Source organism: Anomaloglossus baeobatrachus, unplaced genomic scaffold, assembly GCF_048569485.1.
Source record: "Anomaloglossus baeobatrachus isolate aAnoBae1 unplaced genomic scaffold, aAnoBae1.hap1 Scaffold_2931, whole genome shotgun sequence".
Lineage (NCBI taxonomy): Eukaryota > Metazoa > Chordata > Amphibia > Anura > Aromobatidae > Anomaloglossus > Anomaloglossus baeobatrachus.
This window is the reverse complement of record NW_027442378.1, coordinates 1-127,608: the sequence shown is the minus strand read 5'-3', so window position 1 is coordinate 127,608 and position 127,608 is coordinate 1. Positions and strand designations below refer to the sequence as shown.

General features: G+C 48.0%; 1 protein-coding gene across 1 annotated transcript; it reads left to right on the top strand.

The window, feature by feature from the left end:
* Nucleotides 1-63,744: 63,744 nt before the first annotated feature.
* Nucleotides 63,745-127,572, top strand: LOC142266971 (uncharacterized; the record flags this gene model as incomplete). The annotated part of the gene is made up of 14 exons (XM_075332326.1): nt 63,745-63,924; nt 64,007-64,130; nt 64,214-64,311; nt 65,595-65,741; nt 65,871-66,050; nt 66,132-66,255; nt 66,339-66,452; nt 69,133-69,612; nt 103,289-103,411; nt 123,863-123,957; nt 124,087-124,266; nt 124,349-124,472; nt 124,556-124,669; nt 127,369-127,572. Coding segments are annotated over 14 exons (2,287 nt in total), but the record flags the coding sequence as incomplete, so codon positions are not given.
* Between the last annotated feature and the right edge of the window lie 36 nt (nt 127,573-127,608).

Below are 127,608 nucleotides of genomic sequence, written 5' to 3'. Positions count from 1 at the left end.
TCTCTTCTCTTTTTCTCTTCTCTTTTTCTCTTCTCTTTTTCTCTTCTCTTTTTCTCTTCTCTTTTTCTTTTCCTCAGACCTGGCGATGATCAGCTGATGCGGTCACCTGACGGAATCAGCTTACACTATAAGTCGAGCGCTATGGCCGGCTTTTTACCGCCTGGCCGGCTAAACTATCAGCTGATGCTGTCGGACAGGAGTCTGCACTGAAGTGTGTACTTTGTTTTGGGGGTTTTTTGCACTGATACATCAGCTGATTGTAAAAGGCTTTTATACAATCAGCTGCTTTGTCATGTGATTCAGGCCCTTGAACCTGACACATCATCTGATCGCTTTGCCTTCCAGCAGACCGATCAGATATTGGATCCGGTTTGGACGGCGCAGGACCCTTAACCCAGGGTTACTGCAGAGGGGGGTTCTTTATTTTTAGTAAACATGGAGTCACTAATTGTGTTGTGTTTTATTTATAATAAAAATATTTTTCTGTGTGTTGTGGTTCTTTTTATCGGTACTAGAAATTAATGGTGGCCATGTCTAATATTGGCGTGACACCATGAATTTCGGGCTTAGGGGCCAGTTGGTAATATACAGCTAACCCCAACCCCATTATTACCCAGCGAGCCCCCGGCTTCAGGGCAGCTGGAAGAGTTGGATACAGCGCCAGAAGATGGCGCTTCTATGAAAGCGCCATTTTCTGGGGCGGCTGCGGACTGCAAATTGCAGCATGGGTGCCCAGAATGCTTGGGCACTCTGAGCTGCGGATTCCAATCCCCAGCTGCCTAGTTGTACCTGGCTGGACACAAAAATTGGGCGAAGCCCACGTCATTTTGCTTTTTAATTATTTCATGAAATTCATGAAATAATAAAAAAAGGGCTTCCCTATATTTTTAGTTCCCAGCTGGGTACAAATAGGCAGCTGGGGGATGGGGGCAGCCCTAGTTGCCCTGCTGTACCTGGCTAGCATACAAAAACATGACGAAGCTCACATAATTTTTTTGGGGGGGGCAAAAAACTCCTGCATACAGTCCTGGATGGAGTATGCTGAGCCTTGTAGTTCCGCAGCTGCTGTCTGTCTGTATGGCGGAGAGCAGACAGCAGCTGCATAACGACAAGGCCCAGCATGCTCCGTTCGTTAGTGTATGCAGGAGAGCAGACAGCAGCTGCAGAACTACAAGGCTCAGCATACTCCATCTAGGACTGAATGCAGGAGTTTTTTGCCCACCAAAAAAAATTACGTGGGCTTCGCCATATTTTTGTATGCTAGCCAGGTACAGCAGGCACCTACAGGCTGCCCCCAACCCCCAGCTGCCTATTTGTACCCGGCTGGGAACTAAAAATATAGGGAAGCCCGTTTTTTAATTATTTCATGAATTTCATGAAATAATTAAAAAACAAATGACGTGGGGCTTCGCTACATTTTTGTATGCTAGCCAGGTACAGTAGGCACCTACGGGCTGCCCCCAACCCCCAGCTGCCTATTTGTAAACGTCTGGGAACCAAAAATATAGGGAAGCCATTTTTTTATTAATTATTTCATGAATTTCATGAAATAATTTTAAAAAAAAATGACGTGGGATTCGCCCAATTTTTGTGTCCAACCAGGTACAACTAGGCAGCTGGGGATTGGAATCCGAACCACAGGTTAGCCCGAGTGTTTTGGGCCCTTCTGCTGCGAATTGCAATCCGCAGCCGCCCCAGAAAATGGCGGTTTCATAGAAGCGCCATCATCTGGCACTGTATCCAACTCTTCCAGCTGCCCTGATGCCGGTGGCTCGCTGTGTAATAATGAGTTAATACTAGCTTTGTTTTACTAGCTAGTATTAAGCCAGAGATTCTTAATGTCAGGCAAGTTTGACCCGGCCATTAAGAATCTCCAATAAAGGGTTACAAAAAAAGACACCACACAGAGAAAAAATACTTTAATAGAAATAAAAACACAGACACACTTAGAGACTCCATGTTTATTACTCCCTCTTATCCCTTCACGATCCATGGTCTTCTGTCTTCTTTCTCCTTCAACCCATGCAGCTATGCTACATCAGCAGCGCTGCATGGGAGGAAGACGCTGCTTTTCCTCGTGCAGTCTTTTCACTCCGTCAGTGACCAGAAGCTGCTGGCTGTAAGCGGTGACGTCACCGCTGACAGGCACATTGCTATAGCAACGGTGATCTCTGTTATTGACCGGCTGTGGCAGCCGGTGAATAACGGAATGGGGAGTCGACCGCGTGCCAGAGCATGTCGCCGGTACACGGAGATAAACGTGCACCGTGTACTGGAGAGATGCAATGACAGGACCTAGCATGACGTCTAGCCATGTGACCAGTCTGTAACCAATGAGATAATAGACACGTGACTGGTCATGGTCACATGCTATTTTGAAGTCACGATAGGTCCTATCATCAGTGCTGGTTACCGGGAGGTCGCAGCGATTATCGGAAGGAAAAGCGGCGGGAGTACAGGACGCATCGCGGGGACTGGTAAGTGTTATGGCAATGTTTATTAACTGTATGTGTACATTTATAATGTGTTTTTATGTGTTTGTGTTTGCCTGCCATTGGTTTCAATGGGGCTCGAGAGGTTCAGTTCAGTTAAACACTAAGAAAGATGCCTGTATCATGTAAGGACACTCCAGGGTTCATTGTTAGCCGTCTTCTGGTACCATACCTAGTGTAATTCGTGCATCTTCATGAAAGAGGTCATGCATCTAAGGAAGATATGGATGTTGCAATTAATTTTTAATCCTGTTACTCAATAGGTCCTTTTGAGCTTCTGGATTATGTTGGTCTTGACACTAGTAAATACACCATTGATGGTTGGTTCCAGATGGAACCTGAAAACCCCCTTTTTGCCCCCAGTGAATTGCTCAATAAGCTTGGAAAGAAGACCGGAGAAGGATTTTATAAAGACAGATGGTTGCCTGGCTGCACTGCAGAGCTATATTGTTATAGTCTCTTGTTTGCTTTGATTATGATGACCATTGTTGCTTTTACATTGCATGGTTTTCTTATTAACTTATTAACACTCTAGTGCCTTACAGTCATGATTCTCTATTTCATCAACATCCTTTTGTACCGCTGATTCCAAACATTGATACGTCATAGCCATTCTACTGTCAATAATAAATAAATGTACAAAAAAGAAATTGTGCAACTTTTGGAGGTTTCACGCATATTTTAACCAGCTTTGCCAAAATGGGCAGACCTTGGCCAGAAGAAGGGTGTGATGCCACTGCTTCTCTAAGGCTGGAAACACATCTATGCGAGTAAAATCAGTCCGACTGGGCTGAAAAAAACTCGGCTGATTTTAGTTCACGTTAGGTCCGAGTGCAACGCAAGTGCGATGCTTTTTCTGAATAAATTAATGATTTTACTAGCGTGTGTAATGCGTGTGTAATGCGTATTTTTTACTATGTCATCTGCCATTCAGCTCTGCTACATGGCCGCTGACAGCAGACACAGACAGCCATGCAGCAGAGCTGAATGGCAGATGACAGCAGACAGAGCCGCACGATCAGAATAAACTCGAGTGAACTTCACCCGACTTCATTGTAATGCTGCTGTTCTGTCTGTGCCGCGTCCTGATTAGCGGTCACCTGTGAATGGCTCACCGGTGACCGCTAATCCCCTGAGTGACTGAAGTTAGCAGCCTTCTCTCATACTCACCAATCCCCGATCCCCGGCGCAGCGCTGCACGGCATTCATACTGCTCCAGCGGCTTTTACTATTTTGAAAAAGCCGGCCGCTCATTAAACAATCTCGTATTCCCTGCTTTCCCCGCCCACAGGCGTCTATGATTGGTTGCAGTGAGACACGCCCCCACGCTGAGTGACAGATGTGTCACTGCACCCAATCACAGCAGCCGGTGGGCGTGTTTATACTGTGCAGTGAAATAAATAATTAAAAAAAAACGGCGTGCAGTCCCACCAATTTTAATACCAGCCAGATAAAGCCATACGGCTGAAGGCTGGTATTCTCAGGATGGGGAGCTCCACGTTATGGGGAGCCCCCCAGCCTAACAATATCAGTCAGCAGCCGCCCAGAATTGCCGCATACATTAGATGCAACAGTTCTGGGACTGTACCCGGCTCTTCCCGATTTGCCCTGGTGCGTTGGCAAATCGGGGTAATAAGGAGTTAATGGCAGCCCATAGCTGCCACTAAATCCTAGATTAATCATGTCAGGCGTCTCCACGAGATACCTTCCATGATTAATCTGTAGGTTACAGTAAATAAACACACACACACACCTGAAAAAATCATTTATTAGAAATAAAAAATACTAACAAATTTCCTGCTTCACCAATTTAATAAGCCCCAAAAAGCACTCCATGTCCGGCGTAATCCAGGATGGTCCAGCGTCGCATCCAGCTCTGCTGCATGAAGGTGACCGGAGCTGCAGAAGACACCGCCGCTCCTGTCAGCTCCACGCAACAACTGAGGTGAGTAGCGCGATCAGCTGAGCTGTCACTCAGGATACTCGAGGCCACAGCTGGATCCAGGTAACCTCAGTGACAGCTCAGCTGATCGCGCTTCTCACCTCAGTTGCTGCGTGGAGCTGACAGGAGTGGCGGTGTATTCTGCAGCTCTGGTCAGTTTCATGCAGAAGAGCTGGAAGCGACGATGGACCATCCTGGATTACGCCACACATGGAGTGCTTTTTGGGGCTTATTAAATTGGTGAACCAGGGAATTTGTTAGTGTTTTTTATTTCTAATAAATGATTTTTTCAGGTGTGTGTTTGTGTGTTTATTTACTGTAACTTACAGATTAATCATGGAAGGTATCTCGTGGAGACGCCTGACATGATTAATCTAGCTTTTAGTGGCAGCTATGGGCTGCCATTAACTCCTTATTACCCCGATTTGCCAACGCACCAGGGCAAATCGGGAAGAGCTGGGTACAGTCCCAGAACTGTCGCATCTAATGTATGCGGCAATTCTGGGCGTCCGCTGGCTGATATTGTTAGGCTGGGGGGCTCCCCATAATGTGGGGCTCCCCATCCTGAGAATACCAGCCTTCAGCTGTATGGCTTTATCTGGCTGGTATTAAAATTGGGGGGACCGCACCCGTTTTTTTAAATTATTTAATTATTTATTTCACTGCACAGTATAGACACGCCCACCGGCTGCTGTGATTGGGTGCAGTGAGACACCGGTCACTCAGCGTGGGGGCGTGTCTCACTGCAACCAATCATAGGCGCCTGTGGGCGGGGAAAGCAGGGAATACGAGATTATTTAATGAGCGGCCGGCTTTTTCAAAATAGTAAAAGCCGCCGGAGCAGTGTGAATGCCGTGCAGCGCCGCGCCGGGGATCGGGGAACGGTGAGTATGAGAGAGGAGGGGAAAATGACCGACAGACTGTGAGAGAGGGACAGAGAATAGTGACGGACCGACAGAGAGAGAATAGAGACCGAGAGGGAGAGACCGACTGACAGAGAATAGTGATTGACAGACATTGTGAGACATCACTCGTTTCCAGTGTTTTAGGAAACATGCGAGAAATGTATTTAGAAAATCGCATGTCACTAGGATGGTGTGAGTGCCGTCCCGTGATATCCGATTTATACGCTCCCATAGACTTGCATTGGAGAGACTCGCAGTAGAAACTCGCAAAAAAGCAGCATGCTGCGATTTTTTTCTCAGTCCGATTTGGACTGAGAAAAAAATAATCGCAAATGCAAGCTGAATCATTGACTAACATGTGTCTGATTCCAATGCGAGTTTTTCTCGCATTGCTCTATTGCGAGAAACTCGCAAGTGAGAAGCAGCCCTAATTCATAACAAACTGCGACGTTCCCTATGCTAAAAATCTCACACCAGTCCCTGACATCAATATTCATTGTACATCGCCGGTCTTGATGAATTGGAGACCTAATGTTTATCTGCACAGACAGCAAAGACCCTGCTACCTACTTTGGTTACAAAGCCTAAGGATAGGCCATCAATCTTACAGTCCTGGAGAAGGCCATAAATATTTGGCTTCTGACTCTATTTTATTTTCGTCTTCGAAAAAAAAACCCTTTTTGAAATTGTCTATGTTGTGGATCAATGTCAACTGTCATGGCAGCATCAGGATCTGTGGAAATTACAGATTCTGGTACTCTGCTTGCTAACTTCTCTGATGTCTGTGAGCAGCGCAGGGAGATGCAGGCGTCGAACCACATAATTAGTCAGACTAGCAAGAGTTATTCTCTGCTGGGCTCCTTGTTAATCTCTTTGATCACATGTTGTAATGGAGCCAGTATCATTCTCTCCCCTTCTGTATATGCTGGCTGGACTATTCCATGAATGCCAGCTATAGTTTACCTATACAGGTCTGGTGAGGTGTTGTGATACAAACTAATGATTATTGTGCATTATTGCTGTGAGCAGTTGTGTTAACCCTTGTCTTTTTGTTTCTGCCTTCCTGCTCTTGCTTTTCTCCTTTAGTCTTTCACTGTTTATTTCTGTGAGTTTGAAGTGTGTCTGAATTTTGGTTTTCCCGTCTGTCTTAATCTGTATTTCCATCATACTCCTGCCCCTTCCTTTCACGTTCAGGGGGAATCCAGAGGTTAGGGATAGCCTAAGGTTTCCTAGCATGAGGGAAAGTATAGCAGCCCCCTGTCCCTCATTATTCTACAGTCACATTGCGACAATCAATCAAAATATTTAATGTAGCACATTCCAGAGAACTGGTGCTAGAAATGGGAGGTTCGAATTAACAAAGATGTAACTCCTAAATCTCAAAATTGGAAAACAGATTCAGAATAATTTGTTTCCTAATTTAATTTCTTATGTTATGGTTTAAAAAAATAAATCTACTTTCAAAATTCTATCATAATAAATAATAACATTGTGTTTTATTTTTAGCCGATGACTATATCAGGAGTTCAGATGGAAATCTAATATCTTCAGAATTTAAAACAGATGATCAAAGTATCACACATGATACATATGAAGAGCATGCTGTTGTCCCAGATATACCTCCAGTCCTTCCTCAGAAAGCTCTATCATCTGATCTTTTCAAACAAGTCCAAAATTCCAATTTATTACAGAATTGTAAGCAAAATAAAAGTTACAGAAGGTATGTGGAACATGAAAAGGCTCCTACAAGGGAGAAACCATTTTCATGTTCAGAGTGTGGGAAATGTTTTATTCGTAAATCAAACCTTGTTAGACATCAGAAAATGCACACACGGGAGAAGCCATTTTTATGTTCAGAGTGTGGGAAATGTTTTATTCGGAAATCACTTCTTGTTTGGCATCAAAGAGCTCACACAGGGGAGAAACCATTTTCATGTTCAGAGTGTGGGAAATGTTTCATTTGGAAATCAAACCTTGTTAGACATCAGAAAATTCACACAGGGGAGAAGCCATTTTCATGTTCAGAGTGTGGAAAATGTTTTATGCGGAAATCAGTTCTTGTTTGGCATCAAAGAGCTCACACAGGGGAGAAACCATTTTCATGTTCAGAGTGTGGGAAATGTTTTAATCAGAAATCATACCTTGTTAGACATCAAAAAAATCACACAGGGGAGAAGCCATTTTCATGTTCAGAGTGTGGAAAATGTTTTATGCGGAAATCACACCTTGTTATACATCAGAAACATCACACAGGGGAGAAGCCATTTTTATGTTCAGAATGTGGAAAATGTTTTATTCAGAAATCACACCTTGTTATACATCAGAAAATTCACACAGGGGAGAAGCCATTTTCATGTTCAGCATGTGGGAAATCTTTTATTTGGAAATCAGTTCTTGTTTGGCATCAAAGATCTCACACAGGGGAGAAGCCATTTTCATGTTCAGAGTGTGGGAAATGTTTTATGCGGAAATCAGTTCTTGTTTGGCATCAAAGATCTCACACAGGGGAGAAGCCATTTTCATGTTCAGAGTGTGGGAAATGTTTTAGGCGGAAATCAGTTCTTGTTTCGCATCAAAGATCTCACACAGGGGAGAAGCCATTTTCATGTTCAGAGTGTGGGAAATGTTTTATCCAGAAATCAAGTCTTGTTAGACATCAGAGAACTCACACAGGGGAGAAGCCATTTTCATGTTCAGAGTGTGGGAAATGTTTTATTCAGAAATCACACCTTGTTGTTCATCAAAGATCTCACACAAGGGAGACGCCAATTTCATGCCCAGAATGTGGTAAATGTTTTACTAGGAAATCAGATCTTGTTTACCATCAAAAATATCACACAAAATAAACCATTTTTATGTTCTGAAGGTGGAAAATGTTATTCTCAGAAATCAGATCTTGTTAAACATGTGAAGAAGCCGTACAGGGAAGGAACCTTTTTCATGTTGTGAATAATTGAAATGTATAACTGGTAAATCAAGTCTTTGCGACCATCAGAAAACCAACAGAGCGGAGCAGCCATTCTTGCTTTCAGAATTTGTCAAATGTTTTTTTCATTAATGAGGTCCTTTTGTCAGATGAGTGACACAAGAGAAGCCATCATGAGGTACCATAATTCAAAGGGTGTTTCCAAAAGTCGGCTAGAATTGCTCAAGTAAGAATTGGTGAGGGAAAGAAAAATGTTCTCTCTTTTTAAACTTATCGTATTTTTCGGACCATAAGACACACCTAGGTTTTGACAGAGAAAAATAGGGAAAAAGATTGAAGGAAAAATGTGGTCATGACACACTGTTATGGGGGAATCTGCTGGGGACACTGTTACAGGGGTAATATCCCGTAGTTTCTAGTGCAATGTGTTTGATGACTTTCCCTTTAAATAGTGCTTATCACAAATCTTTGGGTGCCTTTATTATTTACTTAAACCGTGCAGAGCCGCAGATTAGTAGAAGTATCCCTAATGTCCCCAAAAAGGAACTTCCAGGTTGTGAGATCCCACAACCCTCAGTGATCACTGATAGCGTGAGCTCTACGACCCCAGCTCTGCGGCATCCTTCTTAAGCAGTTCAGTAAAACCTTAAAAAAGTATGTGACAGCGTTGGAGTAGTTGAGAGAACAATTTCTCATGCTTAGAGCAGCTGCAAAGATTTGTGGGATCCCGCTCTGCACTCTGAGATCCCACAAAATGAAAAATCGAGCTCCACTTTGCTAGTAAGTTGGGTATTTCGAGAGCCTTTATGAACATTTAAGAAAGGTTTTGATACTAGATTATATTTAGATAATTCACTTATCTCAATTTACCCACTGCTTTATTTACTAAAAGAGCAGCCCCAGATAGGAGATAGGAACTCTTAAGTATATCACATTGTATATAATTGCATTTCAAAACTTGTTTTGTTAATAAATGCTTGTAAATGTATATTCTTCATGCCTGTCTTTCTCTATTGTTTAGATGTGATGATTTTTCCTCAGAACCTCTGGAGTTGAGGCAGAGCTGTAGGCATTTTGCACAAAAATAGTGAGGGGATGTCACGGAGATGTCACGGCCGGCTGACAATCCAGTGGCAGAAGTGTTGGAAAATCCCAGAAATTTGCAGCACGTGTTATTATCTGACAGTTCTCTGTTTCTGCAGCAGTGGACTCCATGACTCTGGGAAACTGTCAGTTTTTCCTCTGTTGTCAGCCTTTGACTTCCTTTATAAACCTCACCCTGGGGTGCTTTGGGTGAAATTTATAGTTGTTCCTGGCTGTGGTTTGCAGAGGTCGTCTCCTCCTGTTGTTCCAGAGACTTCTGTGGTAGCTGCTCCTCAGTCCTAAGATGGGTGTTTGACTCTTGCTATGTACCTGGGCTCAGGTGGTAGCAATTGTATTTCCTCTGTATTGTTTCCGTTTGTCTTTAACGTTAGTGCTGTTGACGAAGAGCTCATACGTACCATCCTTACTTAGGCCCAGATCATGGTTTGCCTAGTGTGAGGTATTCCTGCTCGGTGACAGGTGCAGAACCTTTATAAAGTTGCTGAGGGTAGTGAGGATGAGCTGTATTGTCAGTGGTCACCACTTCCCCATTTCCCTAGTGATAGGGCATTCTTTTCCCCTTCCCTTTATATTGTACTATACGGCTGGTATAGCTTCCATCCCCAGCAGTGACAGGGAATAATTGATTCACACTATGCATCCTAGATATGTGGAAGTTTTTAAGAATGCTCTGGTCCCAATTTCTCAAAGCTTTTATGACAAAAAAAATGGCACAAAAGCTTTGAAAAGTCACAAAAATTTGGATCAGTTCATAGTTGTGCCAAAGTCTGGTGGCTTTTGCCACTTTCACTCCAAAACTGTCAGGGTTTGGGTGGGACGGGGGCGTGATACCACAGCTCCTTAAATTCATGACGATCTGTGGTGTTCCCTATGCCAGAAATTTCACTCCAGTCCCTGACTGGAGTAATAGTTCTTGCATGGCACAAGGAGGCACGTGCCACTCATCAAACACTCCAGATTCATGAAGAGGCATGCACCACTTCGTGAATCAGGCGTGGGCCCTGCATAAATTGGGCTCTTTATGTTATAAAAATGATCCCTTTACAAAGGATAATTATTGTAATTAAAAAACTAAAGTATTTTATCTGATATCCAATGGATTATTTTTTTGTAGGGCTACCCACAAATAGAGAAAAGCGGACCCGTTGAAGTTCGGGTTCAGCTTTTTCTGTTATATTTTAGATAAAGTTCAGTTCGGGAACCGGACTGGTCGTGAACCTGTTGGAAGTCACTGATTGGGCAGTTCGGGTCTCTGCCCACATGCAACCAGCCATTAACAGAGTATTTATTACCGGCGGAGGGATGACGGAGTTTTTTCATTGTGCACAATACATCCTATAACAATAACCGCGGCAAAAACCGTGGCGAAAAAATTCCGCCAAAACACCACTTTTTTTTGCTAGGAGGTGTAGATTGGATGCAGGAATATGGTATAAAAATTTCAGCACAAAATCTGCATCTCTTGGCCAAAAAAACTGCGATTTTTCTGCTAAGAGATGCAGGTCTGTGAACTCAGTGACCTCCACCTGAGGTCAGGTTACCTGCGATCACAGATGAAGGACCGTGGGAACTTCCAGCAGTGACCGCAAATGACCTGAGTGACGTCACCGCTCAATGCGCAGCTCATTCATTCTCTGGAGCTCACAGAGCGGTCGGTCGTGCCGCTCTCTGTGATATTCAGATGTAGCAGAGCTGAAGCGGCGTGGGACTTCTCCTGTGGATTACGTCGGAGCTGCAGGGTGTGTTGGGGGTTAATAAAGAGGTGAAGGAGGGGTGTTTGTATTTTATTCCAAATAAAGGATTTTTCTCTGTGTTTATTTACGGTCACTTACAGGTTAGTGTGATGCAGGTATCTAATAGACGTCTGTGCCATCACACTAACCTAGAGTTTAATAGCAGCTGTGTGCCGTTATTAACCTATGCTATTACCCCGACTGGCACCGCATCACGCCTGCGGGAAGAGCCAGTAGTGCACACCGGTATGGTGACATCTAATAGATGCGGCACTACCGGGCGTCTGCGAGCTGGAATACCAGCCCCCAGCCGGCGTTATCTTGGCTGGGGATGAAAATAGGGGGACAGCACATTGTTTTTTTTTTACTTTCACCGGAATCACACATGCGAGGGGTTCACGCGAGTCTGCCATGGCAGCACCCAGCAAAGCCTCGCACGTGTGACTCTGGGCACTGTATACACAGCACAGATACAGCGCGACAGCTGGGGCTGCAGCCACGCGCTATACCTGTGCTGTCGAGTGTTTATTTTTACCACTGTGAACTGACCGACAGTCTGTACTGCTTTCCCCGACCACTGGCCGTCCTGGCGCCTGTGATTGGTTGCAGTTAGCTGGCACACTGCCACTCAGGGTGGGGCGTGTCTAGCTACAACCAACACATGCCGGTGGGCGGTGAAAACAATGAATATTGAATTGTCGGCTCCGGAAGGTAACAGCGTGACCCAGAAGGAGTGTGCCGCCATGGCAGCGCCTCGGTGAGTATGCCGCACTCGCTCCTAGCCCCCTAGCCCCTCCACAAACGTTTTTACCTCCGGATTCCGGTCCCCATTGACTTATATGGGCACCGGATTCCGGAGCGGATCAGACTCTTTTTTTAAATCTGGCAGTGATCCGCTGGCCCCGGATTATTGGCTGTCCGATCAACTCTATTTACCACTTAATTAAAAATCAGAATAATGTAGAGACAGTGTCACACTAGGTATGGTGAAGTACCAAGCGAATGGCAAAAGGGAAGGGAAACCCAGTGCCTAGGGTAAGGGGATATGAGAGCCCTGACCAAGTTTACCGCTGGGCCCCTGAGTTCCGTCACCACCATATAAAGATTCCACACCTATGCGCCGAGCCAGATACCTGACTCTAGGCTGACCCTGGACTGAGCCCTAAATAGGGAACGGATGGGATGAGCTCTTCATCAGCCTCACTAGGTACTAAAGGACACACATGGATAACAAACAAGAGAAACAGCAAACAACGTACCACTAGACTACTCAGTAAGAAGTTCAGTAAAGAGCAACAACAATCCTACTGGTCTGTGCAAGCCACCTGCTTGCATTCAGAGCTTGTGAAGGAACTGAATATCTCCACCACAAGCCCAGGAAAAATGAGAATATTTTAACCCAAGAGGAAATACAGATGATTAGCAGCTGAAGGGAACTGGAGCTCCCCAGTGTCCTAAAGTAAAAGGATGAAAACCCAGCAGAGAGGAGATACCTAGTACACAGAATAGTAACAGCTGGAAAAATAGAAAGTCAGGGAACATTTTGCACAGTCAAACGCTGTGACCTTCTATTGTCGGACATCACATGACTGTCTGTCCCCCGTGACACACCTGTGACAGAGAGGGACTCTGAGTGCAATGATGTGTCATTTACTGAGCTGCTTACTGTAGTTTTTTTTTTTTTAACTGATTATTTTATTAAATTTTTCCAAAGCAAACATAGAATAATATGTAGACATGTCCCACAAGCATGTGAGCAGTAACTTTAAACCATTAATCAGGGCACATATCTTATTTTCCACTGATAGATTAGAAACAGGGGATGTGACAAGACAAACAATACAATACTAGACGGGGAAACATAGTGAGGGAACAGTGTAGGGAGGGTGAGTATATCAGACTTCCATCCAAACCATGCTGAGCTATTGTTCATTATTGGCCCAATGAGTGTCCCAGAGTGACCAAACACCCTCAAAGTGATCCACCGTGTTATTTGACATGGCTGACAAATACTCCATCCTCCTCACATCTTGGATTCGCGAATTGAGATCATTAAGTGAGGGCGGATGGGCTAACCTCCAGTTACGGGCAATTAGACACCTGGCTGCTGTGGTTATATGTAGCAGTAACCGCTTCACTCTCCTCCCCAACTGGACAGGTGGAACATTTAATAAATAGAACTTAGGATCCAGGGGTACCTGGAGATCAGTTACTCTGTAAATAAGAGATTGCACCAACTTGCAGAAGCTCTGGATATTGGGGCACACCCAGAATATGTGCGGTATGTCCCCTCCCGCAGCCCCACATCTCCAACAATTATCGGGTAAGGCTGGATTTAGTTTATGTAGTAGTGATGGGGTGTGATACCAATACATGAGTAATTTGTACTGATTTTCCTTATAAACATAACATGAGGAAGTTTTTGAGGCCGTATCCCAGATCCATCTCCACACACATAGGGGAATGGCCTCACCAAGGAAGTCTTCCCATTTGCTCATATATGTATGAATCGGCTTGTCTTCTGGGTAGGGGGTAGTTAAGATGCGATATATGTCCGAGATAGGCCCTTGGTAGAGACCCCAGCTCTGCATAATCTTTCAAAAAGTGTAGGAGAAGAGACTTCCAGGGAGGAAAAGAGGGAGTGCATCAGGTGTCTAACTTGTAGGTACCGATACTGGGATCTGCCAGGGAGATTAAATCTAGCAGATATGGTGGCGTAGGGAAAAAGGGTCCTGGAGTGCGCGTCCACTATGTCCGCGAAACAAAAGAGCTTCCTGTCAAACCATGTCTTAGTCACAGTACCCTGCATACCGTCTGGCATCCTGGGGTTAAAAAGAAAGGAAGTTAACGGAGAGTGTTCAGATTTAAGTGGAAACTTTTTTATACAGCAATCCCAGATCCTCTTGGTGAAAGCTATGGGGCCTAAAGTATGTGGGTCAGGCTTGTTAGATGAGGTACCCCATAGGTAAGAGTTGGGGTGTATTGGGGCTAGCAATAACTTCTCTATTTCCATCCATCTAGAGAAGGCACTGCGGTTAGACCATGCAGGGATGTGACGTAGATGTACTGCCCAGTAGTACTTAGTAATATCAGGGACCCCCAAACCTCCTCTCAGTTTACTGTCCAGCAAAGTCATTTTTTTAATTCTATGTCTCTTATGGGCCCAAACGAATTGAAGTATAATGGACTGTATATTGCGTAACTCTCTGTATGGTACACACACCGGAAGGGTCTCAAATAAATAAAGCAGCTTTGGCAAAACAGACATTTTGACCGCAGCGATTCTTCGGAATAAAGACAGTGGGAGCTTGTGCCAATTGAGTAGGAGTCTTTTTAGTTCAGTGAATAAGCTAGGATAGTTATGTTGATATAAGAGCTTATACTGAGATGTTAATTTTATCCCCAGATAAATCAAGGATATATTTTTCCATTTATAGTTGTAGTTTTCTTGTAAGGAGGAAAGCCGCACCTGTGGAATATTAAAAGGCAAAGCCTCCGTTTTGCTCTGGTTGACCTTATACCCTGATAACCTTCCAAATTGCAGTAATAGGGTATGCAAGTTCGGGAGAGTGATATGTGGCTGGGACAATATCAATAAGACATCGTCCGAATATAAAGATAGCTTAAACTCTTTGTCTCGCACCATTACTCCATGTATATTAGGGTCAATACGAATAGCAGCAGCCAACGGCTCAATGCACATAACAAAGAGAAGGGGGGACAAAGGGCATCCCTGACGAGTGTCATTATGTATCTGAAAAGGTTGAGATGTGGCATAAGGAAGTTTGACCGAAGCTGAGGGGCATGAATATAGACTTTTCAGGGCAGTAATAAATGCACCCAAAATTCCAAAATGACGTAACGTCTCAAACATGAATGGCCACCCCAGGCAGTCAAACGCCTTCTCCGCATCCAAACTAAGAAGGAGTGCCTCCTTCTTCGTCTTATTGACAACCTCCACTAAGTCAATAATCTTCCTGGTATTGTCCCCCCCCTGTCTACATGGAACAAAACCCACCTGATCTTTATGTATAAGGTGAGGGAGTAGGACCGAGAGGCGTAGAGCCAATAACTTAGTAAAAATTTTTAAGTCGGCATTAAGGAGTGCTATAGGCCTGTAATTGGCACAATCCATTGCATCCTTCCCTGGTTTGGGTATAAGCGTAATATATGAATGTAACATACTCGTAGGTATAGGGGAGTCCGTGAGGAAGCCATTAAATAATTTGACCAGATAGGGGGTGAGTTGATCTGCGAATGTCTTGTAATAGAAATATGTCAGACCGTCTGGACCCGGTGACTTCCCATTAGTAAGTAATTTAAGCACCTCTCCAATCTCTTCGCCTGTGATTTCTTTGTTTAGAGTATTTACAGCACTCTTAGTAAGAGCGGGCAGCTTACATTGCTCAAGAAAAGAGTGAATCAGTTCCCTCTGTTTTCCTGGGTCTGTGGGAAGAGAGCTAGGTAAGGAATACAATCTTGACAGATAATCCTGAAAGATCTTCGCAACTTTAGTAGGGTCATAGAAGATACTCCCCCCTGCATCTTTCAAGGCATAAACAAATGAGTTCCCCCTATCCTCTCTAAGTTGGCGAGCTAATAGAGAATGGGATTTATTTCCTTTTTCATAGTAATTATGCTTGCTATAAAGCAGTAATTTTTCTGTTGTATTAACCGCTAGGTCCTTCAGTTGGGCACGGGTCTTTACTATTTCTCTGAGGGTACGTATTAATGGGTTAAGGGTCATCTTTTTTTCTAAGTCTCTAAGACTTCGGAGGAGCTGATCCCTCTGATATTGTCTGTCTTTTTTAATGCGGGAACTTAATGCTATACATTGCCCTCTAAAGACGGCCTTATGGGCTTCCCAAATAGTAGAAAAATTAGACACTGACCCCTCGTTATTCTCGAAGTATTCTATCAGCCCCGCTTCCAATTTATCTCTGTAGGGTGCTCTCTTGAGGAGGGACTCATTGAGCCTCCAGTGGCAGACTCTTGTACGCAAAGTTGTCTGATCCAGGGTGAGAGTCATTGGCGCGTGGTCTGACCATGTTATTGCACCAATATCCATATTGCTCGTCAATCTAAGGGCTTGAATGTTGCCAAAGAAGAAATCAATCCTGGTGTGTGTACCATGAGGGGGAGAGTAGAAAGTAAAGTTTTTTTCCAAGGGATGCTTAATACGCCACAAGTCAAATAAAGCAAACCTGCAAATCAGTTTTCGAAAGGAAGCTGTCAATTTACGTTGAGACAGGCCTGAAAGTTGATTGTTGATGGTTAGTCTGTCGAGAGAGTCAGAAAAAATGGTGTTAAAATCTCCTCCCACAATCCACGCTGAGGGGGGAAGTGTTAGTTTGAGGAATACCCGGTTTAAGAAGATGATTTGGGAGGTATTAGGGGCGTAAACATTACACAGAGTGACCGGGATGTCCTTATATGTCCCTTGCAGGATGAAGTATCTACCCTGTGGGTCGGCCAGGGAGGTAGTAATTTGAATGGGGCAAGTCCTTGATATCAAAATCGCCACACCTGCTTTTTTCCTTACTTGGGAGGCTAAAAAAATTATAGGGTATAGGTGTTTAGCAAAGTTGAAGTTCCCATTGAGATTCAGGTGTGTTTCTTGCAAAAAAACCACATCAGCGCGCTGGGTCCGCATCTCAGCATGCGCCATACGCCTCTTAATGTTTGAGTTTAAACCCTTGACATTTAACGTTAAAATTTTAACCATATTTTAAGTTGAAACAGTATAAAGCGGAAATAGCATTACATACAAAGGTTAACCCAATACCATCCATCTCGATATTTCTCAAAGGCCCATAACCGTCTCAGAGTTGCGCAAAGGCCCGTGATGGGTCCACATGGATCTCAGTAGGGTACAAAAGCTTTTCTCACCTCGGCCGGGGTAGACACATAAGGAATGAGGGAAAACAATGACGAAACATATAACATATAAAGCATAACATTTACATGTCTCAAATGGTACCGGAGAGGAGGGAGGACACCGGCGAAGACCTTCACCCCCGCCGCCCTCCTCTCCGACCAGGGTCAAAGAAGAAAAACGTTGCATAATATCAAACTTTATCAATATCTTCACCCTAACCTCCTATACCAACTCTTCCGTAGGAGGAACCAGGGTAACTCTAACCCTAACAGGGGGTTGGCAGCTATAGACACTGTGTGGCCACAGCAAGGGTCAAAAACTAACTTCAAAGTAACAAAGAGAGGGGAGTAGGCAATCCCCACTGCCCTAGTAGCAAACCAATATAATTATTAAGCGGTGACATAAACCAGATATATTAGTAACGAAAATGTGGACAGCTACGTATAGTAAAGAGGGCAAACCAGAGTCCCTGCAATAAACTGGGGAGGACACAGAATTTGCACCCCATTACCCCAAAGGGGGTTTCAGCTCAAAACCAGAGTTTCAGACAGAGGGCCCTGGTGCCCAGAGGATAGATGTCTCAGGTTGAAGTCGGTCGTGCCTTAGACTGGGATGAAGGAGATCCTCCCCTGGAGTCCACTTGATGCCAGACCGGACGGGGTGGATTGGATGGTAGCTCTAAGTCCCACTCTACCAGGGAAGGAGGAGAAATTCCCATATCGGAGCAGAAGATCGGGAGATCCCGGGCAGAATGCAGCACAGCAGTACGTCCATCTTTTGAAGCTATAAGGGCAAAAGGAAACCCCAAGCGGTACTGAATGCCCCGGTCTGTTAGGGAGGCAAGGAGGGGCTGCAGGTGTCTCCTTTTCTGTAGGGTAATCCATGACAGGTCAGGGAATAATTGAATCCGAGTCCCTTGATATTCGACTCTCTCCAATGTGCGGGCTTTAGCCATAATGGATTCTTTCAATTGGAAGTCGTGGACACAGCATATAATATCACGAGGTTTATTTTGAGGCCCCCTAGGGCGTAATGCTCTATGTGCTCTGTCCAATTTTATCTTTTGAGTTGCAGGGCGTTCCAATACAGTATTGAATATGGTTTCAAGCATGGCGTGAACATCTTCATTGCCTGTGGTCTCCGGGACACCCCTCACTCGGATATTATTACGGCGTCCTCTGTTGTCTAGGTCTTCCAGATGTTTATTAGTGTCGCTTAAAGCTTGGGAATAAGAAGACACACTTTTCTGTAGTTTGATAATATATTGTCTGGTGACATCATGATCTCTTTCCACAGAGTCCACTCTATCTGCCAGCAGCTTGACATCCTGGCGAATTGAGTTAACTTCTGCCCTACAGGTTTCTTTCACCTCTGATATCAGTGATTTGAAGTCTTCTTTAGTTGGAAGAAGATCCAGATAATTTTTCAATTTTTGTTTGGTTGGAGTAGTGTTCCATATCTCCTGACTCAGCCTCTGATGGGGGGGATCACGTGACTTCCCCCCCCGTCCTCCTGTTGAGACACTAGAGTGGATATAGAGGGTGTAGAGTCTAAGTCCATGTCCGCTGGGTCTGCCCACGCAGATTTATTTTTCGCCTGATTGCCTTTTTGGGATGACTGTCTTTGTGACTTTGATGGCATAGGGTCTCCCACAGCACAGTCCCTTTTAGTAAGAAACTTGTCCAGAGGAGTCACAAGTGGCTGTCCCCTTCTCAATCTGTATGACCAGCCTGGTCCTCTTCTCCTCCATAGCCTAGCCAGAGCTTCACCCAGTCAGTGCAGCGTATTATGTCTCTCTCCAATATTGCTAATTTATGTGAGACTATTAAAGTCGTAGCTGTCTACTTTATGTCACCTATATGGGCAGTAAGGTGAGCCTCTCCTCTACGCAGTCATTATACAGGGACGCATATCCAGGGCTGTATTTTGCCTTCGTGCTGCCCTAGGCACTTTAAGTGGTCGCACCCCTTAGTGACAACGTAACACTGAGTTTTCGCACACGACATCTGTTTAAGGCAGATCTACTCTGTAAAACACTTGAAAAAGTATCAATGAGAAACGAAGGGCACTAACCACCCCCCCCAATGGGGATCACCACAGGCACATCAAAACATAGCATGAATATAAAATATTCCCACCACACCATCCCCACTTATATACTGTGACACTGCCCCTAATAAACTACACACTGCCCTCCCTTATAAATTATACCCACCACACCTTCCTCAATTATGAAATATGATCTGCACATTGACCTCACATCATGCTGCCCCCTCCTCACAATGTCCCATGCATGCTGCCCCTTCCTCACAATGTCCCATGCATGCTGCCCCTTCCTCACAATGTCCCATGCATGCTGCCCCTTCCTCACAATGTCCCATGCATGCTGCCCCCTCCTCACAATGTCCCATGCAAGCTGCCCCTTCCTCACAATGTCCCATGCATGCTGCCCCCTCCTCACAATGTCCCATGCATGCTGCCCCTTCCTCACAATGTCCCATGCATGCTGCCCCCTCCTCACAATGTCCCATGCATGCTGCCCCCTCCTTCCAATGTCCCATGCATGCTGCCCCTTCCTCACAGTGTCCCATGCATGCTGCCCCCTCCTCAATGTCCCATGCATGCTGCCCCCTCCTCACAGTGTCCCATGCATGCTGCCCCCTCCTCACAATGTCCCATGCATGCTGCCCCCTCCTCCCAATGTCCCATGCATGCTGCCCCTTCCTCACAGTGTCCCATGCATGCTGCCCCCTCCTCACAATGTCCCATGCATGCTGCCCCCTCCTCACAGTGTCCCATGCATGCTGCCCCCTCCTCACAATGTCTCATGCATGCTGCCCCCTCCTCACAATGTCCCATGCATTCTGCCCCCTCCTCCCAATGTCCCATGCATGCTGCTCCCTCCTCACAATGTCCCATGCATGCTGCCCCCTCCTCACAATGTCCCATGCATGCTGCCCCCTCCTCACAGTGTCTCATGCATGCTGCCCCCTCCTCCCAATGTCCCATGCATGCTGCCCCTTCCTCACAGTGTCCCATGCATGCTGCCCCCTCCTCAGTGTCCCATGCATGCTGCCCCCTCCTCACAATGTCCCATGCATGCTGCCCCCTCCTCACAATGTCCCATGCATGCTGCCCCCTCCTCCCAATGTCCCATGCATGCTGCCCCTTCCTCACAGTGTCCCATGCATGCTGCCCCCTCCTCAGTGTCCCATGCATGCTGCCCCCTCCTCACAACGTCCCATGCATGCTGCCCCCTCCTCACAATGTCTCGTGCATGTTGCCCCTCCTCCCAATGTCCCATGCATGCTGCTCCCTCCTCACAGTTTCCCATGCATGCTGCCCCTTCCTCACAATGTCCCATGCGTGCTGCCCCCTCCTCACAATGTCCCATGCGTGCTGCCCCATCCTCACAATGTCCCATGCGTGCTGCCCCCTCCTCACAATGTCCCATGCGTGCTTCCCCCTCCTCACAATGTCCCATGCATGCTTCCCCCTCCTCACAATGTCCCATGCATGCTTCCCTGTCCTCACAATGTCCCATGCATGCTGCCCCCTCCTCACAATGTCCCATGCATGCTGCTCCCTCCTCAGTTTCCCATGCATGCTGCCCCCTCCTCACAATGTCCCATGCATGCTGCCCCCTCCTCCCAATGTCCCATACATGCTTCCCCCTCCTCACAGTGTCCCATGCATGCTGCTCCCTCCTCGCAATGTCCCATGCATGCTGCTCCCTCCTCACAGTTTCCCATGCATGCTGCCCCTCTCCATGAGCTCCTAATGCTGCCTTCCTCTTTTTCATAATGACACCTCCATGCTGCCCCACTCATCCTAAGACCACCACACTAACGCTTATGCTGAGACACCCCTCCCACACACACACACACACACACACACACACACTACCCCACTCTTGATATTGACTCCCCTACATTGCTCCACTCCATACTGAGCCCACACATGCTGCCCCTTCTCCATAATGAGCTCCCAATGCTGCCCCCCTCTCATTCTGAGTCCTTACACTCCCCCGCCATCGATTTTGTCATTGCACTATCCCTCAACCCTTGTCCTCTGTCTCTAGGATTGGCCCCTCTCTCCCATTCCCCCAGCAGCAGCCGCTCTCCCCCGCCTTCACCAGCAGCCTCTCCCCCAGCATCAGCCTCTCTCCCCCCCCAGCGTCCCCCAGCTTCAGTCTCTCTCCCCCCAGCCTACCCCAGCTTCAGCCTCTCTCCCCCAGCTTTCCCCAGCATCAGCCTCTCTCCCCCAGCATCAGCCTCTCTCCCCCAGCTTCCCCCAGCATCAGCCTCTCTCCCCCAGCTTCCCCCAGCATCAGCCTCTCTCCCCCAGCATCAGCCTCTCTGCCCCCAGTATCAGCCTCTTTGCCCCCAGCCTCCCCCAGCATCAGCCTCACTCCTCCCAGCCTCCCCCAGCATCAGCCCCCCCAGCATCAGCCTCCACCCTCCCAGTCTCCCCCAGCATTAGCCTCCCCCCTCACAGCCTCTCCCAGTATCAGCCTCCCCCAGCATCAGCCTCTCTCCCCCCAGCCCACCCAGCATAAACCTCTCTCCCCCCAGCCTCCCCCAGCTTCAGCCTCTCTCCCCCAGCTTCCCCCAGCATCAGCCTCTCTCCCCCAGCTTCCCCCAGCATCAGCCTCTCTCCCCCAGCATCAGCCTCTTTGCCCCCAGCCTCCCCCAGCATCAGCCTCACTCCTCCCAGCCTCCCCCAGCATCAGCCCCCCCAGCATCAGCCTCCACCCTCCCAGCCTCCCCCAGCATCAGCCTCCCCCTCACAGCCTCTCCCAGTATCAGCCTCCCCCAGCATCAGCCTCTCTCCCCCCAGCCCACCCAGCATCAACCTCTCTCCCCCCAGCGTCCCCCAGCTTCAGCCTCTCTCCCCCCAGCCTCCCCCTGCTTCAGCCTCTCTCCCCCAGCTTCCCCCAGCATCAGCCTCTCTCCCCCAGCTTCCCCCAGCATCAGCCTCTCTCCCCCAGCTTCCCCCAGCATCAGCCTCTCTGCCCCCAGCATCAGCCTCTCTGCCCCCAGCATCAGCCTCTCTGCCCCCAGCATCAGCCTCTCTTCTCCCAGCCTCCCCCAGCATCAGCCTCACTCCTCCCAGCCTCCCCCAGCATCAGCCCCCCCAGCATCAGCCTCCACACTCCCAGCCTCCCCCAGCATAAGCCTCCCCCCTCCAAGCCTCACCCCTCACAGCCTCTCCCAGTATCAGCCTCCCCCAGCATCAGCCTCTCTCCTCCGAGCCTCCCAAAGCATCAGCCTCTCCCAGCATCAGCCTCCCTCAGCATCAGCCTCCCTCCTCCCAGCCTCCCCCAGCATCAGCCTCTCTCCTCCCAGCCTCCCCCCTCCCAGCCTCCCTCAGCATCAGCCTCCCTCCTCCCAGCCTCCCCCAGCATCAGCCTATCTCCTCCCAGCCTCCCCCAGCATCAGCCTCCCCCAGCATCAGCCTCTCTTCTCCCAGCCTCCCCCAGCATCAGCCTCCCTCCTCCCAGCCTCCCCCAGCATCAGCCTATCTCCTCCCAGCCTCCCCCAGCATCAGCCTCCCCCAGCATCAGCCTCTCTCCTCCCAGCCTCCCCCAGCATCAGCCTCCCTCAGCATCAGCCTCCCTCCTCCAAGCCTCCCCCAGCATCAGCCTCCCCCCTCCCAGCCTCCCCCAGCAAAAGCCTCTCCCCTCCTAGCCTCCCCCAGCATCAACCTCTCTCCTCCCAGCCTCCCCCAGCATCAGCCTCCCTCAGCATCAGCCTCTCTCCTCCGAGCCTCCCGCAGCATCAGCCTCTCCCAGCATCAGCCTTCCTCAACATCAGCCTCTTTCCTCACAGCCTCCCCCAGCATCAGCCTCTCTCCTCCCAGCTTCCCCCAGCATCAGCCTCCCTCCTCCCAGCCTCCCCCAGCATCAGCCTCTCTCCTCCCAGCCTCCCCCAGCATCAGCCTCCATCAGCATCAGCCTCCCCCAGCATCAGCCTCTCTCCTCCCAGCCTTCGCCCTCCCAGCCTCCCTCAGCATCAGCCTCCCTCCTCACAGCCTCCCTCAGCATCAGCCTCTCTCCTCCCAGCCTCCCCCAGCATCAGCCTCCCTCCTCCCAGCCTCCCCCAGCATCAGCCTCCCTCAGCATCAGCCTCCCTCCTCCCAGCTTCCCCCAGCGTCAGCCTCCCCCCATCCCAGCCTTCCGCAACATCAGCCTCCCCCAGCATCATACTCTCTCCTCCCAGCCTCTCCCAGTATCAGCTTCTCTTCACCCAAGTCTCCCCCAGTATCAGCCTCTCTCCTCCCACCCCATACGCAGATCTCCAGTCTGCATTAGAGACACCCCCACGCTCCTTATGAATCTTCAGCTCTGCGAGCACTTATCTGCTCCAGGGCCCGCCGTCATCTTCCTGGCTCACGTGAGTATTCTCTTCTGACACCGGCTTCCATCGCGGCGTCCACTGCGGCGTCCTGCTGTGAGCTCTGCATGTGAAATCCATACAGCATTGGACGCAGCACAGAGGAAGGAGCTGATCAGCGCGCCTGTTACCCCGGAAGTGCAGGCGCCGGCAGTTCCGGGGTCAATCAGCTCTCTGTGTCCGGCCGCTGCAGTTTGTCTGCATTCGCGTCTTAATTGACGTGGATACAAATAAATAAAGGTGCGCCTCTCCCCCCTCCCCCCTCCGAAAATACAGTGGATTTAATGAATGTGTAAAAAAAAAAAAAATTTTTTTTTTTTTACTGCTAGAAGGTGCCGCCCCCTGCATCCTGCCGCCCTAGGCACGGGACCACGGGTGCCTAATGGTAAATACGGCCCTGCGCATATCACCTTCACAGCTCTCTCCTGTGCACCCTTTATAGCAGGCTATTATCACAATAACCACAAGGTGGCAGCAAAGTACTGTACAGAGAAAGAGGAGTTTTGTATATAATAATGGCAGGCCCTGAGTAATGCTTCAGATGCTGTGCCCCGAGTTTTAACTCCCTCTCTTCTCCACCCCCGTGGTAGGGGGAAGGGAACCAAAGCACCTCCACCTCCTGCTGCCCAAAACAATGTCTGGGCTTCTGGGCTAGACCCACGTGTGACCGCGTTATCACTCCTCTTCACCTCGCTCAGGGTTGCTGCTGCTGCACTCAGGGCACTCGCTCACCCCCCTCCCCAGATGTACCAGTCTCTGCAGGAGCACCAATCACTGCAGCCACGCTCCGGGACTGTCTCTCTGCCACATGTGTGTACCAAGAGACCAGGCCTTCCGGGGGTGAGTGATCTTAGCGTTCTCCCTCTCTCTCCTCAGCAGTTCAAGTTCCCAATCGGTGTCTCCTGTCAGCAGTAGGTCTTCTAGGTGTCGCTGGGTGCTGTTCTCAGGTCCAGGGATATCGCAGAGGCCACTAAACCGGCGGTATCTGCAGGAGCCGAGCCACCATGCGTCTGCTCCACTTGGCGTCCAGGCCACGCCCCCTGCTTGCTGTAGTTTTGATAAAATCACTGTATTATCATTAGGGTATTATCACTAGAGAACTAGTAACCTGCTGCTATGTATCCTCTATCTTCATAAGCTCTGTATAGCCCCACCCCTAATTAGCAGCTTTCTGTCTGTGCTCATTGTACACAGCTGCCAATCAGTGGTGTGGGTGAGGTTATACATAGAGCAGTATTTCAAGAACTGGTAGATTTTAAACAGAGAAAACTGATTTTCAAAACTTCAGCAAGCAGCCAAGTAACTGACACATCGCTGGAATCAGTGTCTCTGCTTATACAGGTTGATTGGACACACGTTACAAGTAGCTTTGTTCCACTTAATCTATAAACCATATCCCGAAGCCATACATTATTAAATGTTATATATTTAATCTGAAAAGTAGGCTGTGTTTATAAAAATACAAAAAATATATTACAAAGGGGAACAAAACAATATATATACAATTACATGAAATAAACGGGAATAACAAAAGGAAAATTACTGAACTTGGGTCACAGAAATGGCTTCAGATTTCTGGACAGAAGGACTCCAATGGAACGTAGAACAATCCTAGACAGCAATGTTTCATTCATTGAATGAAGATCATAATTGGAATTTTTTATTAACACAAGTTACACCCACATACTTCCCCTCTGGTGACTCATAACACGGCTGGACTTCAGTGAAAGATAGAATGAGTCTAAGGGGTACTTCTCATATAGCGCTGCTGAGTCACAGGTTTTGTGACGTACCAGTGACCTCATCAGCTATCTCGCTGTGTGTGACACTAAGCAGCGACCTGGCCCCTGCTGTGAAATCGCTGATCGTTACACACTGTTGTGCTTCATTTTCTGGTCGTCGGGCTCCCGCAGGGCAGCACGCATCGGTGTGTTTGACTGCGGAAGACCAACGAGCACTGACTCTGTGTAAGCAGCATATACTAGTAACCAGGGTAAATATCGGATAACTAAGCAAAACGCTTTGCTTAGTAACCCAATGTGTACCCTAGCTATGTATACAGGTGTACACTGATAACCAGGGTAAATATCGGGTAACCAAGCAAAGCGCTTTGCTTAGTTAACCGATATTCACCCTGGTTACCAAGCGTAGTATCGTTACACGAGTCACTGGTGGCTGGTCGCTGGTGAGATCTGCTGATTGACAGCTCACCAGCGACCATGTAGCGATGCACCAACGATCCCTGCCAGGTCGGATCGCTGGTGGGATCGTTGGTGCGTCACTACATGTGACGGGACCCTAAAGGGGGCTTTACACGCAGCGATATCGGTAGCAATAACGCTGGTGAAAGCACCCGCCCGTGTCGGTTGTGCGTCACGGGCAAATCGCTGCCCGTGGCGCACAATATCGCTAAGCCCCGTCACACATACTTACCTGCCTAGCGACGTCGCTGTGTCCGGCAAACCGCTTCCTTTCTAAGGGGGCGGTTTGTTCGGCGTCACAGCGACGTCACTAAGCGGCCGTCCAATAGAAGCGGAGGGGCGGAGATGAGCGGGCCGAACATCCCGCCCACCTCCTTCCTTCCTCATTGCGGGCGGCTGCAAGTACGGTGATGTTCCTCGTTCCTGCGGTGTCACACATAGCGATGTGTGCTGCCGCAGGAACGATGAACAACCTGCGTCCTGCAACAGCAACGATATTCGGGAAAGGAACGACGCGTCAACGATTAGGTAGGTAATTTTGATCGTTAAAGGTCGTTCCTGCGTTTCACATGAAACGACGTCGCTAACGAGGCCGGATGTGCGTCACGAATTCCGTGACCCCAACGACATCTCGTTAGCGATAAGTCTTAGAAAATTATGAGATTCCCAAACCTTTCGATAACTTCGCCCCTGGAAGTCCCAGATGGACGTCTCACATCAACACGAAAGACCCTCCTTTCGTGTTGATGTGAGACATCCAGGCGACCACTTGAGTTATGTGTAGGTCTTAGGGCTATAAGTTATTATTATTTTTTGGCAGACCTGTTCGTTGCCTTTTGTGCATACTTGGTCTGACACTGGTCAGCTGCACGGAATTGAATGCTTTGCACTGAAAATTCCCTTTGGAATTTATGGTGGTTAGAGGCTCTTTGCTTGTGTCGCAGGAGGCGGGGCGCTGCGCTCGCTGACGCTCGGGTCCGGCGCTGCGGCTGCTGCTCGGTGGCTCGAGCGGTGGGCCGGATCCGGGAACTCGAGCGGCGCTCCTCGCCCGTGAGTGAAAAGGGGGTGGTTTGTTTGGGGATTTAGTCCGTGACGCCACCCACGGGTTGTGGTGAAGATGGGCACCACCGCTGCTGGTGACGGGGATCCCGGGAGCATTGGTAGGGAGCAGCTGGGATGTTGTTTTCCCCCTCCGTGGGTAGGGGTTGGTGGTCCCGGGGCCCGGTGGTGTGACGGGGAGGCAGGGTCGGCGAGGTGCAGGGTTGCAGGGACAGCGCGGCGCGGTGCCGGATGGCACGGGTGTACTCACTCAGCAATAGATGCATAAAGTCTCCGGCAAACCAAACGGCTGGATGGACGGGTCCCGCAGCCGGCTGCAGTGTCTCTCCCCGGACAGGTGATGGTGGCTGTCTCTCCCTGCACCTTTGTGTACTGTGTTGACTCCAATGGCTTCCCAATGGTAGTCCGCTCCCCGGTGTATGGATACCGGAGGAGCCCGTTTTGCCCGCAGGCACTGGCCCTCGGATTTCTAGCTGGTGGCGGTGGCTGTATATCCTCACGGTGTGAGCGGTTGCCTTCAATCGGGACTTGGTTGTTAGGGAACCCTGGGGGTTCCTGTCACATTCGGATTTGACTATTGACGGCGGCTCCAAGCCTGGTCGGGGTCCGATGGCCCTGCCTGTGTGCTTAGCTTCACTCCGTTCCCCGGTCCGGTACCGGTGGGCCACCGCCCAGCCCCAGTCCTTACGGCTCTGCGGAGTTCCACCAACTCCTGCAGACGGCCACCACCATCTGCCAACCTTGCTCTCAGTGCCTGGGCTCCAACCCAGACACTCGCAGTACGTGACCTCTCACTTTCACCTCCTGAACTGATCTGTCTGCTTTTCCCGCCTCCAGGCCTGTGAACTCCTCGGTGGGTGGGGCAAACCGCCTGGCTCCGCCCCACCTGGTGTGGACATCAGACCCTGGAGGGAGGCAACAAGGGTTTTGTGTCTGACTAATGTAACTGTCCGGGGGGGGTGGGGGTGTGTGTGTGTGTGTGTGTTTTGTCTGTGGCTACCTGGCTAGTCCAGGGCGCCACACTTGTCAGCCACATACTATTATATTTACACAGAGCCCTTTGTTTTTTGCACTTTCCATTTCTCCTGTGACCTTGCTTGGGCCCCCATCAACATGTGGGTCTTCACCCATTATAATATTTAGCACCATTATATTGTAATTGTAAAAGCTGAATCTTTTATAATTCTTTGTATTTAATAAAGTTGTTATATTTTATAATCAGCCTTTAAAAGCTGCTTTATTAATTTTTTCTCTGTCTTGTGATTCTGTGAGATGCATTCAGCAGCACTTGACGCTCGATGAGCAGCGCACTGCCTGACAGTCACTGAGCACCGCACAGCTTGACATTCGCTGAGCATTGTAGCGCCTGACGCTCTCTGAGCACCGCAAGCGCCTGACGCACGCTGAGCACCGCAGAGCCTGACAGTCACTGAGCACCGCAGAGCCGGATGCTCGCTGAGCATTGTAGCACCTGACACTCGCTGAGCACCGCAGAGCCTGACAGTCACTGAGCACCGCAGCCCCTGACGCTCACTGAGCACCGCAGAGCTTGACACTCGCTGAGCACCGCAGCGCCTGATGCACACTGAGCACCGCAGAGCCTGACAGTCACTGAGCACCACAGAGCCTGATGTCCACACCAGGTGGGGCGGAGCCAGGCGGTTGGCCCCACCCACCGAGGAGTTCACAGGCCTGGAGGCGGGAAAAGTGACAGTTCAGTCTTGGAGGTGAAAGTGAGAGGAGTGAACACTTGAGGTGTCTGGGTTGGAGCCCGGACACTGACAGCAAGGTTGGGAGACGTTGGTGGCCGTCTGCAGGAGTTGGTGGAACTCCGCAGAGCTGTAAGGACCGGGGTCGGGCGTTGGCCCGCCGGTACCGGACCGGGGAACGGAGTGAAGCTAAGCACACAGGCAGGGCCATCGGACCCCGACCAGGCTTGGAGCCGCCGTCAATAGTCAAATCCGAATGTGACAGGAACCCCAGGGGTTTCTCAACTACTGAAGTCCTGATTGAAGGCAACCGTCCACCCAGAGAGGATATACAGCCACCGCCACAGGCTAGAGATCCAAGGGCCAGCGCTTGCGGGCAAAACGGGCTCCTACGGCACCTATACGCCGGGGAGCGGACTACCGGTGGGCAACCACAGGAGTCAAGAACATTCTCAAAGGTGCAGGGAAAGACAGCCACCATCAGCCGTCCGGGGAGAGCACAACAACAAGACTGCAGCCGGCTGCGGGACCCGTCCATCCGGCTGTTTTGGTTTACCTACGACTCTGTCAGTGATTGTCTGAGTGAGTACACCAGTGCCGTCCGGCACCACGCCGCGCAGTCCCTGCACCCCAGCCATCCGGCCTCCCCGTTACACCATCGTGCCCCGGGATCACCAACCCCTGCCCACGGAGGGGACAACATCTCAGCTGCACCCTACCATCTCTCCCGGGATCCCCGTTACCAGCAGCGGTGGTGCCATTATCACCACGACCCATGGGTGGCGTCACTAACAATCTCCCTAACCATACCATCCCCATTTCACTCACGGGTGAGGAGCGCGGCTCGAGTCCCCGGGTCCGGTCCACCGCTCGAGCCACCGAGCAGCAGCAGCAGAAGCCCCGGACCCGAGCGTGGCGAGCGCGTCCCCTCCGCCCGCGACAACTTGGCGTCACGAACAGGATCGAGCCGATCTACTTACCAGTAGAAGTGCGCCTTGAAGTCTCCGCCGGCGGCATCCGGCCGAAAAATTTAAAGCGCTGCCATCTTTGGCGCGAAGATTTCCCGCTCGAGCGTCTTCCCCGAGCGGAGAAGGCGCGAAAGCAAAGCCCCGCCCCCAACAAGCGGAAATGCTAGAAAGAACCAAAGGGGGAGGGGAAAAAGATGTCTGAGCCCGACGGAGCCGTTGGAGGAGCGGCGGTCACAGCCGCAGCAGCACCCGTAGATGGAAACGGGATAGCCCGTGCTCCGGCCGTAAGAGCGGGAGAGGCCGCGGGTCCAGCGGTCGCCCAGGTAATGCCGTTCTCCCTGCCCTATGTGCCTGGTGCTACCTGGCTGCCGCAGTACGCTGGGAAGCCTGATGCTTTGCAGGTGTTCCGGAAAAAGATTAGCCCGGTCCTTGATTTATATCCCTTGACTGATAGACAACGGGCAGTGGTAGTGCTAGGGCAGCTAATCGGCGCGGCTGAGCAGGAGACGGAGACCTGGACCGACGCGGATCGGGGCCTCAGTGACAACCATTTTTGAGAGACTCCAAATCGCTTTTGAAACCCGTACGGAAGCGGAATTGCGGATGCAGTTCTATCAGTGTCGACAGCGGCCTGCGGATAATATAAGAGACTATGCCCTGCGCCTGCAAACAGCCCTCCGTACGCTGAAGCGGGTGGACACTATTAATGATGCGGACAGTAATAAGATGCTGGTGGAACAATTCCTGCAAGGGCTAGGGTCTGCGGAAGACTGCAAGCAGCTACGGCTATGGGCCCTAGAACACCCAAATCTGGACTTTGCAGTGCTGAAGGAGCGGGCCATCAAGGCCCTGCAGGCCTCAACGCCAGACGCTCCTGAGGCGGCCCCATGGCCGGCTGAAACCGCTCCCATTACGGTGGCGCCTCCTCTCCCGGCTCCACCGGCCCCTGCAGCGCCCATCGGGATGATGGAGGAGCTAGCCGCCCAGGTCCGCCGCATGGATGGAGACCTAGCCAAGATCCTCGCTGCACTCCAGCTTCCAACGAGAGTCAAGCCCCCAGGGAGGATCCAGCTCGGACAGCCCGGAGGACGTCCCCTGGATGCAGCGAAGAAGGACCAATGACTCACGGTATGGGCCTCCTATTTGTTACAGGTGCAGCAAGCCTGGCCACTACTCTAGATGGTGCCCGTTAAAAGAGCAACCCCTGGGGCCAAGGGCCAATCCTCAGGAGTAGACACCAACGGCACCCCCGATTGGCGAGACCGGTACGTCGGAGCTCGCCCCATCATCCCCCTGGCAGTGGACGGCGTCCCGCTCATGGCCCTCTTGGACACAGGATCACAGGTAACCACTATACCATATACACTGTACCAGCAGTATTGGGGTACTGACGAACTTGCTCCCTCTGATGATAGCCTGACCCTTGTCGCAGCCAATGGACTCCCGCTAACCCAGGTGGGATACAAGCAAGTGACCCTGACTGTGGGACATGCAGAGTTAAAGAATCAAGGGATGATTGTGGTAATGAATGAACCCAGCGATCATACCCCGAAAGTAATCTTAGGGACCAATGTGATGGAGCATTGTATGAGTGAGGTGCTGAATCTGTTGCAGCAGTTGGCCGCCATAGCAGGAGGAGGCCGATAGAGGGCTATGAAGCGTGAGATCCGGGCCCTTCTGTATCAGCAGCAAGTGAACTCAACTGGTGGAGAGATTGGTGGAGTGAGGGTGATGGATGTGACCCCCTTGGTAGTGCCACCTCGTAGCGAGATGATGATTTGGTGCAGAGCAGCAGTAGGCCCCCAGGGGCGCGACTACCCGGCGATGGTGGAACCCACGCCTTCTGAACACTGGCCCACGGTGATGGCGGCCAGAGGGGTGGTTGACGTCAAAAAGGGGAGAGTGCCTGTAAGAGTGGTGAATTGTGGAAAGGAGGAAGTTAGGCTTCCCCGTTACGCTACCCTTGCCAAGTTGCTTACCCTAGACCCTCACACCATTCACAAAGCCGCCCCTCCTACTTCAGCATCCCCTGCCGTAACCATATACCCCCTGAACAGTTAGGAGAGTGGTGCCAGGAACTACACGTAGGCACTGAAACCACACCCACGCATCACAAAGAAGGGGTATACAGGGTAGTGCAAGAGTATGAACAGGTTTTCAGCAAGCACCCATTAGATTTCGGGAGGATTAAAGGGGATCAACACCATATCCCCACAGGCATACATCCACCCATCAAAGAAAGATATAGGCCCATCCCGCCAGCACATTATCAATGCGCCAAAGACATGTTGAGGAACATGAAGGACGCAGGGGGTCATTCGGGATAGTTGTAGTCCCTGGGCAGCCCCACTGGTGCTGGTGAAGAAGAAGGATGGCACCATGAGAATGTGTGTGGATTACCGGAAGATCAACCAGATAACGCATAAAGATGTCTATCCTCTCCCCCGTATCGAAGAATCGCTAGCTGCGCTGAGAACTGCTAACTTCTTCTCTACCCTTGACCTTACCAGCGGATACTGGCAGGTGTCGGTTGCACCAGAGGACCGCGAGAAGACTGCATTCACCACTCCCATGGGACTCTGCGAGTTTAACAGCATGCCGTTTGGGCTGTGCAATGCCCCTGGAACCTTCCAACGGCTTATGGAGTGTTGCCTGGGACATCTCAATTTCGAAACAGTCCTACTGTACCTGGATGATGTGATCGTATACTCCCAAACGTACGAGGCCCACCTGGAACATCTGGCTGAGGTGTTCGCGTCCCTAGCCAAGTATGGGATGAAACTGAAGCCCTCCAAGTGCCACCTACTGAAGCCTAGGATACAGTACCCCGGACACGTGGTGAGCGCAGAAGGTGTCGCCCCAGATCCCGAGAAGATCACTGCTATCCAGGACTGGCCGAGAACGACCACAGTGAGAGAGGTGAGACAGTTCCTGGGCCTGGCGGGCTACTACCATCGCTTCATCAAGGGGTACACGAAGATGGCCGCCCCCATGCAAGACCTCCTCATGGGACAGACCAAGGGTGGCAGGTACCCTGGAACTCCGTTTGTGTGGGAGAAGAAACATGAGGAGTCCTTTCACCAGTTGAAGACGGCCTTGACGGGAGAGGAAATCTTGGCATACCCTGATTACAGCCTCCCGTTCATCCTCTACACCAATGCCAGCAACGTGGGCTTGGGAGCGGTCCTGTCCCAGGTCCAGGACGGGCGTGAAAAGGTGATCGAAGGAAATAGGAAAAATGATCCGGCACTGATTCTCCTTTTAAGATAAAATCTCCAAAGTCTTTATTAGAGATATTAAAAACATCGTGAAGGCCGAGTATGAATCTTTACATGGAAACTTTACGCGTTTCGGACTACACCATAAAAACAACTAGAGTCCTTAATCATAAGTATTCCATGTATAACAGAACGTTACTAAAATAGACTGGCCCCCGGAATGGGCGGAGGGGAGGGGCGTGAGGTTGTAATTGCATGAGAAAACAGGTGGACATCACCATGTATGCAGATAGAACAAGAGAAAACAAAACAAAACAAATCAAACACCGCAATAAATGGTTATAACCCATGGTGAATAATAATCATATTGTTGTCCGGGGTGCTGACAAAGGGGGGCAGTGGTGGTGCTAGACAGCAAATTGTATGAAAGGGAAATTAATACCATTTTGAGTGATAACTCCACTTATAGAAAACTACCTGGTGATCCTACGTCGGATGTTTCCTCTAAACTGCGGGTTCTCTTGTTGCAAGGTTTCCAATGGGGAGTGTTTAATGCAAAGGTTCATGAATATCTCTTTGTTGACTCCCCTGTATGTCCCATTTTTCAAGGCCTTCCCAAGGTCCATAAAGGCACTTTTCCTCCCCCATTGAGGCCCATAGTAGCTAGCACAGGGTCTTTGACCAGCAATTTGAGTGACTGGCTGGATCATTATATTCAACCCCTTATGAAGCGTACTGTTGGTCACATTAGGGATACGAAGAGTCTATTACAGGACTTGGAAAAGATGTCTTGGACAAGCGGTTCCTTCTGGATAATGAGTGATGTTGTCTCATTATACCCTAGCATACCGCATAAGGAAGCCTTGCAAGCTTTATATTTCCACCTGAACAAATATAGCTTATTTGATGACGTCCTCAAGGAATTCATTTTGATGACAACGGGGTTTTTGCTGACCCACAATTGTTTTCAGTTTAATGGTACATTTTATCTCCAGATAGCCGGTTGTCCCATGGGGGCGAGTTTTTCATGTGCATTGGCTAATATTTACATGGCCTACTGGGAGGAGCAGTACATCCACATAAGTGATAATCCATTGTTGCATACCATTATATGGTATGCAAGATATATTGATGATCAAGTTTTGATATGTCAGACAGGAGATTTTGGCACCCCCCAGGAGGCCATGGAAGCCGTTAATGCATATTTTAATAGCAACTCTCTTAATTTGAAGTTCACGTTGAATTTATATATGAACTCAGCCCCCTTTTTGGATGTTCTGCGATCTGGAGACCCCTTGACTGGCTTGATTCATTCTGTTTTGTATAGAAAGTCCATTTGTGGCAATACCTCTCTCCATGCGAGTAGCTGTCACATGCCCCACACCCTACAGAATCTACCTGTGGGTGAACTCTTGCGAGCGAAACGTTTATGTTCATCTGAGGCTTCTTATCGTGGTGAAGCTAACCGCATTAGAGAGAGACTTAGTAGGAGAGGATACCACGACCGTACCCTGAATAGGGCCTCTTCTATTGTTGTGAACAGGACCAGAGCTAATCTGTTGGAGGATCGCCCTGTTTCCTCATTAACTATGAACCGTGTTACTTTTTCAACACCTTTCAGTACTGATTTTTTTCAAATCAAACAGATTATTCGGCGATTTATTCCCCTCTTACGCCAGGACCCCACATTGGATGTAGTCCTGCAGTCGGGGGTCAACATAGTAGCCAAGCGAGCCCGTACCATTGGGAACCTCGTAGCACCCAGTATGTTTACCTCCAGGAAATCTAACAGAACCTGGCTTAGCGTTTCTGGTTCTTATAAGTGTGGATCCAGCCGATATGGCCTTTGCAGATTTATGCACAATACTAAATCCCTATCAGGGGATAATGGGGAGAACTTTGAAATCCGTTCGTTTATTAATTGTGCTTCCACACATGTGGTTTATTTGGCATCGTGCACATTATGTTACAAGGGCTATGTCGGCTGCACTTCCAGAGCGCTTAGGACCAGAATCTCTGAACATGTCCGCATACCTTCGGCGGCTCATGACAGAACCTCACTGAGCTATGTTGCATTGGTGAAAAAACGCTCCTTATCTGGTCTGACTAGACATTATATTGAATGCCTTTCCGCGGATTTTTCATCCTTAGTAGTCACAGGTATAGAGTATGTTCCCAGACCCCCTCGTGGGGGGGACTGGTTCCAAGCTTTGCTTTTGACGGAGGCTAAATGGATTTTGAAGCTAAATACAAGATACCCAGGTGGCTTTAATTATCGCTCCGATTTGCAATTCATTTTTTAAATCGGTAGACATAGGAGAACATCCATCCCATTTTCTGATATTTAGCAGGGTGCTCTCATGCCCATGTGTGTGGATTCACTCATTATCATTTGACATAATATATGTGTGCCTGTTATAGAAGTTATAATTCAGGGATTAATACAGCATGTGCTCCCTTACTCGATTTTTATATGTGCCTCTCCCCTCCCCCCTTTTTTTTTCTCCCATATACAGTTAGGTCCAGAAATATTTGGACAGTGACACAAGTTTTGTTATTTTAGCTGTTTACAAAAACATGTTCAGAAATACAATTATATATATAAATGGGCTGAAAGTGCACACTCCCAGCTGCAATATGAGAGTTTTCACATCCAAATCGGAGAAAGGGTTTAGGAATCATAGCTCTGTAATGCATAGCCTCCTCTTTTTCAAGGGACCAAAAGTAATTGGACAAGGGACTCTAAGGGCTGCAATTAACTCTGAAGGCGTCTCCCTCGTTAACCTGTAATCAATGAAGTAGTTAAAAGGTCTGGGGTTGATTACAGGTGTGTGGTTTTGCATTTGGAAGCTGTTGCTGTGACCAGACAACATGCGGTCTAAGGAACTCTCAATTGAGGTGAAGCAGAACATCCTGAGGCTGAAAAAAAAGAAAAAATCCATCAGAGAGATAGCAGACATGCTTGGAGTAGCAAAATCAACAGTCGGGTACATTCTGAGAAAAAAGGAATTGACTGGTGAGCTTGGGAACTCAAAAAGGCCTGGGCGTCCACGGATGACAACAGTGGTGGATGATCGCCGCATACTTTCTTTGGTGAAGAAGAACCCGTTCACAACATCAACTGAAGTCCAGAACACTCTCAGTGAAGTAGGTGTATCTGTCTCTAAGTCAACAGTAAAGAGAAGACTCCATGAAAGTAAATACAAAAGGGTTCACATCTACATGCAAACCTTTCATCAATTCCAAAAATAGACAGGCCAGAGTTAAATTTGCTGAAAAACACCTCATGAAGCCAGCTCAGTTCTGGAAAAGTATTCTATGGACAGATGAGACCAAGATCAACCTGTACCAGAATGATGGGAAGAAAAAAGTTTGGAGAAGAAAGGGAACGGCACATGATCCAAGGCACACCACATCCTCTGTAAAACATGGTGGAGGCAACGTGATGGCATGGGCATGCATGGCTTTCAATGGCACTGGGTCACTTGTGTTTATTGATGACATAACAGCAGACAAGAGTAGCCGGATGAATTCTGAAGTCTACCGGGATATACTTTCAGCCCAGATTCAGCCAAATGCCGCAAAGTTGATCGGACGGCGCTTCATAGTACAGATGGACAATGACCCCAAGCATACAGCCAAAGCTACCCAGGAGTTCATGAGTGCAAAAAAGTGGAACATTCTGCAATGGCCAAGTCAATCACCAGATCTTAACCCAATTGAGCATGCATTTCACTTGCTCAAATCCAGACTTAAGACGGAAAGACCCACAAACAAGCAAGACCTGAAGGCTGCGGCTGTAAAGGCCTGACAAAGCATTAAGAAGGAGGAAACCCAGCGTTTGGTGATGTCCATGGCTTCCAGACTTAAGGCAGTGATTGCCTCCAAGGGATTCGCAACAAAATATTGAAAATAAAAATATTTTGTTTGGGTTTGGTTTATTTGTCCAATTACTTTTGACCTCCTAAAATGTGGAGTGTTTGTAAAGAAATGTGTACAATTCCTACAATTTCTATCAGATATTTTTGTTCAAACCTTCAAATTAAACGTTACAATCTGCACTTGAATTCTGTTGTAAAGGTTTCATTTCAAATCCAATGTGGTGGCATGCAGAGCCCAAATCGCGAAAATTGTGTCACTGTCCAAATATTTCTGGACCTAACTGTAATTAATGTGTACATACACCCTTATGGTCTTTTTGCCATCAAGAAAAAAGGCACATATTGATTATATCAGGCACATTTTTTGGAGGAGTTACTTCCATATATTTGACACACAGGTACTGCTGGCAATTTCAGAATATATATATAAAAAAACATACAACATTTTTTTTTTTTTTCCCTATCTCTGCTATTCCTACACACAGGGACTTGTGTTTACAGCTTCACTCTAATCCTAAACCAGCTCCTTAAACTCAATTATTATTATCATTGATAGGAGAATGAATGCTTTGGGGGTTACCATCTATCACTTATCATTTATTATTCACCATGGATTATAACCATTTATTGCGGTGTTTGATTTGATTTGTTTTGTTTTGTCTTGTTGTATCTGCATACATGGTGATGTCCACCTGTTTTCTCATGCAATTACCACCTCCCGCCCCTCCCCTCCGCCCATTCCGGGGGCCAGTCTATTTTAGTAACGTTCTGTTATACATGGAATACGCACTGCCCCCGCGACCCTGCACCTCACCAGGTCCCGTAACCCACCTGCCATTCCTCCCTCACCGGGCCCCGGGACAACCAACCCCCCTACCCACGGAGGGGACAAACAACATCTAAGCTGCTCCCTGTCATCGCTCCCGGGATCCCCGTCCAGAGCAGCGGTGGTGTCACAACCTCACCACAACCGTGGGTGGCGTCAGGGACAATAAATCCCCAAAACCATTCCCCTTTTAACTCACGGGCGAGGAGCGCCGCTCGAGTCCCCGGATCTGGCCCACCGCTCGAGCCACCAAGCAGCAGCAGTGCTGGACCCGAGCGTGGTGAGCGCAGCGTCATCCTCCCCGCCCGCCACATAAGATCAAACATCACAAACATCTTAAAACCTCTGCATAATGTGATGTCTAATGTGTGTATGTCTGTTTTGTGAAGAGCAGAAGCTGCGAGCTTCCTTGGCTTTAGAGCAAAATGAGGAAGAAGATATATGCTTGACGTATCTAAAAGGGATAATTGGGTCTCCCATGTACCAAAACACCTCTTAACCACTCTACTTGAAATAAAGACATAACAACTTTTTGGGCGAATGGCCACAGCTTTTATTTAACAGTATACATGTATCAAAACTTGTGGCTCAGCATGCCACCCTCTTTAAACATAACCGATACATGTATACCCTCCCAACTGGCAAACAACCGATAGGTCCGTCCAAGAAGCCACTAATCATCCTTATCCCCTGGCCGTAACATACCACTGGCCCAGAGGACCACCTCGGCTGTGTCCAACCAACCCAAGGTGTGGGGTACTAACGTTCCATCGTTAAAATACCCCTCCCCAGAACCTGCAGGACCTACGCCCACAAGTTCCCAATCCTGTCTGAAGCCACTACCCCTGAGTGACTTCATACTCCCCACCGACTATCGGTGCTCCCAGCCTCTAGGAACGGACCTATCCCCCCGCTGCGACAAACAAAGAAAACCACCATATAAACCTTTGCAATTTTTTTTTTTTTTTTTTTTTGAATTTTTTATTTTTTTTTTTTTTTTTATATAATTTTTACATTCTTTTTTTTTTTTTTTTTTTTTATTTTTATATTAAGGGCGGGTGGGCGGGCCAAACACGACTGGCACCAACGGCAAAGAGGAGGTACTGCCCCTAACTGCCCCTTATAAACCCCCCCCCTTTTCTCCCCACCCCTCATGACCTCTGGCCCAATCCTCGCCGCTCACCAAACCACCAATCCCTTAATCCCTTACACAGCCCTATTCCCTCAACATTAACCCCTTCCTACCCTATACCCTCCCGATAGTCATGGGCTCATTCACCCCTATGGGGCTCATTGCCCATCTTGACGTATCTAAAAGGGATAATTGGGTCTCCCATGTACCAAAACACCTCTTAACCACTCTACTTGAAATAAAGACATAACAACTTTTTGGGCGAATGGCCACAGCTTTTATTTAACAGTATACATGTATCAAAACTTGTGGCTCAGCATGCCACCCTCTTTAAACATAACCGATACATGTATACCCTCCCAACTGGCAAACAACCGATAGGTCCGTCCAAGAAGCCACTAATCATCCTTATCCCCTGGCCGTAACATACCACTGGCCCAGAGGACCACCTCGGCTGTGTCCAACCAACCCAAGGTGTGGGGTACTAACGTTCCATCGTTAAAATACCCCTCCCCAGAACCTGCAGGACCTACGCCCACAAGTTCCCAATCCTGTCTGAAGCCACTACCCCTGAGTGACTTCATACTCCCCACCGACTATCGGTGCTCCCAGCCTCTAGGAACGGACCTATCCCCCCGCCACAGACCGGCCGCGTGACTCCTTACGTGGCCCGGGCCCCCCACACCCCTATGGCTTGCTCCAGACCATCCCGCAAACCAAGCATCCACAAGTCCAAGCCGATATCTGTGAGATGCACCCCATCTCTCCTCAAATATTGACCTGCCGACTCCTCCAATTCCTTATGTCGCACCACCAAGCCCCCATTCCGCGCCACAAAACGGCCAATCGCCCTATTCAATTTAATTCGTGCCCTATTAATACGGTCGACCGACCTCCCAAAACGCCAATTTTCCCTAGCCACAATATCCGACCATACGATAATAATACCCGGGAACGCTCTCCACAGGTGCAAAAGATCCAGCTTAATGTCCCTTTTTAGTTCCCTTGCTGTCCTCACCCCTAAATCATTCCCCCCCACATGCAAAATGAGAACATTAGGATCCTGGTCGATCCTACTATAGTAAGCCACCTCTGGCCGAACTCTCCCCCAGGTCATGCCCCGAATCCCGATCCATTTGACCCGTGCATCCGTCCTCGCCACTCCAAGTTGCCGACCGTCGGGACGCACATCCGCCCGCAACGCTCCCCAGTGAACAAAGGAATGCCCGAGAATCCACACCAGGCACACACCTAAAAAATATAAAACCAAGAGTAAACAGCAACTGAACGAAAACCATGCCTCACAATAAACACCTATTAACCCCTGTAATTCCAAACCAGCTGATTCACTCCCCCTCACCCCTCAGCAGGTGAGGCCGTATGTACAAACGGAACCTGGACGACTCCCATCTCCCAATACGCCGGATACAATCATCACTCAAGCCCCACTTGGCCGCCTCTGTCGCTGCCCCAATCCGAAAGGAGTGTGACCCATAGTCACCTGGCACCTCCCCTACTCGTGCCAACACCGTTTTTAAAACCGCAATAAACTGGAATCTGGACAGCGCAGAACCCTCCATGTGTCTCAAGAAAACCCCAGGATAACCTCCCCTTATCTTCAAAAACTCCGTCACCTGCCCAACCGGGCACAATGGGTGTCCAGGTATCCCATACAAAACCACCAGGCGCCCACGCCCCACCTGGTCCGTTTTGGAAAAACGTAATCGACATTCCACTCGATCAACTCCAAGCGTTACGTCTTCCAACAACAAACCTCCTACTACCTGCTTCGCCGGACTAACCAACTCGCCAATCCGAAAGGCCCCGAAAAAGGCCAACACAAATGCCACTGCAAACAGCCTCTGCTCGTAAGGGGACACACATACTTCCCCCAAGCAGCCCACTAAACGCACCAACAATGGTAGCGATATCGGCCGCCTAGAGTCCCGCGACCGCACCCCTCTCCTAAAACCCTTCATGGCCTGCCGTACTAGAAAATCCTTCGTGGCATCCCGCAAACCTTGCAACTTGAATAAAAAGGCCAAGGCTGACAAACGGTAACTCATTACCGATACGGACCGCCCCGCTGAAAAATCGCCACTAATCACCGCCAAAACCCCCACCACTCGGCCATTATAACCCGGCCCCATGAACTCCGATCCGCCTAACTCTTCCCACTCCTTCCACACTGCCTGGTATCGGCACCAAGTAGCCTCAGACACCGATCTCCTAATGCCCTCCCAAGCTACGCCAAGGCTAGATCCCACAACCATTCCGGACATAGTGCTCCATCGTCGTCTGCTCCCGGCACCAGCCTTCTGAACCTGCGAAACTGAAACCGAGACAGCGCATCAGCCACTTCATTCTGAACCCCCGGCACATGCCTCGCCACAACACAAATGTTCAGTGCCAAGCAACGGAGCACAAGATGCCTCAGATACCCCACCACCGGGGGAGATTTTGCTGACAACGAATTGATCGAATGAACCACCGCCATATTATCACAATGCATGCAAACCTTTTTTCCCGAAAATTCAGAGCCCCACAGTTCGAGCGCCACTATGATCGGGAACAATTCCAGCAAAGCCAAATTCTTCACCAGCCCTTTCTCCTTCCATGCTTGTGGCCACTGTGCCACGCACCAATGAGTCTGGAAAATCGCTCCAAAACCCGTCGCCCCTGCCGCATCCGTAAACAGCTCAATCTGACTATTGGACATTGCCTTGCTCATCCACAGTGTCCTACCATTATACTTGTCTAAAAAAGAATCCCAAACCAGCAGATCCCCTTTCATCAACCTCGTCACTCTGACAAAATGATTCGGCGCCGTCACCCCAGCAGTCGCGCTCGCCAATCTCCTATTAAATATGCGCCCCATCGGCATGATGCGACAGGCGAAATTCAATTTTCCCAAAACTGACTGCAGCTCTCTCAGCTTCACCTTTTTAGCCTGGTACAATGACCGCACTGACGCTTTTAAGTCCACCAACTTCCCTTCCGGCAAGCGGCATTCCATTGCCATCGTGTCGATTTCTATGCCCAAAAAGCATAAAGCAGTCACTGGCCCTTCCGTTTTGTCTTTCGCCAAAGGAATACCCAAACTCTGCGCTATCCGCTGCAACGTAAACAACAACAATGAACAAACCGAGGACCCTGCCGGCCCAACACAAAGGAAATCGTCCAAGTAATGTATCACGGAGTGCACCCCCGCCATGTCCCGGACTACCCATTCCACAAAAGAACTAAACGCCTCGAAATAAGAACAAGAAATAGAACATCCCATGGGCAGGCATCGGTCCACATAAAACTCTCCCTCCCACATACATCCCAACAGATGCTGACTGTCCGGATGCACTGGGAGCAAGCGAAACGCTGCCTCCACATCCGCTTTTGCCATCAGGGCCCCACGCCCGGCTGCCCGCACCAAATCCAAAGCTCTGTCAAAAGACACATAACAAACCGCTGACAGCTCAGGTGATATCCCATCATTCACCGACAACCCAGCCGGGTAGGATAAATGATGTATGAGCCGAAATTTCTTCGGCTCTTTTTTGGGAACCACCCCCAATGGCGAAATCCGAAGATTGGAAATTGGTGGGTCCTGAAAGGGGCCCGCCATCCTCCCTAATTCAACCTCCTTGTCCAGCTTCTCTTTCACAACCTCCGGATGTTCCCTTGCAGACCTCAAGTTACCCGGGCGAAAAACTGGGGCCCCAGATTCAAACGGAATCCGAAAACCCTCCGTAAAACCCTTCCTCAATAACTCGGCCGCCCGTACATCCGGATACCTACTTAAATAGGGAAGCATCGCCTCTACCCTCACCGGCGTCCTCCCTTTTTCCAGCCCCTTCCCCGGGCTTACCCTTCCCTTTCTTAAAGCACCTGGACACAGGATGGGAACCTCCACATCCGGAACACTCGTGCTTGAAACGGCACGAGGCCCCAAATTTACACTGTCCCTCATTGAATTGCCAGCAAGCTCCCTTTCTCTGACCCGCCGAAGACCCGTTGCTTGTACCCGAACCCCCGGCAGCCCCACGAAAGGGCTGAGCCGGGGCTGTCATTAACCTCATCCACAAGGAGATGTCCTTGTGGTCCCATTTTAGTCCGGCCCGCAAAGCCTTGCGCTGCCGAAACTGTTCATCGTACCTCAACCAACCTAAACCGCCGTACACTCTATACGCCTCCCCAATCGAATCCATATACCCGAAAAGTGCGGAACAATGTTCCGGCTCCTTTTCCCCAATGACACTGGCTAAAATCGCAAAGGCCTGTAACCAGTTGGTAAATGTCCTGGGAATAAGCCTATACCTCCTCTTTTCCTCATCCTCCTTCTCCTTTTTTGAGTCGCTTGGCTTCACCTTATCCAAGTTAAATTTCTCAAGGGGAAGCAGGGAAAAAATTTCCACATACTCCCCTTTCCATATCTTCTCCCTCACCTCCTTTTTTAAATGCACCCCCAGCGGACTCTCGAAGCAAACGTATACCTCGCTCCGCGCCCTATCATCTAGCCGCACCAGCTCATCCTCTTTCTCCTTTTCCTTCTCTTTTCCCCCGTCCTTCACCGCGTCCGACCCGGCCGCTACTCCTGCCACCTGCCCTGCTTCTGTCGCCACTGCAGCTCCCTGCGTAACAACACTCTGCGCCGCCACCCCCGGCGGCACGCCACCCGAGGGACCCACCCAAGCCCCCGCCGGAGAACCCGACCCGCTCGCACCTGCTCGCTCAGCCGACAGCCCCTGCAACACCCCCAATAACTGCCCCCAAAACTCTGCCCCCGGTAACGCCGCCGGCTCCCGAACCCCAGAGCCCTGCGCACTCGCCGACACCGAAGACACCCCCCCCACACTACCCGCAACATTAAGCATACTCGTCGTTCGCTCACCGGGCTGCCTCTGAATCGGATCCGGAACAGCCGTATCACGAGTCTCCTGACGCTCCATCCGTCTCGCTGTGTTGTCGCTTCCGTCCTCGTCACCAGAGTCCGAATCGCCGCTGAGGACCTCAGGGGGGACCAGCAAGGGGACAGCTCGCGATTGGCGGCCGTCAACCCCCACGGTCACCGCACCCTGCTCCTCCAATCGCCTCCTGCTGGACCTTTTTCGTGTCGCCCGACGCGGCGTCCTGCCGCCGTCCACCCACGATGATCCCGAGGTCGGCTGCTGCACTTCGGCTCCACTTGCCATCCCCACTGGTCTCCCTCCCTGCCGACTGCAGGAAGGCCGTCCGGCCTCCGATATTCGCTGAGTCCTCCCCCCAGCACGATCCACGCTGGGGGGGACCGTCACCACCGACAGCCTGCTGTGGCCCTGCCGGCTGCTGGACCCCTCCCCCGCAGCCCTGTGTCTGGCGATCTGCAGCTCCTGTGCTGCACTATCCGCATGCCTCCCCTGCCGTCTGCAGGGAGTCCCCGACGCTACCTCGGTCTGCAGGGCTCTGCCCCCGGCCGGCACATCACCGGGGGCTGCCGTTAATCTGGTCCGGGGCCTTGCCGCCCGCGGACCGGAAGTAGGCCGCAAACAAGCTCCGCCCACCTCCGGCCCGCAGGATCTCCGATGAGGATTCCTCCCGGAGGCCGGCAAAGCTCCTGCAGGCTGGTGAGGGCTCCCCTGCCCCGGAGGGTCCCGTAAGGGGCTCCTGGATCTTGCTCCCCTCCCGCTGGGGGAGTAACGCTCCGGCGGCCGCGACCGCCGAGCACGCAGCACAGGTCCGGGTGCTGCAGCCGCAGCCACAGCTGAGGGCACCATCGCTCCGTCCCCACAGGCTGCGCGCAGCTGCTCCCGCACCACATCGACTCCCAGGACTTCAGAGGCTCCACGGACCCACTCCAAAAGCGCAGCTAGGTCAGCCATCCTGGAACCGGCGATGCTGACCAAACACGACTGGCACCAACGGCAAAGAGGAGGTACTGCCCCTAACTGCCCCTTATAAACCCCCCCCCTTTTCTCCCCACCCCTCATGACCTCTGGCCCAATCCTCGCCGCTCACCAAACCACCAATCCCTTAATCCCTTACACAGCCCTATTCCCTCAACATTAACCCCTTCCTACCCTATACCCTCCCGATAGTCATGGGCTCATTCACCCCTATGGGGCTCATTGCCCATCTGAATTCAGGTATGAAAAAGGTTATACCCCTCAAAAACACCAGTTACTTATTCAAATCTGTGAAAACTAACCATTTGCCCACTTTGATGCCAGTTCTGATGCCCAGAACCTGTTTGGGCCAGGCTGGAGTGATCTGAATTTGATGTGTGGCATCACTAGGTATGTAAATGTGTTGTGAGATTAGTGGCCCAAAGCCATTTAACCCCTCAAAAACAGCAGTTACTTATTCAAATCTGTGAAAACTGGGGTTTTGCCCACTTTGATGCCAGTTCTGATGCCCAGAACCTGTTTGGGCCAGACTGGAGGGATCTGAATTTGATGTGGGGCATCACTAGGTATGTAAATGTGTTGTGAGATCAGTGGCTCAAAGCCATTTAACCCCTCAAAAACACCAGTTACTTTTTCAAATCTGTGAAAAGTGGGTTTTTCCCAATTTGATGCCAGTTCTGATGCCCAGAACCTGTTTGGGCCAGGCTGGAGTGATCTGAATTTGATGTGTGGCATCACTAGGTATGTATATGTGGTGTGAGATCAGTGGCCCAAAGCCATTTAACCCCTCAAAAACCCAGTTACTTATTCAAATCTGTGAAAACTGACCATTTGCCCACTTTGATGCAAGTTCTGATGCCCAGAACCTGTTTGGGCCAGGCTGAAGTGATCTGAATTTGATGTGTGGCATCACTAGGTATGTAAATGTGGTGAGAGATCAGTGGCCTAAAGCCATTTAACCCCTCAAAAACATCAGTTACTTATTCAAATCTGTGAAAATTGCCCATTTGCCCACTTTGATGCCAGTTCTGATGCCCAGAACCTGTTTGGGCCAGGCTGGAGTGATCTGAATTTGATGTGTGGCATCACTAGGTATGTAAATGTGGTGTGAGATCAGTGGCCCAAAGCCTTTTAACCCCTCAAAAACACCAGTTACTTATTCAAATCTGTGAAAACTGACCATTTGCCCACTTTGATGCAAGTTCTGATGCCCAGAACCTGTTTGGGCCAGGCTGAAGTGATCTGAATTTGATGTGTGGCATCACTAGGTATGTAAATGTGGTGAGAGATCAGTGGCCTAAAGCCATTTAACCCCTCAAAAACATCAGTTACTTATTCAAATCTGTGAAAATTGGCCATTTGCCCACTTTGATGCCAGTTCTGATGCCCAGAACCTGTTTGGGCCAGGCTGGAGTGATCTGAATTTGATGTGTGGCATAACTAGGTATGTAAATGTGGTGTGAGATCAGTGGCCCAAAGCCATTTAACCCCTCAAAAACACCAGTTACTTATTCAAATCTGTGAAAACTGGGGTTTTGCCCACTTTGATGCCAGTTCTGATGCCCAGAACCTGTTTGGGCCAGGCTGGAGTGATCTGAATTTGATGTGTGGCATCACTATGTATGTAAATGTGGTGTGAGATCAGTGGCCCAAAGCCATTTAACCCCTCAAAAACACCAGTTACTTATTCAAATCTGTGAAAACTGGGATTTTGCCCACTTTGATGCCAGTTCTGATGCCCAGAACCTGTTTGGGCCAGGCTGGAGTGATCTGAATTTGATGTGAGGCATCACTAGGTATGTATATGTGGTGAGAGATCAGTGGCCCAAAGCCATTTAACCCCTCAAAAACACCAGTTACTTATTCAAATCTGTGAAAACTGACCATTTGCCCACTTTGATGCAAGTTCTGATGCCCAGAACCTGTTTGGGCCAGGCTGAAGTGATCTGAATTTGATGTGTGGCATCACTAGGTATGTAAATGTGGTGTGAGATCAGTGGCCCAAAGCCATTTAACCCCTGAAAAACACCAGTTACTTATTCAAATCTGTGAAAAGTGGGTTTTTCCCACTTTGATGCCAGTTCTGATGCCCAGAACCTGTTTGGGCCAGGCTGGAGTGATCTGAATTTGATGTGTGGCATCACTAGGTATGTAAATGTGGTGTGAGATCTGTGGCCCAAAGTCATTTAATCACTCAAAAACGTCAGGTACTTATTCAAATCTGTGAAAATTGGCCATTTGCCCACTTTGATGCCAGTTCTGATGCCCAGAACCTGTTTGGGCCAGGCTGGAGTGATCTGAATTTGATGTGTGGCATCACTAGGTATGTAAATGTGGTGTTAGATTAGTGGCCCAAAGCCATTTAACCCCTCAAAAACACCAGTTACTTATTCAAATCTGTGAAAACTGGGTTTTTTTCCACTTTGATGCCAGTTCTGATGCCCAGAACCTGTTTGGGCCAGGCTGGAGTGATCTGAATTTGATGTGTGGCATCACTAGGTATGTAAATGTGGTGTTAGATTAGTGGCCCAAAGCCATTTAACCCCTCAAAAACACCAGTTACTTATTCAAATCTGTGAAAACTGGGGTTTTGCCCACTTTGATGCCAGTTCTGATACCCAGAACCTGTTTGGGCCAGGCTGAAGTGATCTGAATTTGATGTGGGGCATCACTAGGTATGTACATGTGGTGTGAGATCAGTGGCCCAAAGCCATTTAACCCCTCAAAAACACCAGTTACTTATTCAAATCTGTAAAAACTGGGTTTTGCCCACTTTGATGCCAGTTCTGATGCCCAGAACCTGTTTGGGCCAGGCTGGAGGGATCTGAATTTGATGTGCGGCATCACTAGGTATGTAAATATGGTGTGAGATCAGTGGCCCAAAGCCATTTAACCCCTCAAAAACACCAGTTACTTATTCAAATCTGTGAAATCTGGCCATTTGCCCACTTTGATGCCAGTTCTGATGCCCAGAACCTGTTTGGGCCAGGCTGGAGTGATCTGAATTTGATGTGTGGCATCACTAGGTATGTATATGTGGTGTGAGATCAGTGGCCCAAAGCCATTTAACCCCTCAAAAACACCAGTTACTTATTCAAATCTGTGAAAACTGGCCATTTGCCCACTTTGATAACAGTTCTGATGCCCAGAACCTGTTTGAGCCAGGCTGGAGTGATCTGAATTTGATGTGTGGCATCACTAGGTATGTAAATGTGGTGTGAAATCAGTGTCCCAAATCCATTTAACCCCTCAAAAACACCAGTTACTTATTCAAATCTGTGAAAACTAGGGTTTTGCCCACTTTGATGCCCAGAACCTGTTTGGGCCAGGCTGGAGTGATCTGAATTTGATGTGTGGCATCACTAGGTATGTAAATGTGGTGTGAGATCAGTAGCCCAAAGCCATTTAATTCTTCAAAAACACCAGTTACTTATTCAAATCTGTAAAAACTGGGTTTTTGCCCAATTTGATGCCAGTTCTGATGCCCAGAACCTGTTTGGGCCGGGCTGCAGTGAACTGAATTTGATGTGTGGCATCACTAGGTATGTATATGTTGTGTGAAATCAGTGGCCCAAAGCCATTTAACCCCTCAAAAACACCAGTTACTTATTCAAATCTGTGAAAACTGGGGTTTTGCCCAATTTGATGCCAGTTCTGATGCCCAGAACCTGTTTGGGCCAGGCTGGAGTGATCTGAATTTGATGTGTGGCATCACTAGGTATGTAAATGTGGTGTTAGATAAGTGGCCTAAAGCCATTTAATCCCTCAAAAACACCAGTTACATATTCAAATCTGAAAACTGGCCATTTGCCCACTTTGATGCCAGTTCTGATGCCCAGAACCTGTTTGGGCCAGGCTGGAGTGATCTGAATTTGATGTGTGGCATCACTAGGTATGTAAATGTGGTGTGAGATCAGTAGCCCAAAGCCATTTAATTCTTCAAAAACACCAGTTACTTATTCAAATCTGTAAAAACTGGGTTTTTGCCCAATTTGATGCCAGTTCTGATGCCCAGAACCTGTTTGGGCCGGGCTGGAGTAAACTGAATTTGATGTGTGGCATCACTAGGTATGTATATGTTGTGTGAAATCAGTGGCCCAAAGCCATTTAACCCCTCAAAAACACCAGTTACTTATTCAAATCTGTGAAAACTGGGGTTTTGCCAACTTTGATGCCAGTTCTGATGCCCAGAACCTGTTTGGGCCAGGCTGGAGTGATCTGAATTTGATGTGTGACTTCACTAGGTATGTAAATGTAGTGTGAGATCAGTGGTTTAAAGCCATTTAACACCTCAAAAACACCAGTTACTTATTCAAATCTGTGAAACTTGGCCAATTGCCTAATTTGATGCCAGCTCTGATGCCCAGAACCTGTTTGGGCAGGGCTGTAGTGATCTGAATTTGATGTGTGGCATCACTAGGTATGTAAATGTGGTGTGAGATCAGTGGCCCAAAGCCGTTTAACCCCTCAAAAACACCAGTTACTTATTCAAATCTGTGAAAAATGGGGTTTTGCCCACTTTGATGCCAGTTCTGATGCCCAGAACCTGTTTGGGCCAGGCTGGAGTGATCTGAATTTGATGTGTGGCATCACTAGGTATGTAAATGTGGTGTGAGATCAGTGGCCCAAAGCCATTTAATTCCTCAAAAACACCAGTTACTTATTCAAATTTGTGAAAACTGGCTATTTGCCCACTTTGATGCCAGTTCTGATGCCCAGAACCTGTTTGGGCCAGGCTGAAGTGATCTGAATTTGATGTGTGGCATCACTAAGTATGTAAATGTGGTGTGAGATCAGTGGCCCAAAGTCATTTAACCCCTCAAAAACACCAGTTACTTTTTCAAATCAGTGAAAACTTCGGTTTTAGCCACTTTGATGCCAGTTCTGATGCCCAGAACCTGTTTGGGCCAGGCTGGAGTGATCTGAATTTGATGTGTGGCTTCACTAGGTATGTAAATGTGGTGTTAGATAAGTGGCCCGAAGCCATTTAACCCCTCAAAAACACCAGTTACTTATTCAAATCTGTAAAAACTGGGTTTTTGCCCAATTTGATGCCAGTTCTGATGCCCAGAACCTGTTTGGGCCAGGATGGAGTGATCTGAATTTGATGTGTGGCATCACTAGGTATGTAAATGTGGTGTGAGATCAGTAGCCCAAAGCCATTTAATTCTTCAAAAACACCAGTTACTTATTCAAATCTGTAAAAACTGGGTTTTTGCCCAATTTGATGCCAGTTCTGATGCCCAGAACCCCTTTGGGTCAGGCTTGAGTCACTTGAGTTTGATTAGAGGCATCACTAGATATGCAATTGTGGTGTTAGATCAGTGGCCCAAAGCCATTTAACCCTTTCACTAACATACTTTGGTGCCCACTTTGATGCCCATTTTTTGCCAGTTTTATAATTTTCACAGCTGAGTTTCAGTGTATTTATATTAGGGCACATCAGTGCATTGTATTTTATTATTGTCATGTGTTATTTTTGTTGTTAAATGCATAAAAAAACTGAAAAAACTAAATTGCCGAATAAGAAACTGACGAATAAGAAACCAACTTCAGCATCGTCCAGAACATCTCCAGACTATCTGTGGCCTCCAGCACCTCAGCTACCAATCTGCCTGGTGGGCAGTGTAGTGCATAATGAAACTGCCCCAGACTGTGCAGCAAGGGGTTAACCCCAATGCTGTTTTTGTCCAGCCCCCTCTCCCGTCCAGGCCCTGCTCTTCCTGTGTTTGGGAGGGGACTCCGTCCTGGCCCCTCCCGAATTCCCAATCCCACCTATAGGGTGTAATTTCTACCTATATATTGGGGTCTGGGCCGGTGTCCGGCCTCTTCCCCTGGTATCCCAGGATCCGGAGCAGCTCTGCCTGGTGGAAGCAGGAGAAACCCGATGGACCTTCACATCCTTGAGACGCTGCAGGCCCATGCGTGGCATGAAGGTTAGGGATGACTGGCTCATTTATTTGTGGAGCTCAGCTCTCCTCAGTCACAGCTAGAGGCTATGTTGCAGAGAGCTGCAGCACCTGCTGGGGAAGTGTTTCTTCTCCTAGGTGCTTCCCTCGGGCCCCTGCCCCACGTGCATCCCTGCTTTTCCTGTCCCTGCTTTTAGCACGGCAGGCAGGCTTTAATAAACACCTCACAACTGTTGCTCCCTCAGCCCCCCTCCCTGTTGTTTTCACACAGCACAGTTTGCTCCACGCCCCCTTCATCTCCCCTGCAGCTCCCAGGATTTCTAGTGCATTCGTATCACAGCAGTATTACTTTAACCCCTCATATACTGCCAAGGACAATGACACCACTTCCTCTTCTGCAGGTTTTGGGCAGTGTGTCTGCTCACCAGCCTGTATCCCTGGCTCAGAGCCTCCAAATAGTGAACACCACACCCCCAGCCCCCCCCCCCACCCCTAACTCCCCTCCTGTGCTGCATACCTGTGATGGTCTGCCACGTTCTCAATTAACCCTTGATGCCCAAGCTGTCCCCTTCTTCACATCCACAGCTACTTTCACAATGTCTAAATCCTTGCAGACCACAGGGGTCCTGCTTATGTCCTACCAGTTATCGGTCCCGCTTCCCCTCTGCGTTGGGCTATGTGCCCACGTGGCGTGTTTTCATGCAGTTACGCTGCGTTCTGCACCGCAGCGTGGCTGCATGCGTCCTGCGTCCCCAGCACAAGCTATGAAGATTGTGCATAATTCATGCCCACATGGCGTATTGGAACGCGGCGCTTCGGCTTCCGCCGGGGCGCTGCATTCTAAGAAGGGATATGTCGCTTCTTTTGTGCGCTCTGCATGCAGTCCCCGCTCTGTCTATGGGGGGGGGGTTGCGTGCGGAGCGCATGAAATCGGCTTTTCAGTACGGACTGTTTCTGCGGCGGTTTGGGGCGCACGTGTGCTGTTCAGATCGCTGCGGAAATTTCTGTAGGGATAGAACGCAGCGTGGGCACATAGCCTTGCATCGGTCGGATCTGCACGATCAGCGTCGCTTGCCGGATCGGTGCAGGAGGTGCTTGAGGCATTCTTCACGGAACTCCTCCCGTACACACAGAAGCCGGCGTTCACACTCATCTGGTAGAAGTCGCCTTTCGAATTCCTTTTGAGGGCTCAAGCGTCTCGAGGGTGACTGATGAGTGTGCACGAACATCTATGGTGCAGCCTACGAGGACACAGAGGAATTGGTCTGCTACTGAACAGCCCGGGGATGTGAGGTATGCCCCTTCCCACGTCAGCGGTGGTGTATCTACGGCGAATTCCCCAGAGATGGCATCCACATCAACATCCGGTGTGTTCACGAAGGCTTGGGGGATTAAGGCATTACAGCTCCTTAAGGTGGCATTCTCCATCTTCATTGTTTGAGAGATCGGGCGCTTCGAGGATGCCTGGCGGTCTTGTGCTGTCACGTCAGCGGTGGTGTTTTGATGGATACTCCCCCTGTGATAGCATCATGTCGACTAAGTCACGTTTATATTTGTCCCAGTACTTATGATAAGAAACCCAGGGTCACGAGAAAGATTAGTAATTGGCTACAGGTTTTTCAGTCCTGGGTCAGAAACATCCCGACCGTGGTCCTGAAATGTTCATTTATCAATACCTAATTTATAGTTCCTATAAACTCACGGTGGTTATGGGTGTAGTTGGTATTATGAGGATTTTCAGCGTCGGCTTGCCCCTACACCCTGGCATTGGTTTGGGTGTCCAAGCCATGGATTTCTGGCTTAGGTTAATGACCGTACAGAAGCCAGTATACCACTTTTCAATCCACGGCCACTGTGCCGGGAGCTTCACAAGGTCCAGCCATGGTGGCCGTGCGCCGCCCAGGAGCGTGTTGGTTGTTTAATGATTGACACTTCTAGTTCTTTGGGTTATGCAATCCTAGCACGAGTATTCTGCTTGCTGCGGAGCCATTTGGCTGTTAGATTCCCTCACCCTCCTTCCAAGGTCCTCGGTAAAATGGTACAAATGTCTCAGACGACCCCGGTAAAGGTATCAGAGATGCCCCTCGTGGCTTGACAAATATCCCAATAAGGATGTGGCTGGTCATATCAGTTTTGTATTTTTCTTTCACTTTATTTATTCCATTTAATTTTCCTAATTGCTCCCTTATTGTCGCTAAAAGGATCGGAACCGGGTAAATTTCAATTGATACACCACCTACTGTATTTCACCCACACGGCGGGTCGGTTAATCATGGTATCCCTCCTGAGTAAGCTTTGATTTCTGTGTCTTTTTACAGTGTAATTTCTCTTATACGGGAGTTCGGACGCAGTGCACTTTTGCTTAATCTGATATCGAATCTGTGTTTTGTCCGTTACCTGTTCATCCGTACTGTTCCATAGTTTGGGTTGTTGCATGTAGGGCAATTTTTGTTGCGATTCTTGACTTCCCATGGGATGCTTTATGTCATTCCATTATTTTAACTCTTCAGTTCATTTCTTCAATGGGTGCGGTGGTGTGAGACGGCCTCAAAATTTGTCACTCACTACTTGATGATTTTCTTTAATTGCTCTAGTGACTTCGATGAATGCAAACAATTTTTGCCATTTTTCAGTTGATATTGAGTTTGTTGTCCCTTTGCCCCCAAACAAACGTAGGGCACGAAAGATTCAGACCCTGTTTCAATTGAGTGTGGGTTTTGTTTTTGTACGGTGCAGTCTTAAAGGGATTTTCTACATACCATGAAAATACATTCACTTTGTCTAATTGGTAATTCTGTTGGACAATTTTGTTGCTTATGTGATGTTATATTACTGAACCGCAGCATTAGAGAGGTCAGAATTACAGCCCGAGCTAATTAGAATTACAGGCATAGTATAGTTATAAGTATTTGTGTCTTTACAGGAGTTACATTGCGCCAAATGCAGTTCACCGCCTCTCATTGTCCACTAGGGGCGCTTCACCCTGACCACAGGATTACGTATTACTTCTGACTTACTGATTTGGTCTCAATTCCTTTTCACCTTTAATGAGTGCATGTTCAACATGAGTTCTGTGGTGTCTAACCAGGTTTTATTTTTTGCTCACCAATGCGTCTTTTTTCTGATGGTTTTAGCGCTGTTTTTGTCAATCAGTGGTGCCGGGGCACCTGGCCCTCACCTTGTTAACTTTTTGTTTGACTGCTAATTTTTCCCTTTCAGAATCGTTCCCTATTGTCATTGCTGTGGAGTTTTGCCACAAGTCACTAGCCAACTGTAATATTTTGTTTGATGTTACACTGCATACAATACACATTTGGATCCGAGCATGGGCTACGGGTTCTCAGAGTAATGCTCCATATTGATTGTCTCGTTTCTGTTTGCAGGATTTTTCAGCTGGTACCCAATCCCAGCCCGGTGGGTTGCCATTGCCACACCGCTGCGAGATCTTGTCGGGACCAACTCCTGACAGAGATTAGGACTTCAGATCCCCCTTCAAAGTGGCAACTTTATGGATAGGCGTGAAACAGTGGTTAGGTATAGGTATGCTGGTAGCTGGTCCCTCGGTTCTGATAACTTTACCTGTTCGGAGGTTACCCTCCAATATTTGATGCACCTTTATAACTTTGGTTCTTTCGCCTCTGTAGCCCAGAAGCATTTATTTGTATTTTGTTTCATTTTTTGATGGGATGTTCTACGTTACTAAATCTTGTTATTTGCAAATCCCTTTAATGGCTGGTTTAAGTCCCACCAATCCATAGATAAGAGGCATCCCAATTTTTTACCTGATGCTTCTTCAGTTAATCGACTATGCAGGCTGTTTGTTCAATCCCACGGGAGATATCCCTGTTGTCCACAACCTTTAACTTGGCCTTTCTGGGCCCTCAGAGTCAGCGAACTCGCCACACCGTCCAAGAATAGTTTTGTTGCCTTCAATTGTGTGCCATACTACTTATTGACCCTTCATGCGTATCCGCATTCAGGAGCCCAAACTGACCAAGTGGCCAGAGATTCTGGGATTAGACTGTTCCTTCCCCTGGCCCTACCTGCCCTTTGCGTTTGATGGAATTTTCGTTTGTCGGTCTACTGGTACCTCACTGTTAGTTTATTAGGATGGTTCCCCCCCTTACTAGGTACCAGTTTACCGCTCCTTTTTTCGGTGCTGCCTCACCGCTTGCCGTTTTTTCACCCCCTGATCACTTTGGGACTCATTACTTTTCATTGTGGCAGCCACTGAGGCTGCCAGGGCGGGCTTTATCAGACTCTGATATACAGTGCATATTGGTAGATTGCGCTCTGCTTTTTTTGTCAGATATGCATCGCACGATTTATTGCAGGAAGTAACCAATTTTATAGCACATTTACTTTAATTTCTTTAAAGGTTCGGCATTGCTATAAAAAAAAAAAAGAAAAGGTTTTTGGATTGTTGGCAATTTCTACGTGTTTTGGGCTGTTCAGAGAGCTGGTAACAGTCGCAATCTTGGATTCTACTCTGTCGAACTGCTTAGTGGTTGGGTACGAGGCCTGAGATGGCTCAGGTCTTGTTGAGACGGTTGCCATCAGCAGGCAGTTGTCTGCTCCGATGATTTTAGTTGGAAGGTGACAACCGAAGGTTAATGCTTCAAGATGGTGTGCTCTTGGCAGATATCGGTCTGGACACAATTTTATCTATGATCCAGGGCGGCCTGGAGCAAGCCTTTTTTCCAAATGGTGGGGGTCGGAGTTCAGTTTGAGACTGGTCTCCTCCTTGGCATGTGTCAACAGCATTCTGGTGAGAGAGTGGAAGTCCTTGGTCCTGTGGTAGAGTGTCCCTTCTCACCTGGAGTCAAGTTATGTTTTACAAGTTCTAAAGAGTTTGAAAAAGTTTATAAAATATGTTTTACAAGTTTTAATGAGTTTGGAAAAGTTTGTAAAATAATAATATATCAGTAAAGCTGTGACCGATATCTGCCAACAAAATGGTGTCTGTCTTTATTTCATTAGGACGGGCCTTTATTTGGATGCAATGGTTCTTTGTTTTTGTCTGTGCAGTCTGGTGGGCAGTGTAGTGCATAATGAAACTGCCCCAGACTGTGCAGCAAGGGGTTAACCCCAATGCTGTTTTTGTCCAGCCCCCTCTCCCGTCCAGGCCCTGCTCTTCCTGTGTTTGGGAGGGGACTCCGTCCTGGCCCCTCCTGAATTCCCAATCCCACCTATAGGGTGTAATTTCTACCTATATATTGGGGTCTGGGCCGGTGTCCGGCCTCTTCCCCTGGTATCCCAGGATCCGGAGCAGCTCTCCCTCCCTCCCTCCCTATTGTTAATGCTTGTTTTTTACTTGTTTTTCTTTTTTGGTAACAGTTTCTAAATGTTTGTACAGTGAAGTCACAGCAGCATGTGTCAACAGCATTCTGGTGAGAGAGCGGAAGTCCTTGGTCCTGTGGTAGAGTGTCCCTTCTCACCTGGAGTCAAGTTATGTTTTACAAGTTCTAAAGAGTTTGGAAAAAGTTTATAAAATATGTTTTACAAGTTTTAATGAGTTTGGAAAAGTTTGTAAAATAATAATATATCAGTAAAGCTGTGACCGATATCTGCCAACAAAATGGTGTCTGTCTTTATTTCATTAGGACGGGCCTTTATTTGGATGCAACGGTTCTTTGTTTTTGTCTGTGCAGTCTGTGGCTTCCAGTATGTCTGCACCTGTCTGAGGTCTCCAGGACGTCTGCAGCTTCCAATACCTCAGTTACCTGTCTGCCTGTGGGTGTCAGTACCTCTGCAGCCTGTCTGCAGTCTTCAGGACTTCTGCTGTATGCCTGTGACTGGTAGTGCCTCTGCTACTCGTCCCAGGTTTTCCAGGATATCTGCTCCATGTCCGTCCACGGCTTTCAGTCTCCTGTCTGCCTACAGCCTCCATTACCTCACTGTGTGAGCCCTTTACAGAATCCAAGACCATGGCTCCCAATGGCGCAGTTATGTACTCTTTTGGGGGAGTCCCTTTGAGGGGTCCTGTCACCCCCCTGTCCTGGGTCTGGGATCTTCTCCCTACACCCCGGGCTGCTGAACTTTCTTGTGCTCCACATTGGGCTTTGCCAGTATCCAGCGTGCTCCATGTGTGGAGCTTCCGAGGCCTATATAAAGCCGATCAAGACATAGACCTGTGCCTTGTAGTAAGACTGTTATTATGTGCACAGCGACTGTCTGTGGTCTCCAGGACGTCTCCTGCTGCGGCTTCTTCTGCTCCTCGTCCCCGATCTTCCAACACCTCTGCTACATGAGCCCCGGACAACACTTATAAATGCAATTAAAACTGGGAACACATCAGACATCGCACACACACGGCTCTGCTCTGTACACCTTGTACACACACGGCTCCGCTCCGTACACCTCGTACACACATGGCTCTGCTCCGTACACCTCGCACACACACGGCTCCGCTCCGTACACCTCGTACACACACGGCTCCGCTCCGTACACCTCGTACACACACGGCTCCGCTCCGTACACCTCGTACACACACGGCTCCGCTCCGTACACCTCGTACACACACGGCTCTGCTTCGTACACCTCGTACACACACGGCTCTGCTCCGTACACCTCGTACACACACGCCTCTGCTCCGTACACCTCGTACACACACGGCTCTGCTCTGTACACCTCGTACACACACGGCTCCGCTCCGTACACCTCGTACACACGCGGCTCCGCTCCGTACACCTCGTACACGCAGCTCCGCTCCGTACACCTCGTACACACACGGCTCCGCTCCGTACACCTCGTACACGCAGCTCCGCTCCGTACACCTCGTACACACACGGCTCCGCTCCGTACACCTCGTACACACGCGGCTCTGCTCCGTACACCTCGTACACACGCGGCTCTGCTCCGTACACCTCGTACACACGCGGCTCTGCTCCGTACACCTCGTACACACGCGGCTCCGCTCCGTACACCTCGTACACACGCGGCTCCGCTCCGTACACCTCGTACACACACGGCTCCGCTCCGTACACCTCGTACACGCAGCTCCGCTCCGTACACCTCGTACACACACGGCTCCGCTCCGTACACCTCGTACACACGCGGCTCCGCTCCGTACACCTCGTACACACGCGGCTCCGCTCCGTACACCTCGTACACACGCGGCTCCGCTCCGTACACCTCGTACACGCAGCTCCGCTCCGTACACCTCGTACACACACGGCTCCGCTCCGTACACCTCTTACACACGCGGCTCTGCTCCGTACACCTCGTACACACGCGGCTCCGCTCCGTACACCTCGTACACACACGGCTCCGCTCCGTACACACAGCTCCGCTCCGTACACACAGCTCCGCTCTGTACACCTCGTACACACACGGCTCCGCTCCGTACACCTCGTACACACGCGGCTCCGCTCCGTACACCTCGTACACACACGGCTCCGCTCCGTACACCTCGTACACACACGGCTCCGCTCCGTACACCTCGTACACGCAGCTCCGCTCCGTACACCTCGTACACACACGGCTCCGCTCCGTACACCTCGTACACACGCGGCTCCGCTCCGTACACCTCGCACACGCAGCTCCGCTCCGTACACCTCGTACACACACGGCTCCGCTCCGTACACCTCGTACACGCAGCTCCGCTCCGTACACCTCGTACACACACGGCTCCGCTCCGTACACCTCGTACACACGCGGCTCTGCTCCGTACACCTCGTACACACGCGGCTCCGCTCCGTACACCTCGTACACACACGGCTCCGCTCCGTACACACAGCTCCGCTCCGTACACACAGCTCCGCTCTGTACACCTCGTACACACACGGCTCCGCTCCGTACACCTCGTACACACACGGCTCCGCTCCGTACACCTCGTACACACACGGCTCCGCTCCGTACACCTCGTACACACACGGCTCCGCTCCGTACACCTCGTACACACACGGCTCCGCTCCGTACACCTCGTACACACACGGCTCCGCTCCGTACACCTCGTACACACACGGCTCCGCTCCGTACACCTCGTACACACGCGGCTCCGCTCCGTACACCTCGTACACACGCGGCTCCGCTCCGTACACCTCGTACACACGCGGCTCCGCTCCGTACACCTCGTACACGCGGCTCCGCTCCGTACACCTCGTACACACACGGCTCCGCTCCGTACACCTCGTACACGCAGCTCCGCTCCGTACACCTCGTACACACACGGCTCCGCTCCGTACACCTCGTACACACGCGGCTCTGCTCCGTACACCTCGTACACGCGGCTCTGCTCCGTACACCTCGTACACACACGGCTCCGCTCCGTACACCTCGTACACGCAGCTCCGCTCCGTACACCTCGTACACACACGGCTCCGCTCCGTACACCTCGTACACACGCGGCTCTGCTCCGTACACCTCGTACACACGCGGCTCCGCTCCGTACACCTCGTACACACACGGCTCCGCTCCGTACACCTCGTACACGCAGCTCCGCTCCGTACACCTCGTACACACACGGCTCCGCTCCGTACACCTCGTACACACGCGGCTCTGCTCCGTACACCTCGTACACACGCGGCTCCGCTCCGTACACCTCGTACACACGCGGCTCCGCTCCGTACACACAGCTCCGCTCCGTACACACAGCTCCGCTCTGTACACCTCGTACACACACGGCTCCGCTCCGTACACCTTGTACACACACGGCTCCGCTCCGAACACCTCGTACACACACGGCTCTGCTCCGTACACCTCGTACACACACTGCTCCGCTCCATACACCTCGTACACACGCGGCTCCGCTCCGTACACCTCGTACACACACGGCTCTGCTCTGTACACCTCGTACACACACGGCTCCGCTCCGTACACCTCGTACACACGCGGCTCCGCTCCGTGCACCTCGTACACACACGGCTCCGCTCCGTACACCTCGTACACACACGGCTCTGCTCCGTACACCTCGTACACACACGGCTCTGCTCCGTACACCTCGTACACACACGGCTCCGCTCCGTACACCTCGTACACACACGGCTCCGCTCCGTACACCTCGTACACACACGGCTCCGCTCCGTACACCTCGTACACACACGGCTCTGCTCCGTACACCTCGTACACACACACGGCTCTGCTCCGTACACCTCGTACACACACGGCTCTGCTCCGTACACCTCGTACACACACGGCTCTGCTACATCCACACTGTAAACCCCTCCTGACCCCACACATAAACTTCCCCTCATCCAGCACCATGACAACCAGCACAGCAGAGTCCTGCATACACTGAGGAGCTGATCATGTGACCCCTGACTCCTCCCCTCCATGTGACATCATCACAGGTCCTGTAAGCACAGAGCAGCCATATATCTAGTGTGCGGCTCTGCAGGTGGAGGTAGGTGCAGGGTCTGTTATTTTGGGGTCATCATTCTCATTAACCCCTTCATTTCTCAACTATTTTCACCTTTAACCAGTTCAGGACCAGTTTCCCGCTATTCCTGAGCAGCTCATTTACATTCAGTTTAACCCATTAATGACGGAGCCAGTTTTATACGTCATGACTCGGCCATTTTCTACAATTCTGACCGGTGTCACTTTGAAAGGTTTTGAAAGGTAACACCAAAAAGTGGACCCCACGGTTTATTACCCACTTTCTTATGAGCGCGGTGATTCCCCACATGTGGTCAAAAACCTCTTTTTGTACAAATAGGAGGAGCCGGAACAGAAGGAGCTATATGTGAATTTTGGAAAGGAAATTTGGCTGAAATAGATTGCGGGCACCATGTAGCATTTGTAGGGCCCCTAAGGTACCTAAACAGCAGAAGCCCCCACAAGTTACTCCATTTTGGAAACTAGACCCCTCAAGAATTTTATCTAGATGTTTGGTGAGCACCTGGAACCGCCGGAGGCTTCACAGAATTTTATAATGTTGAGCCGTGAAAATTAAAATAAAATTTTTTTTACCACAAAATTATTACTTTAACCAGATAGCTTTTATTCACAAGAGTAACAGGAAAATATGCAACATACAGTTTATTGTGCAATGTCTCCTGAGTACGCAGATACCTCATATGTGGTGGAAATCAGCTGTTTGGGCGCACGGCAGGGCTTGAAAGGGAAGGAGCGCCATTTGACTGTAAAATTAGCTGGAATCATTAGCGAATGCCAAGTCGCATTTAGAGAGCCCCTAAGGTGCCTAAACAGTGGAGCTCCCCCACAAGTGATCCCATTTTAGAAACTAGACCCCTCAAGGATTTTATCCAGGGGTATATTGAGCATTTTGAACCCACAGGTACTTCACAGAATTTGATAACATTAGGTCGTCATATTGAAAATGTTTATTTTTTTTAACAAAAATGTTGCTTTAGCATCAAATTTCTCTCTTTTTCAAGAGGAAACACGAAAAAGTAAACCCCACAGTTTGATACCCCACATGTGGCCAAAAATTCGTGTTTGGACAAGGGGGAGGGCTTGGAACGGAAGGAGCACCCTGTGAATTTTGGAAAGTTGAAATAAATGGTGGGCATCATGTTGCATTTGTAGGGCCCCTAAGGTACCTATACAGCAGAAACCCCCACAAGTGACCCCATTTTGGACAGTAGACCACTAAAAATTTTTATTCAGGGTTACAGTGAGCATTTTAACTCCACAGGTAGTTTACAGAAATGTTGCTGTAGTGCCAAGTTTCTCACTTAGACTGTGACGCAGTGTCAGCCCTTCTGTGCAGATGCCAGTGTTTTCCACACGAGAATGCAGCTGCCCGTGCCCACGATCTGGGTTCAGGCCGCTGCGGACTTTATTCTCCCTGCGAAGAACACACTCATCTCCACAGCATAAACTGACATCCTGCGCCTCAGGAAGCCGCGCCGCTGGTCAGTTTATGCTGCAGATAAAAAAAGCACAGTGGGGATGAGATTTCTAAACATCCCGCTACTGCGCTTGTACTGCACAACATCGCAGTCAAAACACTTTGCGTCCAAACCACTGCAAATCCTGATCGTGGGCACACAGCCTAATAAGCAAGGATGGATAGATAAATAGATGTCAAACATATATATAATGTCCCACCCCCCTGCATATTCTAAGCTGGCACCATTTAGTGACTTTCATGTGGCACTAAAGGGTGTTTAGCCTTGTATTTAGCTAAAAAAAAAAAATAATTAAAAAAACAACAGAACAAAAAAAAACAGCTAGGGTAAAGCAGACGGCTGCAGACCACAGCTGGCAGCTTCATATTGGCTGGTATTCCAAAATGAAGGTCTCCCCATGCTGTTTTTTTAATATATAAATACTTTAAAAAAAAAAGTGGGGTCCCCCTGTGAAGGGGTCTTTCTCCCATATCACACAACAGAGCGAGAGATGAGTGAACAATCCAAAGCATATTTATTCCATGCAAGATAGAATGACCATTAAATAATCCACCACACGGAGGGTAGAAATGGCATAAATGTCCCGGAGTTCAGTCACACTCCTCCAGCAGTCCTTCTCCAGGGAAATCGGGGTTTCTCACAGTGTCTTTGGGGTGCTGGCCGCAGCTTTGGTGTCTCCCTCAAAGGTTCAATCTTGCTTCCTCTTTCTTGTAAGTCTCACCCAGAATCACTAATCTCTCAGGTAAACCGAGTTTAGGTGGATTCCAGGCCCCCTCCCCCAGACCTAGGCACAGAAGCACTTCAAGGGGATAAATCCTGACTTAACAGGACAAACAATATATCGAATAGACAGACCACCACGCCCAAAACATGAACCCACACAAAATGGTACTTAACCCACAATATCACACCATGACATCCCCCAAATTGGATTTTCAGCCAAGGTAAAGTGGACAGCTGTGGTCTGGTATTCTCAGGGTGGAAAGACCCATGGTTATTTGGCCCTTCCCAGCCTAAAAATAGCAGGCCGCATCCGCCCAGAAGTGGTGCATCCATTGGATGCGCTAATCCTGGCGCTTCTCCCCGACTCTTCCCATTGCCCTAATGCGGTGGCAAATGGGGAAATAAATAGGGTTGTTGGGGTTAGGGTTAATGATGTCACAGCATCTATCAGATACTTGACATCACTAACCTAGTCAGTAATAAAAAAAGGACAAAAAAATGATTTGAAAAAACACTCCCCAACACATTCCCTCTTTCAGCAATTTATTGAAAAGAAAAAAAATTTCGGTCTGCCGTAATCCATTTTGGAGGTCCTACAACGATTTTGTACCTTCCAGAATATGGGTGGCACACTTTGAGAACGTATCCCCCATTTTCTGGAAGTGCAAACCCTCCATGGGAGGAGTGTGGGTGCAGTGATAACTGCACTCACACTTCCCGGGTCCACAGCATGGCAGTGTGAGCTGCAGTAAGCTCAGTGTCACTACTAGCAGGGTGCCATCTGAGAGCCGCTCTGCACATGTGGCCAAGATCTTCTGAGAAGGAAGAGGAGGGATTGTGGGGGATCGTCACTGCAGAAGGTAACGGGAGACCTGGGATTGACAGGGGGTGACCTGGCTGGACCTGGGGAGAACTTTGATGTTGCATCTGACATGTCAGATATGACAGAACTCAGAGGAGAAGGATGGTCCATTTTAGTTGATTAGGGGGGGGGGGCATTTTGGCCACATTCGGGGACCGGGGGAGGCGACTTATCTCCCATCTGACATGATTAATCATGCCAGGTGTGAGATAAATCATTTCTTTCTGCCCGAATCGTGGTCTCCAGGGACTGAGCTACCCTTGGTAGCTGAAACCACTGAAATTTTCCGATGCTGGGGGGCGGCATACACTTTATTTCTTTATTGATTGCCGGCAGCAGTGGGAGGGGATTAACACTGACCGCTAGGACATAATTTTACTTCCCGCGGTCGTTAAGGGGTTAAAGTCTACAAGCTCCGAAACCAGTTTAGAATGTCTAAACTTTTTTATTTATATAATTTTTCTAGTTTAGGAGTGAAATATAATGTGGGCACATTTTGTAATTGGGGTAATTTTCACTTTTGCTGCCTTCAAACAAGCAATGGGTGGCAAATTGTGTGTCAGCGAGTGCCCAGATCCGTACGCCATGTGTGGCCCCTCGTCTTCCGTTAGAGACAAGAATACATCGAATCCTAATCCCATTGCCCTGTTCTTAACCGAAAAACTGGGAAATTATTTGTTTTTGCACTTTTTTATTTTCCTATTCTTATTATAGAAGCAATTACTCTTTTATTTTTCCATTAACATTGTCGTATGAAGGATTGCTTTTTTATAACGATAATGTGCTTCTTTTACGGTTGTACTATTTACATAGCACATTTCATGTTGAATATTTTTTAGTACCCAAATTATATCTCACCTCCCTTATCTCCATTAATTTTACATATCGGCTCATCTTCTCCCCATTCAGGTCCTTATAATATCGGATCCTCTCAGTGGAGATCTTCTATAGAAGAGAATTCTCCTTATTGCCCCGTGAAGGATGGTTATGGACAGGGACAAGATGGCGGAGAGGATATTACACCTCACCCTAGAGATCCTCTTCCGGCTTACTGGAGAGGTGAGAGATTCTGATGACGTCACATTACATCATTCTTATCTATGGGAATAACAGATGGACAGAACTGGAGAGGTGAGGACTCTGGAAATGTCTGGAGTGAGATTTATTACTGTGTCTCTCCATAACCAGGATTACACAGTAGTGAAGAAGACCTCTAGTGAGCGCTGTCAGGCCCCTGTGTCTGAGGGATGGGGAAGACCCCTGAGCCCAATCACGGGGCCTCCACCTCACCCCCCGATACATGAGGACATCAATGACCAGAAGATCCTAGAGCTCACCTACAAGATGATTGAGCTGCTGACTGGAGAGGTGACACTGCTGGGAATGCTGGGACATTATACAGTAACGCTATGAAGGGATCGGGGGGTGACGGTATCATTGTATGTGTCAGGTTCCTATAAGGTGTCAGGACGTCACCGTCTATTTCTCCATGGAGGAGTGGGAGTATTTAGAAGGACACAAAGATCTGTATAAGGACGTCATGATGGAGGTTCCCCAGCCCCTCACATCACCAGGTAATAGACAGGACTAAATACACACGGCCTATAATTATCTGTATGTAAGGAATGAATTCAGTCCCTGTATGTGTCTCCTCCAGTTCTATCCAGTAAGAGGACAACACCAGAGAGATGTCCCCGTCTTCTTCTCCCACAGGACTGTAAACAAGAAGATCCCGATGTTCCTCAGGATCATCAGGTAGATGGAGAGAAGGGGCCATGAAATCTCCCTATGATGAGTAGACGGCTGTGAAGGTCTTGTGCTCAGTCTTGTTTTATCCTCCAGTATTATATGTGTTATACTTGTGTAATGAGAGCGGTGGAGATGGCAGGATTAGAGCTGATCATAGATGTGACTTCTCCATCTGGCTGTGACTTTTGGATCACATTTATCCCGTTTTCTACACTGAGCACTTACATCAGGGTTTTGACACCAGGTTATCGGACAGAGAGAGGTCGCCCCTATCCCATGGGGCAGAAGGTCACAGCGCACGCCAGCAGTATTAGCATCTGCTTTGCTTTCCACGTAGCTGTGCAGACTATGCTTGTGCTGGCGCTGCTAGGGTTAAGCAGACCCTTGTGTCTTTCTTGGCTTACCATCCTGAGTTGTCTCAGCTGTTCTGATTTCTGCACTCCCCCTGGTATACGTTCTCACCACTTTACCTCAGTAGTTGCCAGTGATAACTTGCTTTTCCATGGTGCTGGCATGGAGGTGAGAGCCATGGAAAGAGAAATTGTTTTGAATTTGATCCTGGAGATTGCAGCTTGGAAATTTTCTTTGGTGTCTTCCTATTGATCATCTCCCTTTTTATTTATTTCTCTTCCATCCCCCTTTTTCACCACTTGTTGTTTGGGAATGCAGTTTCTTTTTCCTTTGTTGTTTTCCTTTTGTGTCATTATCATAAAGCAGGACTAGTGTTCCTCCTGCCCTGCTCCCTAGACACAGTTGTGATTAGGGTAAGACAGGGATAGACACGTGATTTCCGCACAAGGGGAAAGAACCTGTCTTGGGACATCGGGGAGCTCAGGGTTGCTCAGAGTAAGTGACAGGGTTTATCCTTCCTGTTCTTCCCTAGAGGCAGTGGTTCCCACCCCATCTTTCTCATGATACACCGCTCAGCCTCTTGGTGAAAAACAACAACCAGGGAGTGCCCTGTATTGGTAACTGGTGCCTACTGTCAGCAAAGTCCAACCTCAGAGGCTCTGGTGGTGACTGGGTAGGCACTTAATCATGACCCCCTAGATAAGCCTGGTTCAGGGCACAGTGAAGCTACACCCTTCTCCTCAATCTATTAGTGTGACAGGTTTACATGTAATTCTTCAAATGACATGATTCAGATGAAACCCCCAAAAGATCTATTCACTGTAATGAGGTAGCAGAGTTAGTCTGGACTCCTCATGGCAGCGCGGCAATCATCCCTATCTAGTGAACGGTTATCTCCAGTAATTGTATTATTACAGCGTCATCTTCTCCCCATTCAGGTCCCTACAATATCGGATCCTCTCAGTGGAGATCTTCTATATAAGAGAATTCTGATTGACCCATCAAGGATGGATATGGACAGGGACAAGATGACGGAGAGGATATTACACCTCACCCTAGAGATCCTCTTCCGGCTTACTGGAGAGGTGAGAGATTCTGATGACGTCACATTACATCATTCTTATCTATGGGAATAACAGATGGACAGAACTGGAGAGGTGAGGACTCTGGAAATGTCTGGAGTGAGATTTATTACTGTGTCTCTCCATAACCAGGATTACACAGTAGTGAAGAAGACCTCTAGTGAGCGCTGTCAGGCCCCTGTGTCTGAGGGATGGGGAAGACCCCCGAGCCCAATCACGGGGCCTCCACCTCACCCCCCGATACATGAGGACATCAATGACCAGAAGATCCTAGAACTCCCCTACAAGATGATTGAGCTGCTGACTGGAGAGGTGACACTGCTGGGAATGCTGGGACATTATACAGTAACGCTGTGAAGGGATCGGGAGTAACGGTATCATTGTATGTGTCAGGTTCCTATAAGGTGTCAGGACGTCACCGTCTATTTCTCCATGGAGGAGTGGGAGTATTTAGGAGGACACAAAGATCTGTACAAGGACGTCATGATGGAGGTTCCCCAGCCCCTCACATCACCAGGTAATAGACAGGACTAAATACACACGGCCTATAATTATCTGTATGTAAGGAATGAATTCAGTCCCTGTATGTGTCTCCTCCAGTTCTATCCAGTAAGAGGACGACACCAGAGAGATGTCCCCATCCTCTTCTCCCACAGGACTGTAAACAAGAAGATCTTGATGTTCCTCAGGATGTGTTTCCTCCAGCTCTATCCAGTAAGAGATATCTACTCATGTACTTTCTGCACTAATTTTGTGATTACATTTTTAGACTTTCTGCTCTGTTTTTTTTCACCTGTGTTTTCTTTGCTTCTGCTTCTTCTGCTGTTTGTTTCTAGTGCCTTCTTTATGTCGTTATGAAGGCAACTCAAAGACCTGCAGAGGTTTCATGAATATCCTGTTTCCCCAAAAAGACGACCTACACCAAAAATAAGAGCTAGCATGATTTGTTGGGATTTTTGGAGAATGGTTGAAATAAAATAATAAGACCTAGTTACAGTCAGGACCAGTGTTGGGAGGAAACAAACTGCGCAATTTCTCAGGAACCGCACTCTCTTAGGGACGCCATCAGAGGTATTCTAAAGTTGATTGTTTAAGTACCTTTGATGACTTCAGAGTCATATGACATGATGTTATTAATCTTTCAACATTTCCACATCTTAAGCGGGTTTTACACGCTACAATATATCTAACGATGTGTCGGCGGGGTCATGTCTTAAGTGAGGCACATCCGGCATCGTTAGTGTTGTAGTTGCGTGTGACACCTACGTGCGATTCCGATTGTACGCAAAAACATTGATCGCATACACATCGTTCATTTTCTAAAAATTGAACATCCAGTTGTTCAATGTTCCCGAGGCAGCACACATCGCTGTGTGTGACACCCCGGGAATGATGAACACCGCTTACCTGCGTCCCGCCGGCTATGTGGAAGGAGGTGGGCGGGATGTTTACGTCCCGCTCATCTCAGCCCCTCCACTTCTATTGGGCGGTTGCTGTGTGACGTCGCTGTGACGCCGAACGTCCCTCCCCCTTCAGGAAGTGGATGTTCGCCGCCCACAGCGAGGTCGCATGGCAGGTAAGTACGTGTGACGGGGGGTTACAGCATTGTGCGACACGGGCAACAAATTGGCCATGCCGCACAAGCGATGGGGGCGGGTGCAATCACAAATGCGATCGCACGTTTAATTGAAACGTGTAAAGCAGCCTTTATTCTGGCAGATTGTGCGGGATTAACCCTTTTTCTTCTTTTGGTTTGAAGACCTATTTGGATAGACCGCAAGACCCTGCTACCTGCTTTGGTTAAAAAGCCTCAGAATAGGCCATCAACGTTACAGTCCCGGACAACACTGTTAAATATCCGACATCTGTCTTTATCTATTTTATTTTCGTCTTAAAAAAAACACTCATTGAAATTGTCTATGTTGTGTGTCAATGTTACTAGGAGAATTTTGCAGCTTCTGACAACTGGCATGGCGGAGTCAGGATCTGTGGATACTGCACTCTGCCTGCTAACTTCTTTGATATTTGTGAGCAGCTCAAGTAGACACAGGCATGAAACCACAGGCTTAGGCAGGCTAGCAAGAGTTAATCTCTGCTAGGCTGCTTGTTAATATCTTTCATTACATGCTGTAGGGGAGCCAGTGTCATTCGCTCCCCTCCTGTATATACTGGGTGGACTATTCCATTAATGCCAGCTGTAGTTTACCTATACTGGTCTGGTCAGGTGTTGTGAATTGTTGCTGTGACCAGTTTTGGTGTTAACCCTTGTTGTCTTTTTGTTGCTGCTTTCCTGCTCTTGCTTTTCTCCTTAGTTTCTCATTGTTTAATTCTGTGAGTTTGCAGTATGTATGAATTTAGGTTTTCTTATTTGTTTTAATCTTTTTCCATCATATTCCTGCCCCTTCCTTCCCTAGGGGGATAACAGATTAGTCATCTGGTCAGGAGAATAGTAAGGCCCAAGACTGGCATCTCCACTTACAGGAGTAATCCAGAAGTTAGAGAGAGCCTAAGGTCTCCTAGCATGAGGGACAGTATAGGGAGCCCCTTGTGCCTCGCTATCCTGCATTCATATCGTGACAAATCAGATTATTTACGGTAGGACATTTCAGAGAACTGGTGCTACTGGAGAGATATTTTGGAGACAGGAATGGGAGGTCCGAATTAACGAAGATGTAACACTAAGGCGGGCTTTGCACGCTGCGACATCAGTAACAATGTGTTACCGATGCTGCAGCGATAGTCCCGCCCCCGTCGCACGTGCAATATCTAGTGAAAGCTGCCGTAGCGATTATTATCGCTACGGCAGTTTCACACGCACATACCTGCCGTGCGACGTCCCTCTGGCCGGCGACCCGCCTCCTTCCTAAGGGGGCGGATCGTGCGGCGTCACAGCGACATCACACGGCAGGCGGCCAATTGAAGTGGAGGGGCGGAGATGAGCAGGATGTAAACATCCCGCCCACCTCCGTCCTTCTCATTGCAGCTGGCGGCAGGTAAGGTGAAGTTCCTCGCTCCTGCGGCTTCACACACAGCGATGTGTGCTGCCGCAGGAGCGAGGAACAACATCGTACCTGCCGCTGCACCGGCATTATGGAAATGTCGGAGGCTGCAGCGATGATACGATAACGACGCTTTTGCGCTCGTTCATCGTATCAAAAAGGTTTTACACGTTGCGATATCGACTGCGACGCCGGATGTGCGTCACTTTCGATTTGACCCCATCGACATCGCACGTGCAATGTCGCAACGTGCAAAGCCGCCCTAAGATCTCGAAATTAGAAAATAGATTCAGAATAATTTGTTTCCTAGTTTAATTTCTGATGTTATGGTTTAAAACACAATGTGCTTTCAAAATATCATTAAAAACTAATAACATTGTGTTTATATTTAGCAGATGACTGTATTGGGAGTTCAGATGGACCTCTAATATCTTCAGAATTTATAACAGAGGATGAAAGTATCACACATGATACATATGAGGAGCATGCTGTTGTCCCAGATATACCTCCAGTCCTTCCTAGGATTGATCTATCATCTGATCTTTTCAAACAAGTCCAAAATTCCAATCATCAAAAAACTCACACAGGGAAGAAGCCATTTTCATGTTCAGAATGTGGGAAATGTTTTATTCGGAAATCAAACTTTGTTAGACATCAAAAAATTCACACAGGGGAGAAGCCATTTTCATGTTCAGAATGTGGGAAATGTTTTATTCAGAAATCAAAACTTGTTGTGCATCAAAGATCTCACACAGGGGAGAAGCCATTTTCATGTTCAGAATGTGGGAAATGTTTTATTAAGAAATCAGAACTAGTTGTGCATCAAAGATCTCACACAGGGGCGAAGCCATTTTCATGTTCAGAATGTGGGAAATGTTATATTCAGAAATCAGACCTTGTTAGACATCAGAAAATTCACACAGGGGAGAAGCCATTTTCATGTTCAGAATGTGGGAAATGTTTTATTCAGAAATCAGAACTTGTTGTGCATCAAAGATCTCACACAGGGGAGAAGCCATTTTCATGTTCAGAATGTGGGAAATGTTTTATTCAGAAATCAGAACTTATTGTGCATCAAAGATCTCACACAGGGGCGAAGCCATTTTCATGTTCAGAATGTGGGAAATGTTTTATTCGGAAATCAGCTCTTGTTGTGCATCAAAGATCTCATACAGGGGAGAAGCCATTTTCATGTTCAGAATGTGGGAAATGTTTTATTCAGAAATCAAAACTTGTTGTGCATCAAAGATCTCACACAGGGGAGAAGCCATTTTCATGTTCAGAATGTGGGAAATGTTTTATTAAGAAATCAGAACTAGTTGTGCATCAAAGATCTCACACAGGGGTGAAGCCATTTTCATGTTCAGAATGTGGGAAATGTTATATTCAGAAATCAGACCTTGTTAGACATCAGAAAAATCACACAGGGGAGAAGCCATTTTCATGTTCAGAATGTGGGAAATGTTTTATTCAGAAATCAGAACTTGTTGTGCATCAAAGATCTCACACAGGGGCGAAGCCATTTTCATGTTTAGAATGTGGGAAATGTTTTATTCAGAAATCAGAACTTATTGTGCATCAAAGATCTCACACTGGGGCGAAGCCATTTTCATGTTCAGAATGTGGGAAATGTTTTATTCGGAAATCAGATCTTGTTGTGCATCAAAGATCTCATACAGGGGAGAAGCCATTTTCATGTTCAGAATGTGGGAAATGTTTTATTCGGAAATCAGATCTTGTTAGACATCAGAAAATTCACACAGGGGAGAAGCCATTTTCATGTTCAGAATGTGGGAAATGTTTTATTCGGAAATCAGATCTTGTTAGACATCAGAAAATTCACACAGGGGAGAAGCCATATTCATGTTCAGAGTGTGGGAAATGTTTTACTAGGAAATTATGTCTTGGTTACCATCAAAAAAATCACACAAAATCAAAAATCAATCAAAAAAACATTTTTATGTTCTGAATGTGGAAAATGTTATTCTCAGAAATCGGATCTCGTTAAACATTTGCTGAAGCCATACAGGGAAGGAACCTTTTTCATGTTGTGAATAATTGAAATGTTTAGGGCTCATGCGCACGTTGCTTTTTTTTTTTTTTTTTTTTTTTTTTTTGCGTTTCTGCAGCATTTTAAGCTGCAGCGTCACATTGTCAAAATTCATGCGTGCTGCTTCACCAGCAAAGTATCTATGAGAATCATGCAAAATCCGTGCTCACGATGCTTTTTTAAACGCAATGTTTTGATTGTCAAAAATTTGAGAAAATCTCTGCGTTTAAAAAAGTAGCAGTCACTTCTTTTGTTCATTTTGGCAGCGTTCTACACCCATTGAAATCAATGAGTTGTAGAAAAACGCTACCAAAATGCTAAGCAGTGCATTTGCATGTTTATTTGACAATAAAAAACGCAGGTCTTTTGGTCTCTCTCTCTCTGTCAGTCGGTGTCTCTCTCTCTCTCTCTCTCTGTCTCTATCTCTCTCTCTGTCGATGTCTGTCTCTCCTTCCCACCCCCTCTCTCATACTCCCTGATTACGGGTGCGGCGCTGCACGGCGTTCACACTGTGGCGGCTTCTCTTTTGAAATTGCCGGTCGCTCATTATTCAATCTCCTATTCCCTGCTTCCTCTGCCCACCGGCGCCTATGATTGGTTGCAATCAGACACGCCCCCACGCTGAGTGACAGTTGTCTCACTGCAACCAATCACAGCTGTCGGTGGGCATGTCTATATCGTGCATTAAAAAAAAAATAATAATTAAAAAAAACCAACGTGAGGTCCCCCCCAATATTGATACCAGCCAGGGTAAAGCCATACGGCTGAAGGCTGGTATTCTCAGGATGGGGAGCTCAATGTTATGGGGAGCCCCCCAGCCTAACAATATCAGCCAGCAGCCGCCCGGAATTGCCGCATCCATTAGATGCGACCGTCCCGGGACTCTACCCGGCTCATCCCGAATTGCCCTGGTGTGGTGGCAATCTGGGTTATAAGGAGTTAATGGCAGCAGATTAATCTGTAAGTTAAAAAAAATAAATACACACAACGAAAAATCCTTTACTTGGAATAAAAGACAAAAGAACACCCTCTTTCACCACTTTTTTAACCCCTCAAAAACACCTCCAGGTCCGGCGTAATCCACACAAGGTCCCACGACGCTTTCAGCTCTGCTACATCGGAAGCTGACAGGAGCGGCAGTAGAACACCGCCGCTCCTGTGAGCTCTATGCAGCAACTGAAGTGAGTCGCGCCATCAGCTGTGCTGTCATTGAGGTTACTCGCAGCCACCGCTCTCAGGTGGAGGACTCCAGCTGTGGCCGCTGGTCACCTGAGTGAAAGCACAGCTGATTGCGTGGCTCACTGCAGTCACTCAGGGGACACAGAGAGAGAGAGCCGTGCGATGTCAGTGAAATCGGGTGAAACTCTGACGTCACTGCTGCGGACTCCTGTGTCCTGGCACTTACCTCGGAGGACCATCTGAGTTCATGACAGCACACAGAGAAAAAGCTGCGGGATGACAATGAAGTCGGGTGAAGTTCATCCAAGTTCATTCTCATCGCCCGGCTCTGTCTGTGTCTGCTGTCAGTGGGCATGTAGCAGAGCTGAATTGCTGGGGGACTGCACTGACAAAAATGCATGTAAAATGCATGCAAAATGCATCCAAACTACATGCGTTTTGGATGCATTCTTTTTGTCAACTCGCAGCGTCAAGTATGCCAGAGGGTACATTTATTTCTGCACTAGTCAGGACGCAGTGTGCGCATGAGCCCTTAATTTGTAAATCAAGTCTTGCCGACCATCAGAAAACCAACAGAGAGGAGCAGCAATTTTTGCTTTCAGAATTTGCCAAAGGTTTTAAAGATTAGTCAGGTCCTGTTGTCAGATGAGTGACACGGGAGAAGCCATCATGATGTACCATAATTCAAAGGGTTTTATCCAAAAATCGGCTACAAAAGGAAGAATTGGTGAGGGAAAGAACCATTTTTTTTCTTTTTAAACTTTATCATATTTTTCAGACCATAAGACATAACTAGGAATATAGGGAAAAAGATTGACGCAAAAAATGTGGTCATGAAGCACTGTTATAGGGGGATCTGCTGCTGACACTGTTACGGGGATAAAATCCCCTAATTCTGTACTAATGTTCCCCATCCTGGGCCCCTTCCAGATATACTGTATGTGTCTCCCATCCTTGTGTATATGTGCTTCATCCTGGTATAGATGTTGCCCATCTTTATCCCATCCTGATATATATGGCACTTGTCCTAGTATACTGTATATATCCCCATTCAGTAAGGTAAAAAAAGGAGGGGTTGAATCCGCTCACCTGTTCCTAGAGCCCACTAGATTGGATCGTGCATGGATGCAGAAAGACTGCCAGTCTTGTCAATAAGCATAGAATCCAGGAAGAAAGCCCCAGCACAGAATATAGGGAAAAATATAGGTAAAAATCGTAGTTTTATTTATAAATCCTTAAAAATTGCATCATTAGGTCATTTAAACATATTCAAAGAGTACGCGTTTCGAGCATAGTTGCTTTTACTCCTCTCAGAAGCAATTATGCTCGAAACGCGTACTCTGAATATGTTTGAATGACCTAATGATGGACTTTTTAAGGATTTATAAATAAAACTACGATTTTTACCTATATTACTCCCTGGATTCTGTGCTTGAGCTTTCTTCCTGGATTCTATATATATATCCCCATACTTGTATATAGCCCTCATCTTGGGCCCATTCTGTTATATATTTCCCCATAATGCTGCACACATAAGATGATGCAGCGTGTGCAGCTGCACACATCGGTGCACGGTGTTCTCTTCTGATGCTGGCAAGGGACTTCAGTATGTAAGCAGTGCATGACATTACTTCCATGCGTCCACAGTTACACGCGGACATCAGCTGCCGGAATATTCACTGCTCCCCACGCCCGGGATTATGGGCTTGGGGAGCAGGTAATATTTTTTCTCGAATAGTCAACACATGTGACTGACCAGCCATAGCAGTAAGCCGGCGGCTGGGTGATGTGTGCCCAATATTAAAGAGAATGAATATTCACTGCTCCCCACGCTAATAATACCGCCCACATCTTGGTTGGCGCTGGCTTCACTGCCTAGAGGTGGGCGGGATTATGGCGTGGGGAGCAGTGTATATTCATTTTATTTTTTAGCTGGCACACTGTTAGCCCTTTTGAGAGCCTTTAGGAACATTTGTGAAAGGTTTTGATACTGGATTATATTTAGATAATTCACTAATCTCAGGTTGCCCACTGCTTTATTTACTAAAAAGCGCAGCCCCAGATTGGAGATAGGAACTCTGAAGTATATCACATTATATATAATTGCATTTCAAAACTTGTTGTTTTGTTAATAAATGCTTGTAAATGTATATTCTTCATGCTTATCTTACTCTATTGTCTAGATGTGATGATTTTGCCTCAGAACCTCTGGTGTTGGCGCAGATTTATAGACATTTCGCACTAACATTTATGATACCTATGCTGGGATTTTGGGAATTAAATGCCAATCTGTCACTAAGTGTTTAACCCTTAATTAGAAATCAGAATAATATATAAAGACAGTGTCACACTAAGTACGGGGAAGTACCAAGCAAACAAAGTAAGGGAGGGGAAACCCTGAGTCTAGGGAAGGAGGAGATGATCACTGCTGACCAAGCCTACCACTGGGCCCTGGATTCCCTCACCATGCTGCGCCAGATACCTAATCCTAGGCTGACCCTGATCTGGGCCCTAGGTAGAGAGCGGTTCGGATGAGCTCTTTGTCAACCTCACCAGGCACTAAAGGACACATAGGGATAACAAACAAAGGAAAACAACAAACAACTTATCGCAAGACAACTCAGTAAGAAGTTCAGTAAATAGCAGCTACTATCCTACTGATGCATGCAAGCCACCTGCTTGCATCCAGACTTTGTGAAGGAAATAAATATCTCCAGTACAAGTCCAGAGAAAATGAGAGTATTTAAACCCAAGGGGAAATACAGATTATTAGCAACTGAAATAAAGAGGAGCTCCCCTGGGTCCTAAAGAAACAAGGATGAAAACCCAACAGATGAGATACAAGTACACTGAATACTGACAACAGAAAAAATAAAAAGTCAGAGAGTATTTTGCGCAGCCAAATACTGTGACCTTCTATTGCCGGACAACAAAGGTCTGTCTGTTACCCATGACAGATAGGGACTCTGACTCCAATGATATGTCATTTACTGGACTGCTTGCTGTAGTTTTGATAAAATCACTGTATTATCGCTAGGTTATTATCACTAGAGAACTAGTAAAACTGCTGCCATGTATCCTCCATCTCCATTAGCTCTGTATAACCCAGCCCTCACCTGATTAGCAGCTTTCTGTCTATGCTCATTGTACACAGCTGCCAATCAGTGGTGTGGGTGAGGTTATACATAGAACAGCATTTCGAGAACTCGTGGATCTTAAGCAAATAAAACTGATCTTTATCAAAACTTCAGCAAGCAGCAAAGTAAGTGACACATCGCTGGAATCAGGGTCTCTGCTTATATAGTTTGATTGGACACACATTACAATTAGCTTTGTTACTCTTAATCTATAAATCACATCCAAAGCCATACGCTATTAATTGTTATATATTTAATCTGAAAAGTAGGCAGTGTTTATAAAAATATACATATTACAAAGGGGAACAAAATAATACAGCATATGCAATTACATAACATAAAAGGGAATAACAAAAGAAAAATTACTGAACCTGGGTCACAGAAATTACTTCTGATTTCTGGAGGGGAGGACTCCAATGGAACGTGGAGCAATCCTACACAGCAATGTTCTTTTCATTGAACAAGGATGATAGTCTGCATTAGCTTTTTATAAACACAAGTTACACCCACATACTTCTCCTCTGGTGACTCATAACAGGGCTGGACTTCAGATAACTATAGGATGTGTCTAAAGGCCACTTTACACACTGCGATATCGGTACCGATATCGCTAGTGTGGGTACCCGCCCCCATCTGTTGTGCGATATGGGCAAATCGCTGCCCGTGGCGCACAACATCGCCCAGAGCAGTCACACATACTTACCTGTCCAGCGACGTCGCTGTGACCGGCGAACCGCTTCCTTTCTAAGGCGGCGGTCCGTGCGGCGTCACAGCGACGTCACAGCAGCGTCACTGAACCGCCGCCCAATAGCAGCGGAGGGGCGGAGATGAGCGGGACGTAACATCCCGCCCACCTCCTTCCTTCCGCATTGTGGCCGGGAGGCAGGTAAAGAGAGGTTCCTTGTTCCTGCGGTGTCACACGCAGCGATGTGTGCTGCCGCAGGAACGAGGAACAACTTCGTTACTGCTTCAGTAACGATTTTTGAGAATGGACCCCCATGTCACCGATGAGCGATTTTGCACGTTTTTACAACGATGCAAAATCGCTCATCGGTGTCACACGCAACTGCATCGCTAATGCGGCCGGAAGTGCGTCACCAATTCCGTGACCCCAACGAGATCGCATTAGCGATGTCGTAGCGTGTAAAGCCCCCTTAGGTCTTAGAAAATGATGAGTTCTCAATTCATATTTTCTATAAGGGGATAAAAAAGGATTTGCATTCCTCCGCTATTTTTCTGTTCAACTGCTGCTTTTATCTCTACCGGTCATAAATCTGTCGTTTTCTGCATTCTTGTGCATTCAAGCTGAGAATGGCCTCACATCTGCTAGAGGATTGTCTTTAGTTACCTGTTTCCAAAGGAGGGGTCAGATTCATAAGCGTCTTATTGAGTCTTTATGGATTTTATTATTTCTATGACACAGGACTACATATTGTTTTTTTCCCAAATCAAGCTTTTATCCCCTTGAAAGTCGAGGTCAGTATTTTGGACACTTGCCTCTACTTGGTGCTTGAAGAGTTCAATAAAATCAGACATTTTACACTCTCATCTTCACAAAATAACCTAGATAAAAAAGAAAAGGTTGCCTTAAAATCATTATGCAATGATTCAGATATAGTAACTATATCAGCTGCCAAGGGGGAATGGAATAGTCATCCAAAACAGAGATGACTACCATGGTTTTCGTTTTATAAGATGCACCGGATTATAAGACGCACTGCAAATTCAGAACAAAAAAGGTGAAAAAAAATGGGGTCCGTCTTGTAATCCATTGGTGTCTTACCGAAAGGGCCAGTAGCAGTGGTGAAGGGGTCACAGGAGGCAGGGGTGGTGGGTGTGTCAGAAACTGTAGGCTGTACTGGTGCAGACACCGCAGCACACTGGTGGAGACTCCGCGCAGACACCGCACAGCTGCTGCAGACACCACACAGCCACCCCAGCAGCAGCAGCCACCGGAGACCCCGCACAGCGGCTGCAGGCACTGCACATTCGCCCCAGCACCATCTGCTGCAGACCCCGCACCATCTGCCTCAGACCCTGCACCATCCGCCGCTGACCCAGCACTAGCTGCCTTTGGCAAAGCACAGCCACCGCAGCATTCCCCCGGCCTCTTGCGACCACTCTCCACCACCCCAGTAAGCTACATTCAGATTATAAGACGCACCCCTCACTTTCCTCCCAAATTTTTGGGAGGAAACGTGTGTCTTATAATTTGAAAAATCCGGTATATAAGAAAGCTCAGAATATTCTCTCCAACTCCTTAGACTAAAGGATTACAATTGTACAGGTGCGAGACTAAAAAGCTGTTTGATTACTTTTATCTAATTTCCATGTATTTTGGCGTCCTGAAAACAAAAAAATATATAGAAAAAAATACTGGACGGCAGGATTTGCCACAAAATGCAAAATTCTCTTCAAATTTAGTAGGTTTTTCACTCAATTTTTTGTATTTTTTTGATCTTAGATTTTTAACCAGATTTAAAGCCCAAATACTATTAATTAATTCACATCAGTGCATTCAAGATGTCGTTCCCCATTCATTCCACTTCATACCCCAATCTTCACTCAGCAACTCGTCCCAATCCCCATGGCACAGATATACCAGTACTCAAGGCCCCTGCTACCTTGAAAGAGATAACTATCTCCAAGGAAGGTGGAATCATACCTGAACCAGATGATGAATCAAGTTCTTACTTTGAAGATGATACAAGACCAACATTGTTTTCCCAGGAAGAGATGAATGATTTGGTAAGAGACTTGAATCTTCCCAAAGATGCCGGTGAGTTAGGCTATGTGCGAACGTTGCGTCCTGTCCCTGCAGAAATTTCTGCAAGGATTTGAACAGCACATGTGCGCTTCAAATCGCTGCAAAAACACTGCGTATGATTGCAGTGGAAAAGACGATTTCATGCGCTCTGGATACAGCCCCCATCATAGACATAGCGGGACCTGCATCCAAAGCGCATGGAATAAGTGACGTTGCTTTTTAGAACGCAGCGATTTGGCAGCATGCAAATCGCTGCGTTCTAAAACGCAACGTGTGCATGGATTATGCACAATCTTCATAGATTGTGCTGGCGACGCAGGACGCATGCAGTTACGCTGCGGTGCAGAATGCAGCGTGACTGCATGCAATACGCACATGTGGGCACAGAGCCTTACTCGGATCAAGACTCAAAAGCAGGAGTTTATTGTTGCCAGGAGTGTCTTTTCATGGTTCAGACATCGTGAAGACGAGTTCGTTCCTTACTTTGCCCAGGAAGACAAGCTGGTTTATTGCATCAATGTCGAAGGTTTGATGGCTCAATTCAAAATCCAATATGATTCAGCACAATGGTGTCTTTTTATAGATTCTTCAAAACGAAGTCTCAAAGCAGTTTTACTCCACAATGGCGGTCTTTATGCTTCCATCCCTGTAGGTCATTCCGTACACCTCATGGAAACCTACGAGACTTGGAATTGGTTCTTCATAAACTTAAAAATAAAGAATACGGTTGGCAAGTGTGCAGGGATTTGAAAGTCTTGTGCATGATGCTCGGGCAACAAGCTGGCTATACTAAATACCCTTTTCTGAGTCTATGGGACAGTCGAGATCAACAAAATCACTTGACCAATAAGGGTTGGCAGCTGAGGGTGCTCACAGTTGGTGAAAAAAAAATGTCCTCCGAGAAACTTTGGTACCTTCCCATAAAGTTCTTCTACCACCTCTCCACATAAAATGAGGATTGATGAAGCAATTTGTAAAATTACTATCAAGAGATCGACAATGCTTCAAATACTTGGTCACCAAGTTTCCAGGCCTTTCGGACCAGACATTAGAAGGCTTATAGCTGATCGAGAGTTTAGCAATACCATGACAGATCCTCAAAATGAAGGGTGGATGGCATTTCAAGAGGTCATAGAGGGACCTATCCCAATTTGCTGCCTTTTTGCCCAACTATTCCCCACTATGTTGGAGAGGAGGTAATCAAAGAGGTTCACTTAGTCACATGTGGTGGTATTGCCCCAAGATACTTACATTTTGGCAAATGGTCTTTGATATGGTACACTTGACTACTGGTCTCCGGCTAGACCTCAACCCTGCTCTGGCGATCCTTCATATAGGTATTGATTTAATCCCAGACTCCTTCAAAAGCACAAATTCCCATTTTTTAATTGCAAGTAGACAATGTATTGCATATAGGTGGAAATCCTCAACCCCTCCAAACAAGGAAGAATTGGTCGGAAGACTCAATGCTCACTATGTGTATGAATTGCGTTTGGCGCCTAGTCTACATAGGAAAATTGCCGTATCTAAACAATGGGAATTTTGGACGACTTCTCCTTTGTCATCTGCATTACACCCCGTCAACTCTCCTCCAAACCCAATTCCAAGCCCCTCACATTCCGCATAATGTTTACCATACTGTGGTTAATTCTTTGCTAAATATGTTGAATCAGATCCAATGTTACTCAAAGTATTCTCATGTTGGTGGCTGCTCGCCCCCCCAACCACCCCCTTTTCCTTATTTTTCCCAATCCCCTTTTCCCTCCTTTCCCTTACCACCCCATTCCCCTTCTTGGTTCTTCTTTTCATTTTCTGTTATTGAGGTCAACAGGGACATTTAATGTCTCAGAATGATGATATACATAAGCTATATGGATTGTTCCCTGTTACCCGTTGTACTGTTGTAATATTATATATACAGTACAGACCAAAAGTTTGGAGACACCTTCTCATCTCTAGAACAACTGTTAAGAGGAGACTTTGTGCAGCAGGCCTTCATGGTAAAATAGCTGCTAGGAAACCACTGCTAAGGACAGGCAACAAGGAGAAGAGACTTGTTTGGGCTAAAGAACACAGGGAATGGACATTAGACCAGTGGAAATCTGTGCTTTGGTCTGATGAGCCCAAATTTGAGATCTTTGGATCCAACCACTGTGTCTTTTTAGATAAAGTGAACGGATGGACTCTACATGGCTGGTTCCCACCGTGAAGCATGGAGGAGGAGGTGTGATGGTGTGGGGGTGCTTTGCTGATGACACTGTTGGGGATTTATTAAAAATTGAAGGCATACAGAACCAGCATGCCTACCACAGCTTCTTGCAGCGGCGTTCTATTCCATCCAGTTTGCGTTTAGTTGGACCATCATTTATTTTTCAACAGGACAATGATCCCAAACACACCTCCAGGCTGTGTAAGGGCTATTTGACTAAGAAGGAGAGTGATGGGGTGCTACACCAGATGACCTGGTCTCCACAGTCACCAGACCTGAACCCAATCGAGATGGCTTGGGGTGAGCTGGACCGCAGAGTGAAGGCAAAAGAGCCAACAAGTGCTAAGCATCTCTGGGAACTCCTTCAAGACTGTTGGAAAACCATTTCCGGTGACTATCTTTTGAAGCTCATCAAGAGAATGCCAAGAGTGTGCAAAGTAGTAATCAAAGCAAAAGGTGGCTACTTTGAAGAACCTAAAATATAAGACATATTTTCAGTTGTTTCACACTTTAAGGATTTCATGCCACATGTTTTAGTTCATAGTTTTGATGCTTTCAGTCCTGAAAATAAAGAAATCTCTTTGAATGAGAAGGTGTGTCCAAACTTTTGGTCTGTACTGTACGTATTTTGGAAATGAATAAAAAAATGATAAAAAAAAAGAGGTCATAGAGAAATTTTTAGGCAATAACAAAGATCCTAACTAGAAAAAGATCGTCGTATGAATTCTGAAAGCATTTCAAGCTTTATAGGTGCCTGCTGAGTTTGAAAGGGCATTTCCTCCATTCCCACCTTGACAACTTTCCTGAAAATTTGGCAGCTGTGAGTGAAGACCAAGGTGAATGATTACACCAGGGCATTAAAGAGATAGAAAGAAGATAGCAGGGAAGATGGAGTATTACACTGATGGCAGACTACAAGAAGATACCAGGGAAGATGGAGCTTTACAATGATGGCAAACTACAAGAAGATACCAGGGAAGATGGAACATTACAATGATGGCAGACTACAAGAAGATACCAGGGAAGATGGAGCATTACAATGATGGCAAACTACAAGAAGATACCAGGGAAGATGAGACATTACAATGATGGCAGATAGAAAGAAGATACCAGGGAAGATGGAGCTTTACAATGATGGAAGACTACAAGAAGATACCAGGGAAGATGAGACATTACAATGATGGCAGACTACAAGAAGAGAGCAAGGAAGATGGAACATTACAATGATGGCAGACTACAAGAAGAGAGCAAGGAAGATGGAACATTACAATGATGGCAGACTACAAGAAGATACCAGGGAAGATGGAGCATTACAATGATGGCAGATTACAAGAAGATACCAGGGAAGATGGAACATTACAATGATAGACTACAAGAAGATACCAGGGAAGATAGAGCATTACAATGATGGCAGATGGAAAGAAGATACCAGGGAAAATGGAACATTACAATGATGGCAGATTACAAGAAGATACCAGGGAAGATGAAGCATTACAATGATGGCAGATTACAAAACGATACCAGGGAAGATGGAACATTACAATGACGGCAGACTACAAGAAGAGAACAAGGAAGATGGAACATTACAATAATGGCAGATTACAAAACGATACCAGGGAAGATGGAGCATTACAATGATGGCAGACTACAAGAAGATACCAGGGAAGATGGAACATTACAATGATAGACTACAAGAAGATACCAGGGAAGATGGAACATTACAATGATGGCAGACTACAAGAAGATACCAGGGAAGATGGAACATTACAATGATGGACTACAAGAAGATACCAGGGAAGATGGAGCATTACAACGATGGCAGACTACAAGAAGATAGCAGGGGAGATGGAGCATTACAATAATGGCAGACTACAAGAAGATACCAGGGAAGATGGAGCATTACAACGATGGCAGACTACAAGAAGATAGCAGGGGAGATGGAGCATTACAATGATGGCAGACTACAAGAAGATACCAGGGAAGATGGAGCATTACAATGACGGCAGATGGATAGACGATACCAGGGAAGATGGAACATTACAATGATGGCAGACTACAAGACGATACCAGGGAAGATGGAGCATTACAATGACGGCAGATGGATAGACGATACCAGGGAAGATGGAACATTACCATGATGGCAGACTACAAGAAGATACCAGGGAAGATGGAGCATTACAATGACGGCAGATGGATAGAAGATACCAGGGAAGATGGAACATTACAATGATGGCAGACTACAAGAAGATACCAGGGAAGATGGAACATTACAATGATGGCAGACTACAAGAAGATACCAGGGCAGATGGAGCATTACAATGATGGCAGACTGCAAGAAGATACCAGGGAAGATGGAGCATTACAATGATGGCAGACTACAAGAAGATACCAGGGAAGATGGAGCATTACAATGATGGCAGACTACAAGAAGATACCAGGGAAGATGGAACATTACAATGATGGCAGACTACAAGAAGATACCAGGGCAGATGGAGCATTACAATGATGGCAGACTACAAGAAGATACCAGGGAAGATGGAGCATTACGAGGATGGCAGACTACAAGAAGATACCAGGGAAGATGGAGCGTTACAATGACGTCAGACTACAAGAAGATACCAGGGAAGATGAGACATTACAATGATGGCAGATAGAAAGAAGATACCAGGGAAGATGGAACATTACAATGATGGCAGACTACAAGAAGATACCAGGGAAGATGGAGCATTACAATGATGGCAGATTACAAGAAGATACCAGGGAAGATGGAGCATTACAATGATAGACTACAAGAAGATACCAGGGAAGATAGAGCATTACAATGATGGCAGATGGAAAGAAGATACCAGGGAAAATGGAACATTACAATGATGGCAGATTACAAGAAGATACCAGGGAAGATGAAGCATTACAATGATGGCAGATTACAAAACGATACCAGGGAAGATGGAACATTACAATGACGGCAGACTACAAGAAGAGAACAAGGAAGATGGAACATTACAATAATGGCAGATTACAAAACGATACCAGGGAAGATGGAGCATTACAATGATGGCAGACTACAAGAAGATACCAGGGAAGATGGAACATTACAATGATAGACTACAAGAAGATACCAGGGAAGATGGAACATTACAACGATGGCAGACTACAAGAAGATACCAGGGAAGATGAAGCATTACAATGATGGCAGATTACAAAACGATACCAGGGAAGATGGAACATTACAATGACGGCAGACTACAAGAAGAGAACAAGGAAGATGGAACATTACAATAATGGCAGATTACAAAACGATACCAGGGAAGATGGAGCATTACAATGATGGCAGACTACAAGAAGATACCAGGGAAGATGGAGCGTTACAATGATGGCAGACTACAAGAAGATACCAGGGAAGATGGAGCGTTACAATGACGTCAGACTACAAGAAGATACCAGGGAAGATGAGACATTACAATGATGGCAGATAGAAAGAAGATACCAGGGAAGATGGAACATTACAATGATGGCAGACTACAAGAAGATACCAGGGAAGATGGAGCATTACAATGATGGCAGATTACAAGAAGAGAACAAGGAAGATGGAACATTACAATAATGGCAGATTACAAAACGATACCAGGGAAGATGGAGCATTACAATGATGGCAGACTACAAGAAGATACCAGGGAAGATGGAGCGTTACAATGATGGCAGACTACAAGAAGATAGCAGGGAAGATAGAGCTTTACAATGATGGCAGACTACAAGAAGATACCAGGGAAGATGGAACATTACAATGATAGACTACAAGAAGATACCAGGGAAGATGGAACATTACAACGATGGCAGACTACAAGAAGATAGCAGGGAAGATGGAGCATTACAATAATGGCAGACTACAAGAAGATACCAGGGAAGATGGAGCATTACAACGATGGCAGACTACAAGAAGATAGCAGGGGAGATGGAGCATTACAATGATGGCAGACTACAAGAAGATACCAGGGAAGATGGAGCATTACAATGACGGCAGATGGATAGACGATACCAGGGAAGATGGAACATTACAATGATGGCAGACTACAAGACGATACCAGGGAAGATGGAGCATTACAATGACGGCAGATGGATAGAAGATACCAGGGAAGATGGAACATTACAATGATGGCAGACTACAAGAAGATACCAGGGAAGATGGAACATTACAATGATGGCAGACTACAAGAAGATACCAGGGCAGATGGAGCATTACAATGATGGCAGACTGCAGGAAGATACCAGGGAAGATGGAGCATTACAATGATGGCAGACTACAAGAAGATACCAGGGCAGATGGAGCATTACAATGATGGCAGACTACAAGAAGATACCAGGGAAGATGGAGCATTACGAGGATGGCAGACTACAAGAAGATACCAGGGAAGATGGAGCGTTACAATGACGTCAGACTACAAGAAGATACCAGGGAAGATGAGACATTACAATGATGGCAGATAGAAAGAAGATACCAGGGAAGATGGAACATTACAATGATGGCAGACTACAAGAAGATACCAGGGAAGATGGAGCATTACAATGATGGCAGATTACAAGAAGATACCAGGGAAGATGGAGCATTACAATGATAGACTACAAGAAGATACCAGGGAAGATGGAACATTACAATGATGGCAGATGGAAAGAAGATACCAGGGAAAATGGAACATTACAATGATGGCAGATTACAAGAAGATACCAGGGAAGATGAAGCATTACAATGATGGCAGATTACAAAATGATACCAGGGAAGATGGAACATTACAATGACGGCAGACTACAAGAAGAGAACAAGGAAGATGGAACATTACAATAATGGCAGATTACAAAACGATACCAGGGAAGATGGAGCATTACAATGATGGCAGACTACAAGAAGATACCAGGGAAGATGGAGCGTTACAATGATGGCAGACTACAAGAAGATAGCAGGGAAGATAGAGCTTTACAATGATGGCAGACTACAAGAAGATACCAGGGAAGATGGAGCATTACAATAATAGCAGACTACAAGAAGATACCAGGGAAGATGGAACATTACAATGATGGCAGACTACAAGAAGATACCAGGGAAGATGGAACATTACAATGATAGACTACAAGAAGATACCAGGGAAGATGGAACATTACAACGATGGCAGACTACAAGAAGATAGCAGGGAAGATGGAGCATTACAATAATGGCAGACTACAAGAAGATACCAGGGAAGATGGAGCATTACAACGATGGCAGACTACAAGAAGATAGCAGGGGAGATGGAGCATTACAATGATGGCAGACTACAAGAAGATACCAGGGAAGATGGAGCATTACAATGACGGCAGATGGATAGACGATACCAGGGAAGATGGAACATTACAATGATGGCAGACTACAAGACGATACCAGGGAAGATGGAGCATTACAATGACGGCAGATGGATAGACGATACCAGGGAAGATGGAACATTACCATGATGGCAGACTACAAGAAGATACCAGGGAAGATGGAGCATTACAATGACGGCAGATGGATAGAAGATACCAGGGAAGATGGAACATTACAATGATGGCAGACTACAAGAAGATACCAGGGAAGATGGAACATTACAATGATGGCAGACTACAAGAAGATACCAGGGCAGATGGAGCATTACAATGATGGCAGACTGCAAGAAGATACCAGGGAAGATGGAGCATTACAATGATGGCAGACTACAATAAGATACCAGGGCAGATGGAGCATTACAATGATGGCAGACTACAAGAAGATACCAGGGAAGATGGAGCATTACGAGGATGGCAGACTACAAGAAGATACCAGGGAAGATGGAGCGTTACAATGACGTCAGACTACAAGAAGATACCAGGGAAGATGGAGCATTACAATAATAGCAGACTACAAGAAGATACCAGGGAAGATGGAACATTACAATGATGGCAGACTACAAGAAGATACCAGGGAAGATGGAGCATTACAATGATGGCAGACTACAAGAAGATACCAGGGAAGATGGAGCATTACAATGACAGCAGACTACAAGAAGATACCAGGGAAGATGGAACATTACAATGATGGCAGACTACAAGAAGATACCAGGGAAGATGGAGCATTACGAGGATGGCAGACTACAAGAAGATACCAGGGAAGATGGAGCGTTACAATGACGTCAGACTACAAGAAGATACCAGGGAAGATGGAACATTACAATGATGGCAGACTACAAGAAGATACCAGGGAAGATGGAACATTACAATGATGGCAGACTACAAGAAGATACCAGAGAAGATGGAGCATTACAATAATAGCAGACTACAAGAAGATACCAGGGAAGATGGAACATTACAATGACGGCAGACTACAAGACGATACCAGGGAAGATGGAACATTACAATGACGGCAGACTACAAGACGATACCAGGGAAGATGGAGCATTACAATGACGGCAGACTACAAGAAGATACCAGGGAAGATGGAGCATTACAATGACGGCAGACTACAAGAAGATACCAGAGAAGATGGAGCATTACAATAATAGCAGACTACAAGAAGATACCAGGGAAGATGGAACATTACAATGACAGCAGACTACAAGAAGATACCAGGGAAGATGGAACATTACAATGATGGCAGACACTGTTGGACACTTCAGAGAGACATTCCAGATGCTCCTCACAAGCGTAAATGTACCAAGAGGAGCCTCACAGGGAAGAAGAATCGATTTTACTGTGTGTTAGTGGCTCATTCCAATTAAAAATAAAATTATTTTCATAAAAAATTAGTAATAATAAATTAATTTTATGAGTCTATTTTCATTTATTTTGAGGTATTGCCTTATTTAACATAATTACCTAAATTGTCAGAAAATGTCATTTTTGGATTCAGTGCATCCAAAACATAAGGATTACGTAGAATAAACAACAGCTCATGAAAAAAAAAAATTTCCAGACCTGTGTTATGAATCCTTTTTCAACATTTAAAACAAAATATGATCTCCTCATAATAAAAACTTTTGAGGAAGGAATCTTAAAGAGAACCAACCACCATCCAACATATTGTATAAAGATTTAGCACAGACATCAGCTGGATTGATTGCAATCTACGGTAAGTAGTATTTTTTCCCAAAATGTCATATTCTCATTTTTTATATAAAGAGGCACCAATAGCACTATACATCCCGCCTTGTCTGACTTGCGTATAACCAAATAGTTATTTTTTTTGTTCACAATCAGCATTAAATTGATTTTTTATTGTTAAATTATATACTTTTTTATTTTTATTGGAGGAGACATAACGGTGCAGAGCCAACTGGTCCCTTTCTATCATATTCTGGAATCACATATAGATAGAAAGAATCATAGATAGATAGAATCATAGATAGATAGATAGATGGAATCATAGAATCATAGATAGATAGATAGATAGATGGAATCATAGATAGCTAGATAGATAGAATGAAAGATAGATAGAATCATAGATAGATAGAATCATAGATAGATAGAGGGATAGACAGACAGATAGTTAGAGTGATAGATATAGATAAATACTGCATCTCAATGTAGGTGAAGGAGTCAGATTAATTTGTTCTCATAAAACTACTATAAAGAAATGAGGAAAAAAATACAAATACATTTTTATTTTTTTTCATCTTCACCACCTTGGATTCAAATCAGCAACGTTCAAAACTTGTGTCCAGCAGCCTCCTCCCCTGGCTTTCCTACCTGACCTAAGCTGTTGAGCCACTAGGATTGATGATGTCAGAGGGAGGATTTTACATGACATCATTTTACATTTTACATAAATGAACCTACAATGCAGCCTCTTACACAGCAGATTACACAGGACACAGAGCTCCATTGTACACAGCAGTGTCTCTATCTCCTGGATTCTAGAGAGAGAGGAAAAGAGGATTTTTTTTTCTTCTAATAAAATTACTAAAAATAATAAAAAAAATAGAATAATGTAATTTTATTACATTTTTTTTATAAAATAATAAACATCACAAATCAGCAAATAACATGGACATATTTGATGTCCCTGTAATCGTAATGACCCGAACAATACAGTGATCAGGTTATTTATGGGGATCGGTAAATGGTGGGAAAAAAATGTCGCAATTTATTATTTTTCTTTATTAAAACCCATAAAAAATGTAATAAAAATATATCACTGAGGCCGTGTTCACACATAGCGTAAATGCTGCGTTTTTTCTGCAGGTGTCCGCGCCACGAGTGCAATAACAATCTCCTCTGATTATTGCGTGTCTGCGGTATTTTTTATGCATTGTCGCCTTATTTGATACATGTTTGTGGATGATGTGAATCCTGAAGATTATAAAGAAAGAAACACCAAAACCGCACAGTTCAGCGGCGTCTTTCCACGCACCAGGAGCGGAGATTTCATTACGTCTCATCCACTTTGCTTGGACATTTAGTCCGTGTTCACATGTAGTGTTAATGCTGCATTTATTTCTGCTGTTTTTTTGCACATTTATTCTGCTGTGTTTAATTGTCCAAGTAAAGTGGATGTGATTCCATGAGAAGACGCCGCTGAACTCTGCGGTTTTCAGGGTTTTTTTCTCTGGAGGTTTCTATGTGGAGCTTAACAAAATGCACGAAAAAGCTTCTCAGTACAATAAAAACACTTAAAAACGCAGATTCACATCTGAACCAAAAACGCATTAAATAATGGAGAAAAGGCAGAAAAAAATGCCGCAAAAATGGAAAACCAGAGAAGATTGTTATTGTGTAGTTTGATGCAGACAGCGGCAGAAACAAAAAGAAACAGGATTTATGCAATGTGTGAACATGGCTTTATAGGCACAAATATGCAACATGTCATATAGTGATGCATAGAAATATAAAAACAATTCTGACTGCTATAAATATGAATGAACAGTCCGGGACATCTGCTGAATGACCCTTACTGCCAAATGGTTGTGCCTAGGGGCGTGGCCAAAATTTGCCGCGCCGCATACTTTGTCCCTCTTTCCTCTCTGGAAAAGTTGGGAGGTATGACTCTGCTACTCGTCCCAGGTTTTCCAGGATATCTGCTATGTGTCCGTCCACAGCTTTCAGTCTCCTGTCTGCCTACAGCTTCCATTACCTCACTTTGTGAGCCCCTGACAGAATCCAAGACCATGGCTCCCAATGGCGCAGTTACACACTCTTTTGGGGGCGTCCCTTTGAGGGGGTCCTGTCACCCCCCTGTCCTGGGTCTGGGCTCTTCTCCCTTCCCCCGGGCTGCTAAACTTTCTTGTGCTCCACATTGGGCTTTGCCAGTATCCAGCGTGCTCCATGTGTGGAGCTTCCTAGGCCTATATAAAGCCTAATAGCGCTATTAATTCCATAGCGCTTTACATACATTGGCAACACTGTCCCCATTGGGGCTCACAATCTAAATTCCCTATCAGTATATTTTTGGAGTGTGGGAGGAAACCCACGCAAACACGGGGACAACATACAAACTCCTTGCAGATGTTGTCCCTAGTGGGACTAGAACCCAGGACCCCAGCGTTGCAAGACTGCAAGGCTAACCACTGAGCCACCGTGCCGCCCAACATTAGCAGAGGTCTTGGAAGAATCAGGGACGAGTAGCTGAAGTTCAGAAGCCGCAGCAGGAGACGTTCTGGAGACCACAGACAGGTCGCTGTGCACAGACAAACTAACAGTCTTACTACAAGGCACAGGTTTATGTATTATGTATGTTTATTTATTTATATAAATTAATAAATATTAATTATTATTATTATTATTATGTCTGCTTGTGGCTTCCAGTGCCGCACTTTATGAGTGTGACGCCCTGGACTAGCCAGGGGTCACAGATAGGCTGAGTCACCCCTATCTGTCCCAGATGTCCACACCCGGGGGCGGGGTCAGGCAGTTGGCCATGCCCACCGAAGAGGATTGATTGGCAGGGGCGGGGAAAAACAGACGGAGATTGTGTTAGGGAGAAGAAAGGAGAGGAGGTAGCTGTGAGAGCTGTGGAGTAAATCTGTCAGGGCCTAGGTGGGAGCCTAGGAACCCTGTGGCCAGGAGACAGACGGTGGTGGCCGTCCGCAGGAGGCCGGGAGTAGAACCGGCGGAACCGACAAGGTACTGGGACAGGGTAGTGGCCCACCGGTACCGAATCGGCGAGTCAAACCGAAACCTGAGCACCAAAGGGTACTCAGACCCCGTACGAGGCCCAGAAGCAACTGGACCGAGTCAAATCAACTGATTGCGGCTTGGTCTTGAGGTCCACTCCCACCCAAAGTCCCGATAGACGGCAACAGCCCACCGAGGGGGATAGGAAGCCATCGCCCAGGCACCGCAATCCCACGGACCAGCGCCTGCGGGCAAGAGGGGTCCTCCAGCACCTACAAGTCGGGGAGCGGACTACCGTTGTTGAGACATAGGCAGTCACACAGTAAAGAGGGTGCAGGGAAAGACGACACCACCAACCTGAGTAGGGGGAATCACGCAGCCGGCTGCGGGCATCGACCACAATCCCGTTTTTGGTTTACCAGTGACTCCGGTGTGTTTCTTCTGAGTGAGTACACCAGTGCCCTCAGGCACAGTGCCGCGCTACGCCGCCCTGCCCTGCACCCCTCCGGCAGCTCCATCATCACCCCAGCGGGCCCCGGGACTCACACCCCCTACCCACAGAGGGGTCAACACCTAGCTGCGCCACAACACCGCACCCGAGAGCCCCCACCATTACCAGCAGTGGTAGTGCCTTCAATCACCACGACCCGTGGGTGGCGTCACGAACAATCTCCATAGCGGCCCCGGCCGCGCACCCACCCGATCACCAAAACAAACCCCCCTTTTCAGAGTGACGTGACCCCCGGGTCCGGGGACGCTCGAGACACCGACACACACCCGAACCCGGACCCGAGCGGCTCGGCGGCAGCAGCCGAGCCCCAGGGCAGTACATGAGCCCCTGACAACACTTAGAAATGCAATTAAAACTGGGAACACATCAGACATCGTATACACGGATCCGCTCCGTACACCTCGTACACACACGGCTCTGCTCCGTACACCTCGTACACACACGGATCCGCTCCGTACGCCTCGTACACACACGGATCCGCTCCGTACGCCTCGTACACACACGGCTCCGCTCCGTACGCCTCGTACACACACGGCTCCGCTCCGTACGCCTCGTACACACACGGCTCCGCTCCGTACGCCTCGTACACACACGGCTCCGCTCCGTACGCCTCGTACACACAAGGCTCCGCTCCGTACGCCTCGTACACACACGGCTCCGCTCCGTACGCCTCGTACACACACGGCTCCGCTCCGTACGCCTCGTACACACACGGCTGCGCTCCGTACGCCTCGTACACACACGGCTGCGCTCCGTACGCCTCGTACACACACGGCTCCGCACCGTACGCCTCGTACACACACGGCTCCGCTCCGTACGCCTCGTACACACACTGCTCCGCTCCGTACGCCTCGTACACACACGGCTCCGCTCCGTACGCCTCGTACACACACGGCTCCGCTCCGTACGCCTCGTACACACACGGCTCCGCTCCGTACGCCTCGTACACACACGGCTCCGCTCCGTACGCCTCGTACACACACGGGTCGGTACACCTCGTACACACGGCTCCGCTCCGTACACACACGGCTCCGCTCCGTACACCTCGTACACACGTGGCTCCGCTCCGTACACCTCGTACACACACGGCTCTGCTCCGTACACCTCGTACACACACGGCTGCGCTCCGTACACTTCGTACACACACGGCTCCGCTCCGCACACCTCGTACACACACGGCTCCGCTCCGTACACCTCGTACACACACACGGCTCCGCTCCGTACACCTCGCACACACGGCTCCGCTCCGTACACCTCTTACACACACACGGCTCCGCTCCGTACACCTCGCACACACACGGCTCCGCTCCGTACACCTCGTACACACACGGCTCCGCTCCGTACACCTCGTACACACACGGCTCCGCTCCGTACACCTCGTACACACACGGCTCCGCTCCGTACACCTCGTACACACACGGCTCCGCTCCGCACACCTCGTACACACACGGCTCCGCTCCGTACACCTCGTACACACACGGCTCTGCTCCGTACACCTCGTACACACACGGCTCTGCTCCGTACACCTCGTACACACACGGCTCTGCTCCGTACACCTCGTACACACGCGGCTCTGCACCGCACACCTCGTACACACACGGCTCTGCTCCGTACACCTCGTACACACACGGCTCCGCTCCGTACACCTCGTACACACGCGGCTCTGCACCGCACAACTCGTACACACACGGCTCCGCTCTGTACACCTCGTACACACACGGCTCTGCTCCGTACACCTCGTACACACACGGCTCCGCTACATCCACACTGTAAACCCCTCCTGACCCCACACATAAACTTCCCCTCATCCAGCACCATGACAACCAGCACAGCAGAGTCCTGCATACACTGAGGAGCTGATCATGTGACCCTGACTCCTCCCCTCCATGTGACATCATCACAGGTCCTGTAAGCACAGAGCAGCCATATATCTAGTGTGCGGCTCTGCAGGAGGAGGTAGGTGCAGGGTATTATATATCTAGTGTGCGGCTCTGCAGGTGGAGGTAGGTGCAGGGTATTATATATCTAGTGTGCGGCTCTGCAGGTGGAGGTAGGTGCAGGGTATTATATATCTAGTGTGCGGCTCTGCAGGTGGAGGTAGGTGCAGGTTATTATATATCTAGTGTGCGGCTCTGCAGGTGGAGGTAGGTGCAGGGTATTATATCTCTAGTGTGCGGCTCTGCAGGTGGAGGTAGGTGCAGGGTATTATATATCTAGTGTGCGGCTCTGCAGGTGGAGGTAGGTGCAGGGTATTATATATCTAGTGTGCGGCTCTGCAGGTGGAGGTAGGTGCAGGGTATTATATATCTAGTGTGCGGCTCTGCAGGTGGAGGTAGGTGCAGGTTATTATATATCTAGTGTGCGGCTCTGCAGGTGGAGGTAGGTGCAGGGTATTATATATCTAGTGTGCGGCTCTGCAGGTGGAGGTAGGTGCAGGGTATTATATATCTAGTGTGCGGCTCTGCAGGTGGAGGTAGGTGCAGGGTATTATATATCTAGTGTGCGGCTCTGCAGGTGGAGGTAGGTGCAGGGTATTATATCTCTAGTGTGCGGCTCTGCAGGTGGAGGTAGGTGCAGGGTATTATATATCTAGTGTGCGGCTCTGCAGGTGGAGGTAGGTGCAGGGTATTATATATCTAGTGTGCGGCTCTGCAGGTGGAGGTAGGTGCAGGGTATTATATATCTAGTGTGCGGCTCTGCAGGTGGAGGTAGGTGCAGGCTATTATATATCTAGTGTGCGGCTCTGCAGGTGGAGGTAGGTGCAGGGTATTATATATCTAGTGTGCGGCTCTGCAGGTGGAGGTAGGTGCAGGCTATTATATATCTAGTGTGCGGCTCTGCAGGTGGAGGTAGGTGCAGGGTATTATATATCTAGTGTGCGGCTCTGCAGGAGGAGGTAGGTGCAGGGTATTATATATCTAGTGTGCGGCTCTGCAGGTGGAGGTAGGTGCAGGGTATTATATATCTAGTGTGCGGCTCTGCAGGTGGAGGTAGGTGCAGGTTATTATATATCTAGTGTGCGGCTCTGCAGGTGGAGGTAGGTGCAGGTTATTATATATCTAGTGTGCGGCTCTGCAGGAGGAGGTAGGTGCAGGGTATTATATATCTAGTGTGCGGCTCTGCAGGTGCAGGGTATTATATATCTAGTGTGCGGCTCTGCAGGTGGAGGTAGGTGCAGGGTATTATATATCTAGTGTGCGGCTCTGCAGGTGGAGGTAGGTGCAGGGTATTATATATCTAGTGTGCGGCTCTGCAGGTGGAGGTAGGTGCAGGGTATTATATATCTAGTGTGCGGCTCTGCAGGTGGAGGTAGGTGCAGGGTATTATATATCTAGTGTGCGGCTCTGCAGGTGGAGGTAGGTGCAGGGTATTATATATCTAGTGTGCGGCTCTGCAGGTGGAGGTAGGTGCAGGGTATTATATATCTAGTGTGCGGCTCTGCAGGTGGAGGTAGGTGCAGGGTATTATATATCTAGTGTGCGGCTCTGCAGGTGGAGGTAGGTGCAGGGTATTATATATCTAGTGTGCGGCTCTGCAGGTGGAGGTAGGTGCAGGGTATTATATATCTAGTGTGCGGCTCTGCAGGTGGAGGTAGGTGCAGGGTATTATATATCTAGTGTGCGGCTCTGCAGGTGGAGGTAGGTGCAGGGTATTATATATCTAGTGTGCGGCTCTGCAGGTGGAGGTAGGTGCAGGGTATTATATATCTAGTGTGCGGCTCTGCAGGTGGAGGTAGGTGCGGGGTATTATATATCTAGTGTGCGGCTCTGCAGGTGGAGGTAGGTGCGGGGTATTATATATCTAGTGTGCGGCTCTGCAGGTGGAGGTAGGTGCGGGGTATTATATATCTAGTGTGCGGCTCTGCAGGTGGAGGTAGGTGCGGGGTATTATATATCTAGTGTGCGGCTCTGCAGGTGGAGGTAGGTGCGGGGTATTATATATCTAGTGTGCGGCTCTGCAGGTGGAGGTAGGTGCGGGGTATTATATATCTAGTGTGCGGCTCTGCAGGTGGAGGTAGGTGCGGGGTATTATATATCTAGTGTGCGGCTCTGCAGGTGGAGGTAGGTGCGGGGTATTATATATCTAGTGTGCGGCTCTGCAGGTGGAGGTAGGTGCGGGGTATTATATATCTAGTGTGCGGCTCTGCAGGTGGAGGTAGGTGCGGGGTATTATATATCTAGTGTGCGGCTCTGCAGGTGGAGGTAGGTGCGGGGTATTATATATCTAGTGTGCGGCTCTGCAGGTGGAGGTAGGTGCGGGGTATTATATATCTAGTGTGCGGCTCTGCAGGTGGAGGTAGGTGCGGGGTATTATATATCTAGTGTGCGGCTCTGCAGGTGGAGGTAGGTGCGGGGTATTATATATCTAGTGTGCGGCTCTGCAGGTGGAGGTAGGTGCAGGCTATTATATATCTAGTGTGCGGCTCTGCAGGTGGAGGTAGGTGCAGGGTATTATATATCTAGTGTGCGGCTCTGCAGGAGGAGGTAGGTGCAGGGTATTATATATCTAGTGTGCGGCTCTGCAGGTGGAGGTAGGTGCAGGGTATTATATATCTAGTGTGCGGCTCTGCAGGTGGAGGTAGGTGCAGGTTATTATATATCTAGTGTGCGGCTCTGCAGGTGGAGGTAGGTGCAGGTTATTATATATCTAGTGTGCGGCTCTGCAGGAGGAGGTAGGTGCAGGGTATTATATATCTAGTGTGCGGCTCTGCAGGTGCAGGGTATTATATATCTAGTGTGCGGCTCTGCAGGTGGAGGTAGGTGCAGGGTATTATATATCTAGTGTGCGGCTCTGCAGGTGGAGGTAGGTGCAGGGTATTATATATCTAGTGTGCGGCTCTGCAGGTGGAGGTAGGTGCAGGGTATTATATATCTAGTGTGCGGCTCTGCAGGAGGAGGTAGGTGCAGGTTATTATATATCTAGTGTGCGGCTCTGCAGGTGGAGGTAGGTGCAGGGTATTATATATCTAGTGTGCGGCTCTGCAGGTGGAGGTAGGTGCAGGTTATTATATATCTAGTGTGCGGCTCTGCAGGTGGAGGTAGGTGCAGGGTATTATATATCTAGTGTGCGGCTCTGCAGGTGGAGGTAGGTGCAGGGTATTATATATCTAGTGTGCGGCTCTGCAGGTGGAGGTAGGTGCAGGGTATTATATATCTAGTGTGCGGCTCTGCAGGTGGAGGTAGGTGCAGGTTATTATATATCTAGTGTGCGGCTCTGCAGGTGGAGGTAGGTGCAGGGTATTATATATCTAGTGTGCGGCTCTGCAGGAGGAGGTAGGTGCAGGGTATTATATATCTAGCGTGCGGCTCTGCAGGTGGAGGTAGGTGCAGGGTATTATATATCTAGCGTGCGGCTCTGCAGGTGGAGGTAGGTGCAGGGTATTATATATCTAGTGTGCGGCTCTGCAGGTGGAGGTAGGTGCAGGGTATTATATATCTAGTGTGCGGCTCTGCAGGTGGAGGTAGGTGCAGGGTATTATATATCTAGTGTGCGGCTCTGCAGGTGGAGGTAGGTGCAGGGTATTATATATCTAGTGTGCGGCTCTGCAGGTGGAGGTAGGTGCAGGGTATTATATATCTAGTGTGCGGCTCTGCAGGTGGAGGTAGGTGCAGGGTATTATATATCTAGTGTGCGGCTCTGCAGGTGGAGGTAGGTGCAGGTTATTATATATCTAGTGTGCGGCTCTGCAGGAGGAGGTAGGTGCAGGGTATTATATATCTAGTGTGCGGCTCTGCAGGTGGAGGTAGGTGCAGGGTATTATATATCTAGTGTGCGGCTCTGCAGGTGGAGGTAGGTGCAGGGTATTATATATCTAGTGTGCGGCTCTGCAGGTGGAGGTAGGTGCAGGGTATTATATATCTAGTGTGCGGCTCTGCAGGTGGAGGTAGGTGCAGGGTATTATATATCTAGTGTGCGGCTCTGCAGGTGGAGGTAGGTGCAGGTTATTATATATCTAGTGTGCGGCTCTGCAGGAGGAGGTAGGTGCAGGGTATTATATATCTAGTGTGCGGCTCTGCAGGAGGAGGTAGGTGCAGGGTCTCTATTATTTCGCTCTTCTTCATTTTCCTGTTTCTGTCGTCGTCTTTTCTTTGTTTTTATGACGACGCTGATTTAGGTTTCTTACTTTTTCTGTTTTTTGTTTTTGTTTTTTTTTTTACAGGTTTTTATCTACAAAAATGACAACAATTCCTTACACTGCAGTGCGGAGCCCGGATGTGAATACAGTCAAAATCAGCAACAAAAATGATAAAACTGGCACAAAAATGGGCATCAAAGTGGCCCCGAAGGGCGTCATTGAAAGGGTTAACGGACTCCGCACTGCATTGTCCTCTATTATTGTTATTTTTTGTGTTTGCTGTTTAACATGTAAAAAAACAAAAAAAGAAATCCAAATAAGAAACCAACTTCAGCATCGAGTTTTTATTCCTGATGTTAGTGATACTGGTGGGAAAATGAGGGAAATGTCTGTTATTACCACATATATACCCTGCCCCCGCAGTGACTGACAGCCGCTCAGCATAGAACCTGCTGTCAGTCAGTGCTGAGAGCGCGTATACAACCACTGATAACTAGGAGAAAAAATTACCAGCTCACCCACCTGGAGAACTACCACAAGGAACGGTGCAGGGATCAGGAAACAGCCAGACCGGGCTGCAGGCAATAAAAAAAAAAAATTTTTTTCAGGAAGATGTAGAAGCAAATAGCCATGATGCTATTTTAGATTCTAGCGTTTCAGATAATCAAACTCATGATTTTGTACCCACTTCCTTTATGGAACAATTTTCTTTAAAGATTTTGCGTGATCTTTCTGATGAATGTTCGAGGGTCCCTTCCTTAAATGATAATAACTTTGGAACCAGGGTCCCGAACCCGGATTATTATCCGGAACAATCTAGAGTATCCATTATAGATGATTTCCAGTATTTGGTGGAGGAGGACCTCCAAAAAATCTCAGAACAGCGAAACATAATCCATACAGTAACCCCCAGAACAGACAGCACTCAGGAATCTTGTTGAAAATCAATATATTGTTATCAAAAACTCCGAAAAGGGGGGATCCGTTACTGTTTTGGATATAGGTTTATATGAGAGAGAGGGGAAAAAAAATGCTAGAGGATAGTGCGGATTATAAGAAAGTTGAATGTGATCCTATGCAACATATAAGATCAGGATTGAAGGACTTGCTTAAGAGAGGTCGAGACCTAGGGGTCCTCACCGAAAAGCAATGTGAGTTTTTTAACCCTCCATACCCCAGGATACCACTGTTACATGCACTCCCTAAAGTGCATAGGCATGTCTTCCCTCCCACATTTAGGCCCATAGTTTCGGGTGTGGGTTCTTTAGTGGAAAATATTTCTGAGTGGCTAGACAGTAGATTAAATTTGATGGCAAAAATCACCCCTAGTTATCTTAATGATTCTAAACACGCGATTAATATATTTGACAAAGTAACATGGCTTGAATCTTCCTCCTGGCTCACTTGTGACATACCAAGCCTCTACACATCGATACCGCATTATTTGGCCCTTCTTGCCCTGAAAACTTATCTTAATAAATTCAGTAATTTTTCAACGGATTTGCAAATTTATTGTTGAGGTTACTTTTTACTCCTGACCAATAATTTGTTCACTTTTTTGGATGAGCATTATGTTCAAATACAGGGTTGTTCAATGGGTGCGAAGTATTCCCCTTCTCTCGCCAATATATTCTTGTCTTGGTGGGAGAAGGAGTATATTTTCGCACCCATAAATCCCTTTCTCTCTAATCCATGTGTCTTTTTAAGATACATAGATGATGTTGTCGCGGGCGGAGGAGGGGACGCTGCGCTCTCCCACTGCTCGGGTCCGGCTGCGGCTGCTGCTGCTCGGTGGTGGCTCGAACGGTGGGCCGGATCCCGGGGACTCGAGCGGCGTTCCTCGCCCGTGAGTGAAAAGGGGACTTGATTGTGGGGATTTATTGTCCGTGACGCCACCCACGGTTGTGGTGATAATGGTGACACCACCACTGCTCTGGACGGGGATCCCGGGAGCGGTGACAGGGAGCAGCTTTATTGTTAGTTCTCCCCTCCGTGGGTAGGGGGTTGGTTGTCCCGGGGCCCGGTGATGGGGTATGGATGAATGGCAGGCGGGTTACATGGCCTGGTGAGGTGCAGGGTCGCAGGGGCAGTACTGTGCCGCACGGCACGGTGGTACTCACTCAGCCCAATGATGAAGACACAGTTCTCTGTAAAACACTCGGCTGGATGGACGGGTCCCACAGACGGCTGCGGTGTTGTTTCTCCCGGCAGGTTGATGATGACTGCCTTTCCCTGCACCTAGATACGGTAGATGGTTCCAATGGGTTCCCACCGGTAACCCGCTCCCCGGCTTGGATGTGGGCCGGAGGATCCCCTTTTGCCCGCAGGCTCTGGCCCTGAGAAACGGTTGCCTTGGCGGTGGCGGTGTCTCCCCCTCTTGGTTGGACTGTTGCCTTCTGTTGGGACTTAGTCGTTGGGAAACCCAGGAGGTTCCCTTCACTAACGAATTTGGCAAATTCACGGCGACTCCTAGCCTTGCCGGGGTCCGTAAGCCCCTGCCAGATGGTGCTGGCTTCTCTTCGCGTACCGGTCCGGTACCGCCGGGCCACCGCCCGTCCACGGTCCTTACGGTAGACTCCAATCGGCCACTGCTGCAAACGGTCACCACCGTCTGCCAACCTTGCTGATCTGTCCGGGCCACACACCCGGACCAACTTCAGGCTGCTTAGCTGTCACTTTTCTCCTTTCTCACTACTTTTCCTCTTTCCACTTTCACTACCAAGACTGGTCTGCCTGGTTTTCCCGCCTCCAGGACTGTGAACTCCTTGGTGGGTGGAGACCAACCGCCTGGCTCCACCCCTTGGTGTGGACATCAGCCCCTGGAGGAAGGCAACAAGGGTTTTGTGTTCTGACTTCGGTGTGCCTGCTGGGAGTGTGAGGTGTGTGGATGTTGTGCTCTGTGGCCCCTGGCTTGTCCAGGGCGCCACAATGTGATCAAAATTTGGAATAGTACCCCTGAAGAAGTGAAAAATTTTGTGTATTATTTGAATATCAACCCTTGCAATATATTTTTTACTTACCATCATAGTGAAAATTCCATTCCTTTTTTGGACATATAATAACTGGCAATGTGAATGAGGGCAAAATTGTATGCGATTTATATAGAAAATCTGTGGCTGGCAATTCAGTTTTATATGCTACAAGTTGTCACCCCCGATATATTGCCAATAATATTCCAGTGGGAGAATTTGTCAGGGCAAGAAGGGCTTGTTCTAGTGATATCGCTTATGAGCGCCAGGCAGATATTATAACAAACCGGTTCAAGAATAGAGGATATTCTATGTGTACTATTACCAACGCAAAACTGAAAGCTGAGAAGAGAGACAGACAACAATAATTGGATAAAAAGGAAAAAATACCACCTAGATCTTTTACGGATTCTGCCCCTGTTGTTTTTTCAACGGATTATAGCTCAGATTATTATAGGGTTATTAAAATAATAAAGAAATATTTGCCCATACTAGAGGTGGATGATGTATTGAAAAAAATTCCAAGTAAAGAGATTACATTTGTATCCAGAAGAAACGCCACCCTGGCCAATGCCTTATCACCCAGTGATCACACTGGAACCCAGAAACACTAACATTGCTCTACGCAACTGGCTCCCCACAACAGGATCATACAAATGTTCCCAAAGAAATTGTAGTCTGTGTAAATATATGAAATATACAACCGTTATTAAATCTTGCAGCTCAGGTACAGAGATTAAACTTAGATCACTGATGAATTGCGGCACAAATGAATTAATATATGTGATCACATGTGAAGCTTGTTGTCTTCAATATGTGGGTAATACTACTCGGTCCCTGCGTCCTCGTATATCAGAGCATATATACAACGTTAGCCATACTACCACCCGTACACCTTCTGCGGTTTCTAAACACTTCCAAATCAAGCATGCAGGAGATTTAAGTTTACTTAAGGTGAGTGCAGCAGAGAACGTAAGTGCCCACACGTGGTGGCAATCTAAATAAACTTCTATTACGCAGAGAAGCAAAGTGGATGATTTTACTGAACAGCAGCGTTCCAAATGGTCTAAATATCAGGAATGAAATCTTTAATATACTGTGATGTTCAATGTAATGGTATCCGCTAATTAACATGATGTCCGTAATGTTTTTTTTAATAATTTTCTATTTTGTTTATGCAGACTTTAATAGTTGCCAGTTTTTTCTTTCCTTTTTTTATTTGAAATTTTCTTTTCTTATTCTCCGTATGCGGTACTTATCTCATGCAATTGAGTATCTTACCGGAATTCATCCGAATGTTTCCTTCATTATTTTTGTTTGCACATTTAGGCTATGTACCCACGTTTCGTTTTCCCCAGCAAAGTCTATGAGAAGTCTGAAAATTCAATGCGCACGCTGCGTTTTTAAACGCAGCGTTTTGGATGCCAAAAATTGCTGCGCATAAAAAAGCAGCATGTCACTTCCTTTGTGCGTTGTAGCTGCGTTCTCCACCCATTGAAATCAATGATGTGGGTCAAAACGCAACCAAAATGCATTTGGACTGCATTTTTGTTGCATTCTGCATGCTTTTTTGACAAGCAAAACGCAGGTCTTTTCTGTCTCTCTCTCTATCATGTCGGTCAATCTCCCTCTGTCTGTCGGTCTCTTTCTCTGTCAGTTGGTCGCTCTGTCTGTCTGTCTCTCTCTCTCTCTGTCCGTCGGTCTCTCTCTCTCTGTCTGTCCCTCTCTCTGTCCGTCGGTCGATCTCCCCTCCCCCTCTCTCATACTCACCGATCAGTGGCACGGCGCTGCACAGCTGTCACAAAGCTCTGGCGGTTTATACTGTTTTCAAAATGCCGGCCGTTCATTATTCTATCTCGTATTCCCTGCTTTCCCCGCTCACCGGTGCCTATGATTGGTTGCAGTCAGACACGCCCCCACGCTGAGTGACAGCTGTCTCACTGCAACCAATCACAGCCGCCAGTGGGTGGGTCTATATCGTGCATAAAAATAAATAGATAATTAAAAAAAAAAACGACGTGCGGTCCCCCCCAATTTTGATACCAGCCAGAGCAAAGCCACACGGCTGAAGGCTGGTATTCTCAGGATGGGGAGCTCCACGTTATGGAGAGCCCCCCAGCCTAACAATATCAGCCAGCAGCCTCCCGGAATTGCCTCATCCATTAGATGCGACAGCCCCGGGACTCTACCCGGCTCATCCCGAATTGCCCTGGCGCGGTGGTAATCAGGGTAATAGGGAGTTAATGTCAGCCCATAGCTGCCACTAAGTCCTAGGTTAATTATGGCAGGCATCTCCCCAAGATACCTTCCATGATTAACCTGTAAGTTAAAGAAAATAAACACATACACCCAAAAAAATCCTTTATTTGGAATAAAAGACAAAAAAAAACCCCTCTTTCACCACTTTATTAATCCCCAAATACCCCTCCAGGTCCGACGTAATCCACACGAGGTCCCACGACTCTTTCAGCTCTGCTACATGAAGCTGATAGGAGCGGCCACAGACCACGACCGCTCTCTCTCAGCTCCACGCAGCAACTGAAGTGAGCCGCACGATCAGCGATGATATCACTCGGGTTACCCGCGGCCACCGCTGGATCCTCCAACTGTGACAGCAAGTCGCCCGAGTGACTGAAGTGATCAGCGGTGCCGTCACTCAGGTTACCCGCGGCTACCGCTTTCAGGTGGAGGACTCCAGCTGTGGCCGCAGGTAACCTGAATGATGGCACTGCTGATCGCGCTGTTCACTTCAGTCACTCAGGGGATTAGCGGTCATCGGTGAGTCCTTCACTGGTGACCGCTAATCAGGATGCGACACACAGACAGAGCCTGGGGATGACAATGAAGTTGGGTAAAGTTCATCCGAGTTCATTCTCATCGTGCAACGCTGTCTGTGTCTGCTGTGAGCGAGCATGTAGAGCTGTAGGGGGAAAAAGCGCAATAGGGTCTTACCCGGTATGAGGGTAGAGAGACAGGAAGAGGTACACTCACCTGGTAGGGTTGTGAAAGTCACAACTCCTTATGATCGCATGTGAGTGCCTTTTTGTGGTTTAGCAGCGGCCCCGGAATGCAGTATATAAAATATAGGTCAGGTAAAGAGAAAACCGGTTTAAATGCCGCGCTAAAAACCACTGATGTTGTAGATGAAAAAGATTTCCTTTATTTCATAATTCTACGCGTTTCAGAGACATCTCCGTCTCCTTCCTCAGGAAAATAAATCATATTACAAAAAAGGGGCAACAGAGCCTATATAAAGGAAGACCAGTAGCCACATATCTGAGCGAGCATGTAACAGAACTGAATTGCTGGGGGAACGCACTGTTAAAAATGCATCCAAAACACATGGAAAATGCATCCAAAATGCATACGTTTTTCATGCATTTTTTTTTACAAACGCAGTGTTTACATTAGTCTAGTCTGTCAGAGGGTGCGTTCTTTTCCGCACTGCACAGAACGCAATGTGCGCACATAGCCTTATGGTTTCCTAGAAATAAGAGAAACAAGAAGGAAAAGAAATTTGGTATAATTTGATTATTTGATAAATTAATTCTTGTTTCTCTGCAGTTTCAGAGCGTGTTCACACTGCCGTTAAACCTGCTCCCCCTATGGATAGAAGCTTATATTGCATTCATGTTCACATTAATAGATTATTAGTATGTGGTAATATTTTAGATCCAAATAAATGCGGTAATAATATGGATTTGCTGTTTGTACACTCTCTGGTTCTGTTTTTTCAAATTGATTGAAAAATGTGAATGATCATAGGTTATAGTTTTGTTATAGAGCAGGGGTGGGGAACCTCCGGCCCGCTGGCCGTATACGGCCCGTGACGACTTTTTATGCGGCCCCCAGGCACATTCCCAGGGACCGCTGTGCTCTGGCAGCAGCCGCGCTTTTCCCGGCTGCCGGCCCTTTAAATCTCACTGCCTGATGCCTTGAGGGTAGATGCTAGAATGTACGGGCTCTATCCAGATCCTGACTTCCAGGACCTGACTGCAGCCCATACATTCTAGGCTTAAAGAAGTTGTCCAGTTACCCAAACTGATTTTTTTTTTTCTGATAAATCTTGCTAATATGTGCCCCTCAACACATCTATTATGTTTTTTCAGCAAAATTACCTTTCATTGTGCACTAGCAGCACATGCTCATTGCTGGCTCCAGCTCTGATGGGGTTAATCTCTCCTCTGACTTCCTGTGTTCAGTTCCTACAAGTCCCAGAATTCTTTGTGGCTCTAGGGCGGTGTCTAGCTTATCTAACACACCCATTGTGTCTAATACACCCACTCTGCTCTCCACCCTGTCTCCTCCCTGCCTCTTCCCAGTGGATGTGCACTGAGATCAATTACACAGAGACAGCAGCAGCTCTACACAGCCAGGGGAAGAAAGTGTGTGTGCGCGTATATACAGTGTGTGTGCGTATATACAGTGTGTGTGTGTATATACAGTGTGTGTGTGAGTGTGTATGTGTGTGTGTGTATGTCGTACTCACCTGTCTGCAGGGTCCCGGTGCCATGCCTGCTTCCAGCCCCTGTCTTGGTCCCGCCGCTTCGGCTGTGTGCAGTCTCCCCGGGGCACGCACGAAGCTTGCAGGACCTGGCGGTGGATCACCTGATGCAGTCACCTGACGCATCAGCTGATCGTAGTCTCGCCGGCTTTTTCGCGCCCGGCCGGCTATCAGCTGATCCTGCCGTCAGGGGACTTCATCAGCTGATTACCGGCAGCTCCGGCAGTGATGGGCCAGGATCAGACTCCGCTGTAGGAGCTGCCGGTAATCAGCACAGACGTGAGTATTTATTTATTTATTTTTTGTTTTTGCACTGATGCATCTGCTGATTGTATAATCGGCTTTTATACAATCAGCTGATGTATGATGTGATTCACGTAGTTTAACCTGACACATCATCTGATCGCTTTGCCTTCCAGCAAACCGATCAGATGATATTGGATCCGGATTGGACGGCGCGGGACCCTAACCCAGGATTACTGCGGAGGGGGGTTTATTTCAATAAAGATGGAGTCACTAATTGTGTTGTGTTTTATTTCTAATAAAATATTTTTCTGTGTGTTGTTTTTTTTTTTTTTTTATCATTACTAGAAATTCATGGTGGCCATGTCTAATATTGGCGTGACACCATGAATTTCGGGCTTAGGGCTAGCTGATAATATACAGCTAGCCCTAACTCCATTATTACCCGGCTAGCCACCCGGCATCAGGGCAGCTGGAAGAGTTGGATACAGCGCCAGAAGATGGCGCTTCTATGAAAGCGCCATTTTCTGGGGTGGCTGCGGACTGCAATTCGCAGTGGGGGTGCCCAGAAAGCTTGGGCACCCTTAACTGTGGATTCCAATCCCCAGCTGCCTAGTTGTACCCGGCTGGACACCAAAATTAGGCGAAGCTCACGTCATTTTTTTTTTTTTTTAATTATTTCATGAAATTCATGAAATAAAAAAAAGGGCTTCTCTATAGTTTTGGTTCCCAGCCGGGTACAACTAGGCAGCTGGGGGTTGGGGGCAGCCCGTACCTGCCTGCTGTACCCGGCTAGCATACAAAAATATGGCGAAGCCCACGTCATTTTTTTTTTCTTTTTGGGTAAAAAACTGCATACAGTCCTGGATGGAGGATGCTGAGCCTTGTAGTTCTGCAGCTGCTGTCTGCTCTCCTGCATACAATGAACATTTTGAATAAGGAAATGACATCAGACCTTTTTTATTTTTTTCATCAACAATCTTTAATGGCATTGTGCACTGATTAAAAATGCAGTGAGCAAAAACGCAGCAAAAAACGCACCAAATCGCGGCAAAAACGTGACATGCAGCACCGCAGGTGACAGAGCAGAGCAAGTTGGTGACATGCTGTGCTCTGACACATAGTGTGCTGCATGTCACTGTATCCACTCTGGGACTTGTTGTGCAGGTGACCGAATGATACATGTCACTAACTGCCCCACTCTGTGATTTCTGCTGCATAGTACCAACTGTATACACTCTCACCTGCACAACAAGTCCCATAGTGGAGACAGTTAGTGACATGTAGCATCCGGTCACCTGCACTACAAGTGCCAGAGTGGAGAAAGATAGTGACATGCAGCACACTATGTGTCAGAGCAGAGCATGTCACTGTCTCCACTCCGCTGACCTCACAGCCCGTACACGCTGCGATGGATGCAGGGGGACACAGAACAAGTAATCGGCCGACACTGGAGTCATCTGATTACTTGGGATGAATTGAGCAGTAAAATGCTCTGGTGCTCGATGGGCGAAGCCCATGCCGATTTTTTTTTTTTAAAAAAAATTCATTAAAAATAAAAAAACAAAAAAATCACATTGTTTGTGGGCTCCCGCTGCATTTTCTGTTGCTAAGGGTAACCAAAGCAGCTACTGGCTGCTAGCCCCCGCTGCTTGGTGTTACTTTCGCTGGCAATAGAAATGCAGGGAAGCATTTTTTTTTTTATAAAGGTTTTTCCCTGAAAACGTTTTTAAGAAAATGACGTGGGCTTCGCCATATTTTTGTATGCTAGCCAGGTACAGCAGGCAGCTACGGGCTGCCCCCAACCCCCAGCTGCCTAGTTGTACCCGGCTGGGAACCAAAAATATAGAGAAGCCCTTTTTTTTTTTTTATTTCATGAATTTCATGAAATAATTAAAAAAAAAAATGACATGGGCTTCGCCGAATTTTTGAGTCCAGCCAGGTACAACTAGGCAGCTGGGGATTGGAATCCTCAGTGAAGGGTGCCCAAACTTTCTGGGCCCCCCGCTGCGAATTGCAGTCCACAGCCGCCCCAGAAAATGGCGCTTTCATAGAAGCGCCATCTTCTGGCGCTGTATCCAACTCTTCCAGTGGCCCTGGTGGCAGGTGGCACGCTGGGTAATAAGGGGTTAATACCAGCTATGTTTTACCCGCTGGTATAAAGCCCGAGATTCTTAATGTCAGGCCAAGGTTGACCTGGCCATTAAGAATCTCCAATAAAGGGTTTAAAAAAAAAAGACCACACAGAGAAAAATACTTTATTAGAAATAAATACACAGACACAGTAGGGACTCCATGTTTATTACTCCCTCTCACCCCTCCACGATGGAGAGATTTCTGTACTGACCATGCCAGGAGAGAGCGAGGGGGGGAGGAAAAGAAAGCGAGCGGGGGGGAGGAAAAGAGAGCGAGCGGGGGGGGGGGAAGAGAGCGAGCGAGGGGGACAACAGAGCGAGGGGGGGGAGAACAGAGCGAGGGGGGGGAGAACAGAGCGAGGGGAGGAAAAGAGGGCGAGGGGGAGGAAAAGAGAGCGAGCGGGGAGGAAAAGAGAGCGAGCGGGGAGGAAAAGAGAGCGAGCGGGGAGGAAAAGAGAGCGAGCGGGGAGGAAAAGAGAGCGCGGGGGGAGGAAAAGAGAGCGCAGGGGAGAGGAAAAGAGAGCGCAGGGGAGAGGAAAAGAGAGCGCGGGGGGAGGAAAAGAGAGCGCGGGGGGAGGAAAAGAGAGCGCGGGGGGAGGAAAAGAGAGCGCGGGGGGAGGAAAAGAGAGCGCGGGTGGGAGGAAAAGAAAGCGAGGGGGGGAGGAAAAGAGAGCGAGGGGGGAGGAAAAGAGAGCGAGGGGGGAAGAGAGCGAGGGAAAAGAGAGGAGAGAGGGATAAGAGGGGGGCAGAGAAGAGGGGGAAGAGGGGAGGGGGAGAAGAGTGGGGGGAGAGAAGAGAGTGGGGAAAGAACAGGGGGGGGGCAGAGGTGCTCTGTCACCAACTGTCTCCACTCTGTGACTTGTGGTGCAGGTGACAGAGTGCAGACAGTTGGTCCCATGCAGCAGGACAGATGGCAGAGCACAGCGGTGACATGCCTGTCGGTGTCTTGCTGCTGGGAGGAGCAGATGATCACACTGCCCGACACCGGCCGCTCTCCTGACATCGCAGCAGAGCGGGCGGGTGGACAGTGTGATCACATACTTACGTGCAGGGGGGGATTCAGCTGAAGACCCCCCCTGTACTGCACACTGGCGCCCCGTGCCTCAGCCTCTCCATCTGCAGGACGCCGGCTCCACACAAACGTCCTCCGGATCCTAACCCTCGATGCTGGGCTGTGACGTGCGGTAGTCACCGCCCACAGCCCTGTCACTCAATCTGAGTGGCGCCGGCATCCTGGGACGTACCCGTCTTGTTTGAGAGCCCGGAAATGCCGGGACGTCAGAGGATGCCGGCGGCCACAGCTCCAGGGGGTCATGTGACCGGCACTGAGCGTGCAGGATAGCGCCGCTCAGTGCCAGAACTGTAAACAGAAGCCAATGGAGAAGACGCCTAGAAAGGTAAGTAGAGCTCATACAGAAAATAAAAAAAATGGGTGAACCACCCCTTTAACCCCGGCCTGTGCTAGTGTGCTCTGGTGGGCGGGGTAAGCAGCACGCTGCGACATGTCACAGAAGAGCTGCAGCAGATTTACCAGCCTCCCGGACCTGCTGTGTGTGTGACTCCTCCCCCCTCACTGTGAGTACGCAACCCATCGCTGCCCCCTCCCCCTAAGTGCTGTGTACTCCCTCGTGCTGTGTGTACCCCTCAATGCTGTGTACCCCTAATGCTGTGTGTACCCCCTCGTGCTGTGTACCCCCTCGTGCTGTGTACCTCCCAGTGCTGTGTGTACCCCCTAATGCTGTGTGTACCCCCTAATGCTGTGTGTACCCCCTAATGCTGTGTGTACCCCCTAATGCTGTGTACCCCCCAGTGCTGTGTGTACCCCCTAATGCTGTGTGTACCCCCTAATGCTGTGTGTACCCCCTAATGTTGAGTACACCCCTAGTACAGTGTGTACCCCCTAGTACTGTGTGTGCTCCCCTAGTGCTGTCTGTACCCCTTGGGTGATGTCTATGCCCCCCCAGTGCTGTCCGCACCACCTAATGCTGTCCATGCTGCCACCAGTGCTGTCCATGCCACGGTCAGTGCTGTCCATGCCACGGTCAGTGCTGTCCATGCCACGGTCAGTGCTGTCCATGCCACGGTCAGTGCTGTCCATGCCACGGTCAGTGCTGTCCATGCCACGGTCAGTGCTGTCCATGCCACGGTCAGTGCTGTCTGTGCCCCCTTATGCTGTCCGTGCTCCCCAGTGCTGTGTGCCACCCCTCAGTACTATGTACCCCCCAGTGCTCTGAACTTGCTACTGCTGTCTGTACCCTCCCACTGCTTTATATGCCCCCCAGTCTGTGCCCTCCTGTTGATGTCTATGCTCCCCCAGACTTCTCTGTGTCTCCCTAGTGATGCCACCTAGTGCTGTCCATGCTGCCACCTAGTGCTGTCCGTGCTGCCTCCTAGTGCAGTCCGTGCTGCCACCTAGTGCAGTCCGTGCTGCCACCTAGTGCAGTCCGTGCTGCCACCTAGTGCAGTCCGTGCTGCCTCCTAGTGCAGTCCGTGCTGCCTCCTAGTGCAGTCCGTGCTGCCTCCTAGTGCAGTCCGTGCTGCCTCCTAGTGCAGTCCGTGCTGCCTCCTAGTGCAGTCCGTGCTGCCTCCTAGTGCAGTCCGTGCTGCCTCCTAGTGCAGTCCGTGCTGCCTCCTAGTGCAGTCCGTGCTGCCTCCTAGTGCAGTCCGTGCTGCCTCCTAGTGCAGTCCGTGCTGCCTCCTAGTGCAGTCCGTGCTGCCACCTAGTGCAGTCCGTGCTGCCACCTAGTGCTGTCTGTGCCACAGCCAAGGCTGTCCATGCCCCCCTACTGATGTATATGCCCCAGCCCCCTCCTGTGATGTGTACTCCCAGTGTCTCCTGTAATTTATGCACCCCAGCCCCTCCTGTGATGTATATGCCCCCAGCATCTCCAGACCGAGACAAACCTGGAAAAGGAGCTGTGAGAAACAAGATGATCAATATCACCAAACATCACAGTCACACCAAACAGAAGCAGCTCCTGCCTCCACAGTAGGGGTGAGTTAGGCTACTTTCACACATCCGGCTTGAGCCCTGCGGCTCAATCCGGCTGTGCAAGCTATGCAACGGATGCGGTGAAAACACCGCATCCTTTGCATAAGTTTTTCCCATGCGGCCCGCCCGGTTTTTGCCGCTTGCGGCATGCTACTGAGCATGCGCAGTGGCAAAAACCGCATGCGGCGGCCGAATGCGGTATTTGCCGCATCCGGCCGCCATAGGCATGCATTGCGAGATGCGCCGCATCGGCCGAATGCGGCGCGATGCGGTTTTTTTTGCCGCACGAAAAAACGTACCAGGCAACGTTCCATCCGGCCGCCGCATCGGCTAAATCTGCCGCATGCGGCAAAAACCGGATGGAACGCAAGGCCATGCGGCACAATGCGGCACTAATTAAAGTCTATGCAGGAAAATCGCAACCGGCAGCAAAAAAAAACGGTTGCGATTTTCCTGCAAAGTGCCGGATTGTGCCGCAGAAGAAACCAAATATAGCTGGGTTATTTTTCAAGTTGATAATGTTGTGCGGCCCCCAAAGGTTAGTAGGAAATTCCAAATGGCCCCCAGCAGTAAAAAGGTTCCCCACCCCTGTTATAGAGAAATATGGTAATAAAAATAACATATCACTATTTTTTCTATTTATGATCATGCCATGTCTTATTCTGCTGCCCTTTATCGGTAGAAGTTTATATTATATCAGAGTTTATGTTAAATGGTGGCACGAATGTAGTAATATTATAGATTCATGTTTTAAAATGTGGTATGAACATGTTTTTTTTTGGTATGCACACTTCCTGATAAAATTATAGTGCTCAAAAGGATAAATTAAAAAGGAGAAAAAAAAAGAATTTTTTTGTAAAAGGATTCTTTTATATATATATATATATATATATATATATATATATATATATATATATATATATATATATATATATATATATATATATATATATATAATATAAGATGTTAGATATTTGGAACATTCGGAATAGTCTTTAAATGTTATTTGCTATGTCTGTGACAATGTTCTATTTTTCTTGGATGATGTCAGTCACAGGGTGTGATTGCACATATGGTTCTAATTTTTTCTCCCCACCCTCTAATTGTATGTTACCCTTTATAATGGCTATGTGATTCATATGGCTTTATTAAAAGTAAGGAGTTTTCACTCCGAAACGCGTTCCATTTTTTCTACCCTGCCATGTAAACTGGATTTTATTATTATGGAAGAACCCTTTTATCCTTGTTAAAAAAAATGTTTTAACTCAATTGGAACTTGGATGCTGGATCCCTTTTTTTTTTTTTTTTGAAGTTCACCACTGATCACTGTATACTGAGCAATGACTATAACATCATCGGGGCCATCCCTATGACTGAAAGGCGGACACTATCATAATATGTTTATGATCACATGTAAATATTTCTTATGTATTTTGTAACACTTATTATATTGTATATATGGCTGTTTTTTACCTGGTCGGGGCTAATAACAGAGATTTGGATTGACAGTGGTATTTTCCTATATTTCACACATGTTGAATATTTTTATTTAGATTTAAATTCCCTGGTAACTGTGGCTGATATAATGACTCCGCAGTGACCATATCCTCTGTATATGGGGGAAGAAGCACAGTCAGCTCTTTCTTTCAAAAATAAGACCTACCCGGAAAATAATCCCTTGTAGGATTTTTGGGGCTTTTTTTGAGTATACTTGAAATAAAAGCCCTACTCCAAAAAACCCTAGTTGTGGTTCCATAAGGAAATGTACAAGAAGCTGAAAAAAATATAGAATACAGCAGGACTTGTCGTCAAAGAAAGCAGACACCCCCAAAAGAAAGCGAACACCCTCAAAAGAAAGCAGGCACCCTCAAACCGGACTACACCCCAAACAATTACCGATGGTGGATGGGCTCTCACACAGAGATCTGTGTCGCTGTCAGGTCCCTCACTGTTCCAGCTGCATTGCACTGCAGAGCTGTGTATACAGTGACAGAGAAGGCAGAGACAGTAATAAACCGTCTGTGCCTTATGTAGAGACGGACGTATTTCCTCTCCGTTGCTACATGTTTGCGTATAGATGCTCTGCTATGTAATGATATTGTAGAACATCACTGCAGAGTAGGAGTCAGATGGCCCTGACTTTTAAAGCCTACGAGCTCCGAAACCAGTTAAGAATATCTCAACTTTTTTATTTACATAATGTTTCTAGTTTAGTAGGGAGATATAATGTGGTCACATTTTGTTGTTGGGTTAATTTTAACTATTTTGCTGCCTTCATACAAGAAATGGGTGGTAAATTGTGCGCATTAGCGAGTGCACAGATCCGTACATCATACATGGAGGTCTGTGACCCTTGTATAAGAGGGACCCCGCTACGATCACACTGGTCTCCGTGATCTGATTTCCATACAAGGGATCTCACTGTGACGTATCACTAGAGTCTTGAGATGATTAAACCGATTTGCAGGACCCTGATGCAGAGGCCAGGTCAGTAGTCCACGGGGGCTGAACAGGAGCCATGCGAACATTTTCTTTCATTCTTAAAATAAATAACAGAAGTAAATTGCACAGGCTCCATATGAATCAATGCTGGGCCTCTCTGCTTCTGTTAGAAACAAGAATACATCAAATCCTACTCCCATTGCCCTGTTCTTAACTGAAAAACTCGTTAATGTTTTTTTTTTGCTCTTTTGTATTTTCCTACCCTTAAGGCCGTTTTACACGCTGCGACATCGCCCCCGTCGTGCGTGCGCCATGGGCTAATCGCTGCCCATGGCGAACAGTATCGCTAGTACGCGTCACACGTACATACCTTCCTAACGACGTCGCTGTGGGCGGCGAACAAACTCTTTTTTTAAGGGGGAGGTTCATGCGGTGTCACAGCGACGTCACATAGCGTGCCACCAATAGAAGCGGAGGGGGGGAGATCAGTCGTATTAACGTCACTCCCGCCTCGTTGCCGGAGGACGCAGGAACACTTTTGTTGGTCGTTCCCAGGGTGTCACACGTAGCGATGTGTGCTGCCTCAGGAACGACGAACAACCTGTGTCCAAAAAGATCAACGATATTTGGGAAAGGAACGACGTGTCAACAATCAACGATTTTTGACGTTTTTTGGATCGTTAGCGGTCGCTTGTAGGCGTCACACGCAAAGACGTCGCTAACGACGCCGGATGTGCGTAACGAATTCCATGATCCCAGCGATATCTCGTTAGCGATGTCGTTGCATGTAACGGAGCCTTTATTCCGGGATTAATTATTGTTTTCGTTTTCTGCTCACATTGCCGTATGAAGGATTGGATTTTTTTAATAGATGACTCATTTCACCATAAAATGTACTGAAAATTAAGTAAAAAATATTGTTTAAAAAACCTGAGAGTCCTCAGTGGTTGATACCTTTTAATGGCTAACTGAAAAGATGGTAATATTAGCAGCTTTTGAGACTACTCACGTCTCTTCATCAGGGTCCGTATAACACAAAATCTGAAGAGTCACATATTTGTATACAACAGGACAGAATGGAACAGTAAATAAGACAGGTTATGTGAAGCAGAACTATCAGTATGGTAAGAGGACAATCAGTCTATATTGGAGCAGTTCATAGATAAGGGGGGGGGGGAGTCTTATTGACCTCTGATTGAGCTTTGGTCCAGAGTTGTGATGCCCTCAGACTCTCTGAGGAGCACATTTCTAAAGGCCGCTTTACACGCTGCGATATCGGTACAGATATCGCTAGCGTGGGTACCCGCCCCCATGTGATGTGGACACGGGAAAATCACTGCCCGTGCCGCACAACATCGCCCAGACCCGTCACACATACTTACCTGCCCGGCGAAGTCGCTGTGACCGGCGAACCGCCTCCTTTCTAAGGGGGCAGTTTGTTTAGCGTCACAGCGACGTCACAGCTGCGTCACTGAACCGCCGCCCAATAGAAACTGAGGGGCGGAGATGAGCGGGACGTAACATCCCGCCCACCTGCTTCCTTCTGCATTGTGGCGGGGAGTCAGGTAAGGAGAGCTTCCTCGTTCCTGCGGTGTCACACGGAGCGATGTGTGCTGCCGCAGGAACGAGTAACAACTTCGTTACTGCGGAAGTAACGATATTTGAGAATGGACCCCCATGTCACCGATGAGCGATTTTGCACGTTTTTGCGACGATGCAAAATCGCTCATCGGTGTCACACGCAACGGCATCGCTAATGCGGCCGGATGTGCATCACAAATTCCGTGACCCCAACGACTCCGCATTAGCGATATCGTAGCGTGTAAAGCCCCCTTTAGGTGATGTAAAAAGACAAAAATCCATGTGACACGTTCATTCCTGCTCTGAATGTGTCACCAGTCATCATAAGTTTATATTCCCAGACTCTTCTGTCTCTCCAGGTTTTGAAGTTTCCTTTCAATACCAGCAATTTCATGTCCATGATGCTGTGGTCTGGGTTACAAAAAAGAAAAAACAAACAGATTACATTACCCACCAGAATATCAAGAAACCATGTCCTACATTAACCCCTTAACGACCGCGGGCAGTAAAATTACATCCTAAATGTCATAATCTTACTGCCCGCGGTCCTCCGGCGGCAGCATGCTGCGATCGGCGCACATCTCAGCTGATTTTCACAGCTGAGATGTGTGCCTGCTAGGCACGAGCAGAATCGTTATCTGCTCGTGCCGATTAACCCCTTAAATGGCGCTGTCAATACGTGACAGCGCCATTATAAGCGCGATCGCGGTAAAGTTTTACTTACCGCCCGATACCGGAAGTAACGTGACGCGATCACATGACTTCCGATAGTTGTCATGGTAGCACAGGGTCATGTGATGACTCCTGTACTACACATGACTTGCTTTCACTTTCGCTGTGCCAGCGGCACAGCAAAAGAGAAAGAGAGCGTATTTTCTGTTTACAGCTGTGTAGCTGTGATCAGCAGATACTGCAGAGCGATCGGATTGCTGATCGCAATAGCCCCCTAGGGGGACTAGTAAAATTAAAAAAAAAGTTAAAAAAAAGTTTTAAAAAATTTAAAAAAAAAACAAAAAAACCTAAAAGTTCAAATCACCCCCCATTAGCCCCATTGAAAATTAAAGGGCTAAAAAATAAAAAATATATACACTTTTGGTATCGCCGCGTTCAGAAACGCCCGATCTATCAAAATATAAAATCAATTAATCTGGTCAGTATACGGCGTAGCGTCAAAAAAATTCCAAACGCCAAAACGACGGTTTTTTGTCGCCACAACTTTTGCGCAAAATGCAATCAAAAGGCGATCAAAACGTAGCATCTACGCAAAAATGGTACCGTTAAAAACGTCAGCTCGAGACGCAAAAAAATAAGCCGTCACTGAACCATAGATCCCGAAAAATGAGAACGCTACGGGTCACGGAATATGGCGTAAAACGTGCGCCACTTTTTTTGGACAAACTTCCGATTTTTTTTAACCCCTTATATAAAAGTAAACCTATACATGTTTGGTGTCTACGATCTCGCACTGACCTGAGGCATCACACCCAAACATCAGTTTTACCATATAGTGAACACAGTGAATAAAATATCTCAAAAACCATAGTGCTATCGCACTTTTTTTGCAATTTTTCTACATTTGGATTTTTTTTGCCATTTTATAGGACACTATATGGTAAAACTGATGGTTTCATTTACAAGTACAGCTCGTTCCGCAAAAAATGAGCCCTCACATGACCATATTGACTGAAAAATAAAAAAGTTACGTCTCTCAGAAAAAGAATGGCGAAAAAAAAAAACGGAAAGCGAAAAATCGGCCGGTCGTGAAGGGGTTAATAAAAACTTATAAAACTAAAGAAGAAAACAACCAGGTCTCTCTTGTGATCACCTACAATCGAAATCTGGAGGTGTTAAGAGGAGCTGCACGAAAACTACAACCATTACTACAAAAAATGCCCGATAAAAATCTATTGTTCCAGACCCCCCACTTCTGTGTTTTAAGCTGGTGTCACACACAGCGACAACGACGTCGCTGCTACATCACCATTTTCTGTGACGTTGCAGCGACGTCCCGTCGCTGTCGCTGTGTGTGACATCCAGCAACGACCTGGCCCCTGCTGTGAGGTCGCCGGTCGATGCTGAATGTCCAGCTTCATTTTTTGGTCGTCGCTCTCCCGCTGTGACGCACACATCGCTGTGTGTGACAGCGAGAGAGCGATGAAATGAAGCGAGCAGGAGCCGGCGTCTGGCAGCTGCGGTAAGCTGTAACCAGGTTAAACATCGGATAACCAAGGGAAGACCTTTCCCTGGTTACCCGATATTTACCTTCGTTACCAGCGTCCGCCCTCGCTGCCAGTGCCGGCTCCTGCTTTCTGCACATGTAGCTGCAGTACACATCGGGTAATTAACCCGATGTGTACTGTAGCTAGGAGTGCAGGGAACCAGCGCTAAGCGGTGTGCGCGGCTCCCTGCTCTGTGCACATGTAGCTGCAGTACACATCGGGTAATTAACCCGATGTGTACTGTAGCTAGGAGTGCAGGGAGCAAGCGCTAAGCAGTGTGCGCGGCTCCCTGCTCTGTGCACATGTAGCTGCAGTACACATCGGGTAATTAACCCGATGTGTACTGTAGCTAGGAGAGCAGGGAGCCAGCGCTAAGCAGTGTGCGCGGCTCCCTGCTCTCTGCACATGTAGCTGCAGTACACATCGGGTAATTAACCCGATGTATACTGTAGCAAGGAGAGCAGGGAGCCAGCGCTAAGCAGTGTGTGCAGCTCCCTGCTCTCTGCAAATGTAGCTGCAGTACACATCGGGTAATTAACCCGATGTGTACTGTAGCTAGGAGTGCAGGGAGCCAGCGCTAAGCGCGGCTCCCTGCTCTCTGCACATGTAGCACAGCGTCGTTATGATCGCTGCTGCTTCTGCTGTGTTTGCCAGCTAAGCAGCGATCATAACAGCAACTTACAAGGTCGCTGTTACTTCACAGAAAATGGTGACATAACAGCGACGTCGCTGTCGCTATGTGTGAACCCAGCTTTAGACATCCCCCGAATCTAAGAAGCATCATTGTCAGAAGATAAAGACAAGATAAAGATTCCCAGATCACATTAGGTCTACAAGATCCCAGGGGCCGTCAGCTACACCACAACTAATGGGGTGTACTTAATTATATGTACCACATGTCCACCTGGGGTCTGTATGTAGGGGAGACCGGACAACAGCTCAGAACAAGGATGAATTCTCACCACCACACAATTAGAGAAAAAAGGACAAATCTACCTGTGGCCAAACATTTCTGTACACAGATCACAGCCTCATGGACATGAAGCTGGTATTGAAAGGGAATTTTAAATCCCAGAGACACAGGAGAGTCTGGGTGTACAAACTTATAACGACCAGTGACACATTCAGAGCAGGAATGAAGGTGTCACATGGATTTATGTCTTTTTACATCAATTAAGAAATGTGCTCCTCAGATCATCTGGGGGCATCACAGCTCTGGACCAGACCTCAGAGGACAATAAAACTTTCACACTCCTTATCTATGAACTGCTGCAATATTTACTGCCACAACTGATTGTCCCCTTACCATACTGATAGTTCTGCTTCATATCACTTGTCTTATTTACTGCTCCATTCTATGTCCTGTTGTGTATAAATATGTGACTCTTCAGATTTTGTGTTATACTGTGTCTGATGAAGAGACCTGAGTAGTCTTGAAAGCTGCTATTATTACCATCTTTTCAGTTAGCCATTAAAAGGTATCAACCACTGAGGACCCTCAATTCTTTCAAACTTTATTTCTACTGGCTACCCCGGTACAAAGATTATTATTATTATTATTTATTATTATAGCGCCATCAATTCCATGGCGCTTTACATGTGAAAGGGGTGTACATAATAGGGACAAGTACAATAATCATAAACAATACAAGACACAAACAGGTACAGGAGGAGAGAGGTCCCTGCCCGCGAGGGCTCACAGTCTACAAGGGATAGGTGAGGATACAGTAGGTGAGCGTAGAGCTGATAGTGCAGTGTGGCGCCCCTGACCTGGTCAGGCACCACTGAGTACTGCACCCATGCTGGGGACAGTACAATACAGGTAATCCAGAAGGCTGACAGGGGTGTGGAACACAGGCGCATAGTGATCAGGTCTCACACATGTACCCATGAGAGGACCCCTGGGGATCCCAGGAGGGGGCAAGCCTTCACCTTCACTGGAATAGTGGAGGGGGTAGAGCCTCCATCTCCTCTCAAGGGGTGTGGTGGAGAGTCTGGTTGCTAGGTGGCGTAGGCAAGAACAGGAGAGGAGGAGCAGTGAGCCAGTTCAGTGTAGAGTCCAGGGAGCTCAAGTGAGGAGCAGATCCCTGGAGCTGTGCAATCTGACAGCGTCCGCGCAGTGGCTACAGACGGGGGAGAACGGTCAACTAGGAGTGCTACCTGAAAGCCAGCTTCAGCTAGGGAGTGCACGGAGTGGGAAGTAAGGAGACTGCTAGAGAGCACCAGGCCCAACCGGGCGGCAGATCCCGAAGCGAGGATAGATTCACCTTTCCCTGCTAAACCTGCCAGTGTGGGGCTCTTAAAGCCCACACCACTACACCACAAAAGCCGCAGCCACGTAACCGCAGTGAGGGCCCATAGGTCACAGGAGGCAAGCGGCTGGAGTGGCCTGGTCCGGGGAACAAGCACACGGCAAACAACAAGGGGAGAGAGGCTGCAGCATCTTCCCTGGGTGACCCCCATAGGGACTCAAAGTCGGGGTCACCCCAAACCACCAAGGGCTAAGGAAGGCGAGTCAGTAGTCACCCTCATAAAGTCAGCCTGAAGGATACCTGGTTCCTACCTGGCTCATCTCAGCTACGCCCGGGTACTCACCCTGCCACCTGAAGTGAGTAAAAACCCTGAAAGACGTCCTGCCTGTGTGGTCATTCTGCGACTTGTGGTACTACACACCTACACAGGGCCCTGGGGCTTGCCTCACTCTCAGGAGGCTCCTACATCTAACTGCACACACCATCAGCCCCAGGCGACCCTCAACCTGCAGTGGCGGTCCCTACTGGCCGCAATACTGAGAGTGGCGTCACGATCAAAACGGAAGAGTTCCTACCAGTGACGGAGATCCAGCAACGTGGAGTCCCTGAAGGTAACGCACCGACACCGACACAACACCTATGGGGCTTCACATCTGGCGTCACGAACAGGATAAGGACTAGACCTGTTCAGACAGGTGACCATGTGCCTGGGCGGTCCGCTTGAAAAATTGGAAGCGCCGCCATATTGCCACCATGAAAAGCGCGCTGAAAAACAACAGCAGCCCGCGCTGGAAGAAGTTACCGCCCACGAAGAGGTGTGGCTACCCAGAGATCCCCTGCAGAGTTCTGACCTTGCCGGCTGTGAGAGCGGAAGCGTCCAGAAACGGCGAGGGAGAAGGGAAGCCACAAACCTGCTGCTGCGGAGAGCAGAAATGGAATCCAGACGCGGATACCCAGAACCAGGCTCTGCTGCCTGGTGGTGCCGGGAGCTTGCCCTCTTCTGTGATCAGCTGGAGGCCAGGATTATGCGACGGCTCTATGAGGAACGCAAGGAGCTTCTAGAGAAGGCTGCAGCGGTCCGGACCTATGAGGAGAGAGCCGCGCGGAGCCTGCCGGATCGAGCGGCGACGACGATTCAGACCCCGATGGGTGAGTCCGGTGTTGCCCCGGCTAGAACCAGAGCCCCGACCCTAGCTGCGACGACCGCGGTCCCAGAGGAGGCGCCCGGTGCGGCGACGCTGAGTGAGGCCGCAGCCACGCTAGGTGCGGCCCGCCAAGCCCAGGCCGCTGCAGCGATGCCCCGCCTGTCCCGCAGGGCTCCGACCACCACGGCAGTGCTCATCCGTGCTGCAGGTGTAACGCTGACCCAGGCTGCCACCCTGCTGAACCCGGTCCGCCAAGACCCCAACGCAGCAGTGACGCTCGTCCGCGCCGCAAGTGATATGCTGAACCAGGCCGCAGCCCCGCCGGGTGCGGCCCGCCAAGCTCCGATCACTGCAGCGACGCCCGGCTCAGCCTGCACGGACCCCATCGAGGCTGCGACGCCAAGTGAGACCGCGGCTGCAGTGTCCAGTCCGGCCCGCCAGGAACCGGCCGCGACAGGAACGCCAATTCAGGCCGCCGCCATACAGGGCGCGGCCCGCCAAGACCAGGCCGCCGCCATGCCAGGCGCGGCCCGCCAAGAAGAGAAGAATACCTCATCATTTTCCCCGGCCTGCAAGGCCAGAGCAGACACCGCTCCCCAGTCCAAAGAGGTCCCTGCTAGGAAGACCCTGATAGGAGAGGACCCCGAATACTGGAAGCTGAAGGCTGATCTGGAGGCCCAGTTCCCGCAAGAGATGGTGGATCGGTATCTGCTCCCTCCGCATACCCCCAAGGAAATACAGGCAACCCCTGCAGCTGCGCCGAAGAGTCCATCGCCTAGACCAGCTGAGGAACACTCATCCCCAGCGCTGCCACAACCAGAGTGCAGCGAAGAACTAAGGGGGAGGGGAGGCCAGGAAGCTGAGGGGCTGACTCCGACTCCAGTGCCACCAGCAGTGGACCCATACCCAGAGCCAGAGATGCTGCCCTATTCTCGCTGGGATGAGGAAGACCTGACCCCGTCAGCAGATGAAGATCTGCCCCAAAGCCTCACCTGGGAGTTTGCAAGCTGTACCACGCAGAGTTCAGGCCGCAAGACACGGCGTAGCAGAACACAGGTTGCTCCAGCACCACAGTCTCCAGAGCAGAGAGAGGTCACAGCCAGAGACCTGGAGGAGAAAAGGTGCCTAAGAAGGTCCAAAGCCCAGGCCAGAGGACCCCTGTGTTATGGCGTAGTGGAAGATTTCAATCTGAGAAGTGGTTATGGATTCATTGTAGCCCCTGGCATCAAGGAGGGGATATTTGTTAACAGGAGAGATGTAAGCGCTCATCTGCCTAGAGGACACCCTGGCCGAAATCTAAAGATGGGAGACTCAGTTCAGTTCACCATGCATCAGGGCGAAAGGGGATTGTATGCCCTGGACGTAGCGCTATGTCCCAGCAAACCTTACAGCCATCCCATGCTACAAGAAAGACAAGAAAGACAAGAAAGACAAGAAAGACAAGAAAGACAAGAAAGAAAAGACAGAGATAAAGAACCAGATGTAGAAACAGACGAAGATCAAGAAAGGAAAGATAAAGAACCTATAGATGAAACAACCACAGACAAAGATCCTACAGATGAAACAACCACGGACGACGACGGAGAGCAAGAAAGTCACAGGTGCCGGTGCCCTACATGCCCACGCCCTAGTGAAATGGAGGAGTAAAGTAAAAGAAAGTAAGAAGTACAGCAAGTTTTGACCAGTTAAAGTTTGAAAAGTTTTGTTTGCAACGTTTAAGAAATGCGCCCACAAAAACTATTGTGAGAAAACCATAAACCTTAAGGCTATGAACTGGCTATAGCCACAAACTCTCGCAGTGTAAATAGTTACACCAGTGGCACCACCACCAGGGCCAGCCTGTTTAGGGGCTTGGCTCGTCTGCGACCAGGGGGGGCCCGTCCGTAGAAAAGGGCCTTGGCTCACCTGCGACCAGAGAGCACGCCTGTTTATGGGGCCTTGGCTCACCACCACAAAGAGGGTACCTGGCCAGCACCAACTGTGGAGGCCGCCTCTGCATCCTGCCAGAAGAGGCTGAAGGCGCGGATCCACCAGGCCAGGTATACCCTGAAACCACCAGCCCATGAAAGCCGCCTCTACATCCTGCCAGAAGTGGCTGAAGCCGCGGCCAACGGGAGAGGAAGATTGGAGGAAAGGTCTGGGGAAACGGATGGCCCAGACCTGGTTACCAACAGGACCGGTGACCTGCCTCCTGAGAGGGTTTTGGGTGGGTTAACGGACTTGTGGGTGGAGGGTGGTGATGTACGATAACTGGTGATCTTAAAATGTTTTACCATGTTTTAATGTTTTATGCATTTTAAAATGTTGTCTTGCAGCCCGAGGACGTGCTGGTGATAACTAAGGGGGAATGTGGCGCCCCTGACCTGGTCAGGCACCACTGAGTACTGCACCCATGCTGGGGACAGTACAATACAGGTAATCCAGAAGGCTGACAGGGGTGTGGAACACAGGCGCATAGTGATCAGGTCTCACACATGTACCCATGAGAGGACCCCTGGGGATCCCAGGAGGGGGCAAGCCTTCACCTTCACTGGAATAGTGGAGGGGGTAGAGCCTCCATCTCCTCTCAAGGGGTGTGGTGGAGAGTCTGGTTGCTAGGTGGCGTAGGCAAGAACAGGAGAGGAGGAGCAGTGAGCCAGTTCAGTGTAGAGTCCAGGGAGCTCAAGTGAGGAGCAGATCCCTGGAGCTGTGCAATCTGACAGCGTCCGCGCAGTGGCTACAGACGGGGGAGAACGGTCAACTAGGAGTGCTACCTGAAAGCCAGCTTCAGCTAGGGAGTGCACGGAGTGGGAAGTAAGGAGACTGCTAGAGAGCACCAGGCCCAACCGGGCGGCAGATCCCGAAGCGAGGATAGATTCACCTTTCCCTGCTAAACCTGCCAGTGTGGGGCTCTTAAAGCCCACACCAATACACCACAAAAGCCGCAGCCACGTAACCGCAGTGAGGGCCCATAGGTCACAGGAGGCAAGCGGCTGGAGTGGCCTGGTCCGGGGAACAAGCACACGGCAAACAACAAGGGGAGAGAGGCTGCAGCATCTTCCCTGGGTGACCCCCATAGGGACTCAAAGTCGGGGTCACCCCAAACCACCAAGGGCTAAGGAAGGCGAGTCAGTAGTCACCCTCATAAAGTCAGCCTGAAGGATACCTGGTTCCTACCTGGCTCATCTCAGCTACGCCCGGGTACTCACCCTGCCACCTGAAGTGAGTAAAAACCCTGAAAGACATCCTGCCTGTGTGGTCATTCTGCGACTTGTGGTACTACACACCTACACAGGGCCCTGGGGCTTGCCTCACTCTCAGGAGGCTCCTACATCTAACTGCACACACCATCAGCCCCAGGCGACCCTCAACCTGCAGTGGCGGTCCCTACTGGCCGCAATACTGAGAGTGGCGTCACGATCAAAACGGAAGAGTTCCTACCAGTGACGGAGATCCAGCAACGTGGAGTCCCTGAAGGTAACGCACCGACACCGACACAACACCTATGGGGCTTCACAGCAGCGCTGTATCAGACTGAGGGTTATGGCAGGTTGTAGGCTTGTTGGAAGAGGTGGGTCTTCAGGTTCCTTTTGAAGCTAGCCAAGGTAGGCGAGAGTCTGATGTGTTGTGGCAGAGCATTCCAGAGTATGGGGGAGGCACGGGAGAAATCTTGGATGCGATGGTGGGAAGAGGAGATGAGAGGGGAGTAGAGAAGGAGATCTTGTGAGATAGATTTTACCTGGAAATTAAGTAAAAAGTATGGTGAAGGAAAAAAAAAAAGTAATTCCGCCATTGTTCTTTTAGTGTTGTTTTTACTACATTCATTGTGTGCTGAAAGTGACTGGTCAGAGTGATTCTCCAGGTCAGTGTGATTACAGCAATATCAGACTTGTATATTTTATTATTTAGCGGTGACTAGAGATGAGTGGACCCGTAGAAGTTCGGCTTCTGCTGATCCAGCTGAACGTTTTTAAAGATCGGTTTTGGACACGAACGTGACCTGAACTTCATTTGAAGTCATTAATTGGGCAGTTCACGTCTCCACCCACATGCAGCCATAAACACATCACTTCCTGGGGAGAGAGGTTTTTTTCCATTTTTTTTCTTTGTGCACACTACATCCGATCTCGCTGTTGTTACCCCCAGTGCGAGCCGATCAAACTCTGAAAGCGGGTCACACCAGGCTGAGCACCGAGCGTACCCGAGCACAGCGATGCTAGCGAGACTGATTTGCATACGTCAACCCCTGAATTACGAACATGACTTTTGTTTTCTGTGGTTCTGAGTTTGTACCGAAAACTGAACTTCAGGTTCGCTCATCTCTAGTGGTGAATAAAAATCAGACTTTTGTAAACCTGTAGCTTGTCTTTTGCTTGATGAGCCGACATTTTCATTGATCCCATTCTAGGTGCAATATGGGTAATTGATCACTTTTCATTGTATTTATATTGCTATAAAAATATTGTGCTATTTTTATCGGTCGGTTTCACTACTTACATAGCACATTTCATGATGAAATTTTTTTTCCTACCCAAATGATATCTCACCCCCCTTATTATCTCCATTAGTTTTACATATCGGCTCATTTCCTTCCCATTCAGGTCCTTATAATATCGGATCCTCTCAGTGATTTTATTCTGTTTAAGAGAATCTCCTACCCAGCATGGATAGAGACAGGAACAAGATGGCGGAGAGGATCTTACACCTCACCCTAGAGATCCTCTTCCGGCTTACTGGAGAGGTGAGAGATTCTGATGACGTCACATTACATCATTCTTATCTATGGGAATAACAGATGGACAGAACTGGAGAGGTGAGGACTCTGGAAATGTCTGGAGTGAGATTTATTACTGTGTCTCTCGATAACCAGGATTACACAGTAGTGAAGAAGACCTCTAGTGAGCGCTGTCAGGCCCCTGTGTCTGAGGGATGGGGAAGACCCCTGAGCCCAATCACGGGGCCTCCACCTCACCCCCCGATACACGAGGACATCAATGACCAGAAGATCCTAGAACTCACCTACAAGATGATTGAGCTGCTGACTGGAAAGGTGACACTGCTGGGAATGCTGGGACATTATACAGTAACGCTATGAAGGGATTGGGTGGTGACGGTATCATTGTATGTGTCAGGTTCCTATAGGGTGTCAGGACGTCACCGTCTATTTCTCCATGGAGGAGTGGGAGTATTTAGAAGGACACAAAGATCTGTACAGTGACGTCATGATGGAGGTTCCCCAGCCCCTCACATCACCAGGTAATAGACAGGACTAAATACACACGGCCTATAATTATCTGTATGTAAGGAATTAATTCAGTCCCTGTATGTGTCTCCACCAGTTCTATCCAGTAAGAGGACAACACCAGAGAGATGTCCCCGTCCTCTTCTCCCACAGGACTGTAAACAAGAAGATCCCGATGTTCCTCAGGATGTGTTTCCTCCAGCTCTATCCAGTAAGAGATATCTACTCTGTACTTTCTGCACTAATTTTGTGTTTACAGTTTTAGGTTTTCTGCTCTGGGTTTTTTTAGCTGTATTTTCTTTGTTTCTGCTTTTTGTTTCTAGTGCCTTCTCTATGTCGTTCTGAAGGCAACTCAAAGACCTGCAGAGGGTTCATGAATACCCCGTTTCCCTGAAAAGATGACCTACACTGAAAATAAGCTTTAGCATGATTTTATGGGATTTTTGAAGAATGCTTGAAATATAAGCCCTTCTTCAAAAATAAGCCCTAATTACAGTCAGGGCCAGTGTTGGGAGGTGTCAAACTGCGCAAATTCTCAAGAACTCCAGTGTCTTAGGGACCCCATCAGTTGTAGTCTGAGGTTGTTTAAGGACCTTTGATGACTTCAAAGTCATGTTACCTGATGTAACCAAAGGTCACTTAGGCTACTTTCACACATCCGGTTTGAGCAGTGCGGCTCAATCCGGCTGTGAAACCTATGCAACGGATGCAGCGAAAACACCGCATCCTTTGCATACGTTTTTACATGCGGCACGTCCGTTTTTTTCCGGTTGCGGCACGCTTCTGAGCATGCGCAGTGGAAGAAACCGCATGCGGCGTTCATAGGCATGCATTGAAAAATGCGGCGCAATGCGTTTTTTTTTGCCGGAGCAAAAAACGTGCCAGGGAACGTTCCATCCGGCCGCCGCATCGGCTAAATCTGCCGCATGCGGCAAAAACCGGACGGAACGCAAGCCCATGCGGCATAATGCGGCGCCAATGCAAGTCAATGCTGGAAATAACGAAACCGGTGGCAAAAAAAAACGGTTTCGTGTTTTCAGCAGAGCGCCGGATTGTGCCGCACTGCTACAGCCGGATGTGTGAAAGCAGCCTTAATTGCAGGAGTCTAAAAGAACTGAACAGAAGAGAGGCTGGCATGCAGGACTGCATTAGGTGAAAGGGAGAGTAAACTGGGCAATTTACCAATTATAGAACTGCTGAAGGACCTTTTTGACATCACAAACCAGCTTTGACATTTTAACCAGCTTTGCTTAAATGGGCAGAGCTTGGCCAGAACAAGGGTGTGATGCCACCGTTTCTCTAATTCATAACCAACTGCAGCATTCCCTATGCCAGAAATCTCACTCCTGTTCCTGATGTAATTTTTCAGTGCCCATCGCCGGTCTTGAATTGAAACCCTAATCTTTATCTGCACAGACTGCAAGACCCTGCTTCCTGCTTTGGTTACAAAGCCTAAGGATGGGTCATCAACGTTATAGTACCGGACAAGCCCATTAAATATCCGTCATCTGTCCCTAACTATTTTATTTTTGTTTTTGACAAAAATCTCTTTGAAATTGTCTATGTTGTGGATCAATGTTACAAGGAGATGTTTTCAGGTTTTGCCAACTGCCATGACGGCGTCAGGATCTGTGGAAATTATAGATTCTGGTACTCTGCATGTTAACTGCTCTGATGTCTGTGAGCAGCGCAGGGAGACGCAGGTGTCGAAACACAGGCTTGGGCAGGCTAGCAAGAGTTATTCTCTGCTGGGCTGCTTGTTAATGTCTTTGATCACATGCTGTAGAGGAGAAAGTATTGTTTGCTCCCCTTCTGTATATGCTGGCTGGACTATTTCATTAATGCAAGCTATAGGTTACCTATACTGGTCTGGTGAGGTGTTGTGATCCAGACTTATGGGTGGTTGTTGTGTATTATTGCTGTGAGCTGTTGTGGTGTTAACTCTTGTTGCTGCCTTTCTGCTCTTGCTTTTCTCCTTAGTCTCTCACTGTTTGTTTCTGTGAGTTTGCAATGTGTTGTGTCTGTCTTAGGGCAAGCACGCACTTTGCTTTTTACCTGCTTTTTACCTGCTTTTTTGCTGCTTTTTCAACTGCAGGGTTTAATGCCAAAATGGTTGTGTTCTGCTTTTCAAGCAAAGTCTATGGGAATTTGGCTTTCTAGACCGCACTATGCAGTTCAAACTGCAGCCTTTTTGTTGCAGAACTTTGGTCAAAAGCTCAGCTTTGCAGTGCAAAACCCAAATGGCAAAAACAATTGACATGTCAATTGTTTTTGCCATTTGGGTTTTGCACTGCAAAGCTGAGTTTTTGACCAAAGTTCTGCAACAAAAAGGCACCTTTTTGAACTGCATAGTGCGGTCTAGCAAACCAAATTCCCATAGACTTTGCTTGAAAAGCAGAACACAACCATTTTGGCATTAAACCCTGCAGTTGAAAAAGCAGCAAAAAAGCAGGTAAAAAGCAGGTAAAAAGCAAAGTGCGGTCGCACCCTAAATCTGTGTTTCCATCATATTCCTGCCCCTTCCTTCCCTGGGGGGATAACAGATTACATTTGGTCAGGCAAATAGTAAGGCACAGGTCTCAGGCATCTCCATCTTCAGGGGTAATTGAGAAGTTAGGAATAGTTTAGGATCCCCTAGCGTGAAGGACACTATGGCAGCCCCCTATCCGTCATTATCCTGCAGTCACATTGTGACAATCAATCAGATTATTTACTGTAGCACATTCCAGAGAATTGGTGCTAGGAATGGGAGATCCGAATTAACGAAGATGTAACTCTTAGATGTTGAAATTAGAAAACAGATTCAGAATACATTTTTTTCTAATTTAATTTCTGATGTTATGGTTTAAAAAAATAAATGTACTTTCAAGATAATATCATTAAAAATAATAACATTGTGTTTATTTTCAGCAGATAACTGTATTGGGAGTTCAGATGGAAATCTAATATCTTCAGAATTTATAACAAATGATGAAAGTATCACACATGATACATATGAAGGGCATGCTGTTGTCCCAGATATACCTCCAGTCCTTCCTCGGAAAGCTTTATCATCAGATCTTTTCAAACAAGTCCAAAATTCCAATTTATCACAGAATTGTAAGCAAAATCAAAGTTACAGAAGGGATGTGGAACATGAAACGGCTCCTA